The sequence below is a fragment of the Thermobia domestica genome, chromosome 1, assembly GCF_964235325.1.
Source record: "Thermobia domestica chromosome 1, izTheDome1.hap1.1, whole genome shotgun sequence".
Lineage (NCBI taxonomy): Eukaryota > Metazoa > Arthropoda > Insecta > Zygentoma > Lepismatidae > Thermobia > Thermobia domestica.
The window spans coordinates 312235236-312379414 of NC_137454.1; the positions used below are offsets into that span (position 1 = coordinate 312235236).

The 144179-nt window shown below is 36.8% G+C and overlaps 2 protein-coding genes across 2 annotated transcripts; both read left to right on the plus strand.

Annotated features, from left to right (window-relative positions):
• The first annotated feature begins 13075 nt into the window (after positions 1-13075).
• LOC145680655 (uncharacterized) lies at positions 13076-44614 on the plus strand. Its single transcript, XM_081751437.1, has 3 exons — positions 13076-13196; positions 42120-42296; positions 44382-44614. The coding sequence occupies exons 1-3, from the start codon at positions 13076-13078 to the stop codon at positions 44612-44614; spliced, it is 531 nt and encodes a 176-aa protein (XP_081607563.1).
• Positions 44615-46654: 2040 nt separating this feature from the next.
• LOC145667832 (uncharacterized) lies at positions 46655-92276 on the plus strand. The gene is made up of 5 exons (XM_081735265.1): positions 46655-46817; positions 48888-49064; positions 51408-51584; positions 53928-54104; positions 91958-92276. Exons 1-5 carry the CDS (start codon positions 46679-46681, stop codon positions 92263-92265), a joined length of 978 nt encoding a protein of 325 aa, XP_081591391.1. The 5' UTR covers positions 46655-46678; the 3' UTR covers positions 92266-92276.
• The last annotated feature ends 51903 nt before the right edge of the window (positions 92277-144179 follow it).

Genomic DNA, 144179 nt, shown 5'->3' on the forward strand with positions numbered 1-144179 from the left:
GGAGCTAAAACCAAATTAGCAATAAATGTGATTTTATGACAACAATAGTATTACATATCGAATGAAAAAAATGTTTGGGTTAAATTTCCTGGAGGGATGTGGGTGGTCTTAAGCCATACGGGCCTCTGTAAATACGTCTCTTATAGTAATTCCCATCATTTCCCTTACGGATCCGAAATACCCCCAGAAAGATTTTTCTGGAAGAAACTCTGGCACATACAACTTTTAAACATTGACTACATTGAGATAAATGAACAAAAATCTCGCTTGACCTGAAAGGAAATGAGATTGAGTGCATTAACGCCTCTCCTTGATCAAACCCTGAGAACGTCACTCACTGGAATCATTATACAGCACATATCATTCGTTCTCACTGAACTTTAGCTGTATGAGTAAACAGAGAACAAAAGTCTAGATGGATTCTGATGTCTGTAGCTTTAGATTCATACTAGCCTTTGGTTAGCTGGCGGCTCCGCCCCCAGAGCCCAGACCCCGCGTTTGCTCGGTCTATGGCCTCGAATTTCTTGTGTATCAACCTTTGCATCAAGAGTGAATTTCGTGTATTTGCTCTTTAATTACATTTCCTGAATTTGATCCACCTGAGGACTTCGCCCACTGACTCGGCCTACAGCCTCGCACCTGTTAAACCCATAATTCTATCAAATTCAAGTTTCTTTTCATATTTTAACTACCTAAAAGTTAAGATTTTGTATCCCAAGAAAATGTCCATTTAAATAATATGGGAATTTCTTCGTCCCTATTTAGTCCCCTTACAAACTAAAAATATTCAATTTTGGCATTTTCCTGTGGGTTATTCTCGGAAGGCTACAATCATGCCAAATTTCATCATTGTAATCCTGCTGGAAGTGTCTAAATATTTTGGGGGTGTAGAAGATGTCCCATAGAAATAACATTGAGAATATTTTTTAGTTCCCCATAAAACAACTCTACAGTTGGAAATTTGTATTTTTGACGCTTTACTTAGTTAACGCTAAGGAAAATGTACAAGCATATCAATTTTCAAGTATTTATTCCAAGTACCTAAAACATGAGATTATAGGTCCCAAAAAGGGCTCATTTACATAACATGGGAGATTTCTTCATTCCCTTTTAGATCCCCTAAAATTTAAAAATATTCGTTTTTGGCAATTTTCCTGTGAGTTAGTCCCGAAAAGCTACAATCATGAAAAATTTCAACTTTCCACGTCAACTGAAGTACCCCTCTATTTTATGTCAGTTCATTAGTTTTGTTTATAGTTAGAATTAGGATAGGATTTTTTGTAAAAGGCGGATACAAAACTAAATAACTTTGTTCCGACTTTAATTAGGTCATTTCTACCTCAAGAAACTGAAATAAATCTTTTCAGTTTTACGTCCCATTCATATACCGTGTATATATGATGAGAATGAATACAATGGTGGAATGAAGAAAGTGGGAGGGAACGGGCAACCCAGGGAACACTCAAAAACACGATGTTTGTCCACCATAAAGCCCATTTGGCGCGAGATGGGATTAAACCAGAGTCCTCATGCACCAAAGATTTTATTTTATTCTATCTATACAAATTTCTGGGCATTACTCGTATCTATGGCTGTAAGCACATAACATATTAGAGATCACATCTTTCGGCGAGCATAGTATCCGGGAAAGGAGGGAAGCGACCTGGGACCTGTACGTTAGGTATCATCCCGGCATTTGCCTGGGGTGAATAGGAAAACCCCACTCAGGATGGCTGGCTCGGAAAAGTTGTTACGTCTTTTCGATCGAGTGTCCCCACTGGAATCGAACCTCGGATCACTGAACCAAAGATCAGGATTTTATCACTTTCTAAAAGTTAACTGATTAATCGAACATTCCTAAGTAACTTTATTTCTGTAATTACCTCTATTGTACCTAATTTCACGCGACAGGGACACGAATACACGAATGTCGAAGACAGTTAAAATTTTACATATGCTTTCCCATCTGGAATCGAACCCAAGACTATGTGAACCATCACGCACTAGACTATCAACTCGGGGTTTCATTTTCTCCACAAAAGTGTTCCATAGTCATAAATATGCTCACTTATGAAAAGAAAGTTTACGAACGAAAGGAATTTATTCCAGATAAAATCTGCGACTTCCATCCAACTACCAGATGACATCAAAATGTCCCAATTCAATACAAAAGCTGTGAACTAAGCACCACCCATAACATTTCTTTCATTTGCGAAGATTTTGTTTGGCGATAAGATGACACAAATCCACCACCCGCTGGAATTACTCGCTCTCCCCTCGCTCTCGCTATAGTGGTTGAAGGGACCGTGCGGTATGATCAGTCACATAAACTCTTGTTCTGCATTTGTAGTTTTACAACCCCTCATAGAGCTGGAAATGATTCATAAGGTCAAACAGGTTTCAAATGTTTCTTCGGATGTAGCAACAGCGGATATATGGAGAACGAACACGGTTCGTCGCAACAGAGCTCAATTCAATTCCCGGTAGGGACTCATGTAATTCGGAATGCACGTAATAAACTAATAGGGTCTACTACTACTACTACTACTAAATAATAATAATAATAATAATAATAATAATAATAATAATAATAATAATAATAATAATAATAATAATAATAATAATAATAATAATAATAATTTGGTTTTACTATATACCTGTATTCCTAATTCGAATTCCTAATCTATCCAACACCTATTGGAGACCGCGTTGGCTCAGTGGCAGAAAGCTCACCTTTGTTGCGTTTGGTCTCTGACTCGATCCCAGATCTCATCAAGTGAGCTTTGTGTTCGACAAGCACTATGTGCGTGGACTGTCTAGGAATTATGTTTGCTCCTACTTCCTGCATTCCAGTATTTCTTTTGTTATCATTCCCATCTGCCTTTCCTTTGCATAGGAGCATGAAGGTGGAACGTTAAACTCGAAGTGAATATTTGTACTTCAGGTTTTTTTTTTTTTTTTTTTTTTTTTTTTTTTTTTTTTTTAGTTTTAGTTTTTAGATACATGTGGGAAAAGAACTGACCAATATATCAACGCTCTGTGGCCCTTCCCTCTTTCCTAGTCGTTAGAAAGTGCGCCTCGTGTGAAGAATAAAATTTCCTGTGAAAAAATAACTGGAACGCAAATTACGGTGGTTCATATCGTATCTGAAATTTTAGGTCCAAATGTACTACTGTATAATCTCTGTACACGATACTGAAAAGAGACGCTAAAGTTCAACTAGCAACAATCTCTCATCTACGGTGATAGTGACTCCACCAAACGACTTTAAGAGAGCCCACCTTAGAGCAACCTAGAGGTGGATCTAAAAGGCAAAAACTGGGGAGGGGAGGCAGCGAGAACGCAGCTTATGACATGTATATCATGAGCTTATTATAAACTTTCAAAAATATATAAACAATAAACAATAGCTTGATAATTTTTGCTTGATTATTTTTTTTACAAACTGAGACTAGGCCCCCGGCCCCGGGATAGGTCCGCCACTGGAGCAACATACTCAGACAGGAAATATTATCTATCTTTACTAAAAAAATGTGTTTAAAAATTTGCTCTGAATATCCAACCCAATAGGATAAAACACCCTCTATAGCCTAAATACACATAAAAGTCAAACTCTACAGGTTGTTCTGTTCAGATGGATATTAAATATTTGTCATCACGTTCAATGCTTACATCACGCTCACAATTTACAACAAAGTGCGAGAAATGTTTTGTTTCGATTCTCGTCTCGAGAAGGTTAATACCTATTTTTTAAGTTCGAGACGAGATGAGAAACATAATTAATCTCGAGGGGAACTCGAATTCACCCACGTCCTACATCTCAAACACTACTTTATTGTTACATGATTCATAGCATAAAACTAAAAATTGGTAAAGTGATTGCACGAACACCATGAAGATCATTTATCAATGTTTAAAGATGCACAAGTCTTATATAACTAACTAACTATAAGAACAGGAGAGTATTGAGATTATTTCAGGTTAGATGAAGTGGGACACATGTCTGCAATCAGGGACAGCGCTCTACTGTTTCTCTGGGTGGGCCAGATGTAGGCCATAGAACAGTAGTGATAACCTATGGCCTATGGAACCCGGAGGTTCAATGCCGCGTTCACAAAAGCTCTCCATTGACTTTTATCCTTAGCCAATTGGATCCAATTTCTACTTTGTATTCCTGTCTCTGCGAAATCCATCTTAATATTGTCCTCCCATCTGCGCCTAGGTATTCCTAATGGTCGTTTTTCGATTGGTCTTTCAGACAAGACTTTGAAAGCGTTTCTACTTTCTTCCATCCTAGCTACATGTCCCGCCCACCTAAGCCTCCTAGACTTGACGACCCTAACAATGCTGGGTAAACCGTATAAATTATGTAGTTCCTCGATCTGAAGTTTTCGCCATTCCCGTTCCTCTTGGGTCCGAATATTCGTCTCAGGATCTTGTTCTCAAATACTTTCAGTCTATGTTCTTCCCTCAGAGTAAGCGACCATGTTTCGCAACCATACAGAACAACGGGCATGATTTTCGTTTTATATATTTTAACCTTCAAATTCCTCGACAGAATTCGCGACGACAAGAGATTTTGAACTGAATAGTAACACGAATTCCCTGATGCTTTTAGTCGACATTTAATTTCTTCGTGAATATCATTTTTGTCTGTTAATATTGATCCTAGATATTTGAAAGTATCCACTTTATCAAAAAGTATTATTTAATATTTTAACGTATTCATAATTTGCTGTACATAAACATTCATAAGTCATATAATATGCTTTAATAATAAATATGGCTTAAATGTTGTTACCTAGATACATGTACTCTTCCTGAACGTGAACCTCTCTGACACGGAAAAATTCTGCTAACTTCTAGATGAAATTAAGAAAGAAAATCAGGCCATAGAATTTAGTTGAGTTTAAGTTTAACCTCGCTTTCACCAGCGAGGGTATACGAGATGGAACCTACTGATTAACGTGGAATCCGAACCACATGAACTCCCGCTGGGAATCTAACCCTGATTTCTCACGCCAAAGACGCGTACGCTAATCGTTAGTCACGAATGAGCTTGATAAAGTTTATGTATAAGTTTACGAGAACGAGAAAAGTTTATCTAGCATCGAGACTAGATGAGAAAAAATGTTTGAGAGTCGAGACAATACGACACTTTCACCAGACAAGACGAGAAAATCGTGCCAATACTACTAATTTTATACTTACCTAATTAATCCGCCATTACACTTAGTCGACCTCACACGCATTGTCATAATATCATTTCGACATTACGCTTACTCAGCATCATGATTACAATATAACTAGAAAATCACACTCAGAACACCCTTTCGAGCGACTTTACACTCACTCATCCTTACACTCACATCACTTCGACAATCGACATCACGCTTACAACACCTTTTCGACCACACGATCACTTAACTTCATACTCACAACATTAACATCTATCACATTCGACCTCACACTTAGAACATCCTTTCGACATTACTCAGACGACTTTATACTTACATCATGATCTTGACATCACGCTCAATAAACTCACGATCAGTTCGTGAGGTTGATGTCACGTGCGCTTGGTATCAACGCTATTTGTATTATTAGATGACATATTTACGAATAGACAATATGTTTGTCAATTGATGTTGCTCATAAATGAGACGAGACAGAAAATAATATTTTCTCGTCTTCTCTTCTCGTCTCGAGACCCATTATAGAACTGTTTTCTAGTCTTGATTTTCGGAATTTTTTCTCGTCTGGTGTCGATTTTTCTTGTCTCGTTTTGTAATTTATGTAGAAAATGTATGCTCTGTTGGTTTCTTAATTTAATAAAGAATTGATCAATAGCCTTTCGCTGCGCAAGAACTCCTCAAGAGTAAAATGTAACAACATTTAAATATGTTTATTATTACAGTATATTGTATACTGACTTGCATATCTTCAAACATTTATTAATGCTCTTCATTTTGTTCGTATAATCACCTCATAAACTTACAGTTTCTATATTACGAATCATGTAACAATAAACATTGTTTGAGACCTAAAACTTGGACGAACTATTATAGCCCACGAAAACTACAGAAAATTTACGACTCGTCTCAAATTTGAAAATCTATTCCACTAAGTCACTTCATAATCATTCACTTTTATTAATAATGTTTTACGGTACAGACTACACGACATAACAGTGAGCTGAAAACAGATATACTTCATTTTTCACTTACAATTGATTAAATACATGTTTTGTTTCCTTTTTCCCTACAACTTTTAAGCTAGGGATGGGCACGAGCGAGTTCGAGCGAGTTTTCTTTGAAACTCGACTCGACTCGAAACAGACATCTTTTAGCTCGACTCGAGAACTCGGCTCGAAAAATTTCCTTCAACTCGACTCGAATTTTGCTCGAGTTTCGGGTCGAGTCGAGCCAAAACGAGCCAAATCCTGTATGTAGTTTCAAGTACTCTCTTGAATTATTCCACATAGACAATATAATTATTATATAATTATTATCAATGTTACTACTTCTACTACAATTATTATTATTATTATTATTATTATTATTATTATTATTATTATTATTATTATTATTATTATTATTATTATTTAACACCATGTATAAACATGAAAGATAGGCAGTTTGTATCTGAATACGAAGAACTAGTTGACTGCGACCTAGGTAGTCGTGAAATCTAGGAGGCAAGAACGTTGTTCATGAGGTTGGAATTTGAATCCCGGGGGAGCAAGTATTCGGGCTCGAGCCAAAATTTGTTAAAAGTTATAGGGCGCCGGCCAAACATGTTCAAAACTACTCTGCTCAGGTTTTTCAACGGCTCGAGCGGCTAGGCTCATAGCTCATTCGCTATGGAGCCGAATCGAGAAGTAGGGATGCGCACGAGTCGAGACACGTCTCGAATTTCGACTCTGTTTCGAGTCGAGACAAACTTCTGTCTCTACTCGAATTTCTCAGTCGAGACACGAGTCGAGTCGAGACTACTCTTAAAAATCTTGATTCGACTCGAATGTCTCGAAAATCTTTGCTTATTTTTCAAATTATTTCGAAGTAACTAATCACACAGAAACGTATTTTCCTTGAAACCAATACCGTACCAGCATTTATTACTTCAAAAAGGGACAGGTATTTTTAAAGTTAATAGTTAACCTTTCGCCAGCGGGCTTTAATTTTCTTCTCATTTCAGTTAATTAAAACTAATAATTATATGTCATGATATCTGATAGACTTTAAATATGCTAACAACACTTAAGTAACTATCCAGATATCTAATGTGTATAAAACTGTTGCGCTAAAGTGAACTTCGTAAATTGTCTAAATGAGCAATTGGCAGTCTATAATAATTTATTGGATTTAGTAAGCATTTAGTAAAAATGCTATATCTGGAGGATTGGATTAATTCTGATTTAATCTGGAGCATTGGATTAATTCTGATAAATCATTATGATTTAAATCAAGATTTAAAACATTTGATTTTCTAAACAATCAAGTGATTATTAAAATCAAATTCCGAAATAAATTAATTTGAAGTGAAAATAAGTAAAACCCCTTTTCTGTTCTGTTATTTCAATTATGGAGGATAATAATCATAATACGATGAGACTCAAATGTATGTACAGCACAGTACGAATATGAGTGTTATGCAGAGAATGATTAGGGAAAATTCCATTTTGAACGGGTAACAAGGCAATCCTGCTTTCTTTTCTTCGTAACATAGGGTTTGTAAATCATAAACTATTCCAACGAGGAAATCACCATTCGAATTTAAGAAGAAAATTCTTTTATGTGCATGTCTGTTTGTTCCCATATATATATATATATATATATATATATATATATATATATTAGATTTTATAACTTTAGGCGAAATTTATAGATTTTATATGTATTTCGTGCCGCAAGCTAGTTCTGATTTTTTTAAAAATATGCCCTACCAAATATTAGTAACGTTTGGGAAAAAATGCAATGTTGATAAAATGCAGTTGTTGTACTTTTTCCGTAATGCTTAAGAAACTTTGTTTGGGGTTGAAATAGGTTGATTGGGGATTAATTGAAAATTCAACCCCGGTACTTTCACTTAAATTGTATAATTAATATTTAATACTAATTCCTAATTTTTTTTTTCTTCAGTTCGCGATTTGTAGTATAAGAGGAGAAAGATTTGGTTTAAATGAAAAAACGATTTAAATAAAAAAATTAACAAAATGTTTTTTTCCACCCTGCATAATTTACATTCATCTAGCATCTTGATTCCCACTTCTAGAGAACAGAAAAAAAAATAGTTCGACCGTCGAGAATTGTTCTTTTTAGTTGAATCGATAGTAGGAGTAATAAAACCAGTCAGTATTTACGCTGTTGTATTGTCGAATTCACAGAAATATTCAAAAATAAGCAAAACGTGATTCTACAAAAGACTGTTTACTACCTACCCATAGTTTTATTACTGTCAACTGAAATCTGAGTATGTGGTTATCTGGAATGTTTCTGTCCCTTTTCAATTTACAACTTGAGAAGGTAGGGGGTATGGACATCAGGGGACAGCCAGTTAGGAGACACCGCTAAAAGAAATGCTTCAGGGCTATGTCGGAAGCGGCATGTTTTGTATATACTTCTTAAAATGTTATCCATTCATAAAATATAAATTCGCCCTTCACTCTTTCCAATACAGAGAACCGACTCTTTCCTGAAGAAAGATATTCAGAGAAAAATGAAACACTCGTTTCAAGCACGAAGTTCTTTATCGTACACAATGAACGTAATTCTTTTAGTTTCTGAGTATGTTCAGCTTACAGATTGTGACAAGTTTGAACCCTCCACGAAAATGCTAAAACCAATGACAAGTGCAAATATGTATGACAAATCTGTGGGAGAATCAAATAATGCAGACAAATGGGAAGATGATTGAGCTCCTTCGTGGTTAAGCGGTTAGCGTACGTGCCCTTGGTGTAGGAGACCCGGATTCGATTCCCGGCGGGAGATCATATGGTTCGGATTTCAAGTTAATAAGTAGGTTCATGTCTCATATAATCTCGCTGCTGAACGGAATATTAAACTCAAAATCAGCTCAGCTCAGAAAATGGGAAAATAAGTTGAGTTGATTTTGAGTTTAACGTCCCGTTCAGCAGCGAGACTATATGAGACGTTAATGGGAAAACGAAGAAGTTTTGTTTGAAGATAACACTGCTTGATGCAGCGCAGTCTACCACTTGCAAAATAGTCTTGAAGTGTTGATATTTGGTATGCGTGTGTGTGTGTGTGTGTATACACTTGTTTCTGAATATTTATATACATTCGTGTCTTATAATTGTTATATTAATATCCATTGGATTAGGTGAAAATATAAAACGGATTTGATGGCAGTCAAATTCACGTCATCTTGGTAAGCCATTAAAAAAATAGTAATATTAAATTAGATTATAGTTTAGTGTCCCTTTCAGGAGCAAAGCTGTATGAGATGTGAACCTACAGCTTAACGTGAAATTTGAACCACATGAGCTCCTACCGTGAATCAAACCGCGGACTCCCACGCCGAAGAAGCGTACGCTAACCACATAGCTACGGGGAGGCTCAATATTTAGTAATATCTATTAAATTGTAAAATTGCATTTGCATAATTTTTACTAATATAATCTTCACAATGTAAAGTCTCAGCTAGGCACATTATCTTGTTTAAAATCAGAAAGTCAATCTCTTGTGGTTCACTCTTGGGTTGGACTGTGGGATTATATAAATCCGAATTAGATACTTTTATACTATTTTGTACAGTACATCCGTTCCTTCATAATCTCCGTGTTTAATAGGCAGGGACGTAAATAAGGGCCCCGCAGACCCCACATTGCGGGGGGCTCAAGCTATCAGGGGCCCCAAATAATGAAGTTGGACGTAGAGAAGGGGCCCCACTCCTCGCTGTTTGCGGGGAGGCCCTCAAGCCTTTAGTTACGCCACTGTTAATAAGAATAGTTACGAATATAAATTTAAGTCACATTCAAATGTATCAAACTGTTCGATTAACTTGGGGATGGTTAAGAAATTAAGTGCGTCTGGAGGTAGACTATTTCGCAATTCAGTGGATATATTGTGAATGTATTAAAAGTCTACTGTTGCAGCCATCAAATTTAAATTTTGAAACAAAAATATTCTCTGTGAATACTAAACAGGATATTTTTTTTTAATAAATTGTTAATTTAAGCTGCTAATAAGGCAGGTTTTGTGAGAAAGGAATTCTCCAGGGAATAATTCCTGAGTTCGTTATATATATGGTGCTATTTATTAATTTATTTTATTATCTTTATGACACAGCGTCATATTACCTTTGTACATGAATACTATACTTGCAAGATTTCTCCTTGCGATGCGAGACGCCACAAGGCTAACTGAAAAAACATCCTGACCAAATGGGCTCTCTCTTTGTGTGTGTATGTTTGAAGAAAGAACAGCCAATGCGTTGTTTTTCTGACCCTAATTGTTCAATTTGTCTCTGTGGTAAAACTCTTATTTCGCTAAACTTGACCAATAATATAATATAATAAAATATAAATATAATAAAAGCAGTAAATTCTAAGGAACCCTGTAGCATCTACCCGAAATTAAATACATAGATCTAGACTATTATTTCCAATTAGAAGTCACTTTCGCTTCTAGGTTACTAGTGACTGAATTATTATTCTTTGTATCTTTGTAGTCGAGAAAATAATAATAATAATAATAATAATAATAATAATAATAATAATAATAATAATAATAATAATAATAATAATAATAATAATAATAATAATAATAATAAATTCATAGAAGAAATCCAATAAATACGAAAGTAATTCATAATTTCCTTCATAATGAATGCAATTGTCAAGTACTTGCGTATTTATTGGACTTCCCGTATGAATATATAATTTGTTGAGTTGATTTTAGTTTTAGCGTCCCTTTCAGCAGCGAGGCTATATGAGACGTGGTCCTACTGATTAACGTGGATTCCGAACCACATGAGCTCCCGCCGGGAATCGAACCCGGGTCTCCCACGCCAAAGGCGCGTATGCTAACTGCTTAGCCACGAGGGAGCTCCAATATATAATTTGTATCGCAATTTGCTACGTAATATGTAAATTATTTAAAAAAAAGCTTATATGTACGGCATGTAAAGGTTTTAAATATATTTATAATATAATATAATATAAAACCTTGAACAGCGTTTTCTCGAGACGAGTCGAAACAGTTTTAAATCTCGACTCGTCTCGTGCGCATCCCTACAGACAAGTGAGCCGAGACAACAGCTCATCCCAATTAAGCCGGCTCGATCCGATGGCTCATCCCAATCGAGTCGGCTTGAGCCGGTGGCTCACCTGAGCGGAACCGAACCGAGTTGATGGCTTACCCTAACCGAGCACACTGGAGCCATTGGCTCAGTTCAACCGAGTCGCCCCGAGCCGATGGACTCATTTCAACCGAACCCAACGAACTGAAGGCTCACCTGAGCAGAGTCAAACAGAGTCAATGGCTCATCTCAACCGAGCCGGCTTCAGCTACCTGCTTACTTGAGTCAAGTCGATGGCTCATCGCAACGAACCAGCTCAAGCCGTCCGTTTAAGTTAAGCCGAGCCGTTGTCTTATCCCAACCGAGCCGGCTCAAGCTGTTCACTCAGTTGAACCGAGTTGAGCCGGTTAACATCACTTCCCGGAGTGGGCTTCTGCTTGGTCTTAAAACTTAGACCGTGCAGGTCTGAGCCTTGATGGTAAGAACTACAGTATATACTTATATTGATGCTTACCGTATTTGAAGCTGTCTCGTTATAAAAATCTATTGTCGTCTCGTTATCGAGACGAAACGAGATACGAGCAGTGTCCCATCTCGTGAGCAGCACTAAAAATATTCCACATTACTGCTTACAAATCTCATGGCTTTGCTTTATAGTCTAATGAGGTAATGATTTCTAAACGAGCTAAAACGAACTGAACGAGCGAGCCATTTATCAAACTCGACTCGACTCGAAATTCTATCTCAAAACAGCGACTCGGCTGGGAACTCGACTAGAGAAAATTACCTTTGGCTCGACTCGTGCCCATCCCTATTTTAAGCGTTTAAAATGCAAACACGCACAATATATATATATATATATATATATATATATATATATATATATATATATATATATAATATTCTGAAACTTATTATCCTATATTTTTTGTAATAAAAAATTGAATTTATTAACCAATTGTAAAAACCCGAACAAGGCAATCTCACAATTATTTTATAGTCAGCAATAATTAATTTCCAGATATTCAATAATTGTCTTCTTATTCTTCACGCAAATATTCTCCGTTATCAGTAAGTTAGATATAATTCATTATCGGTACATAATTCGTTATTTGACATCCGAATATTATCCGTTATCCGAATATTATATATCATCTGGACATTATCCTTTATCCGGATATTATTCTTTATCCATTATCCGAATATTATCTGTCATCCGAATATTATCCGTAATTCGGATATTATCCGTTATCCTTCATCCGGATATTATCCGTCATTCGGATATTATCCGTTATCCATCATCCGGATAGTATCCGTTATCCGGATATTATCCGTTATCCGTCATCCGGATATTATCCGTTATCCGGATATTATCCGTCATCCGGATATTATCCGTTATCCGTCATCCGGATATTATCCGTTATCCGTCATCCGGATATTATCCGTCATCCGGATATTATCCGTTATCCGGATATTATCCGTTATCCGTCATCCGGATATTATCCGTTATCCGTCATCCGGATATTATCCGTTATCCGGATATTATCCGTTATCCGTCATCCGGATATTATCCGTTATCCGGATATTATCCGTTATCCGGATTATCCGTTTCCTCAAAAACGGATACCGGATAATTTCTTATCCGGATATCCGTTATCCGGATATTTTGGCCATCCCTACTCTGAAGGCACGGTGCCTCAACGTTAAGGCAACGCATGCCATGCTTATCGTCCGCCCATGTTCATCGTCCGTTCACATGCTAACTCCTCCCAAATTCCTGGGTAAGCTCAGATAAGCCAAGGAATCCCACGGTATGACCAAAGCCCAGCAGAGTCCAACTCAATCGGAGAGTCGCAGACATGCCCGAGGGGACTTGTTCAATTCTGGCGCTGCCTACCTCTATACGTTCACTGGCTACCGACTTGCACATAGAGGTACCGCGAACACATAGAAATCCGGATTGGCACGTGTTAAGTCCACTATTTAAGTTTGATGCCAGCGCCTTATCCTACAGAGCTTCCTCCCTTCATCTGGGATCAGAAACCGTTACCCAGATAGATGGAATAGGCACTTTTCTCAGTAATTATTCAGTCCCCCTGCAGGCAGGAAGCTGACATTCCACTTGCGGTAGAATCGCCCAAGCAATACGGGACTTTCTCTAATAAAGGTAGAGGTACACAGTACATTGCAAGAGCCAATGATTGTTGTAGACCGTCTGCGAACAGACAGGTTTATTTGGGAGCGAGACCTCTCCTGGCAGGCTCGCCAAAGTAATACGGGGCTACCTATCTTTAACGTGTTTAACTACTACGTAACCTGCGTGGTGTAGCTATGCTACCTTCTGCTCCCAATGGTACGTTTAGGCCATCATTGTGTTTGACCACTACATCCTCCCTCGGTAGGATTGTTTAAGCAATACGGAACTTCCTATATTTGCAGAAGAGGTACCCCGTACATAGCCAGACACAATGGGTAATGTAGACAGCCTCCCTTTAAAGACAATGACCATTTGTTAGCGGCGGCTTCCCGGGTAGAGTTGTGGATCCTACACCTAGTAGAATATCAAGCCTGAACGAAGAATTGCTACTCTTGAGATACAAGTGTGCATTAGGATACAAGTACCCCATCCCGGACTCAAGAACACTCACGAAGCTCTCTTTGTGGACTGCCGGTAGGGCGTAGGTGCAATCAGTCTATCTATCTGCTTGCATTCCATTCCTCCTCTTTCTCGCCGTGTTGGGGTACCACGCAATCCTATCTCCCGAACCCAAGGGCACGATCTAATTGCCTATTTCGGAGGATAACCAAAACCTCACCTCCGCCGGTAGGCGTGGTAGTTTTGACTCCCTGTCTAGATTAGGCCGAACGAGGTCACACATACTCTCTTGGATCCAATGGAATGAGCTAGTCTCTCATTTCGGAGGATAGCTGTGGCCTCCTGAAGATATTTTTCTCCCCCCATCAGCCATCAAAATAAATTTGATGGGAATATTCATGCAAGCATTAAATCTGGATAGGGCATATTTCAAAGATTGAAGACAAAATTCTTAAACCTAAGTGACACAAAGATAAACGAAGGCGTGTTCATTGGCTCACAAATAAGAACTGTAATACCGGATAGTGAGTTTGAATGTACAAAGTCGGACATAGAAAAGGCAGCATGGCATGCATTCAAGTTAGTGTAGTGATTTACTTAGTAATATAAATCATCAATTTTTGGAAGTATTGTTAGTGATACATTGCACTGCTTCTGCACCACAGGATGCCACATATTCCTGAAATTGTTTTTTATTCACATTTGCACTTCTGTCCACAAAATTGGAACATGTGGAACGGTTCTACCAGGATATTGCAACATTTGAAAAGCTGATTTCAGAGGACGATGGAACAGCAATTTATCTGTTGAATATTGCTGGTTTATCATCATAGAGAATCCTCCAGATATATACAAGAGAAAACGATCACAATTGTCATTTCCTTAGAAATTTGTATAGACATGTTTGTATACGCAAAATACATGTCCTATGTCTGTGTAACAAAATGTCACGTGACTGCATAATATAAATGTTTGATATCAGGAGAAAACTGACTTCACACATCGATTTAGCATCTCAATTTTAGTTAATATGACTTATTTTCAACTAAAGTACAGAACATGGCCTTTAATTTATTGCCTACAAATTGTTGATGTTACACATGCTCCTATGACCGGACAGCCTTAGTATGGTGGCTGATGTCTGGTGTTCCACCAGTTTTATATTTTGTCACAGTTTTCAGTCGTGACATTTACACCACATTTTAAATACACTATTGTCACTTCAGTGTTTTAATATTGTTTTTGGGATATTGTATTTTAACATTAACTGCACGTATATATGTAGTTTTAAAATTATGTTCGAATATTAGTGGCATCGTTTGAGGTTCCAGAGAGCAATCTCCTCCTGAGAGTGGTATCATCTAAGTGCTAAGGGGACAACATTGGCGGATTAAACAATAAGTCTTAGGGGGGCTCTTTATTGTAGAGTGGGATAGGTTCCCCGAAATCCCCCCCCAAAAAATAAAGGTAAAACGAATTCAGGAAAAGAGGGTGAAAGATATAATTGCTACGGAATTTACACCACAATTTCCCCTCCTCGAAAAAGATATTCCGCCTTATCATTTTGCGTCTACTACAGAGTCATTTTGACGTTATGATTAGCGTCATACTAAAAGCCTTACTACTGCAGGGAACATATGTTAGTCGAACTCTTTAGTATGGCACTAATCACGCGTCAGAACGATTCAGTATAAGGCCCATTCTGTCTACAGGCCTGGTCGTGGCTATGCTTTACTAAATATTTCGCTAGAAAAAATATCAGGTTAAACTTATTTTAGAACGCTCATAATGTTTCTGTATTTTAGTAAAATGAATTCAACAAAAGGACAAAAGAACTTACAAGTTACAACGCAAAACACGCTTTTCGGCGAATACCACACAAAGCGTATTTGTCGATATAATACTGTCGCGATCTACGACAATGTCCCTATGACATTTAAAAGTGCTGGTCCATTCAGCCGCTTTTCGCCAGAACGAGATCGCAACCACGTTTTCAGTCAGTGCAATGTGGATTAAGATCGTTCTGCACTGGCCACACACGAATGCAGGATTACAAGTTGAGTTGATGTTGAGTTAAGCGTCCCTTTCAGCAGCGAGGCTATATGAGACCTACTGATTAACGTGGAATCCGTACACAGGGTTACAAGTATGCGCAGCAGTTTTCGAATAGTCACGTGAAGATCTTCGTCGCTGGTGGTCGAGGCCTCCAACACAGTCCGTGATAGAGTTCCACCTTTTTCTTTAATTCTCTTCCATTTAGAAGTGCAGATTGCAAATTCAGAACTAGAGAGGGAAAACAGCACATTTTCTTGAGTTCTGATAGTTTTGTAAAATCTTTCTGCTAGAACGCGGAAGTTGTTGCTCAGAGTTTAGTCAGTTGCGCGTATTGGCAATAGAATGTTGAGTCCGTATACATTTAAAACTTCCTGCGCAAGACGAGTTTTGAGGTCTTCTACAACCGACTCTATTAACTGAATGTAGACACTTCTTCAGTAGTAAGATGCCGTGTCATCTGGCCTGAAGTTCGTACGATGTGTTGTCTTTGGGTGAGATGAGGAGTTTGAATCTGCACGTCGACACTGGTAACCATTCTGGATATTGCTTCGAAAGTTGCCTTGAATTCTTTGCTATTTGAACGCTTCTTGTTTAATGCTGTGATAGTGTCCTGAATGGCATCTGACGTTGCGTTCATGTCTAAATTTGTCTTCTGCAAAAGTCGGTTGAGGGGAGGGTTATCGTGAGAACACCCTGAAGACACGTAATAGTTACGATAAACTCGCTGTCGTGCATGGCAGAAGAAAGTGCCCATGCTTTGGCTGCTGTATCTAACTCGGATCACTTGGAACACACGTATAACCTCATTTATTGAAATTTCACGTGAAATTGTAACACCGCGTCGATCCGTTCAACCCATCTCGTTTCACACAATGTATCCAACTGGCCACTAACCATAAGTTTGAGGACAGTATTACGTTTTGACGATGCGGTGATAAACGTAATGATCTCTTTCGTTGTTCCCAGACAGTTCCTCATGCACTGTACTGACGACGACCTGAAGATGGACAAGTTGAGGCTGTGACTGCAATATGAACAGTGCAGCGCGTTTGAAGCCTCCTTCTGGATCTCCTGCACTGCCCGGCGACTTTGAGAGGTCGTGACGGCGCAACCATCTGTACCAATACCAACGCAGTTTTTCGGGTCGAGTGAGAAGTCTCGTAGCAAAGATAGAAAAATTTCTCCAATTTTCCCTCCAGTCAGTGAGAGTTCGGGCGGTTTTGCGTCTTCGGATTCCGAGCTCGAACCAATGTCCTCACCTTTCAGCTCTGCTGATCGAGGATCAATGAAACCGAAGCAGTCTTCTCTGATTTCACCCATGTGTTCGTACCTTAGAATCAAAGACAGCTGAGATGTGTGCGAAACGACCGTAGTCTCATCAAACATAATAGAATAAAACTGATCCTCTCGCACTCGATTGACAATTTTACAGGCGTGATTTCTCATCCCCAATCCTCAATGAGGGCATTTTGTGTGGTTTTATTGGCAAAAATGGTCCTTTTCGATGCTTTCTTCTAGTTATTTTTTAAGAGATCGTCACTACAAGCCATTCTAAATTTGATCAATTCTCGAAAATTGCCCTCGTTGAACTTAGTTTCTGCACTGTCACCATCTGAGGTCCAATTATCCGCACACGCACCGTCCTTGTGCAAGGGCGCCGATCCTGGGGGCCGGCCCCCCAAATCTCATGTGGGCCTCCCTATTGTATTTATGAATATACAATATTTGACATAATTTGAATGCAATTTGTCTTAAAATCCTCATATATATAAATTCTGGATCTGAATGATCCCCCAAATGTATGGAGAAATCGGTGCCCTTGTCCGTGTGGCCTTGAAAAGCAATGCCTTGCCTTCCAAGGAATATCACATTTCCCAACATTAATTTCGCGAGTTTGTCGCAATTTTGGATGACTTGTCTTCTTGACGAGTTGATTTGATTCTCGACTGATTTCACTGGTTCCCAGTAGTTTTTCAGAAACGCTTTTCCGACCTCAAGAGCGTTAATGTGATATTGTGCCTTGTGAGTTTCTAAAATACCGTAGAAAGTAGCGAATTTCTTCAAAGGTTTAATCTCAAGAGTTTGGAGAGGCACGTTTCTTCGATCGCCCCCCTCCCCACAAAACCCGTTGCAAAAAGTGAGCAATATTTACAAAAAAGATCCCTCTCCTTATGGGAAAGAACCAGCCATGGATAGTTTTCCAGATGTTCTGGCTTCAAGCAACATCGTCCATCTTCCTGAGATTTATCTGATATTATGACTCGAATTATCGTTAGCGTAAACGCGGCATGCTAAACGGAGACTATTTTTAAATAAAATTTAAAGAATTAACCCTCTTTTGAAATAATGCAAGAATGATCACAAACTTTCGTTCGTGTGGCGGTAAGCTACGAGCGGCAGTGTGTGTAATTTTAATATTTTAGAGGGCTCTTGGGGGGGGGATCGCCCCCTCGCCCCCTCCTTTAATCCGCCCCTGGGGGACAACTGCCCTGAGTTCTATGTATATGAAGACAAAAGGTTGTATCGCAAAATGGGATGCATCTAGGATCATAATTTATAACAGAAGTGATCTATTTTTGCAATAAAAACCAGTCATCATTGTCTTCCCTTCATGAGAAAACGATTTCCTTTCGATCTTACATATACGTAGTTAAAACTTTGTGATGATTCGCTTCGGAAATCCAACGTTCCATTTTGGTGTCTCTTAGGTTTTCAAAAACACAATCTACTATAGACTACATGCCAAATTACTGGAAACTATAGAACTGACGATAGAGACCATATCCGCTTCGACACTTTATTTTATGTGTAAAGAAAGTGGATCAATGGGCTGTAGAAACCCAAGACTCGAGTTTACTTTTCGGAAAATAGATTACTAGCTAAAACATGGGACACTCTTCTGACCTCCTATATTCTCATAGTTGCTTTATACTAGGAATTATTAGAAAGTAAGATTAAACGCCTACAATGAAACGTATGTACATTATTTCATACAAACAATATAGCCAATAAATAGTACATACATAAGATTTTTTTTCGACGTAGTCTTGATTAAGACGTAATTTTGATTAAGTCCCGTTCAATTTCTTGTTTTTTGGCTGAGAGTGCTGCAAAAAAACAAAAAGGAAGAAATTTTATTCTGGGACACACACAAAAATGCAAGTATTATACTTCAAGAACTTGCAAGGGTGCTCCTTGTCGAGAAATCATAGCATGGGGGAAGACTTAGGCAAGACTAATGTAAAAGGTGATGAAAATTTTGCCCTCCTGAAAGGTTGATTTCCAGTCGGCAAAGGGCCACTTTTCGATGGCGGAAAGAGGTCGGATGACGCCTGTGGGAGAATCGGGAAGCCGACATCGAAAAGAGGTCCTTTCGAGCAGTCGGCAAACAGCCGGAAAGACGCATAAAATGCGCGGGCGCCGCCGCTGGAAAGTAGCCTTTCCGAGCAGTCGGCAAACAGCAGAAAAGATGCATAAAATCCGCCGGCGCCGCCGTAGAATAGTTGTCTTGCTGAACAGTCGGTAAACAGCCGGAAATGAGCATTATATGTTCCGGCGCCGTCGTCGGAAAGTTGCCTTGCCGAGCAGTCCGCAAACAGCCATAAAACCGCAGTAAATGCGCCGGTGCCGCCGTCGAAAAGAGGCCTTGCGAAGCAGTCGGCAAACAGCCATAAAGGCGCAGTAAATGTGCCGGCGCCGCCGTCGAAAAGAGGCCGGAATAAGGGGTCGGAAGAAGGTCGGAAAGAGGGCTTTCCGACTGTTTTGCCGACTCTGACGGTCGTCAACAATCTGCAAAGAGTCGGAAAAGGGCTTTTTTTTTTAACGATTTTCGACTGCTTGCCGCCTCGGCAAAAGGTCGGAAACTTTGAACAAGTAGATCGTCTTGCCGCCGCTGACGGGTGCCGGCTGCCTACCGGTGGCCTGCCACCGTCGACAGCGGCAATCTCTCTTGCCGACCGCGACTTCCTGATGGGGTATATTTATTTGGTTGCGACTTAAAGATGGTCTATTGCTCTTGTGAGGCTACTTTTGTCATTCTCTGTCAACATGGAGGGAAAATAAATTTCTCTATAAGCAGCGATTCCAGCGACGTAAGAATCTAGGTTCATTTTTTCTTTCTTTTTTTACTTAACTCCGGAAACCACTCTAAGTTTTTATGCCCATAAGTGTACAACTGATTAGTAAAAGACTGTCGGAAATTCGTTTAATTATCGAAGTTAAACCAGTGATAGATGTCATCACCACTCAAACATAAATGGGATCCATACCGAAGTATTTGACTACAATAGAGCTCATTCAAAGTTACCAGCGAAAGTGTTAGCATACATTTCTTATCGATTTCACAAAAAATGTTGATAACATAGATTGATGATCTCACCATCATGGAAAGGGAAGAATCTATGTGTAGCATGTGTTAATAGATATTGCAGATCATAACTTCTTGTAAGTGTTCCAAGATATATGAGATCATTATGATTTGGAATTGGGTTTAAGCAAGAAAATAAATTCAAACCCTTTGCTCATTTAGATAAGAAAAAACGTTAGGTAACTTATTCGAGTTGTTGGCAATAGATAGTATGTGTAAATGTTGTGTTGAGTTGAGTTGATTTTGAGTTTAACGTCCCTTTCAACAGCTAGACTATATGAGACGTGGACCTACTGATTAACGTGGAATCCGAACCACATGAGCTCCCACCGAGAATCGAACCCGGGTCTCCCACGCAAAGGCGCGTACGCTAACTGCTTAGACACGAAATTGTTCAGTTTCTAGAAACTCTTTAAGTTAAGAACTTTAAATGTAATAGTCTCAACGATATATGTAGTGTAAAATATCTTATAAATCCTGGTCTGACGTTCACTACTTACAAGGGAAGAGAGGGAGATTATATATCGAAGTGGAAGATGGTTTATATACCAATCGAAAGCACTATTGACACCTATTACGAAACTGTAATAAAAATTTTCCGAATGTGCGAGTTATATGAATATACAGGGTGCCCAGAAAATCCATGTCCATCTCTAGAAATCGCAAACGATGAGACAGATGCCAAAACAGGAAAAGACGTGTTTGATCATTTTAAAAGTACAACGTATCAACGCAAAAAGTGTTTGTCCCAGGGCCACCGCAGGGTCCCAGGCGGGGTCCAACTCAAAAATTACAAAAGGTAAGGGGGTCAAGTAGCATATTGTTGGAAACCTTTTGAGAAATGAAAGAAGACGGAACAAGTTTTTACTCTAAAATTACCCTGTGCAAATTGGCCTCCGTTCAAAATGTCAGCAAAAACGTAATTGTAAAGTCTATGGACACTCCCAAAAACCTAAAACGATGAGACAGATGTCAAACAGGAAAATATGTGTGTCATGTTTTCAAAAGTACAATGATTGAAAGTAAAAATATTTGCCCCAGGGTCTTCCACAGGGTCCTAGACTGGGTCCTACTCAAAATTTTCAAATGGCAAGGGGGTTCAAGTAACAGTAACACATCGTTTAAAGCTGTTGTTAAATGAAAGCAGATGGAACAAGTCTCGACGCTCTACGATGACACTGTGCAAAACATCTTGCGTTTTAGTTCTTCTTTCTGAAGTAGGATTTTAATTTGTATTCACTTTAATTATTGTACTCAACGAAAAGAAAGGAAATGCCCCTACTGTGAGATTCTGCTCTTTGGGACCAGTAATGCCTAAATAAATAAAAAAAAAGCAAATTAATAAATAAAGAAAGAAAAGACACAACATTTGAGTATAGATATCTTTGAGTATAGAACTGACTAGTTAACATATAATGTACAACCATGAATATAAATAAGTGGAGGTTGTATCCATAAGAAATAAAGACTCTTACCTCTACTTATTTATGTTTATGACTGTACAATAGTGATACTTATGCTTGTTGTCTAGATTATGATTTTTAAAAAATCTTGCAGCAGGAACAGTGAATACGTGCAAATGTATTGCAAAATGGAAAGTGAATGCGCTCGGAGAATCGAAATGAAGATGTACAGTTTGACCGACCGCCATTTTACGCAGGGTAATTTTAGAGAGTTGAGACTTGTTCCGTCTTCATTCATTTCCCAACAGCTTTTCAACGTTATGCTACTTGACCTCCTTTACCATTTGAAAATTTTAAGTAGGAACCCGTCTGGGACCCTGTGGAGGACCCTGGGACAAATATTTTTACTTTTAATCATTGTACTCTTGAAAATATGACACAAATGTTTACCTATTTTGACATCTGTATCACCGTTTCAGGTTTTTGGGGGGATGGCCATAGACTTTAGAATGACTTTTTTGCTGATATTTTGAACGGAGGCCATTTTCAACAGGGTAATTTTAGAGAGTCGAGACTTGTTCCGTGTTTTAAATCAAGCTCCGATTGTTTCATAATATTTCCAATTATCTTTTATACAACAAGAATCCTACTAGCTCTATCGTTTGAATATATGATTTCTTGGTATTTCTGGTATTTTCATCTTATTCTTAAAATAGAAAAGCATTATTTCTCAGCTTCTTCAAGTTGGAACCTGAAACGAGAACGTCTTCATTTCCTAGATAAATAAAATTCTGAGTGAAACATGAACATCATCGTAATTAAAATCGAATCATATTTATGATTGGTGCATTACCTCAAACAATGTATCAGTTTGGACTTAAAATGTATAATTTCCAGGAAAATATCCTAGGAATTATTTAATGATTAGTACTAATCATAGGATGAACTTCGCTTAAAACAGTCAAACTAGCAAAAGGAAAAATGAATTGTATATTACAATTCAAAGTTGCTCAAAATACTGTATAAGGTGATGTAAGAAGTGCTGTACTTTTGCAAATCAAAATAGAGAATAGATTCACTGTCTTTTGAAACAACACATATTAGCTTGATGACGCTCTGCAATTTCTCCGTCAACATCATAGTACGGTCGCTTAAGAACTTCTGCAGTTTCTGGTCAAAAAATTGTGACACGTTGGTTTCATATGCCGCTTTTGAAACTAACTTAACACCTTATCAGGAAGTTGTGCAGATACCGAAACAAATGTTGCTGTGACAATGCCTCATCTGACACACGATGGATACATGAAAACCTCCCAGCCAAATTCTCTTAACTTCTGACGGGTTGTTAGAAATATGTGGTCCAAGGTTGTCAGGGTTGTATAAGGAAGGCACCCTTTAATTTTGAATTGTTAGGTGCGTTAATGCTAATTGTCGAGAGTACAGGTCCGCTTCTATTGTTCTGCTTGCGAAGCCCTTCGAATCCCATGAAACGCACAACCTCTTGGGCGTCAGTGTGGGGTTTACCATACACTGTGGTGTGTTTTATCGCTTCGAGTACCATCTTTTTCGCACATCGTGGATGCAAGGTATCCTTTTTCTATCATTCGTGATGGACTACTTAAGAAATAACTCGTGTTTGTTACGTAGCACTAGAAACTCGCACATAAAATTTCAATCAAGTATCTGTTTTTGAGTAATATCATATACATTATAATATTAAATTCCTTCTTGTAGCAATCTTGCAACAAATGGTGGGAAAATTGTTAATGTCATAGTTGCTAACACCCAGGTCTTGCTTGATATATGCAAGAATCGCACTCACCTTCTTTTTGTTCGATCACCCACTACGAGGAACATCTTCGATATTAAAATTTTCAGAGGGAAAGCAAATATACTATTTTTCGGATGTTACTTTTGACAAATGTTGCCCATAATTATCACAAACCTTTTCACGGATCAGAGCAGCATTTAAGAGACTATATCGAAACAGAATTGTAAAATTTAGGACAAATTTGCGGAAAGTTCACTCGAGCCAATACTTTACTCTGATTACAAGCAGTTCTGATTACAAGAATTACAACTCTTTCTGAACATTTACTAGCTTCACCTGTCAGATATTGAATGACGGTACGATTGATCCATTGCCAATCATATACCCTCCAAGAGGCGACACTAATCCTATTGTCTGCAAGAAACGTTTAATACTTTTAGTAACTTAATAATTTTTTTAGATGTTATAATGAGAAATAATGAACGCTTCACAAAGAACACTAGCTTATTGTTTAATTTTCTCAAACACTACTAAGAGTTTAGAACACCAAAATTTTAGTCAATTATACGATAAACTAGGCAATCTAAAGTGCATAATCACCATTCTATCTATATACTATTCTATCTATACATTATTCTATCAACATATATTCTATCTTGTCCTGTCAATAAGTTCTAGTCTTCCATTAGAAAGAAGTTAAGATTCGGCTACAAAATATTAAATTTACCCATTTTATTTGTGATTGAAGACCCAGGGCTATCATGAACTTTACTATAAAATAATTCAGAAGGTAAACCATCTTCTTTATAGGGTTTCCAAAGTTTTTTACTGGTCCTAGTAATTTTGTTTGTAACAGATAATGAGAAGGGATCCGAAGTACGTTGAGTATCAGTTATTGATTTTTGTGGTGTTGCCTTCGTCCCTGAAAAGAAAACCAGATCCACGTTAAAAAAAATGACCTTATTGCTAGATGCGCATTCTTACTTTTATAACAGAGTCAATCCATTCTAAGCGATCAAGCATGTGCCGCTCGACCATCTCAAAAAAATCTAATTTTTTCATGAATGTTTATCCGATATCAGGATACTTCAAAACCACAATAAATTAATTTTTACAACATCCCATGGCGACACAGGGGCTGGTGCCATTTTGTGTTTTTTCGATTTTAGGCGTTTACGTTGTTTTGAATATCTCAGTATGCATTTGTCCTACCAAATTGAAAATTGCTGGACGTCTCCAACTCGTGCAGAGCTAAAACTTTGATCTCTTAACATTTTTTCCTAAAACCACTTGAAGGGGGTGAAATTAGGGTCTGCAGTGGCAACATTTTTGGATATTGAAAACATGTTTGGAGAGAGGAAACAACTGACGTGGAGGTCTGAATTTGTGTATGCATATAGTTCTGGGACATAAGTTAATACACAAAAATTTACAGACCTGTAACTGCTCCCAAAGGTCTGATAAAAAATCGTAAAGTTGGGGAATTATGCCAAATTAGCATATTTCACTGTCCAATATCTCCAATGGGCCTGGATAAAAAAAATCTGAAATCTTGGGAATAGTTAGTCCTTTCCTTTAGTATACAATAACACACAACAAAGCACGTTTTGTGTTTTTGAGCAGAAGGGGGTCAAAGTATTAAGTAATGACGCCATATTCTAGGAGGTGTTTTGTTCATAAAATCTACTGGAAATTTGTTGGAAGTATCCTGATATAGGATAAACATTCATGAAAAAATTAGATTTTTTGGAGATGGTCGAGCGACAATTTTTATTTTTTCTCGATCACTTTGCATGGATTGACCCAACAGCAAACAATAATGTATTTTATTACGTTCCCCTCCCGTCAGAATACTGAGTAAAAGAGATCAGAGAAAAACATTATTAGTATTGCAACTGTTTATCTCCTCATAATTTATTTAGCAGCATTTTCAGATCCAGTTATAAAATGGATAATTTATATTATAATTTCTTACATATTTATCTAGTTTGCGAAAACCAACATCTCTTATACTCATAGTATTCAAACTCTCAACATGCCCCAATCTAGAGTCATTTTCTCTTGATTATTGTTATTTATTATCGCCATCGTATCAGTTTTGGAGAACAAAACGTTACAAGCTATAACATTCACTTTCTTCATTTAATATAAATGCTTACTGTCGTTGCGAACATGTAACAGAATTTGCTTGAACCTGAATTTAGAATTTATTTTATGCTGAACCTCAATTTTAATATTGGATACTATGAGATAGCTACAGCTACTCACGTCTGTCCTAGTTATTGAGTTATCTACGTAGTGTTTGGGAATAATGACCTAAAAGAAGACAATACTCGATTGTAACTACGAAAAGTACTTACATTTCCTTGTGGAATAACATCTAGATCCTTCATTGAAATTATAGGGTGTAATGTCTAAATTGTACAATAGTAGCTCAGTCTAGCCTTACATTCGTTCAGAGGGTTGTTCGGATTAAATCGCTGGAAACGCTGCTTATGTCTGTATAGATGCGTAAAAATCATAAAACGGATATTGTTAAATCTGTGTAATGTAAGTTTGCAGATGCTGGTTTGTCGTATGAATGCCAATAAAACCCGGCCGAAAGTAAAACATAAATGTACTACTCAATGGTGAAAAAGTGTTGGAAATTTGTTTAATCATCGGAGTTAAAACAGCTAAGGATATCATAGGCAGTCAAACGCAAATGAGATCCATACGGAAATACTTGAAAATAAAAGAAATTCATTTGAAGTTACCAGTAAAAGTGCCAGAATAGTATTTGTTATTGACTTTACAAAGAAATAAATCATGTATTGAAAACATAGATTGAAGATCTGACCATCGTGGAAACAAGGGGAACATATGTGTAGAATGTGCTAATAGAGACTGAAGAACATAACTTGCTGTCAGTTTTTCAAGATATAGAAAAAATATTGGAGTATTATGGTTTGGAATTGGGTTTAATTTAGGATACAATATCAATCTCTTTATTCATTTAGCTTAAAAAACGTTAGGTGACGTATTTGAGTTTTTTGGCAATAGATAGTACGTATACATGTAGTGTTCAGTCAATTGAAAGTCTAGGGGGCGCGGTAGCTCAGTGGTAGAGCGTTCACCTTCGGTGCTTGGAGTCCCTGGTTCGATTCCAGCTCGCGCCGTGTGAACTTTGTGGTGAACAAACACCGTGCTCGTGGGTTTTCTCGGAGTTCTCCCGTTTCCTCCCACCTTCTTCGTTCTACCATTTTCATTCATTTCTCATAATCACCGTCTCCTTTAGCCCAGGGATGCAAATAGCCACTCGCCCATGGCGACTGTTTCATCGGTGCGGGCGAGTATTTAATAATATACCAAAGGTAAGTAAATGACTTCTATTGTGTTATGTGGGCTAGTAGCTTTTATTCTTGGCCTAGTTAAATTTCGTTGCTTCCTTGCATCCTTGCTTTAGCATAACCGGCATAACCATGGGACGTAAACCTGAAAGATTTTATTTCATTTTTCAATTGAAAGTCTTTAAGTTTAGAACTTTTAATGTAATATATATGTATATTTCAACAACATATGTAATGTAAAATATTACATATTCTTATAAATCCTGATCTGACGTTCACTGACGTAGATAGCTCAAGAAACATTAAAGAAAATCAGACAATTAGATACATATATGATTTGTGATTGGATTCATGTCATGAGTTGGTTACTTTCTATATAAAATTTTATATCCTACGAAAAACTTTCCTAAATGTATATTAAGAATTTCCCTACGTGATAAAACCGTTGATCGTAAGTCAAACCGAAAGAGATGTGATTACCAGAATAGGAGAGGAATAATGGAATACAGGGTGACAAGAAATAACCCGTACGAATGTTTGTTGCCATACATTTATTAAACCAAAAAAATTTAGAAAAACAACACGAAATACCAAGATCATGGGTATTTAGGAACAATATGTTCAACCGGTTTCAAAGTGGCCGCCCTTGGCGGCAATACAGATGTCCACACGTGCTTAGAAATGTTCGGTTTTGGGTCGCAGGTCCTCGGGTGACAATCGGTTCCACTCATGACGCAGCAATTGCTTCAGAAAAAAATTATTAAGTTACTAAAAGTATTAAACGTTTCTTGCAGACAATAGGATTAGTGTCGCCTCTTGGAGGGTATATGATTGGCAATGGATCAATCGTACCGTCATTCAATATCTGACAGGTGAAGCTAGTAAATGTTCAGAAAGAGTTGTAATTCTTGTAATCAGAACTGCTTGTAATCAGAGTAAAGTATTGGCTCGAGTGAACTTTCCGCAAATTTGTCCTAAATTTTACAATTCTGTTTCGATATAGTCTCTTAAATGCTGCTCTGATCCGTGAAAAGGTTTGTGATAATTATGGGCAACATTTGTCAAAAGTAACATCCGAAAAATAGTATATTTGCTTTCCCTCTGAAAATTTTAATATCGAAGATGTTCCTCGTAGTGGGTGATCGAACAAAAAGAAGGTGAGTGCGATTCTTGCATATATCAAGCAAGACCTGGGTGTTAGCAACTATGACATTAACAATTTTCCCACCATTTGTTGCAAGATTGCTACAAGAAGGAATTTAATATTATAATGTATATGATATTACTCAAAAACAGATACTTGATTGAAATTTTATGTGCGAGTTTCTAGTGCTACGTAACAAACACGAGTTATTTCTTAAGTAGTCCATCACGAATGATAGAAAAATGATACCTTGCATCCACGATGTGCGAAAAAGATGGTACTCGAAGCGATAAAACACACCACAGTGTATGGTAAACCCCACACTGACGCCCAAGAGGTTGTGCGTTTCATGGGATTCGAAGGGCTTCGCAAGCAGAACAATAGAAGCGGACCTGTACTCTCGACAATTAGCATTAACGCACCTAACAATTCAAAATTAAAGGGTGCCTTCCTTATACAACCCTGACAACCTTGGACCACATATTTCTAACAACCCGTCAGAAGTTAAGAGAATTTGGCTGGGAGGTTTTCATGTATCCATCGTGTGTCAGATGAGGCATTGTCACAGCAACATTTGTTTCGGTATCTGCACAACTTCCTGATAAGGTGTTAAGCTAGTTTCAAAAGCGGCATATGAAACCAACGTGTCACAATTTTTTGACCAGAAACTGCAGAAGTTCTTAAGCGACCGTACTATGATGTTGACGGAGAAATTGCAGAGCGTCATCAAGCTAATATGTGTTGTTTCAAAAGACAGTGAATCTATTCTCTATTTTGATTTGCAAAAGTACAGCACTTCTTACATCACCTTATACAGTATTTTGAGCAACTTTGAATTGTAATATACAATTCATTTTTCCTTTTGCTAGTTTGACTGTTTTAAGCGAAGTTCATCCTATGATTAGTACTAATCATTAAATAATTCCTAGGATATTTTCCTGGAAATTATACATTTTAAGTCCAAACTGATACATTGTTTGAGGTAATGCACCAGTCATAAATATGATTCGATTTTAATTACGATGATGTTCATGTTTCACTCAGAATTTTATTTATCTAGGAAATGAAGACGTTCTCGTTTCAGGTTCCAACTTGAAGAAGCTGAGAAATAATGCTTTTCTATTTTAAGAATAAGATGAAAATACCAGAAATACCAAGAAATCATATATTCAAACGATAGAGCTAGTAGGATTCTTGTTGTATAAAAGATAATTGGAAATATTATGAAACAATCGGAGCTTGATTTAAAACACGGAACAAGTCTCGACTCTCTAAAATTATCCTGTTGAAAATGGCCTCCGTTCAAAATATCAGCAAAAAAGTCATTCTAAAGTCTATGGCCATCCCCCCAAAAACCTGAAACGGTGATACAGATGTCAAAATAGGTAAACATTTGTGTCATATTTTCAAGAGTACAATGATTAAAAGTAAAAATATTTGTCCCAGGGTCCTCCACAGGGTCCCAGACGGGTTCCTACTTAAAATTTTCAAATGGTAAAGGAGGTCAAGTAGCATAACGTTGAAAAGCTGTTGGGAAATGAATGAAGACGGAACAAGTCTCAACTCTCTAAAATTACCCTGCGTAAAATGGCGGTCGGTCAAACTGTACATCTTCATTTCGATTCTCCGAGCGCATTCACTTTCCATTTTGCAATACATTTGCACGTATTCACTGTTCCTGCTGCAAGATTTTTTAAAAATCATAATCTAGACAACAAGCATAAGTATCACTATTGTACAGTCATAAACATAAATAAGTAGAGGTAAGAGTCTTTATTTCTTATGGATACAACCTCCACTTATTTATATTCATGGTTGTACATTATATGTTAACTAGTCAGTTCTATACTCAAAGATATCTATACTCAAATGTTGTGTCTTTTCTTTCTTTATTTATTAATTTGCTTTTTTTTTATTTATTTAGGCATTACTGGGCCCAAAGAGCAGAATCTCACAGTAGGGGCATTTCCTTTCTTTTCGTTGAGTACAATAATTAAAGTGAATACAAATTAAAATCCTACTTCAGAAAGAAGAACTAAAACGCAAGATGTTTTGCACAGTGTCATCGTAGAGCGTCGAGACTTGTTCCATCTGCTTTCATTTAACAACAGCTTTAAACGATGTGTTACTGTTACTTGAACCCCCTTGCCATTTGAAAATTTTGAGTAGGACCCAGTCTAGGACCCTGTGGAAGACCCTGGGGCAAGTATTTTTACTTTCAATCATTGTACTTTTGAAAACATGACACACATATTTTCCTGTTTTGACATCTGTCTCATCGTTTTAGGTTTTTGGGAGTGTCCATAGACTTTACAATTACGTTTTTGCTGACATTTTGAACGGAGGCCAATTTGCACAGGGTAATTTTAGAGTAAAAACTTGTTCCGTCTTCTTTCATTTCTCAAAAGGTTTCCAACAATATGCTACTTGACCCCCTTACCTTCTGTAATTTTTGAGTTGGACCCCGCCTGGGACCCTGCGGGTGGCCCTGGGACAAACACTTTTTGCGTTGATACGTTGTACTTTTAAAATGATCAAACACGTCTTTTCCTGTTTTGGCATCTGTCTCATCGTTTGCGATTTCTAGAGATGGACATGGATTTTCTGGGCACCCTGTATATTCATATAACTCGCACATTCGGAAAATTTTTATTACAGTTTCGTAATAGGTGTCAATAGTGCTTTCGATTGGTATATAAACCATCTTCCACTTCGATATATAATCTCCCTCTCTTCCCTTGTAAGTAGTGAACGTCAGACCAGGATTTATAAGATATTTTACACTACATATATCGTTGAGACTATTACATTTAAAGTTCTTAACTTAAAGAGTTTCTAGCAACTGAACAATTTCGTGTCTAAGCAGTTAGCGTACGCGCCTTTGCGTGGGAGACCCGGGTTCGATTCTCGGTGGGAGCTCATGTGGTTCGGATTCCACGTTAATCAGTAGGTCCACGTCTCATATAGTCTAGCTGTTGAAAGGGACGTTAAACTCAAAATCAACTCAACTCAACACAACATTTACACATACTATCTATTGCCAACAACTCGAATAAGTTACCTAACGTTTTTTCTTATCTAAATGAGCAAAGGGTTTGAATTTATTTTCTTGCTTAAACCCAATTCCAAATCATAATGATCCCATATATCTTGGAACACTTACAAGAAGTTATGATCTGCAATATCTATTAACACATGCTACACATAGATTCTTCCCTTTCCATGATGGTGAGATCATCAATCTATGTTATCAACATTTTTTGTGAAATCGATAAGAAATGTATGCTAAGACTTTCGCTGGTAACTTTGAATGAGCTCTATTGTAGTCAAATACTTCTGTATGGATCCCATTTATGTTTGAGTGGTGATGACATCTATCACTGGTTTAACTTCGATAATTAAACGAATTTCCGACAGTCTTTTACTAATCAGTTGTACACTTATGGGCATAAAAACTTAGAGTGGTTTCCGGAGTTAAGTAAAAAAAGAAAGAAAAAATGAACCTAGATTCTTACGTCGCTGGAATCGCTGCTTATAGAGAAATTTATTTTCCCTCCATGTTGACAGAGAATGACAAAAGTAGCCTCACAAGAGCAATAGACCATCTTTAAGTCGCAACCAAATAAATATACCCCATCAGGAAGTCGCGGTCGGCAAGAGAGATTGCCGCTGCCGACGGTGGCAGGCCACCGGTAGGCAGCCGGCACCCGTCCGCGGCGGCAAGACGATCTACTTGTTCAAAGTTTCCGACCTTTTGCCGAGGCGGGAAGCAGTCGAAAATCGTTAAAAAAAAGCCCTTTTCCGACTCTTTGCAGATTGTTGACGACCGTCAGAGTCGGCAAAACAGTCGGAAAGCCCTCTTTCCGACCTTCTTCCGACCCCTTATTCCGGCCTCTTTTCGACGGCGGCGCCGGCACATTTACTGCGCCTTTATGGCTGTTTGCCGACTGCTTCGCAAGGCCTCTTTTCGACGGCGGCACCGGCGCATTTACTGCGGTTTTATGGCTGTTTGCGGACTGCTCGGCAAGGCAACTTTCCGACGACGGCGCCGGAACATATAATGCTCATTTCCGGCTGTTTACCGACTGTTCAGCAAGACAACTATTCTACGGCGGCGCCGGCGGATTTTATGCATCTTTTCTGCTGTTTGCCGACTGCTCGGAAAGGCTACTTTCCAGCGGCGGCGCCCGCGCATTTTATGCGTCTTTCCGGCTGTTTGCCGACTGCTCGAAAGGACCTCTTTTCGATGTCGGCTTCCCGATTCTCCCACAGGCGTCATCCGACCTCTTTCCGCCATCGAAAAGTGGCCCTTTGCCGACTGGAAATCAACCTTTCAGGAGGGCAAAATTTTCATCACCTTTTACATTAGTCTTGCCTAAGTCTTCCCCCATGCTATGATTTCTCGACAAGGAGCACCCTTGCAAGTTCTTGAAGTATAATGCTTGCATTTTTGTGTGTGTCCCAGAATAAAATTTCTTCCTTTTTGTTTTTTTGCAGCACTCTCAGCCAAAAAACAAGAAATTGAACGGGACTTAATCAAAATTGTACTTAAAAAGTTGGGAAAAGCATTATTTTTTAAAGATATTTTCGTAATTGTTAACTCTATAATCTCGCCAGAGCACATGCACCACTGTTCGCGCGCTGTAGTGTGTAAATTGAAGGAAGGAAAAATGTGGCGAAAAGTGATTTTCTAAATTTTGTAAAGTACAAGGATCCCACTCCCTCTTGAAAATGAGATTTAAATAAAAATTAATGAAGTAAAAATTATAAATAAAAATATTGCAATAAAAGGTACGTGGTGGCGGAGGGATTCAAACCGGTCCTACCACTCACCGCGCTGACGTTTTTCCCCTGGAGTACGGATTTCTGCTTGGAAATAGTGTTCTTTTGATTGTATTATAGGGGTGTAGCTCGTATGCCGCCTCGCTTTATTAAGTATTTTTGCCATAATAAAACGTTGCGGGTCACTTTTTCACTCTATTATGCAACAACTATTCGCAAAAAGACAAAATCAAGTTATCACGCCTAGCAGTAATCCAGAACTCTTAATCTAAAATTATTCAAACTAACCTAACCTAAATTTAGGGAATTACCTCTCTATCGCAGGATCAATTTGAAAATCGAAAAAACATGTACCAAACGTACTCCAATCGGTTATATTTGGTTGGATTAGATTAAGTTACGTTCGATTACGTTATATTAGGTTAGGGGCATAAAAACTACAGTGCAAAAAACACAAACCAACCTGTGATAGTTGGTCACTAAAAAGCACGAATGCTATATAACTGAGTCAGACCAGGGCGACGCTGGTGGGCCCGTGCGGTAGCGGGAGGGTGTGTCCGAAGAGAGCAAGTGCGTCAGCGACGGTGGGTATACGCGTAAGCGAGGGTAGTGAAAACATGTGGGCTTTGGTAATCATACATATTTCAATATCACTTGTTATGTTTAAATACTAGTAACACTTTAGTCGTAAACATAAAATACAGGTTTCGTACATTATGTAAAAATACATTGCCGTTGAGTTAGAAACCACTTATCTTCAAAACTAAGGCTTGTAAACTTTTGCAATTTCAAGAAGAAAATCGTGTACTACACTGAGAAAAAAATGTAGGTGGCGTACTTAAAAAGATAGGTTACATGTGTAATTCCTGTAGTTTTTGGACTTAAAGTACAGCAGACGTATAACTGAAAACGCATGTTTTATAATACTTTCTGTATAGGCCTAAGTGTTCCATCTACACGTACTTTCTGTATAAAACAATGTAGGCGATCAGGATCTCAAATACAAAAGGACGTATATAACATATAGCCAACGAAGGTAACATAAGTATATGTATGTGATATACGGAAAGCTGTTAGATGTCAGACATCCTGCAACGGCATGATGTAACATCTAAGGGCAGTGCGAGCTCCTCCGTGGCTAAGCGGTTAGCGTACGCGCCTTTGGCGTGGGAGGCCCGGGTTCGATTCCCGGCGGGAGCTCATGTGGTTCGGATTCCACGTTAATCAGTAGGTCCACGTCTCATATAGCCTCGCTGCTGAAAGAGACGCTAAACTAAAATCAACTCAACTCTAAAGGCAGTGCCTATGTAGCATACGGATAACGTATGCTGCGTACTGATTTCTAGAGTAAGCACGAGGATACCTTATAATTGTACAATATACCGCTGTCCGGAGAACGGATTTGCCTCTGTGTACAGTTTCTTAACTGTCGCTTGTTATTATTTATTTAAAAAAAATGAAATTAAATCTTTAAGTCTTACGTCCCACGGTTATGCCGGTTAGGCTAAAGGAGACAGTGATGATGAGAAATTACTGAAAAGAAAGTGGGAGGAAACGGGAGAACCTCGAGAAAACCCATGAGCACCGTGTTTGAAAACTACAAAGTTCACACGGCGCGAGGTGAGATCGAACCACGGACCCCAAGCACCACAGGTGAACGCTCTATCACTGAGCCACCGCGCCCCCTATTTTTTAATAGTTCTATATAACTCACACATGATATGTCATTCCCTTGACATACACGCACCATTTGCACGCTGCCTTTCGCTCCACTATATCGTAATAAGTGTACCTCTCCGCGAAATAGTCTATCCGCCTCCACATACAGTGAAGCTTACATCGAAAACAACCACTTTCTTAACTTTTACTATTCCCATTACCTGACCTTCACTCATTCTCCCTTACAAACTTAAAACAAATTCTCGAATTGACCCGGTAAATTTGCTAAAATTGGTCCGGCGATACAGCTATTAACCCAAATTTAATACCTTTAGTCGTAGTCTTACCCTCTTATTCTTATTGCGTGTCTTGTTCGGGCGTAGAATCAACAAAACTCTTTGTTTGAAGCAGTCCACCCACACTGCATCGCCATGTGACAAATGAAGAACGCGAACCGAATATACAGGCAGCGTGACCAGACGAAAATTTCTCCAATCAGGCTCTTCAGTGGCAAAGGTGTTACCGTCGCTGGAAGGCCGCCATCGGGAAAGAGCTGGAAAACGGCATAAGCGGAAAATGTCCATATCTCGCCTTGACACCGCCTGTGTTCGCGGCCTGGCCGCTGAAGTAGGAGTCGGTCCGCCATCGACGGCGGCAAATTGTCAATGGGAGAGGCATATACAAGCATTAACTGCCACAGTTTTCCACTCTCTGCCGACCCTTTTCCGACTCGTTTTAAAAGGATCGTTAGCTTACTGTATTAGCTGTGCAACTTACTTTCTATGTACAACTACTCTTCCGCTTGCAGGTCCTATAATACGAGAGTTATCTTACTAGTCGGCGAACCGCCATCGTTTCGGCGCCTGACCGAGCATCTTTGCCCGGGTCGGCCCGTCCGCTGTTTGCCGACCTTCTTTCGGCCCCTTTACTTGTCGGCACACCGCCAGCGTTTCGGTGTCTTTCCGACATTTGCCGAGGTCGGCCCGTCCGCTGTGTGCAGCCTTCTTCCAAAATGTTTGTAAAGGATCCTCTAGTACTTGTAATTTAATTTTAAAAATTTACTTCTCATATACCCTTTACGTGCAGTCCCTTTACTACATTTCTTTCCATACATTTACATTTTTATGGCCTGCACGCCGTCAGCGTTTCGAAGTCTTTACAACCACCATTTGCCGTGGTCGTTCCGTCCGCTGTATGCCGACTTTCTGCCGACTCCGTTTTCACAAGACACGTTTAATGGAATAAGTGTTCACCCACAAGAAAAACCTTCGGACAGTTTCAATTTTTACTTCATCATTAAAAAAGATACAGGCTGTATTCATTTTTCAAAATTCGACTCGTTGCCGATGTACGCGATATTGAAACTTTCGCCGACGTCGTTTATCAAGAAATTGCCAGCAGTGTCTTTTTGCAGTCGTCGTCCGACTGTCTTCCGACTGTTTCGAGAAGGTTTTATAGGGGGGAAATATAAGTCCTAATTCGTATTTTAAAGCAACAAATTACCTTCTAACTCTCTTTGTTTTCTTTTGATGAACGAATCTGTTTTTGCTCGCCGCGGTGGGAAATCGCGCAGAAACATGACGCTGTTCGGCGCCGGCAATCCGACCGCGAGATCTGGTCGGCATGGAAAAATTGTCCGATTGTAGGCGATAGGATCCTGATGAGGTATAATTGGAATATAGAATACATGATTTACAAATCACGCACACAGAATACATAACATACACACATAAAATACAACATTCACAAAGTCACATGTCAACTACTAATAAAACATTATTAAAAGAAATATATTTGTTTGTTTGTTTACAATGAAACCATTTTTTTCGCCTGTGTGTTGGTTTGTTAATTTAAAAATATTTGGTTTCTCTCCTGTGTTAAAACATTGACGATTACTATTTATTTATTTATTTATTTATTTATTTATTTATTACTTGCTTTTACTTATAAAACTTATTTGGTTTCTCACAGAATACAACCTGTTCAGTTCAAATTTGCTCAAATTAAACCTAATCCAGCGTATTTGGTATTATTAACAATTTATGTGCAAATTATGGTACTATGCTCATATATGTCTCAACTCTGATTTGAATTCTCGCAAAATAGATTACATTATTAATTGGTTTCTAGGGGAAGGACATTAGTTTGGTGTCAAGGGTGAGGCTCTTACCCTATCACCTAAATATAGGACCCTAAATCTAATATTTTTAAGGCTAAATGTACTGCATTCTTTCTAGCTAATAATTATAAAAATTCTACTGAAAGTTACTAAAGCATATCAACGGCATATCGCGACTGTCTGGTATTCAATAGTGAGCTAGTTCGTTCCTACCACAGTTAGTTTACAGCGTTTTAGCGTACTCTTCACAGATAGCTGTCAACACTGTAATCACACAGATACCATCCATCGATCTCATTTGTGTTTGCCTGACAAGATTTTATGTCGTAAACTAACAACAGAAAAATAGTTCATTCACTTTCTTTTGAAAACTTTGATGTCGAAGATGCTCTTTGTATTCGGCAACGAAACAAAGCAGAAATGAAGTATGTTGTGGCAAAATTCGAGCAAGATCGGGAGTAAGCAGTCATGATATCAATACTAACCAAAACGCTCATCCCTGAAGACAGATAATCGATAATGTTAAAGGTTGGCTAATATTCTTCCTCTCTAAATGCATAACTGGCTTTAAATTGTACTATAAATCAAACGAAATTCAATATATCTGGGAAAAACCCCAGAACAAATGCAGTGCCTACTAACACATCCTCTATATACGTTTCCCTCCTACGATGATCAATTCCTCAATCTTTGATATCAACAAATCTTTTTCTTTTGGGAAATCGACAACAAGTATGTGCTGACATTTTCACTGGTAACTTGTAATGGGACTCATTTGTTATTGGATATGCGACTATGGATTCCATTCGTATTTGCCCGGCGATGATCATATTCCTTATATTATAGCTTTAAATTAGCTATTTAAACTTCGATAATTAAACGAATTTCCGACATAGATGGCCATTTTCTACTGGGCTCGCTCGGGCTCGCGCTCACCTGTTTCAACTGGGCTCGCGCTCACTTCTCTCAACTGAGCTCGCACTCACTCGGGCTCGCGCTCATCTCTCTGGACTGGGCTCGCACTCACTCGGCCTCGCGATCACTTCTCTCAACTGGACTCGCGCTCACTCGCGCTCGCACTCATTAATCTTATCTGAGCTCGCACTCACTCGGGCTCGCGCTCATCTCTCTCGACTGGGCTCGCCCTCACTCGGGCTCGCGCTCAATCGCGATCGCACTCACTAATCTTATCTGGGCTCGCACTCATTCGGGCTCGCGCTCACTTCTGTCCACTGGGCTTGCACTCACTCGGGCTCGCGCTCACTTGTTTCAACTGGACTCGCGATCACCAGCGCTCGCGATCACTTCTCCCAACTGGACTCGCGCTCACTCGCGCTCGCACTCACTGATCTTATCTGGGCTCGCACTCACTCGGGCTCGCGCTCACTTCTGTCCACTGGGCTTGAACTCACCCGGGCTCGCGCTCACTTGTCTCAACTGAGTTCGCACTCACTCGGGCTCATGCTCACTTGTCTCAACTGAGCTCGCGCTCACTTGGGCTCACGCTCCCTTCTCTCGACTGCGCTCGCGCTCGGGCTCATTTCTCTCAATTGGGCTCACGCTCATTCGTGCTCGAGCTCAGTTCCCTCAATTGGGCTCGCGCTCACTTATTTCATTGGGGCTCGAGCTCAATTGCACTCGGGCTCACTTCTCTGAGTTGGGCTCGCACTGAGCGAGCTTGTACACCTTAATGGGCTGATTAATGGCGTATGTCCCCTCCAATTTCAACCCCTGATGGAGTTGTTACAATTAATCGGAGTTTTCTAACTTTTCCTATTTTTGCGGCAGCCCAAACTATTACCTAAATCGATTTTTGTTAAAATAATGTGAGTCACTTTTATATCGATTTTCATTGTTTCTGTTTGCATAATCTATGTGGATAGAGCTATCATTTAGTTACAAAAAATGTTTTTTCTTATCTCATAGAAATACCTGACACGTTAATACGTACTAAACTTTGTTAAAACAGCTGCTTTAACAAAATGAACTAGTCCTACAAGTCATAGGTTGTTTATGCAGCTGAAATTTAAAATACTGTCGATTGATTAATTGATTGTCTTTCTCCGTCCCCTTTCACCAGCGAGGCTATATGAGACATGGACTTATAGTTTTAACGTGGTATCTGAACCACTGTCGTTCAGTACTTTCCCACAGGGAATCAATCACAAAAGTCGCGCGTGGTAGCCACTAGACCAGTGGAAGGGCTTGTAATACTGTTGTCCAATGATTTTTACTAGGAATAAATTATAGGTGATTTTTTTTTATCGTTTAGTCAGCGTAACGAAGATGTCCAAATTACAGTATGATATACCATTGTGTAGTCCACAATCCAGTATACATCTTCTGAACTCCTGTCACCAAGGCATTCAAAGTGAAAGTGTTAGTGTTCTGAAGAATGTTAACCCTCCCCCCGTCCCATCCCCCATTGTTAAGAAATCAACTATCCAACCCCGAGTCAGTGAAGCGGAAATCGACCTTGGCCGATGATAATTTTGTGCTCAGGAACTGCATGAATTAGTAAGTACAACAAAATTAGTAAATCCCAGATATGTTAAAAGCAGACCTTCACCTTCAAGTTTTACTGTATTGCCAAGCCTCGAGCCTCATTCATTGTCGTGCTCTGTAGATAATAGCTATGTATCTGAGACCATGCTTCAAAACCATACACTGAGAAAAAAGTGTACGTGGCGTATGTAAAATCGTATGTTACATTTGTAAATCCTGTAGTTTTTGGACTGCAAACGTATAGCTAAAAACGCATGTTTTATAATACTTTCTGTAAGTATTCCATGTGTACGTACTTTCTGTATAAAACAATATGCGCGGTCAGGATCTCATATACAAATGGACAAACAAGGGAACGTATAGCCTGTTGGCCTCTATCTAGAATTTGAAGGAGTGAATAGTTTGTATTAACAAACAAGCAATATTTTCTAAAGTTAATTCTGCAGTAGTTTCTTTATTTCTTTACGTTTCCAACTTCTGATGAAAAAATAGGCCTATTAAGTGATATGACACCTCCATGAATGCCGGGATGATATAGTCTTAGTGCGATTTCTTTACATATTTTTCTGGAACCTGAAGCCCCACAATAGTGTTCCCATTCGGGCCTGCATCTTCTAAGTCCATTAGATTACTTTTCCCCCTTACTTTGAAGCAAGAAAACTTTAATTTTTTAACTTTGTGACTTCCATCAGAAGCAACCTCTACTTTTAATTATGTATTTGAAAGCATATTGTCCTGCTAAAATACATTAAATATGAATATTTCTTAATTTAGGCTAAATTTAAGAGTATTAAAACTGAAAATTTGAAAATATGCGTTGATTATAGCCTGTATTTTGTTAAAACACACCAAAGAAAATTAGAAGTTAATGAAAGCTCAATAAAGATGTTTATGAATGAAATTCACGTCATAACATCAGTTTGAGTCGAGAAGTTATGTATAATACTTTCGAAAATGGTAACCATATTATTGTTCTAGTTTTCAATTCATCTTTACATTTCCTTATGTATATTAAAAGCCGGTTCTTTAATGGCGTAACATAACGGAAAAATAGTACCTATATAAAATGAGGTAATATTAAGGACTATGTTAAAAGAGGAAATGTAATTGTGTCAATTTACGAAGCTATGGTGAAATTTAGAATGTTTTGTGTTTGTTTGCTTGGAGTTTAATACTCTTTTTCATCAGTGAGGTTATATGAGATCTTGCTCGTCTGGAAGATGAGAATAGTTACTTACCACTTATTCACAGTGAATCAATATGAATAAGTGCCTGGCAACCTCTTTCGTCAGAAATGTGCTAATCTTCACGGTAATAAGATTTGATAAATCCGCAATGAAAATATTATGTCAAACAACATCAAAATTGAATTGTAACCAAGGGTAAAAATGGATTTGAAAAGGTTGGGGAACGCATGACGTTATGCCGACCCCTGTGCCTATCTTTGCCCACTATATTTTTTAGGAAATGGAGGGACGCCATAGATATTTTTGGAAGTGGGGGGATGACGTCCCTCGTGTTTTCCCTCACTTTTAACACTGGTTGTAACAAACGACTCGCCATCGTTTCAGGGTAGCTTTCGAAGTGTGTGTGTGTGTCTTGTTTTTTTGGATGTTGAATTGCTATCTTTCTTTTTTTAATAGCTCATTGACTTATATGAGGAAGTATTTTTCTTTTAAATAGACGAGATTTTAATCATTCAATTTTACTAATTTCTTTTTCTGGTCTATTTAAGAGTTCCTTGCTTTAAAAATATTCAATGTAATATTGTTTTAGTTTTTATTTATATATATTAAAATTGCATAACACCGTAGTTAAATTTTGCTTACAATACATTTAAAGATCTCAAGAAGAAGTAGTCAGTAAAATTAACAGGCTAAAATTATTTTATTTCAAAAACTTAAAACTATGTTTCCTCATATAAATTAATGGGCTGAATAACCATTATGGTGCAAGTTATCAACATTCTTAAGAGCTACTCTTGTTTATTGGGATTTAAAGAAGCTACAATTAAATAATACATAATTATTTCGCTCGACTTTTCTATGAACGCACAGCTTCATTAGTTGCTAGTAAATAAATTTCCTACTTCGCAAGTAGTTTCCTTACTCTATGATATATATATATATATAAAAGCTTGGGTCATGGAAGTTGTTACTAAAACAACAAAAACAAATACCATCCTCTCATAATAACCATAAAAAAGTCGGTTCTCTATCGAAAGGTGTTTGAAGTCCTCTGGACAATAAAATGACAGCTCGGACCTCAAGAGTGTGCTTTTTTCTTTTTGTAGAGTTGTTTCATTCTTCCTTTACAATTGTGCACATGGAATGAGTTTTCTATTTTTTTTTTTTTTTTTACTTTAAAGCAAATGAGTCCACGTGAGTGTTAAGTGAGCGCGGGCTCGCACTCAATTTAACTCGCAATCGCTCGGCCTCACGCTCACTTCTTTCAACTGAGCTTGCACTCACTTGGGCTCGCGATCACTTCCCTCAACTGGGCTCGCGCTCACTTGAGCTCGCGATCATTTCTCCCAACTGGGGTCGCGCTCATTTCTCTTAATTGGGCTCGCTATCACTCGGGCTCGCGATCACTTCCCTCAACTGGGCACGCGATCACTTGAGCTCGCGATCACTTCTCCCAACTGGGCTCGCGCTCACTCGAGCTCGAACTCACTTCTCTCGATTGGGTTCGCCCTCACTTGGGCTCGCGCTCACTTATTTCATTGGGGCTCGGGCTCACTCGGGCTCGCGCTCAATCATTGAGCCCGAGCCCGGTTGAGAGTGAGTGCCGAGCTCACGAGCGTCGGGCTCGCGAGTTTGGACACCTATGATTTCCGATTATGTTTCACTATTAAAATGATAAACAAGTAACAGAAGTATCAGAGTCATAGTTTATTTTCTAGATTATACTTTCAATTTCGCCGCGATTTTTTAGCATCGAAACGATAATCTGCCAGATAGACAGTTGCTATAGTAATAACATTCTACTTTCATCTGTCTTAAGAAATACTCTGACGGGAGGGGAGCATGATATAAATATTTTATTATTTGCTAATATAGAAGTAAACACGTGCAAAGTAATAATGTTATAAATATAGAGCATAATACTTCTTGTTTGATTTTCAGGAGCAAACCTAAACTCAAAAGAATCGATAAATAAACGTATGCCTGATATATTTCCATTGCCAAATAAAAGCAAACGAGTTCAGACTAGTAGCAAAAAAGAAGAACCACATAATGAAGTTTCTTTTGTCTCTTACGTATCCAGGTTGAGTCCTGGTACATCAACTAAAAATGAAGCTGGTAAGTTCATTATCGACTTTACTATCGACTCTGAACTTCTTTCTAATGACAGACTATTAAGATACTGATAAAAATTAGTAAAACTTATATTATGACAGATTCAAATGTATGATGATTGTACATTTTCATTGCTTTGTTTTTCGTTAATTGACAAAAAATTTTATATTTCAAGCTTCAGGTAATACTTGAGAAACTTAAATAATGAGCTTTTTTGTCTATTGTGAAGTGTTCGTTTTCTCTCATTACAACATCTACAAATTATTATTATTTAAAAGTATTGAATATCTTTCGTATAATATAATACTAATGTCGCAATTTACAGTAGCGGATATGAGTGGCAACGAATCAGCCGTACAGTCATTCTCAGTCTAAAATTAGAATATGTGCAATTCTTGTATACAGAAGTAGGATATTGGTACGAAAGAAATGAGTAAACTTTCCGGACAACTGTTCTAAATTTAAAAACTGGTTTCGAAACTTCTTAAATGTTGCAGTGCCATGCGAAAATATTTATGCGTAAGTTTCAGTATTAAGTAACAGCCGAAAAAAACTTCATTCACTGTTTTGAGAATTTCGACGTCGAAAATGCTCTTTGTATTCGGCAAGGAAACGTAGCAGAAATAAAGTATATTGAGGCCAAATTGGAACAAGATCGGGATTGAGCAGTCTCATGATATCAACAATAATTGAGACACTTACCCCTGAACACAGTTAGTCGATTATATTAAAGGTGATTTAAAAAAATGGGTGGCACGTAATGTTTACTTAAGAACATATAATGGATCGAATTTTTGCATTTGAATCTACTACGACACAACAACCTGAGTTATTTCTTAAGCGGTCCAATATGAGTGGTGAAAAGTAAATGTCTTACTGTAACGATGTACATGAAACTTTGTGCACTTATCGATAAAACACTAATATCTTTGACATTGATGCCCAAGAGGGTTAGGTTGCACGTCAGATGGGAATGAAAGGGCATCATGCAGCTCGAGCTGGCGGAGAAACGTAGAACAATAGACACGAATCCTTACCCCAGACAATTAGCCCGAGTGCGAATAGAAAAATTACATACACAGTCCAAGACTTAAAGAGTTTCCATCGACTCAACTCTATGTACTTGCATTCTAACTATTGTCGAAAACTCAAATACGTTAGCTAATACTTTCGCTCTCTAAATGAAGAACTGGCTTTAAATTCTACCATAAATCAAACTAAATTGCAAAACACAATGATCCAATATATCTTAGAAATCCCCAGAATAAGTGCAGAGGCTACTAACACATTCTCCACATACGTTTCCCTCCTTCCACGGTGATCAATTCTTCAATCTTTGGTATCAACAACTGTTTTTCTCTTGTGAAATTGACAACAAATATATGCAGACATTTTCATTGGTAACTTGGAATGGGGCTTATTTGTTATTGGATATCTCTCTATGGATTTCATTAGTAATTCCGTTGCAATCATACTCCTTATATTATGGCTTTAAATTAGCTATTTAAACTTTGATAATTAAACGAATTTCCGACAATGTTTCAGTATTAAAAATAATCAACAAGTAAGAGAAGGGTCAGAGTCATAGTTTATTTTCTAGGTTATAGTTTCAGTTTCGCCGCTATTTTTTAGCATTAACCCTTCAGCACTCGCGCACAGAAAGTCACGTGAGAACTCGCACGCGGTCGAAACGACCGCGCTGTAAAATTTGACGTTAAGGAATGAAATACATAATTTTATATGATTTGTATACTTGCCAAAAGCGGTGGTGTGTTGCAACAATACAGTCTGGGGAAGAATTAGAGGGAGGTGAGGGGAAGTTTGCTCAAAGTCACTAAACAAAATCAAAGTATATTTATAGGTGCGGTCGAAAAAACCGCGCTGCAAGTTCTCGAGGGTTAAAACGATAATCCGACCAGATAGACAGTTGCTATAGTAATAATATTTTACTTTCATCTGTCTTAAGAAATACTCTGACAGGTTGAGAGCATGATATAAATATTTCATTATTTGCGAATATAGAAGTAAACACGTGCAAAGTAATAATGTTATAAATATAGTGCATAATACTTCTTGTTTGATTTTCAGGAGCAAACCTAAACTCAAAAGAATCGATAAATAAACGTATGCCTGATATATTTCCATTGCCAAATAAAAGCAAACGAGTTCAGGCTAGTAGCAAAAAAGAAGAACCACATAAGGAAGTTTCTTTTGTCTCTTACGTATCTAGGTTGAGTCCTGGTACATCAACTAAAAATGAAGCTGGTAAGTTCATTATCGACTCTGAACTTCTTTCTAATGACAGACTATTAAGATACTGATAAAAAATAGTAAAACTTATATTATGACAGATTCAAATGTATGATGATTGTACATTTTCATTGCTTTGTTTTTCGTTAATTGACAAAAAATTTTATATTTCAAGCTTCAGGTAATACTTGAGAAACTTAAATAATGAGCTTTTTTGTCTATTGTGAAGTGTTCGTTTTCTCTCATTACAACATCTACAAATTATTATTATTTAAAAGTATTGAATATCTTTCGTAGAATATAATACTAATGTCGCAATTTACAGTAGCGGATATGAGTGGCAACGAATCAGCCGTACAGTCATTCTCAGTCTAAAATTAGAATATGTGCAATTTTTGTATACAGAAGTAGGATATTGGTCCGAAAAAAATGAGTAAACTTTCCGGACAACTGTTCTAAATTTAAAAACTGGTTTCGAAACTTCTTAAATGTTGCAGTGCCATGCGAAAATATTTATGCTATTTATGCGTAAGTTTTAGTATTAAGTAACAGCCGAAAAAAACTTCATTCACTGTTTTGAGAATTTCGACGTCGAAAATGCTCTTTGTATTCGGCAAGGAAAAATAACAGAAATAAAGTATATTGAGGCCAAATTGGAACAAGATCGGGATTGAGCAGTCTCATGATATCAACAATAATTGAGACACTTACCCCTGAACACAGTTAGTCGATTATATTAAAGGTGATTTAAAAAAATGGGTGGCACGTAATGTTTACTTAAGAACATATAATGGATCGAATTTTTGCATTTGAATCTACTACGAGAAAACAACCTGAGTTATTACTTAAGCGGTCCAATATGAGTGGTGAAAAGTAAATGTCTTACTGTAACGATGTACATGAAACTTTGTGCACTTATCGATAAAACACTAATATCTTTGACATTGATGCCCAAGAGGGTTAGGTTGCACGTCAGATGGGAATGAAAGGGCATCATGCAGCTCGAGCTGGCGGAGAAACGTAGAACAATAGACATGAATCCTTACCCCAGACAATTAGCCCGAATGCGAATAGAAAAATTACATACACAGTCCAAGACTTAAAGAGTTTCCATCGACTCAACTCTATGTACTTGCATTCTAACTATTGTCGAAAACTCAAATACGTTAGCTAATACTTTCGCTCTCTAAATGAAGAACTGGCTTTAAATTCTACCATAAATCAAACTAAATTGCAAAACACAATGATCCAATATATCTTAGAAATCCCCAGAATAAGTGCAGAGGCTACTAACACATTCTCCACATACGTTTCCCTCCTTCCACGGTGATCAATTCTTCAATCTTTGGTATCAACAACTGTTTTTCTCTTGTGAAATTGACAACAAATATATGCAGACATTTTCATTGGTAACTTGGAATGGGGCTTATTTGTTATTGGATATCTCTCTATGGATTTCATTAGTAATTCCGTTGCAATCATACTCCTTATATTATGGCTTTAAATTAGCTATTTAAACTTTGATAATTAAACGAATTTCCGACAATGTTTCAGTATTAAAAATAATCAACAAGTAAGAGAAGGGTCAGAGTCATAGTTTATTTTCTAGGTTATAGTTTCAGTTTCGCCGCTATTTTTTAGCATTAACCCTTCAGCACTCGCGCACAGAAAGTCACGTGAGAACTCGCACGCGGTCGAAACGACCGCGCTGTAAAATTTGACGTTAAGGAATGAAATACATAATTTTATATGATTTGTATACTTGCCAAAAGCGGTGGTGTGTTGCAACAATACAGTCTGGGGAAGAATTAGAGGGAGGTGAGGGGAAGTTTGCTCAAAGTCACTAAACAAAATCAAAGTATATTTATAGGTGCGGTCGGAAAAACCGCGCTGCAAGTTCTAGAGGGTTAAAACGATAATCCGGCCAGATAGACAGTTGCTATAGTAATAATATTTTACTTTCATCTGTCTTAAGAAATACTCTGACAGGTTGAGAGCATAATATAAATATTTTATTATTTGCGAATATAGAAGTAAACACGTGCAAAGTAATAATGTTATAAATATAGTGCATAATACTTCTTGTTTGATTTTCAGGAGCAAACCTAAACTCAAAAGAATCGATAAATAAACGTATGCCTGATATATTTCCATTGCCAAATAAAAGCAAACGAGTTCAGACTAGTACCAAAAAAGAAGAACCACATAAGGAAGTTTCTTTTGTCTCTTACGTATCCAGGTTGAGTCCTGGTACATCAACTAAAAATGAAGCTGGTAAGTTCATTATCGACTCTGAACTTCTTTCTAATGACAGACTATTAAGATACTGATAAAAAATAGTAAAACTTATATTATGACAGATTCAAATGTATGATGATTATACATTTTCATTGCTTTGTTTTTCGTTAATTGACAAAAAATTTTATATTTCAAGCTTCAGGTAATACTTGAGAAACTTAAATAATGAGCTTTTTTGTCTATTGTGAAGTGTTCGTTTTCTCTCATTACAACATCTACAAATTATTATTATTTAAAAGTATTGAATATCTTTCGTATAATATAATACTAATGTCGCAATTTACAGTAGCGGATATGAGTGGCAACGAATCAGCCGTACAGTCATTCTCAGTCTAAAATTAGAATATGTGCAATTCTTGTATACAGAAGTAGGATATTGGTCCGAAAAAAATGAGTAAACTTTCCGGACAACTGTTCTAAATTTAAAAACTGGTTTCGAAACTTCTTGAATGTTGCAGTGCCATGCGAAAATATTTATGCGTAAGTTTTAGTATTAAGTAACAGCCGAAAAAAACTTCATTCACTGTTTTGAGAATTTCGACGTCGAAAATGCTCTTTGTATTCGGCAAGGAAACATAACAGAAATAAAGTATATTGAGGCCAAATTGGAACAAGATCGGGATTGAGCAGTCTCATGATATCAACAATAATTGAGACACTTACCCCTGAACACAGTTAGTCGATTATATTAAAGGTGATTAAAAAAAATGGGTGGCACGTAATGTTTACTTAAGAACATATAATGGATCGAATTTTTGCATTTGAATCTACTACGACACAACAACCTGAGTTATTACTTAAGCGGTCCAATATGAGTGGTGAAAAGTAAATGTCTTACTGTAACGATGTACATGAAACTTTGTGCACTTATCGATAAAACACTAATATCTTTGACATTGATGCCCAAGAGGGTTAGGTTGCACGTCAGATGGGAATGAAAGGGCATCATGCAGCTCGAGCTGGCGGAGAAACGTAGAACAATAGACACGAATCCTTACCCCAGACAATTAGCCCGAATGCGAATAGAAAAATTACATACACAGTCCAAGACTTAAAGAGTTTCCATCGACTCAACTCTATGTACTTGCATTCTAACTATTGTCGAAAACTCAAATACGTTAGCTAATACTTTCGCTCTCTAAATGAAGAACTGGCTTTAAATTCTACCATAAATCAAACTAAATTGCAAAACACAATGATCCAATATATCTTAGAAATCCCCAGAATAAGTGCAGAGGCTACTAACACATTCTCCACATACGTTTCCCTCCTTCCACGGTGATCAATTCTTCAATCTTTGGTATCAACAACTGTTTTTCTCTTGTGAAATTGACAACAAATATATGCAGACATTTTCATTGGTAACTTGGAATGGGGCTTATTTGTTATTGGATATCTCTCTATGGATTTCATTAGTAATTCCGTTGCAATCATACTCCTTATATTATGGCTTTAAATTAGCTATTTAAACTTTGATAATTAAACGAATTTCCGACAATGTTTCAGTATTAAAAATAATCAACAAGTAAGAGAAGGGTCAGAGTCATAGTTTATTTTCTAGGTTATAGTTTCAGTTTCGCCGCTATTTTTTAGCATTAACCCTTCAGCACTCGCGCACAGAAAGTCACGTGAGAACTCGCACGCGGTCGAAACGACCGCGCTGTAAAATTTGACGTTAAGGAATGAAATACATAATTTTATATGATTTGTATACTTGCCAAAAGCGGTGGTGTGTTGCAACAATACAGTCTGGGGAAGAATTAGAGGGAGGTGAGGGGAAGTTTGCTCAAAGTCACTAAACAAAATCAAAGTATATTTATAGGTGCGGTCGAAAAAACCGCGCTGCAAGTTCTAGAGGGTTAAAACGATAATCCGGCCAGATAGACAGTTGCTATAGTAATAATATTTTACTTTCATCTGTCTTAAGAAATACTCTGACAGGTTGAGAGCATAATATAAATATTTTATTATTTGCGAATATAGAAGTAAACACGTGCAAAGTAATAATGTTATAAATATAGTGCATACTTCTTGTTTGATTTTCAGGAGCAAACCTAAACTCAAAAGAATCGATAAATAAACGTATGCCTGATATATTTCCATTGCCAAATAAAAGCAAACGAGTTCAGACTAGTAGCAAAAAAGAAGAACCACATAATGAAGTTTCTTTTGTCTCTTACGTATCCAGGTTGAGTCCTGGTACATCAACTAAAAATGAAGCTGGTAAGTTCATTATCGACTTTACTATCGACTCTGAACTTCTTTCTAATGGCAGACTATTAAGATACTGATAAAAAATAGTAAAACTTATATTATGACAGATTCAAATGTATGATGATTGTACATTTTCATTGCTTTGTTTTTCGTTAATTGACAAAAAATTTTATATTTCAAGCTTCAGGTAATACTTGAGAAACTTAAATAATGAGCTTTTTTGTCTATTGTGAAGTGTTCGTTTTCTCTCATTACAACATCTACAAATTATTATTATTTAAAAGTATTGAATATCTTTCGTATAATATAATACTAATGTCGCAATTTACAGTAGCGGATATGAGTGGCAACGAATCAGCCGTACAGTCATTCTCAGTCTAAAATTAGAATATGTGCAATTCTTGTATACAGAAGTAGGATATTGGTCCGAGAAAAATGAGTAAACTTTCCGGACAACTGTTCTAAATTTAAAAACTGGTTTCGAAACTTCTTAAATGTTGCAGTGCCATGCGAAAATATTTATGCTATTTATGCGTAAGTTTTAGTATTAAGTAACAGCCGAAAAAAACTTAATTCACTGTTTTGAGAATTTCGACGTCGAAAATGCTCTTTGTATTCGGCAAGGAAACGTAGCAGAAATAAAGTATATTGAGGCCAAATTGGAACAAGATCGGGATTGAGCAGTCTCATGATATCAACAATAATTGAGACACTTACCCCTGAACACAGTTAGTCGATTATATTAAAGGTGATTAAAATAAAATGGGTAGCACGTAATGTTTACTTAAGAACATATAATGGATCGAATTTTTGCATTTGAATCTACTACGACACAACAACCTGAGTTATTTCTTAAGCGGTCCAATATGAGTGGTGAAAAGTAAATGTCTTACTGTAACGATGTACATGAAACTTTGTGCACTTATCGATAAAACACTAATATCTTTGACATTGATGTCCAAGAGGGTTAGGTTGCACGTTAGATGGGAATGAAAGGGCATCATGCAGCTCAAAAAAATTAAATGAAATCTTTAAGTTTTACGTCCCACGGTTATGCCGGTTAGGCTAAAGGAGACGGTGATGATGAATGAAATGGTGGAATGAAGAAAGTGAGAGGAAACGGGAGAACCCCGAGAAAACCCACGCACACGGTTTTTGCCCACCACAAAGTTCACTTGGCGGGGGCTGGGATCGAACCCGGGACCCCAAGCACCAGAGGTGAACGCTCTACCACTGAGCCACCGCGGCCCCTCATGCAGTTCGAGCTGGCGGAGTAACGTAGAACAATAAACACGAATCCTTACTCCAGACAATTAGCCCGAATGCGAATAGAAAAATTACATACACAGTCCAAGACTTAAAGAGTTTCCATCGACTCAATTCTATGTACTTGCATTCTAACTATTGTCGAAAACTCAAATACGTTAGCTAATACTTTCGCTCTCTAAATGAAGAACTGGCTTTAAATTCTACCATAAATCAAACTAAATTGCAAAACACAATGATCCAATATATCTTAGAAATCCCCAGAATAAGTGCAGAGGCTACTAACACATTCTCCACATACGTTTCCCTCCTTCCACGGTGATCAATTCTTCAATCTTTGGTATCAACAACTGTTTTTCTCTTGTGAAATTGACAACAAATATATGCAGACATTTTCATTGGTAACTTGGAATGGGGCTTATTTGTTATTGGATATCTCTCTATGGATTTCATTAGTAATTCCGTTGCAATCATACTCCTTATATTATGGCTTTAAATTAGCTATTTAAACTTTGATAATTAAACGAATTTCCGACAATGTTTCAGTATTAAAAATAATCAACAAGTAAGAGAAGGGTCAGAGTCATAGTTTATTTTCTAGGTTATAGTTTCAGTTTCGCCGCTATTTTTTAGCATTAACCCTTCAGCACTCGCGCACAGAAAGTCACGTGAGAACTCGCACGCGGTCGAAACGACCGCGCTGTAAAATTTGACGTTAAGGAATGAAATACATAATTTTATATGATTTGTATACTTGCCAAAAGCGGTGGTGTGTTGCAACAATACAGTCTGGGGAAGAATTAGAGGGAGGTGAGGGGAAGTTTGCTCAAAGTCACTAAACAAAATCAAAGTATATTTATAGGTGCGGTCGAAAAAACCGCGCTGCAAGTTCTAGAGGGTTAAAACGATAATCCGGCCAGATAGACAGTTGCTATAGTAATAATATTTTACTTTCATCTGTCTTAAGAAATACTCTGACAGGTTGAGAGCATAATATAAATATTTTATTATTTGCGAATATAGAAGTAAACACGTGCAAAGTAATAATGTTATAAATATAGTGCATACTTCTTGTTTGATTTTCAGGAGCAAACCTAAACTCAAAAGAATCGATAAATAAACGTATGCCTGATATATTTCCATTGCCAAATAAAAGCAAACGAGTTCAGACTAGTAGCAAAAAAGAAGAACCACATAATGAAGTTTCTTTTGTCTCTTACGTATCCAGGTTGAGTCCTGGTACATCAACTAAAAATGAAGCTGGTAAGTTCATTATCGACTTTACTATCGACTCTGAACTTCTTTCTAATGGCAGACTATTAAGATACTGATAAAAAATAGTAAAACTTATATTATGACAGATTCAAATGTATGATGATTGTACATTTTCATTGCTTTGTTTTTCGTTAATTGACAAAAAATTTTATATTTCAAGCTTCAGGTAATACTTGAGAAACTTAAATAATGAGCTTTTTTGTCTATTGTGAAGTGTTCGTTTTCTCTCATTACAACATCTACAAATTATTATTATTTAAAAGTATTGAATATCTTTCGTATAATATAATACTAATGTCGCAATTTACAGTAGCGGATATGAGTGGCAACGAATCAGCCGTACAGTCATTCTCAGTCTAAAATTAGAATATGTGCAATTCTTGTATACAGAAGTAGGATATTGGTCCGAGAAAAATGAGTAAACTTTCCGGACAACTGTTCTAAATTTAAAAACTGGTTTCGAAACTTCTTAAATGTTGCAGTGCCATGCGAAAATATTTATGCTATTTATGCGTAAGTTTTAGTATTAAGTAACAGCCGAAAAAAACTTAATTCACTGTTTTGAGAATTTCGACGTCGAAAATGCTCTTTGTATTCGGCAAGGAAACGTAGCAGAAATAAAGTATATTGAGGCCAAATTGGAACAAGATCGGGATTGAGCAGTCTCATGATATCAACAATAATTGAGACACTTACCCCTGAACACAGTTAGTCGATTATATTAAAGGTGATTAAAATAAAATGGGTAGCACGTAATGTTTACTTAAGAACATATAATGGATCGAATTTTTGCATTTGAATCTACTACGACACAACAACCTGAGTTATTTCTTAAGCGGTCCAATATGAGTGGTGAAAAGTAAATGTCTTACTGTAACGATGTACATGAAACTTTGTGCACTTATCGATAAAACACTAATATCTTTGACATTGATGTCCAAGAGGGTTAGGTTGCACGTTAGATGGGAATGAAAGGGCATCATGCAGCTCAAAAAAATTAAATGAAATCTTTAAGTTTTACGTCCCACGGTTATGCCGGTTAGGCTAAAGGAGACGGTGATGATGAATGAAATGGTGGAATGAAGAAAGTGAGAGGAAACGGGAGAACCCCGAGAAAACCCACGCACACGGTTTTTGCCCACCACAAAGTTCACTTGGCGGGGGCTGGGATCGAACCCGGGACCCCAAGCACCAGAGGTGAACGCTCTACCACTGAGCCACCGCGGCCCCTCATGCAGTTCGAGCTGGCGGAGTAACGTAGAACAATAAACACGAATCCTTACTCCAGACAATTAGCCCGAATGCGAATAGAAAAATTACATACACAGTCCAAGACTTAAAGAGTTTCCATCGACTCAATTCTATGTACTTGCATTCTAACTATTGTCGAAAACTCAAATACGTTAGCTAATACTTTCGCTCTCTAAATGAAGAACTGGCTTTAAATTCTACCATAAATCAAACTAAATTGCAAAACACAATGATCCAATATATCTTAGAAATCCCCAGAATAAGTGCAGAGGCTACTAACACATTCTCCACATACGTTTCCCTCCTTCCACGGTGATCAATTCTTCAATCTTTGGTATCAACAACTGTTTTTCTCTTGTGAAATTGACAACAAATATATGCAGACATTTTCATTGGTAACTTGGAATGGGGCTTATTTGTTATTGGATATCTCTCTATGGATTTCATTAGTAATTCCGTTGCAATCATACTCCTTATATTATGGCTTTAAATTAGCTATTTAAACTTTGATAATTAAACGAATTTCCGACAATGTTTCAGTATTAAAAATAATCAACAAGTAAGAGAAGGGTCAGAGTCATAGTTTATTTTCTAGGTTATAGTTTCAGTTTCGCCGCTATTTTTTAGCATTAACCCTTCAGCACTCGCGCACAGAAAGTCACGTGAGAACTCGCACGCGGTCGAAACGACCGCGCTGTAAAATTTGACGTTAAGGAATGAAATACATAATTTTATATGATTTGTATACTTGCCAAAAGCGGTGGTGTGTTGCAACAATACAGTCTGGGGAAGAATTAGAGGGAGGTGAGGGGAAGTTTGCTCAAAGTCACTAAACAAAATCAAAGTATATTTATAGGTGCGGTCGAAAAAACCGCGCTGCAAGTTCTAGAGGGTTAAAACGATAATCCGGCCAGATAGACAGTTGCTATAGTAATAATATTTTACTTTCATCTGTCTTAAGAAATACTCTGACAGGTTGAGAGCATAATATAAATATTTTATTATTTGCGAATATAGAAGTAAACACGTGCAAAGTAATAATGTTATAAATATAGTGCATACTTCTTGTTTGATTTTCAGGAGCAAACCTAAACTCAAAAGAATCGATAAATAAACGTATGCCTGATATATTTCCATTGCCAAATAAAAGCAAACGAGTTCAGACTAGTAGCAAAAAAGAAGAACCACATAATGAAGTTTCTTTTGTCTCTTACGTATCCAGGTTGAGTCCTGGTACATCAACTAAAAATGAAGCTGGTAAGTTCATTATCGACTTTACTATCGACTCTGAACTTCTTTCTAATGGCAGACTATTAAGATACTGATAAAAAATAGTAAAACTTATATTATGACAGATTCAAATGTATGATGATTGTACATTTTCATTGCTTTGTTTTTCGTTAATTGACAAAAAATTTTATATTTCAAGCTTCAGGTAATACTTGAGAAACTTAAATAATGAGCTTTTTTGTCTATTGTGAAGTGTTCGTTTTCTCTCATTACAACATCTACAAATTATTATTATTTAAAAGTATTGAATATCTTTCGTATAATATAATACTAATGTCGCAATTTACAGTAGCGGATATGAGTGGCAACGAATCAGCCGTACAGTCATTCTCAGTCTAAAATTAGAATATGTGCAATTCTTGTATACAGAAGTAGGATATTGGTCCGAGAAAAATGAGTAAACTTTCCGGACAACTGTTCTAAATTTAAAAACTGGTTTCGAAACTTCTTAAATGTTGCAGTGCCATGCGAAAATATTTATGCTATTTATGCGTAAGTTTTAGTATTAAGTAACAGCCGAAAAAAACTTAATTCACTGTTTTGAGAATTTCGACGTCGAAAATGCTCTTTGTATTCGGCAAGGAAACGTAGCAGAAATAAAGTATATTGAGGCCAAATTGGAACAAGATCGGGATTGAGCAGTCTCATGATATCAACAATAATTGAGACACTTACCCCTGAACACAGTTAGTCGATTATATTAAAGGTGATTAAAATAAAATGGGTAGCACGTAATGTTTACTTAAGAACATATAATGGATCGAATTTTTGCATTTGAATCTACTACGACACAACAACCTGAGTTATTTCTTAAGCGGTCCAATATGAGTGGTGAAAAGTAAATGTCTTACTGTAACGATGTACATGAAACTTTGTGCACTTATCGATAAAACACTAATATCTTTGACATTGATGTCCAAGAGGGTTAGGTTGCACGTTAGATGGGAATGAAAGGGCATCATGCAGCTCAAAAAAATTAAATGAAATCTTTAAGTTTTACGTCCCACGGTTATGCCGGTTAGGCTAAAGGAGACGGTGATGATGAATGAAATGGTGGAATGAAGAAAGTGAGAGGAAACGGGAGAACCCCGAGAAAACCCACGCACACGGTTTTTGCCCACCACAAAGTTCACTTGGCGGGGGCTGGGATCGAACCCGGGACCCCAAGCACCAGAGGTGAACGCTCTACCACTGAGCCACCGCGGCCCCTCATGCAGTTCGAGCTGGCGGAGTAACGTAGAACAATAAACACGAATCCTTACTCCAGACAATTAGCCCGAATGCGAATAGAAAAATTACATACACAGTCCAAGACTTAAAGAGTTTCCATCGACTCAATTCTATGTACTTGCATTCTAACTATTGTCGAAAACTCAAATACGTTAGCTAATACTTTCGCTCTCTAAATGAAGAACTGGCTTTAAATTCTACCATAAATCAAACTAAATTGCAAAACACAATGATCCAATATATCTTAGAAATCCCCAGAATAAGTGCAGAGGCTACTAACACATTCTCCACATACGTTTCCCTCCTTCCACGGTGATCAATTCTTCAATCTTTGGTATCAACAACTGTTTTTCTCTTGTGAAATTGACAACAAATATATGCAGACATTTTAACTGGTAACTTGGAATGGGGCTCATTTGTTATTGGATATCTCTCTATGGATTTCATTAGTAATTCCGTTGCAATCATACTCCTTATAATATGGTTTTAAATTAGCTATTTAAACTTTGATAATTAAACGAATTTCCGACAATGTTTCAGTATTAAAAATAATCAACAAGTAAGAGAAGGGTCAGAGTCATAGTTTATTTTCTAGGTTATAGTTTCAGTTTCGCCGCTATTTTTTTAGCATTAACCCTTCAGCACTCGCGCACAGACCGTCACGCGAAAACTCGCACGCGGTCGAAACGACCGCGCTGTAAAATTTGACGTTAAGGAATGAAATACATAATTTTATATGATTTGTATACTTGCCAAAAGCGGTGGTGTGTTGCAACAATATAGTCTGGGGAAGAATTAGAGGGAGGTGAGGGGAAGTTTGCTCAAAGTCACTAAACAAAATCAAAGTATATTTATAGTTGCGGTCGAAAAAACCGCGCTGCAAGTTCTCGAGGGTTAAAACGATAATCCAGCCAGATAGACAGTTGCTATAGTAATAATATTTTACTTTCATCTGTCTTAAGAAATACTCTGACAGGTTGAGAGCATAATATAAATATTTTATTATTTGCGAATATAGAAGTAAACACGTGCAAAGTAATAATGTTATAAATATAGTGCATAATACTTCTTGTTTGATTTTCAGGAGCAAACCTAAACTCAAAAGAATCGATAAATAAACGATAATAAGTTTCCAGTGTGCTTACGAATTAAAAATAAAAGCACTGCTGAAAAAGGCTGCACTTATTTAATAAAAACACATTTACACGTGATGTTTCGATCTTCTAGCCAAGATCCTCAAAAAACGAATTAAGTGTAGGCGTTTATCTTCACCTGCTGTTAGGATACATTAGCATAGTGCAGGTCAAAATTCAAGGGTACAATTTAAATGAACAAAGTCCAAGACGATGAATTACAAGGGACAGAATCCAGTGGACAATATCCAAGAGGTTACAATCAACGGGGCGGAATTCAGGCGGACAAAATCGAAGACAACAAAGTCCAATCGACAGAATTCAAATGGACAAAATTCAACAAAAAATCCAGGGGACAGAATTTAAAGAAACAAAATGCAAAAGACTGAATTCAAGCGAGAAAATCAAAGAGACAGAGTTCAATCTAGAAAATGAAAGAACAAATAAAACTAACTAATCCTATAGTTTATGGAACCCGAAGGTAGAGATCTGCACGGGCCGAATTTTTCGGCCCGAGCCCAATCCTGCCCGAACGTATCTAGGCCCGGCCCAGCCCGGGCAACAAAAGTTTTGGAGATTTTCGGCCCGAGCCCGGCCCGGCCCGATAAGTTTTTTAAAATTCTTGGCCCAAGCCCGGCCCGGGTCCGATAAATTTTAAAAATTTTTGGCCCGACCCCGGCCGGATAATTTTTTAAAAAAATTAGCTCGAGCCCCAATCTTTCTCAAAATTTAGTACTAAATTTGACCTAACCCTCAGAAATATTTTTTAAACACTGGTTCACAACCTGACGCTTACATCCCGAATGCTATCATTGCATCCTAGAACTTTGACTGTCATCGAGAGAACAAAAACTCCATTCCCTGTAACAAAAATCTAACTTAATTGATTTTTAGCGTAAAATGAAGATGGCAATATTGTTTAGCGACAGGCAAAACATTCCCACCCCTTCTTCTCATATTTTGAGTTTAGTAAAGGTCAAGGTCAGAGCTCAATTTACCGCATAATGCCTGCAATCCTCTATAGTAAAGTGGAGCCGCTAAGGAACACAAACTGTAAATAGCTAGTTCATTCTTTGTAACATTTTTCACGGACACACTTCTTCAACGTTTGGCTTTATTTCAATTATCGTTTAACGAAAGTCAATAATTATTAAAGAATTGCAATTGATCGGCCCCAGCCCGGCCCGACCTGAAGAGAAATCAGTGTCGGCCAGCCCAAGCCCGGCCCGGCCCAAAGAATAAACAGTGTCGGCCCTCCCAAGCCCGGCCCGGCCCAAAGAAATAGCAGAGTCGGCCCGCCCAAGCCCGGCCCGCGGGCCGGGCCGGGCCCGTGCAGGTCTCTACCCGAAGGTTCAATGCCATGTTCATAAAAGCTCTCCACTGACTTCAATTCTTAGCCAACTGGATCTACTTTGTACTCCTATTTCTGCGAGACTAATCTGTTTCCTTTCCCGTTTGCGTCTAGATCTTCCTAATTGTCATTTTGAAATTGATTTTGTAGTTAAAATTTTGAAAGCATTTTTACTTTCAGCCATTCTGGCTACTTGACCTGACCACCTTAGCCTTCTAGACTTAATGTTAATGACCCTAACAATGTTAGATAACCCGTATAAAGTAGTAGAAAATAGATCGATCTGGCTCATATTAGCTCATAGTAGCTCATAATAGAACAACTCAGGAGCCCCTGGGAAATCGAGCACCTTGAACCGTCCACTCACGGTCTTTTACGACCTCCATTTTAGGGGTGTATTTGTTCCCTTTTATGAGCACTTTTTAGGGGGTGTACTCGTTCTCTTTTATGAGTACATTTAAACGGGTGAACTCGTTCCCTTTTATGATCACTTTTCAACCCCTATTTTAACTATAAACATAGCAGACAATGAATACCTATGTAACATAGCAAAGTCAAATGTCACAGAGAGTACATAAGATTACGAACACACAACTATTTAACATAGCAGGGCTGTATTCGTTCAACCCCCTATTTTAACATAGCAGAAATTTATGAACACATTCTCCACCCCTATTTTAACGTAGCACAGATTTCGCCCCAAACCCCTAATTTAACATAGCAGAAATTACACAAGCATGTCCCCAAACTACTGACCATCGTGAACAAAGGTCAAACTCGTAAACAAAGCAACATATCGAGGTGCTGTTTCCACATTTAGCAATTGGTTATCAAAGAGCACATATCTCAAAAGTACTGATCATCGAGGTCAAAGGTCAAAATACTTAAAACTTAATAACTCGAAAACGGAGCCACATATTGAGGTGGTGTTTCCACATTTAGTAATTGGTCATCAACTACTACAAGTTCCAAAAATACTGATCATCGAGGTCAAAGGTCAAAATACTTAAAAACTAATAACTCGAAAACGGAGCCACATATTGAGGTGGTGTTTCCAGATGTAGCAATTGATCATCAACTACTACAAGTTCCAAAAATACTGACCATCGAGGTCAAAGGTCAAAATACTTAAAACTTAATAACTCGAAAACGGAGCCACATATTGAGGTGGTGTTTCCACATTTAGTAATTGGTCATCAACTACTACAAGTTCCAAAAATACTGACCATCCAGGTCAAAGGTCAAAATACTTAAAACCTAATAACTCGAAAACGGAGCCACATATTGAGGTGGTGTTTCCACATTTAACAATTGGTCATCAACTACTACAAGTTCCAAAAATACTGACCATCGAGGTCAAAGGTCAAAATACTTAAAACCTAATAACTCGAAAACGGATCCACGTATTGACGTGGTGTTTTCACATTTAGTAATTGGTCATCAACAGCTACATGACCCAAAAGTGTTGACCATCGAGGTCAAAGGTCAAATACTTAAAACCTAATAACTCGTATACGAAGCCACATACGCAGTGAACTCTGGTTTTCATGAACATATTCAACACAACGTATATTTCAAAAAATGATCAATCATGGGTGGGGTTATGAGGAACACTTAAAAATCACCACCTTTGAGTAGCAGAATATGGTTTTTCTTTGTTTTTTCTGGTTGGTACAGAAAGTATAACATCAAAATTTATTCCTTCGTCTATTTGAGTAGTACAAAATGTACATAAATACTGAACTATTTAAAATAGACCTTTTTGTTTTTTAATTGCTTATATAAAAGTAAAGAAACAAACAAAATTTATTCATTCTTCATTTTTTTCTACTTGGTACAAAATTGAATAATTCACTCAAATTTAACCCTTCCTTTATTTTAATAACACAATTCATATTTATTCTTTCGTTTGTTTGAGTTAGTTACAATGGTACTGAAATATTGAGCTCGCTTTTTTCGTGGTTGGTACAAAACTAAATAGGCCACCCAAATTTATTCCTTCGCTTGTTTGATTAGTACAAAATGTTAGTTCTTTTCTTTTCTGCTTCCTACAAAAGTGAATAGGTCACACAAATTTATTCCTTCGTTCGTTTGAGTATTACAAAATGATATAAAATTTTGAGTTAGTTAAAATGAAACTTCTTCGCTTTTTCTGGTTAGTACAAATTTATTGCTTTGTTTGTTTAAATAGTACAAAAATGTATAGACATTCTGAGATAGTTAAAATTTTATTTCTCGGTGAAAAATTTAATTGGTCACCCAAATTTATCCCTTCGCTTCTTTAAATAGTACAACATGGTCAAGAAATTCTGAGCTAGTTAAAAAGGCATTTCTCGTTGGTACAAAATTGGGTAGACCACTCAAATATGCAGCTTCGTTTTGTTTGAGTAGCACAAAAAGTTATAACATGCTGAGCTAGTTAAAATGGTCTTTCTTCGCTTTTTCTGGTTAGTACAAATTTATTCCTTTATTTGTGTAGCTCAAAAATTATTAGTTAGTTAAATGGTATTTTCTTTCTTTTTTGTTTGGTACAAATTTATCCCTTCGTTTGTTTAAATATTATAAAAAGGTATAAAATTCTAAGCCAGTTAAAAATGGTCCCTCTTGGCTTTTTTCTCGTTGGTACAAAAGGAAATAGGACACCCGTATTTAAATGGCACAAAAAAGTATAGAATGCTGAGCTTATTAAAATGACCCTTATTCGCTTCTCTGGTCAGTACAAATTTATTCCTTCGTTTATTTGAATAATACAAAAGCTAAATTTAAGTATTTCTGAACTTCGTCAAATTCTTGGTGGTGATTTTTAAGTGTTCCTTATAACCTCACCCATGATTGATTATTTTTTGAAATATATTCTGTTGAATACGTTCATGAAAACCAGAGTTTGCTGCGCTGAGAAATAACTGAAATATTGATTTTTAGAGATTATTTCTGGATTCAAAATTCGAGGTGGTGATTTTTAAGTGTTCCTCATAACCCCACCCATGATTGATTATTTTTTGAAATATACGTTGTATTGAATGTTCATAAAAACCAGAGTTCGCTGCGTATGTGGCCCCGTTTTCGAGTTATTAGGTTTTAAGTATTTTGACCTTTGACCTCGATGATCAGTACTTTTGAGATATGTGCTCTTTGATGACCAATTGCTAAATGTGGAAACAGCACCTCGATATGTTGCTTCGTTTACGAGTTTGACCTTTGTTCACGATGGTCAGTAGTTTGGGGACATGCTAGTGTCATTTCTGCTATGTTAAATTAGGGGTTGGGGCGAAATCTGTGCTACGTTAAAATAGGGGTGGAGAATGTGTTCATAAATTTCTGCTATGTTAAAATAGGGGGTTGAACGAATACAGCCCTGCTATGTTAAATAATTGTGTGTTCGTAATCTTATGTACTCTCTGTGACATTTGACTTTGCTATGTTACATAGGTATTCATTGTCTGCTATGTTTATAGTTAAAATAGGGGTTGAAAAAGTGATCATAAAAGAGAACGAATACATCCCTGCTATGTTACGTAGTCTTATGTATTATCTGCTCTGCTATGTGTTCGTAGTCTTACGTAATTTCTGCTATGTTAAAATAGGGGTTGGAAAATAAGCCATACTCTTTTACTAGTTTTGCTATGTTTAAATAGGGGTGGAACGAATACAGCCCTACTATGTTAAATAGTTGTGTGTTCGTAGTCTTATGTAATTTCTGCTATGTTAAAATAGAGAACGAATATACCCCCTAAACGAGTACACCCCTTACTATGTTGGTAGTCTTTACTATTTCTGTTATGTTAAAATAGGAGTGAAAAATATGCTCATAAAAGAGAACGAGTACACCCCTAAACTGGAGGTCGTAAAAGACCATAGCTGGATGGTTCAGGGTGTTCGTAGTCTTATGTAATTTCTGCTATGTTAAAATAAGGGTTGGAACTGCTATGTTAAAATAAGGGTTGAAACTGCTATGTTACGTAGTATTATGTATTATCTGCTATGTTCAAATAGGGGTTGAAAAAGTGATCATAAAAGAGAACGAATACACCCCTAAACGAATACATATCTGCTCTATGTGTCCGTAGTCTCTGCTATGGTAAAAAAAGGAAACGATGTTATGTTAAAATAGGGGATGGAAAATATGGTCATAAAAGAGAACGAGTACAAATAGGGGGTGGAAAAATAGGCCAACTGCTATGTTAAAATAGGGGTTGAAACGTAGTCTTATGTAATCTTTGCTATGTTCAATTAGGGGTGGAAACGAATACATCCCTGCTATGTTATGTAGTCTTATGCTCTGCTATGTGTTCGTATTCTCTGCTATAGTAAAATACGGGTTGAAAAAGTGATCATAAAAGAGAACGATTACATCCCTGCTATGTTACGTAGTCTTATGTGTTCGGTATTTTCTGCTATGGTAAAATGGTCAAATAGGGGTTGAAAAAGTGATCATAAAAGGGAACAAGTCCATCCCTGCTATGTTACGTAGTCTTATGTGTTCGTAGTCTCTGCTATGGTAAAATATGGGTTGAAAAAGTGATCACAAAAGGGAACAAATACACCCCTACTCAGGAGCCCTGGGAAATCGAGCATCTTGAACCATCCACCCACGGTCTTTTACGACCTCCATTTTAGGGGTGTATTTGTTCCCTTTTATGAGCACTTTTTAGGGGGTGTACTCGTTCTCTTTTATGAGTAGATTTTAAGGGGTGGACTCGTTCCCTTTTATGATCACTTTTTCCGCCCCTATTTGAACATTTTACCATAGCAGAGACTACGAATACATAGCAGAGCATAAGACTACGTAACATAGCAGGGATGTATTCGTTTCCTTTTATGAGCATTTTTAGGGGTGGACTCGTTCCCTTTTATGATCACTTTTTCAACCCCTATTTGAACATTTTTACCATAGCAGAGACTACAAACACGTAGCAGAGCAGATAATACATAAGACTACGTAACAGCAGGGATGTATTCGTTCCCTTTTATGATCACTTTTTCAACCCCTATTTGAACATTTTACCATAGCAGAGACTACGAAAACATAGCAGAACATAAGACTACGTAACATAGCAGGGATGTATTCGTTCTCTTTTATGATCACTTTTTCAACCCCTATTTGAACATTTTACCATAGCAGAGACTTCGAACACATAGCAGAGCAGTTAATCTTTTAAGGGGTGGACTCGTTCCCTTTTTCCACCCCTTATTTTATCATAGCAGGAGTGTACTCGTTTTCAACCCCTATTTTAACATAGCAAAGAATACATAGCAGTTGGCCTATTTTCCCTTTTTCTAGCATAACATAAGACTACGTAACATAGCAGGGATGTATTCGTTTCCACCCCTAATTGAACATAGCATAGATTACATAAGACTACGTTTCAACCCCTATTTTTCCACCCCTATTAGGACTCGTTCTCTTTTATGAGCCCTTTTCGAACTTAGCAGAGAATAGCAAAAACTACTCCAAGTCTTATTTTAACACATAAGACTACGAACATGGCAGAACATAGCAAATTCGTTCCACCCCTATTTAAGCATAGCAGAACTAATAAAAGAGTATGACTTATTTTCCACCCCTTATTTTACCATAGCATAAGACTACGTAACACCCTGAACCGTCCCTCCAGTTTAGGGGATTTATTTTAACAGCAGACAATGAGCACATTATAGCAAAGACTGTAAGGGGTGTACTCGTTTCCAACATAGCAGAAATTACATAAGACTATTTAAAATAGCAGGGGTGTACTCGTTCCAACCCCTATAGCAAAGATTACTGAACCGTCCACCCACGGTCTTTTAGGGTGGACAGATAATCATTTTAAGGGGGTTCACCTCTAAGAAAAGACTACGTTCCACCCCTAATAGAACATAACAGGAGTGTATTCGTTCCACATTATCCACCCCTTATTATGTTGATGGCTCTTTTACGACCTCTATTTGAACATAACAGAGATTATTTTCTTTTACGGGGGTAGCAACCCTCAACCCTCCTCCTTTCTCATCCAGGGCTTGGGACCGGCAATGGCGGAGTTTTAAAAAATAACACCACCATTTAACAAGTCTGCAGTGACCATCATCATACTCTCATAAATGAATAACGCATAATATCATTAGCATCAATAGTGGCGAGTGAGAATTTGTTTAAGAAATCGCGTAGTGAATAACCAGATGCACGACATGCTAGATATAAAAAACAGTAATGTCCACAAAATTGAGATAAATGACCTTGAATACGTCTATTATTCCATGTATAATACAGACATGGAATAATATGATGACCTTATATGATGTTTATATAGGGAGATATACCATTGCTATCGAAATACTCTCCCACACACATATTAGATATATAAACAGCAACCCAATGTTCACCAGGCTTATCACTAGAATGTGTATTTATAATTATGGCGGCTGGAAATGTATGAGTAAACAGCGGTAGCTCATCTGCAGCATACACACCAATAAAATGATCTTTAAGTAAATTTTGTTGTAGTGCCTCATAAAGTTCAATTGTATTTAACATTTTTTAATTAATATATATTTTTCTCTGGAAATCAATTTCTAATTGTGAGGAGAATTCACCATAAATAATTGCTGTTACAGGAGATGGCAGTGCTTCTTTAGAATGAAAATCTAAACGTACACTTCCTTGCCGTTGTGGACTAGTATAAAATTCAGCATTTGCGTTAGAATCGGGAGTTAAATCAAACACCAGTACAGTATAACTATTAGGATATTCGGCAAGTGAAATATCATTACTTTGATTAGAATAATAAATACCTGAACCTGTAAATAACGTAGAATATGCTTGTATATATTATCAAAATATTACCAAAATACTGATATTATCAAAATATATGATCAAAATACTGATATTATCAAAACCAGGTTGTAGTGGTTTGGATGGTACAGGCGATCCATCAACATACAGTGTAAAAAACGACATACTAAAATGTTGAAAATTGAACGGATTTGTTTGATAAGTACCATTGAAAGCAGCATTAGTAAGAAAACCAATAATAATACTTTTAAGCACTATGCCTGAAAACAGATCTGGAAGTGTACTATCCATAATTCCTTGTGGTAAAGTTTCTGTCTTCACCTGCACTTTTGTCAGAGGATATTTTATTCTAAATTTAGGATTTTGTAATACTTTATTTTGTGCGATTTTAACTGCTGGTGATACATTAACCTTTTTCACAAGCAATGTTGCATCTGTAATTACAACTTTTCCATCAGCATCTTCGTCTCCCATTACACAAAATGTAGGTTTAGCTGGAATTAGTTTAATACGCAGTTGTACACCACTCAGTAAAAATTTCTCCTGACTAAATATATCAGCATGAATATAACCCAATAATTCAAATGACTGACTTAAAGTAGTGAGAAAAAAACGTTTTTAATTCCTACATTACCATCGGCTACACTGTCCATATGACCTGCAGTATCTTTAAACCACATTGATGTTTGAAGATGCGTTGTTTTAGCATTAGCATTATAATTTAGTAGTTTTTCAATGGAGATATGGATATGTATGTGAAGAGTAGGAAATAAGTTGATTATTCAAATATAATTGCACTTCACTGAACATTGCACTGAGAAAATCATTTACAAGACCAATTTTCTTATCGGCAGAAGTTAAATTAGAACCATCTGATTTAGTAATTTTACCTTTAATATATAACATTTTGTGCGGTAAGTCCATGACCGGGGACAACAAATTCTATTGGTGCATTATCAGATATTGAAGCCACAGGCTTATATGGTACTATTTTATTACCTATAATACTGGTTTGAGTGGGTAAACCAGCAAATAAATCTAATTCTGATTTCATACACTCACACTGCATTTTTTATTACTATTAATATTCACACAAGTTAAAATTTACAATACCGTATTACGTCTACGAAAATGTAATTTTACACATACACTGCCATGTTGGAAAGGAAGTGGATTACTTGTACTATCTCTTAAATCAATAATAATTTGATCAAATTGCACGGGGACATAATGAGCATTGTCAAAAATATGTACATTATTAATACCATGCTCTGTAATATTTGTATTTATAAATACGTAATAATGGAGCTATGGTGTCACCTACCATTTGTGGTTCTAAATATCACTGTAAATATACATAAATGTAGGTAGCGATTTCTGTAAATCAGGTGGATAATGAGCACGATGAACAACTGCAATATCTTCCTGTTGTATATGATCAAACCCTAGTATCCTGGCTAGTTCAGGAGATAGACGTACTTCTATATGCTTCTCTTGATCTTTTATTACTCTATTAACCTCAATTCGTTTTACTGATGCTTTAACTTTTACTTGTAAATTTAATATATCACTTTTATGATTAATTTGAGATAGAATATCATCAACATGATAATAGTGTCCTGGTAAGATTTTAGTTATGTTCCAGCTTTTTGTATTCATGATACGGTAATAAATATTATTTGTATATTTGGAAACATTCTGAAATGAACTTGTATAATGTACTTCAACAACAGCTGTTTTCCACACTCCCTTCTCCAGTACAATAGGATGATATAATTTAGTAGTATAACAAGCAAGAGTATTTTGAGGAAAATATTCCATAGAACTATTGCTAGGAAGTGTGAGATAAAAACTATCACTTTGCTCCATAATCAATCAATCAAAAATATCTTTGGATCTTTTTATCCGCTTCACACTACAACCTGTTGATGTAAAATGAACATTCTTTCTTTCTCTTCCAGATCCTACCAACATCTAATTTAATTTATTTTGAGCTTTGTTTTTTAAATTTGTTTTAGCTTCTTGCCACCGATCTAGTAAAGACTCTTCAATAGGTCTAGTATTATCTAGTACATCTCCTGCTACATTAATTCCTGTACGTATCAACTCTTTACCAACAGTTTTTGCACCTTGTTTTAATAAAGGAAATACAGTGCGGAATAAACCTCCTAGAAAACTACCAATGCCATAACCTTCTTGATATGCTGTACCTTTATATACATTGTAATCACCTCCTGCTTGATTGTTGTAATAACGAAAATACGGGTTATTCATATTTCTTTCTATATACTCAAATATATCAATAGATTACAATAGAATATTAGTATTATTGCTTATAAGTACGCCATTTGTTGATAGCTTTACGTTTACGTGGTGAAGGACCATCCTCTTCGTTCACATCATCATCGTCCTCTTCCCCACCTTCTACTTGTGTGAGTTTTATAATATATTCTATTCGTTGAGGATTACCGATGTACTCTAAGGGTATATTCGCTTTTGCCAACAATGTAGCAAAAGGTTTCAAACCGGCAACTGAAATATTTTTCTTACGACATCTAACAAAATCGGATACCAAATCCACTATATTTGCACCTGGAATTAATTTATTATTAATATTGACATTTCCATTATCATCCCATTGAATATTAGGATTTTGTTTCAATTTACGTAATAAAGGTCTTGCTTTACGTTTACAAATTTCGGGGAGAGCAGATGATATTTCATCCTCCTCCTCCTCTTCTTCCTCCTCTTTATCAATAGTAGTAGTAGTTGTTGTTGTTGTAACTGCTGCCGGAATTATATTTAAATATTTTTGTAAGACCTCTCTATATCGTACCCATTTTTCTTCTGCATTTAAACTTTTATTATTTAAAATTTCTTTCATTTCATCATCAAGATTAGATATCGTTTGATAATGATGTAATTTTTCCGGTGAGATTAAAATAATTTTTTGTGTATTTTGCATAATTACTTAATTAAACTTGATAATATACCTCCTAAAATAGGTGCAAGCAATGCAGTAAAAAACCACCTTTTTGTATAATTATTCGTTTTTCTTTTGTTTTAATGATGGACCTTTTTTCACCAAATATCTCAGTTCCTTTTTATATCTTTTAAATTTATTTATCTCTGTTTTATTTAACGGAACATTTCCCTGTGATACGTTATAGGAACATTCGCAAATAGAACGAATTAAATCAGGATCTGCATTTTGTAAAATTGCCTTACGTGCTTTCGGTTTTGACTTTGCTAAAAGTTTTAACAAATGTGCATTTTCCTTACTAATCATTTTTACGGCTATTATAACACAAATAGTTGTTAGAATATAAACCATATTGCAATTATTTTTAAAGGCACATAAACCTAATTAAAATAATCTGTTGGAAAGATATTTGTTCGAACTCGCTGCTCATCAGGAGTATTTTGTTTTAAATCAAAAAGTAAATAACCATGTGCAATTCGAGTTGCATCTTGATATGCTTCTTGAATAAATTTTGTATTACTTGGATACAATTGTCGTGCCATATAATTAATTTGAGCTTGGTCTCTAGGATTTTTAAAACAAACAATATAATGACAATTTAACGAAATATCCCGCATTCCCTTTTGTTGATGAAAAATATTCTGTGTTATAAATATTACACTTATATTTCTATGATGGCTACCCTTAGTAAAAATATCTACAATCCGATGGTCACATTCATGCATTAAATCATCAATAATTACAAGATGTGGACCCTCGTGTGCTTGAAATTCATTATTTTGAGGTAAACCTTCTTTAAACGTGCAGCCTGAAACAGTATCATACAACGGCTGCCATTCACCATAACACCATACAATATTTTTAAATAACTTACTATAATGGTCAAGAAATGTTTTAACAAAATATGATTTTCCACAGCCTGTAGGACCTGCTACCATACATGTAAAAGGAATTTTCCACTCCATATTTTTTCTCTCTCTATTACAGATATATCACATTTATTTTCTCCTTTACATAAAAACACAGCTTTTGTTGAAGAACAAATTTGATGATGATGACAATTTACAGTGTTGTTAGAATTCACCGTTTGAGATTATAAAATCTACAAGAAATACTTGTGACGACATGCTTCACCTATAAAGGTTTTGAATTTTCTTTTTTTTTTTTTTACAATAGAGTATGTTTTAAATCAATCCAAGAATTTTCACTTTTTGGCAGACCTAACCATTTAACATAGGCCTTATTATCTTTCTTTCGCAAAACTTTTTCAATTAAATATGTTTTTGGAAATTTCGTTAATTGTAATTCGTGTCCGTGGAGGATTAGTGAAGAAAACTTTAGCAATTCGAAAAATTTCTGTACTCCAATTGCGTGTAAAACCTCTATCAAAACCAGGACGCTTAAGTTTACTAATTCTTACATATTCACCTACCTTAAATTTACTTTTTCCTTTTATCACAGAAAACTGTTTGCAATAGATGTTTGTCAATAGATGTTTTTCATTTACTTTTTTAATAACGTCGATAGGTTTCATTTTAATAGTGGAATGAATAGTATTATTATATTTAATTAGTAATTCCGGCAGAATGCCAATCCATTTATAATTTCCCTGCTGTGTCTCCACATTAAATTACGTAATGTTCTATTAAATCTTTCAATAATACTTGCTTTCACATCACTGTACGTGGAATGTTTAATGTCATTTTGGTTCATCGCCTTCTGAAACTCTGAATTATAAAATTCTCGATTCCTGTCAGTTTGTAAAAATTTTGGGCTTTTCTTTGCTTTTCTCAGTACTGTTATAAATGCTTGTGTAATTTCTTTCCCATTTTATTTTCCACACAGTTTTATTTTTCACAGGAATAGCCCAAGCATATTTATTGAATGTGTCTATCAGTTAATAAATATTTGAAATTTCGATTAATGTTTGCTAGACCTTTCAATTTTCCACTATTCATTTCAACTAAATCAGCTTGCCATAGATCATGAATTCCTTTCGTTATAACGGGTATTCGAGGATAGTTTCGTCTTGCACCTTTATGTAATTCTGCAACTATTTGCTCTCGAACTGATTGTGACATATTTTTGTTTACCAATACTATTACACTAATATATACAAAACTAAAATTTCATATTTACAATATACAAATCCCACATGTTAAATCTTTATTATGATACCCCCAAGGAACAGTGTGTATGTTACAATTTAAAATTTTTCTTTTATCATCATGCGGATCTAAGGCTAATTTTGTTACCTGATTTGTTGTTAAATTGTGATGTTTACTTTTAAATTCAAATTGAGTTTTATGAATCGTTTCGTTTTGAAATAGACATGATTTATAATCGTCAAACGTAATTTATTCTTTAACTACATTTTTCTTGATCCCTTTACATTTTTTCAATTCTTTATTTTCAACAGTTTTTATAGCATAATTTTTTGCTCGTAAACCAACATATTCAATGATGGGAAGTCCACCTAATTCATCTTTCATTTTACCTAAAACGTGCTTATTTTTTGTGCTATATAAAGCATGATTTTCCGAATAATTAGAAGTATCAAAATACTCATTCATGTCTTTTATATCTTTATAAATATCGTGGGTTTTAATGTAGTAAATGAAAGAGTCAGTATCCATGTAAGTAATACTAATCTTATCTCCATATCGAGGTTTCATTACATTATAATGTAATTCATACATTGCTAATTTTGATAATTCTAAAACTGTAGCTCCTACATAGATCGGTTTATTTAGAGTTACAGATTTTTTTAGCATATGAAATAATGCAAGAATGTCTCCTAATTTTACCCAATTTTGAAACTGATCTTGCGCTGCTAATTTTTTACACTTTTTTCATTATTAATTAATCTTATATCAATACGTTTTCGTACATTCTCCATTGTCTTTCCGTATACCGAATTATTTAATAACTTATAGAAATCTTTTTCAAATTCAATTGTAGAATTTGCACGACGCTTAGTATTTTCTTTTATATAAGATGCAAGCCATTTAGATTGACGAAACCAGAATATTTTATGTACTTTTACCAATATTAAACCTTGTTTTAGATAAATTGTAATACTCTATAATGCAGTATATAATTCGATTTCGATTTAAGTGTTAATAGTAATTTTGCGTATTTACCATTCGGTGGAATTTCGTTCGTGGGAGCACACGGAAAATCAGAATGGTATTCGTGTAAATAATTTGGATACTCTAAGATCACTTTTTCCACCCCTATTTGAACATAGCAGATAATACATAAGACTACGTACTTTTTCCACGAGCATGTTAAAATGAACTGTCTTTGTTTATCCGTAGAAAGGTGAACTATGTTATATAACAAACAAATTTGCGCTCAATACATTGTACCTTAGGACCCTTACTATACTAACAATACAAATGTTAGGTAACTCGTTCGTACCGTTCCTTTTTTATTTTATTTAAAGTGCATTAATATTGAGAAGCTTAAACATCTGCAGCAACAGAAAGAATTATAGTTTTTGAGTTGAATAATTCAGCACTTTTCTATAGATGATGTGCAACATGGAACTTTCAAAACTTTTCTTTTCCTTGGTGAGCTGATTTTTACTTTGATATGATCTCTTCTGCCTTTTCCTCTATCAGTACTGTGATCCAAAATGGGCAAGTATGCTGTTTCTTCTTTCTTTATTAATTGCCATGATTCGTCGTCATTCATCAGTTTTCTTTTAAAATGGAGGTCGTAAAAGACCGTGGGTGGACGGTTCAAGGTGCTCGATTTCCCAGGGGCTCCTGAGTTGTTCTCTTCCTGTTACAGATCGATCATTTTTCTACTACTGTACAAATTAATCAGTTTTTCGTTATGAATTTCCCGCCATTCCTTATTCCCGTTTGTCTTGGGTTCATATATTTGCCTTACGATTTTATTTTCAAATTCTTTCATTCTACGTTCTTCCCTTAAAATAAGCGACTATGTTTCACAACCGTAAAGGCAACAGGCATTATCATTTTATATATTTTAATCTTCAAATTCATCAACAGAATTCGTGAAGACAAATATTTTGGATTGAATAATGTCAAGAATTCCTTGCTTTCATTCGACATTTAATTTCTTCGTAGATATTGTTTTGGTCTGTTAATGTTGATCCTAGATATTTGAAAGTATCCACTGTGTTGAAAGTATTACTTGGTATTTTAACGTATCCATAATTTGCAGTGCTATGGTCAAGGTGAACTTTCATGTTTCTAATTTTCTTTGCCTTTATTTCTAAATACATATACGTACATCTGTTTAAGAACCTTTGCATTTCTTTGTATTTTTCCCATGTCAGCTCTATCAGATTTATATAATCAGAATAAGCTATAATTTGGTGAGTGCCCTAATTCAGATTTAGCCCTAATTGCTATTTATGACTTTCCTTTAAATCGTATACTAGAACAAAATTGAATAACAATGGAAACAATGCATCTCTTTCCTTCAAGCCATGCTTGAAGTGAAAACTCGAGGACAAGAATTTTTCTTAGACTTTACTTTGGGATTCATTTAAACACATCTTAATTAATCTTATTTGCTTTTTTGATATTCAAGGTTCGGTATTGTATTTTCATTTGTTTTCGAGTATTTGACGAATGGTAAATATCTGGTAGATAGTTTATCGATTTTGCCAAATCCACACTGACATTATCTTATAATTTCATCTGCATAAAGATCAATCTTGTTAACAGTATATTTGAAAGGATTTAATAGGACGTTGACAAAAGAAAGATATCTCGATAATTATTACAATCAATTTGTCACCATTCTTGTAAATTGGGATAATGATCGATTCTTTTCATTCTTGTGGGATTTCCTCATTGTACCAGATGAGGAGAATTAAACGGCGTGACAAACATCTTAGCATTTGAAGGCGGCGCTCCAAGTTCCCTTTAAATGCTGCTAGCAAATGAGAGGCCAGTGGTATTGCCACGTTTATTTTGTACACACCCACGTCTATCCCCTGTCAACTGATCGCGCTGTAGTTTGTCTCCTTAGCCATAGCCACACCCCTTTACTACTTGGCAACGTCACGCCAGAGCTTGTGTTTTATTCGTTTAGCTGAAATGCCAAGATGTTTGTCACAGGCTTTAGTTTGTGAATCTCACTCCACAGATTTCTTCTCCAGCTACAATTAACTCCTACACCCGAGTGGGAATTTCGTCCACACCCGGAGATTTGTGTTCCTTTCATTTCTTTATAGTAATTTCCATTTCTCTTCAGTTAGGCTCTAGAATATACGGTTTTGCTGTATGCACTTCACTTTCTACACGTACATTATTTTTTGGGTGCGTGTTGAGCAAACTATCAAGGAAATCCATCCACCTATTTAAAACACTACCTGTGTTTATGAGAATTGCGCCGTTCGCTTTCTTTAATATATATCCACGAGGTTAATAGTATTTTCTTAAAATTCCTTGATACGTTTATACATGTTCCGAATATTTATCTTCAAGTTCAAAAAGTCGTGTTTCCTTCTTCTAAAGGTTTTTGAAGTGTCCTGTCTGATATCTAAAAAATTTGGGCAGTTCTATCGTTCGAATTTCGTAATCAACGCAGTTTTGTCTCTTTTATCTTCTCTGCTAGTTTAGTGTATTTCTGGTAGAACCTTGGTTTGTTCCTACTTACTTCCGCGCACTCTAATTCCTCTTTTGTTAAAGTTTTAATGCTATCCCTGATTTTAACCCAAGTATCTTCAACGCTAATGTATTTCGAACTTTAGAAATTCAAGAATCTATTCGACATCTCAATCCAGTATTCTGTCTCGTCTGACCCTTCTCTGATTTCTGTAATTTAAACCTCTAAATTTTCAGATGTTAAAGATTTCATTTTCACAGCGATAATCTCTCTTTCATAATCGTTGCCAGCAAGTAGTGGTATGTTTTACAGTCAGCTTCTTTAAACGACTGATCATCAATTGTGGTAGACTGTTTTCTTCTATCTAATAAAACATGACAAATTTGATTGTGCTTTTCATCTGTCGAGGCCAAAGTATATTTATAAATTTCAAGACGTGAAAATTTTGTATTCTTCACTGTAAGATTTTAGACGTTGCAAAGTTCACGAATCTAACGCCGTCGTCATTACTTTCCTTATCGATTTTCGTTTCCTATAGTCGACTTGCAAATATTCTCTGTTCCTACCTTCGCATTTAAATCCCATAACAGAATTTTCGTATGGTATCGCAAGAGTTGGTCAAATACACGTTATACTTCTTCGTAAAACTGTCTTTTATATCGTCATCCTTATTTTCTGTTGGGGCATGCACATTTAGAACAATAATATCGAATCACCGATTCTGAAGAATAATAAAAGGGAGTCTTAAATTACTGATGTTATTCGTTTGTGAACGAAGAACTCTGTCACTAGTTGGTGATTTTTATTTCCTTCCCCGTAAAGAAAAGTAAAATTTCTGGTCTGCACCGCTATCTTTGCTTTGCATCTAACTTTCTAAAACTCTACCAGGTGCATCCTATATTTCTCAAACTCATTTGTTACGGATTTTTCCTTTAAAGACTTCTTATATTCCATACTCCAAATATCATATCCATTTTATTTTACTTACCAAGCCAAGGTCGTGCCAAGTTACCAGTCCTAATCTAAAACTTCCGTGAATGTTTCTGAACGATTTTTTTTTTTATTTTATTTTTTTACAGGAGAAAGTTTTTAGCCTCACTCCAAATCCCCAAGCTGGAAAACTACCCTTATTGTCTCTCTGTGGCTGCTTATTCAATATATTCACAGCTAACATCTATATGTAGAGGTCTTCTCTTTGATCCATAACCACAGAACGCGCCATGCGGTGGTGACAGAAATCCACGTTAGTTGATACAAATAAAAAATAATAAAAAAAAAAAAAAACTAGACAATTTAGAAGGAAATTTATTTACTCCTCTACTTCCAAAGCATTTCCACCAGTTACATTTTTCAAGAACAACATAGTTGCTTTTCCAATTTTATGAACGGTATTACAATAGTATCGTTTAAGTACATTACATAACAAAATTAAGATTAAAATATTTACTTACACAATTAAATGAACGTCAATCATCTCTCAAGCGCGTTTCTATCTAAATGCATATAGGTTCAGTTTCTCGTAGCAAATCATTTATATTTCGTTTCTGGTCATTTAGATAGCGCACAAATACTGAATTCTTACTTGAAACCGAAGTAATGTCTTTTTCATTTTTGCCGGTTCTATCACTAAATATACAATCGCTCATATTAATATTCGGTTTTTAATAGGAATTGCCAAAAATAGATTGCATTTGAGTAATAAAAGGTCAAGTAAACATAATTTACAAGGTAAAAGATAAGTGGATATATATTGAACGCTGAAAAAATGTGGCACAAAATGCTAATCAATGATTGGTAACGGGATGTGAAACAGATAATGGGCAAAAAATATCTCCCATTAATATTCGGTTTCGATAACGCCAACGGTGCCCTCTCATTTCTGTACTATGTAGAGGGCATGGTATGGTTACAAGATATGTACTACAGATGACAGCAGAAGAGAGGTCATAGCAGAGGTGCATAATCAGCACTGAACGTTGTGAATCAAATAGGCTACATGGACTGTGGTGAATATGGGTAGAAAAGGTAACAATACAAGTCTCGAGCAGTGGCAATTGATCTGTCATCATGCAAAAGGGCTAAAATAGCTGAAACATTACGCATCCCCAAGAGTACCGTTAGAGACATTGTCAGAATGTATAAAAATGACAATAGAATAGAATCCATACCACAAATTGGACAGCCCAGGAAATTGTCAGATAGTGACGAACGTGCTATTCTTCGCAAAATTAAGAACAATCCCAGACTAAGTGCAGTGAGTATTGCGTCATAAACTCCGAGTTAGGCAAGAACGTTATCGCAGAATGTTGAAATATTCTATGTTTCATGGTAGGGTACCAAGTAAAAGACCTACGTAAGTAAAGTCAATAGAAGAAAAGATTTAATTTCGCAAGAAAACATGTGGGTAAGTCGGTAAGTCTTATTCGTAGACGAAAGTAAATTTGAGGTGTTTGGTTTAGACGTTTTTCCACCAATCTACCGACTTACCCACATGTTCTCGTGCGAAATTAAATCTTTTCTTCTATTGACTTTACTTACGTAGGTCTTTTACTTGGTACCCTACCATGAAACATAGAATATTTCAACATTCTGCGATAACGTTCTTGCCTAACTCGGAGTTTATGACGCAATACTCACTGCACTTAGTCTGGGATTGTTCTTAATTTTGCGAAGAATAGCACGTTCGTCACTATCTGACAATTTCCTGGGCTGTCCAATTTGTGGTATGGATTCTATTCTATTGTCATTTTTATACATTCTGACAATGTCTCTAACGGTACTCTTGGGGATGCGTAATGTTTCAGCTATTTTAGCCCTTTTGCATGATGACAGATCAATTGCCACTGCTCGAGACTTGTATTGTTACCTTTTCTACCCATATTCACCACAGTCCATGTAACCTATTTGATTCACAACGTTCAGTGCTGATTATGCACCTCTGCTATGACCTCTCTTCTGCTGTCATCTGTAGTACATATCTTGTAACCATACCATGCCCTCTACATAGTACAGAAACGAGAGGGCACCGTTGGCGTTATCGAAACCGAATATTAATGGGAGATATTTTTTGTCCATTATCTGTTTCACATCCCGTTACCAATCATTGATTAGCATTTTGTGCCACATTTTTTTTCAGCGTTCAATATATATCCACTTATCTTTTACCTTATAAATTATGTTTACTTGACCTTTTATTACTCAAATGCAATCTATTTTTGGCAATTCCTAATAAAAACCGAATATTAATGTGAGCGACTGTAATAGGTACCAGAACTTGATCTTTTCTGATAGGCCTATCTTGGATTGCAATGTATATACATAGATGGGTGCTTATTTCGAATCAAACGCTGGAAGACGTTGTTCCAAGCTTCACAGATGATAAACTATGTAGTGTCTGTTCATGAACATTCCATAAAGCTGACGGGAATTGCTCCAGTACAATTCTGGTTCTCAATTGGCTGGAGTTGCTCGAACGACGCCACTGATCTCGACGAAAGTTCGCCTCACATAAGTTTTATCAAAATTATATATATATATATATATATATATATATATATATATATATATATATATATATATATATATATAAATATGCCAGCTCTAGTAATGTATTCTGCTTACATATGTCAGACCACTTTTAACTGAGTTCACCATAACCATGAACCAGTACCGAACTGGCCAGGTTGAGGGCCCTTGGCGCGGGTCCTTAAAGGCCCCTCACATATATGATATAAATAAATAAATAAATAAATATAAATATATACAGGCGCGGGTCCAAGGGGAGCTATATGGGCTATAGCCCCCCTTGACACTGGATACACTGGATAAAATGGGCTTCAATCCTGCTTTACACCGGATAAAGAAGCAAACCATGGTTTAGCCCCTACCTTGATCATATCCTGGATATATATATATATATATAAACTTAACATTTCGGACTAGAGGGGCCTTTGTTAGTACGAAGTTTTACTGGCTCACGGAGCCGTACTGATATGAGCAAGAGGGGCCCGAGAAGACTCCTTTCGGAAAGACGAACTTAGGCTTCTGCAACCTTTTCGGTAGGAAGACAATAAAGCATTTGCGATCACGAAAATTCGACCAAGGCCTACAGGTCTTTCGCCTCGTGATCCCTGCAGGGCTTCTCGGGCCTCGGGTCCTTGGCGATTGCCAAGTAGCCAACGTGGCCAGTCCAGCACTGCCATGAACCCTTTCGCTATATGTACTCACTGATTCACCTTCCCAGTATAGGAATTAAGTTCCGAAATATAACTTTCGAGTTTTCCTCTACATAGACTGTGACAGATGATAGAAACAGTGCTTCGCGTTTACACTTGGTTCAGAAACTTGTTTTACAGTTTTCGTCATCACCATTTTGAAGTTTATCATAATAGTCATAAAGTCAACTATTGTGTTTAGAGAATCACACTTATCAACAATAGTTGACAGAATATTCATTATAGGCCTCATGTGTATGATTCGGCACAAATGCATACACACACATTCCAGCTGTCTATCCTATTAGAACCCAGATGATATACAGTACAATTCGCAAAAATTACAGGAGTCATTGCGAAGTTTCCGTCCATAAACCATGATTCCAATGAGGCAAGAAGCATCAAACATTCTTTCGTAGTGAAAACCATGGTAGGAACTAGTATAAAATGAGGTATTACTCTTTCTCTTCACAGATTGTATTATTTGTAATAAATTCAGTGGACCTAGACGTTGAGTTCGTAACCTGAATCTTCATCTTTACTAGTAACTTCCAGGCTGTAACAGCTTCTTCGATACTGGGATGATCATCTTCTACGAAACTGTTTGACTCCCGAGTATAGAAAAAAAAATGAAATACTAAACTTACGAGTTAGAAGTAGATATCTGAGTTGCTTGCCGCAAAGATATTTTCCATAAATTCAAATTTATTTTTTGTTATTACCTCTATTTCAAATTACCTATGTTTTATTGAAACAATAATTTTATGCCAGTCCTGATTTGGCGATATAACTTTTCTTATTACCTAGATATATTACGATGTGCAGGTATCTTCGTAGTTTATTTTAGCGGACAAAATGTAATATTTTTACTAACATCTGAGAAATTTATACCTTATACCTTCCTGTAAAAGCATAAATAAGCTAGGTACAAAGTAGGATAAGGACCTTCACTATCCTATCCTCTATGAGAGAAACGGTGTCCACACTATTATTTACTAAAACAAGCTCTAGTTTTAAGTCGTAGTGATCTCATATAGCACCTATTCTACGCCTTCGATGCCTCAACCCGTCTCTTATTTTCCTTTACCTTTTTTCTCTGGCCTCTCCACTCTTCAGTGGGTCACAAAATCTTTTCTGCAAACGTACTTAATAAAAATGCAAAGTCGCTGTTAGAATAAGGGTACCTAATTATTTACAAGTTAATGTGGCTATTCTTCAATAAGTGGAGATCGCACATCTTCTATTATAAGTATTATAGGTATTTCATTATTATATAAGAGCGAGATGTATACCACCATCGCTAACGCGAGTATTCCTGAGGACGAACACCCGCGCTAACTCACGGGTTCCTGGATCGGGTTAGATGCAAAACTAGCTTTCAGTAACTATCGCATACAAATTGACGAAGTGATAAAATCATGACAGATAGTTCTGGTAAACAATAGGTCAGCAAAGTTTAGATATTTTACAGTGAAATGTACTGCTCCAGAGAGAAATGTCTAACAAATAATTTATGTTTACAACATACCCTAGAGTAATAACGAAATACAAATCGAAGCTAATTAATCAATACTAATCTACTTTAATCCGTTGTTTTGGCCCTATTGTACACTACACTATCTACTCTTTTTGTTCTACTTTGCCTTACTCTATACTATAGCACGCTACTTTACTCTGACATTCTACCACGCGCTTCTACATACCTACCTGCTTTGTGATCTCTACTGTACTGTACTTTGCTTCTTTTTCTTCTAAACCTTTTTTTCCCAATAGCTGGGGTCGACTCACCGCACCGTACTCTGAACCGTACTGTACTCTGCTATTCTACCCTATTCTTCGCTACTTTACACTATTCTATTCGAACATATGGTGAGGGCATTGTGGCTCATCTGTAGCACAAGAGGTCCTTGGTTCGATTCCAGGCCATGTGAGTCCGTTATTTATCCATCCCCTTTAGCCTAGAAGGCAGAGACATAAAATGTAAAACTAAATGAAGAAACTAAATTTCCGACATATTTGTCGGCTGAACAAAGGTAAATATTCAGCAATACAATAAACATTTTAATACCAATTATTATTTTTTGGCTATGTTATATTCAATTACATACTGATAATCACAATAGAATTTATGATCATTTATTTCCAGATCTTCTCACTTTTCTCGCTCATATGCAGTCTTAGTCTTTACAAAGATTTATCACAAATTAATTTTATTTCATTTCTCCAGCGTATAAGATCCATATATGTTACTATACTGTATAGTATACGCTATATTAATTATTCTTTGTTAATCTATATAATTTCCTCTACGCTACTTTACTCATGTTTATCCGTTACTCTATGTTATCCTAAGAATATTGTCTTGAGGGAGACTAAGAACACTGCTCATCACAGAAGTCGCTCTGGACGAGTAAAACCAGTAGTCGAAGTGAGACGGTATGCGGTGGTATGCCATACCGCCTCTGGGTTTTCAGTAATGAGGACATACCACCTCTGGTTTTTCAGTGATCAAGACAATATTTAAATAGCCAGTATGTTGAATCAAAATCATAATGAAACATACCGCCTCTGTTTTTTTTTTTTTTTTTCACTTTGAACACTGAGTAAACCCCACTTACAGAAGTAACTCATGAGAACGAGGTCTGTAGCTTTTTGGCTTGTGGCCTGGCTTGGCCTTTGGCTTGGCTTGTGACAGCCTTGTGGCTTTTTCTGTTTCAAGATTGGTAAGGCCAAAGTTTTACGACATTAAAGTAGAAAGTATTCCCTGCTTCAACAACTGCAACAATAACATTGAATATATCGTAATATATATAATCAATCCCCGTAAGAGTGTAGAATGACTCACGTCAAACAATGAAGCTCGAGAACCGTGAAAAGGAAACAAGTAAGCGTACTGCCAATATTGGCGGAACCCAAAGTTGCTCGATACGAGTATGAACAAGTTAAGTTCAACAGAATAGTATTGTATTGTATTGTATTTATTTTCATCCTTTATCATACAAATTGTTATGGGCCAAAAATAGTGACTATCTCTGTGAAGTTAGTCTTCCAGACCCAATTTCCTGATAGAACAAGCACACTAGTACTGGAGCAGTGGGTGAGTGAATGAAACGCCGCACAGTAGTCATAGTTGAACTACAGAAGAACGGAAGTTTATTTTTTGCAGCGTTATCTCTTCGCATATTTAATAAGATTTGGAGTATAAGCCTGCAAAATTCGAAACTGCAGTGAGATGTCTGTCTGTTAAAAATATTAAGAACATACTAAGTTCATGATTGATTCAGGGATTTTCGCGGACCAGCACGGAAATCAATACAGGTCTGTCCGTATTGGAACCCCAGCCCAGATTGACCCGAGTCAGCACTGTTTTGTCAATGCGAAATACCAGCACTAAGTTATGAAAATTACGCATTTCTGTCAGTGATTACGTGGACTTTTTAAGTGAACGATCCAAGTATCCAACGGTCCAAATACCGCTATTCTCGAAGATTACGAATGTCCTAATTCGTTACTGGAGCTCTTGTGGACTGGTTTTCTGATCACCGGAATTAACTTCAACACTTTCCGTGGTCCGTCCAATTCCCACAGTTGAACATTATTGAACACATATTGTCATTCCTGGAGCAGATATCCTCCTGCAACCTCGTAGACGGAACTAAATGCTGCACTGCATGATGAAGTTACGTCCTCTTTGAAGCTACCCAAGACTTTGCACGTATACCTCATTTCCATATGAAATCAGAGTTGCTTCTGCACGCCAACGGACGCTCCACGCCCTATTATTTAGTAAAGGTTCGATTTCTTAAGATGTTTTCATAACGTTGATGGCTATCTTTATATCCTTTTATTCTATTATATATCTTAATTTAATAAACTCTGGGAGTACTGCAATTAGCAGATATAATCTTAAATGACTGACAATCTATAAGGAAAATCATTTAATAATTATTAATAGCAGTATTCTAATTTCAAGGTATGAGCTCTGTATCAGCTTCAAGTACCAAGATACCGACATTTGTTCTCCCTATTAGAAGATTCGGAGAGTTGCTTCCTCCAGTGAAGTGCGAAAGAAAAGATTCTCGAGTGGATACGTCCGCTGAGAAGTTAGTTTCTGTAATAAATCCTGGTGACATAGGTAAATAATGTAAGAATTTAACATGTGTCAGTTAATTACTAAATTATTAAATAAAGAAGCGGTTATAGATTTCTAAACTATGCTTTGCATAAGTTTCGGAAAAAGTCCTGAACCTAGTCCATCCGTTCATCCAACAGTCCAACAGTCTGTCTGTTTATCCACCTGCCCGTATGTCCAGTCCATTGACTGATACAAGAGCAAGAACTGTAAAGGAGAGTGAGAAACGGCTGTAACTCAGCGAATTAAGAATAAAACCCATTTCCTCCCTCACTCCTTTGTTATGAAAGTAGAAGTAGTTGTAATCCACTGCAATTTCCCGAAGGGCAAGAAACATATAAATGGTGAGAAACATTTTTTTAAAACCTGAATTTATTGTCTCATGAATATGTTTAATCTCGGTTGTAGTGTTCCTATTGTAACTTTAAGTGGTAGGAATCTGTAATTTCCTATTTGAATAATATTCCTTGTTTAGGAATACTAGTTGCCATTCACTGCCTAGAGACGTATTCAGGGGAAAGGTCCTGGTGGTCTGGACCCTCCCCCACCGAAATCTCAATTTCTCTGTAAATTTAGTATAACTAGCAAACCAGGACACTATTACTGTCTAAATGATTGAATATGATACAAAATTTAAAATATTTATGACTAGCAAAGTAGTTTTAATAACACGTTAATAATATCTTAAATTAAGAATTTCTCGATAATTACTCGAATTTAAAACGGCCTCGAATCTAAGACGCACCCCGATTTCGTTGGGTTATATTAAGGAAAAATGGTAATATGTTCCGTTTTTACTATTACTAAAGCGCTCTTTAATATTGATCATTTACGGTGATTTTTATATACCCCTCTCCCCTCTCCATGTTGCGGGGCACGGCATGATAAAAATTATCCCAGGCCCGAATGTCATGTATGTTGAAAATTTTATCGAGGTCGGTTGGGAAGTCCAAGATATAAGTTCTACTTATTTTTATATATTAATCTCCCCTTCCCTAAGTTCTACCGTCAAAGTGAAACTATAATATATATATATATATATATATATATATATATATATATATATATATATATATATATATATATATATATATATAATCCAGGCTCGAATGTCATCTATGCTGAAAATTTGATCGCGATCGATCAGGTGGTTCAAGAGTTATTAACTTTTATTTATTTTTATATATATCTTCCCTTCACTCCTCCTGCCCTAAGTTCTAACCGTCAAAGGGATATGATATAAACCACCCCAGGTCCGAACCTGAACCTCTCGGGATCTTATCGTACAATTTGTACCATATGGGTGTTTCAAGATACATTGCGTTATAACTCTCCTATTTGAGCTTTTTCGTCCGTTTTTGTTTTTTTGTTTTTGTTTTTGTTTTTGTTTATGTGTTTGTTTTTCAACTCCAGAGGCATTGTAGAAGAAGTTATGTATGGCTTCACACCTTCCTACGTCGAGACATAGGAGGGGATGACGTCATAATTTTAAAAAAATATATTTTCTTTTATTAAGCCTATGTTCATTATTTTTGGCGGGCTTATTTTTACACGTAGAAGATTGAAAGTTTGTTCAAACATTCAGTGAACCTTTAGTATTTACCAGATTATTTTTTAGATTTCTGCGTTAGCAGAAGGGGGGTCCAGGAGGACAAAAGTTAAAAAAGGGATATTTTAACCCAAAAATCCCTTTCTTCGGGATTTTCCCGCCTCAGATACATGATGGAGACACGTGAGTCGTACCGTCTGAAAGGCAGTTCTATTCTGAAGAGAATGATTGGCAAACCATGACTCTAGGGTAATTAGGGATGTCTCATAGAATTTTTATCAAAATATCCTTCTGTATACGGGAATATGGGACATTGTCGGTATATATTTTTTTGGCTTACTTTTGCACCTAGAAGATTGAAATTGTGCACAAACATTCAGTCCATCGAGTAGTATTTAAAAGATTTTTTTTCAGATTTCTGCGTTAAAACAGGGATGTCCAGAGGGGCAAAAAGTTGAAAAAAGGGATATTTTTACCAAAAAATCCCTTTCTTCGGGATTCTTTCGCCTTAGATACATGATGGAGACATGTGAATGGCACGACCTGAAAGGCAGTTCTATTCTGAAGATAATGATTGGCGGATTATAGTCCTAGGGTAAATAGAGATGTCTCAGGAAATTTTTTTACCTGAGATGAGGGTCTTTTGCGGTAATTTGGGGTATTGTGGGGATTCTTGATAAAATTTCTCCCACCCTTATTATTCAAGATAGAAACTTGAAATTTGGCACACACATTTAATCTATCAAGTTCTATTTATCAGATATTTTTAGATCTCTACGTTCACACAGGGCCATTCCAGAGGGGCCCAAAGTGTGAAAAAAATCCCCCCCCCCCCGAAATTTTCTCTTTGACACCACTTTTCCCTGATTATTTGATTAAGATCGGTTCGGTGGTTTAAGATGAAATCACAGACAGTCACTTTTATTTTTATTTTTATTTTACACACATGTCCCCCTTTCCCTACCCTACACTGTGCCGCCAAAGTAAAATGACGATAACATCCCAGGTCCAAATCTTATCTATGTGGAAAGTTTGATCGAGATCCGTCGCGTGGTTCAAGAGTTATTAAGTTTTATTCATTTTCATATATTTACTCCCTCCCCTCCTGTAAGTTCTACCATTAAAATGAAATAATAATAATAAAAAAACTTCCCAGGTTCGAACTTCATCTATGTTGAAAATTTGATTGAGATAGATCAAGTGGTTCAAGAGTTATTAACTCACGAACATGGTCACTTTTATTTTTATATTTATTGTAAATCTCCTTCTCCTCCCCATCTTCTACGTTGTTCCGCCAAAGTGAAACGGTAAAATCCATCCCAGGCACGAACGTCATCTATGCGGAAAATTTGATCGAGATTGGTCCTTTAGTTAAAGAGTTATTAAGTTTTATTTAATTTTTTATAATTCCCCCTCCCCTAAATCCTATCGTCAAAATAAATAGCTAAAAGGACTCCCAGGCTAGAACTGCACCTACATCAAAAATTTGATCGAGATCGGTCGGGTGGTTCAAGAGAGTAAGAGTCACAAACATAGTCACTTTCAATTTGGATCTGAAGTTTTTTTGTTCACAGACACCGTTGTTAATATATAGATTTTACAAGTAATTTTATAAGTTTTAATATAATTTATACGTACTTATATTGAATTAGAACCTTCGCGAAAAGCTATGACTCCCAACCCGAAATAAATTACTGGGTATATCCCTGCTACCCATACGTCTCTACTGAAAGTGTTTTGATTTTAATATTGATCCATGTACAGCAAAAACACTAATACTGAGACAAAGTTTTTGATAGAGCGAAAACACTGATACATAATGAGAAGTTGTTATATATGAGGTGATATCAAAAAGTTTGAGACTAATTCTGTTTACCAAAAACAAATCTTAATTTATCTATGTTTACACACTATCACCTTCAAAATAGTCACATTGTACAGCAATACAGAGTTCCTAGCATTTTTGTTACTGCAGTAATGTGTCCTGAAAGTCTTCTTCTCGATGCGTGTCAAGCACCTTAAGCGATTTGCGCTGGATTTCCGTAATGGTGTCCAAACGCTGACCTGTGAGCTGGATCTTCAGCTTCGGAAACATGCTGAAGTCCGTAGTTAGTAGAGTGGGTGCAGAAGTGCGATCATCTTATTTCTGGTTAGAAATTAACGTGTGAGGAGAACACGGTGACAGGGTGCTTGATCCGGTCGCTTTCACCAAATGTCCTTCCTCAGACATCTTAAAACCTGACAGTCGAACTCGCTATTGATGGTGTGGCCCCCGGGGATGAATTCGTGATGCACAATGCCGCAAATGTCGAAAAAGACGATAAACATACACTTGGTCAAGTTGTGGACCTGCTTCGCCTTTTTCGGTCGTGGAAGTAATGGGCTCTTAAACTGGGAAGACTGTTGCTTTGTCTTAGGGTCGTACCCGTACACCCAAATTCCGTCACGGGTAATGATTTTTGACATGATGGACGGGTCATTCACGGTACGTTGACCGAGCTCTTGGCAGACTTCGGCACGGTGTTCCTTCTGCTTCTGAGTCAGTAGCTGGGATGAACTTGGCAGCAACATGGCGCATGTTCAAATCATATGTGAATATTGCCTGCATGGTTTCCTATGACACACCGAATAACTGCGACAGTGTTGTTGTTTGTTCTCCGACAATCGTAATTTAGCAACTTGTGCATTACGATCGTCGGAGAACAATCCACAACACTGTCGCAGTTATTTGGTGTGTCATAGGAAACCATGCAGGCAATATTCACATATGATTTAAACATGCGCCATGTTGCTGCCATTGCCTTCAAGGAGCACAACACCCGAAAATCTTGAAACAATGCACAAGTTGCTAAATTGTTTCAAGATTTTCGGGTGTTGTGCTAATTGAAGGTCATCCTGATCTCTTGTTCTCTTCCACTGAAGTTCTTCCGCTCTTGAAACGCTCGTGTCCCTTAAAACACCTCAAACGACTCATTGCAGCATTGCCGTACACATACCGAATCATGCCAAGCAACTCTATGCTGGATTTTCCCAGTTTCACATAGAATTTCAGTTTCGCTTGTTGTTCTAACTTGCTATCCATGATGAAATCACAAACATAGTGACGCACATGGTCAGAATAGCACCAGCTGCACAGCTCTCGATGTACACAGAACGATGTCTCTGGTACACTGACTTATGAAGATCGGTGCTACCGGTGTCTGTGCATGCACACCCTTGCATTGCCATCTGTTGTCGTGTTACAGAACTACTCTCGAAACTTTTTCATACTGTGTCGTAATATATATATATATATATATATATATATATATATATATATATATATATATATATATATATATATATATATAGAGAGAGAGAGAGAGAGAGAGAGAGAGAGAGAGGGAGGGGGAGGGGGAGGGAGATCTAGCATATCAAGAGTAAGTTCCAACTCCTCCTTTTATCCATCAACAAAACCGGAATTAATAAATCACTAATTTTCAGATCATTTGATCACTATAATTGGGAAATCTACCGTAGTCTCTCAATCTAAAACAGCGGTATATTTTCAAATCACGACGATTCAGTATTGAAGCTGATTCAAATAGAGAAATATGGCCGGAGATGGAATCTGTTCTTGGAACGCTGAATCTATGTCATCATCATCATTCTGCCACTATTGGCAGGACACTTGCGGTAACTGAGAAGCTTCAATACTTTCCGGTCTTCCGCTAACCTTGTCTTCACGTGCGATTTTTCTGTTTCGACAGCATCCATCAATTGTAGGCTCCCTCTCTTTCTTGCCACATACTCTCCAACACACCCCTCATGATACAGTTCCTTCTTAGCCAATGTCCAACCAGTTCCTCTTCCTCTTGTCAATAATATCTAAAACTTATTTTTCATCCACCATTTCTAACAACTTGCCATTCGTTCTCCGCTCGACTCAACTAATTCCCTCCATTCTTCTCCACACCCACATTTCGAAAGCTTTCAGTCGTCTTTCATCATTTTGCGTAATGTCCATGTTTTTGCCCCATACAGTACAGTACTTCACATGAAGCATTTTATGAGTCTTTTTCTCAACTCTGCTCATGGTTCCCACAAAAACAGACTTTTCTTCCTCATAAGGGATTCTTTCGTCATTGCTCTCCTTGCTTTTATTTTACGTTCGGACTTCATATCATGAATCTATGTCGTAAATAGTTGTTTGCTATATCTTATAGTTTCTCCTCTATAGAAGACGACATTAAAACCGAAAAGTATACTAGTCGTTAAGAAGTTTGATTTACCAAAACTCATCCTGTCTAGTCGCGTGTCTACCTTCCCGGGATATAAGAAAACTCAAGAACTACTTTGTGGATTACCATCAATTTTGGCCAAACTGTACAGAATCAAATGTTTTGTTGATGGAGGTGATCCATCCAACGGAAGTGGCACAAATCAAGAATTTCTGGCTTTAACGTTGATCACTATAGACCAAAAATTGTAATAGATGGCGAGAAGCGAATTGCTGCAGTCAATTAAGGATCACAACAATGTATTTCATCTCTATTCTTGAGTTGAGTTGATTTTGAGTTTAACGTTCATTTCAGCAGCGAGGCTATGTGAGACAGGACCTACTGATTAACGTGGAATTCGAAACACATGAGCTCCCGCCAGGAATCGAACCCGGGTCACCCACGCCAAAGGAACTGCTTACTGCTTAGCCACGAAGGAGCTCTCCTTAAGTCTTTACTAAAACCGGAAGTGATTGAAATCCACTACAACTTCTAGTCTCAATAACCATGTCGGTCCCGACGTCCCCCACAGGGGACATAAAATATGACGACATTATTATTTCTTTACAACTTTAAAATCAGATTGGCAACATTGAAAACTGTTTACAGGAGATGATCATAGATGGATCATCCCTTGTAAACAGTTTTCAATGTTGCCAGTCTGTTTGTAAAGCTGTAAAGAAATAATAATGTCGTCATATATTATGTCCCCTGTGGGGGACGCCAGGACCGACATGGATAAGGTGCGTAGGACAAGAACGACAAGAGATTAAAAGAAGTATGTTTTTAATAGATTTAGCGTTCTAAGTATATATATTATCTTCCCTCTTAGCCCTCTATTCAAACCGGAAGTGGCGGAAATGAACTATTTCCGGTTTTAACGTTAATCGCTATAGAGTAAAAAATGATAATAGATAGCGGAAAGCTTTTTCCTGTAATCAATTAAGCATCCCAAGAATATATCCAATTTCCATTCTAATCTCTCTACTAAAACCAAAAGTAATAGAAATCTACTATCTCTTCCAGTTTCAATATTAATTAAGAAAATGTTGCGCCTTACAAACCAAACTCCTTACCGTGGTACACATGTGATATTGGTACTTGCTACTACTTTGTGTTTGAATACATAAGCTTATTTGAAATATTTTTTTGGAATCCTGAATCCGAATCACAAAACAGTTTATTTCCTCCTATTACTATTTCCATTGCATGGGAAGACACACTGAAGCCGAAAACTGAAGTCGGAAACCAGAAATATTTTGTACAAACCTCTGGTTTCTGTAGAGAGATACGAGCAGAGCTAGAACTTACCTTGGAACTGAATCCGTGTTAAAAAGAGCTTCTCTATATCTATTACCGTTTTTCTCTATGGGGATCTGTGTCGAAAGTGGAAACCATATATTTCCACACTTTTCGTTTTAATAGAGGGGTAAATCTTGCCATAAAACTTAGACTTAGGAATGTGAATGTCAATTCATATCATAAAACTTTTTCTCGAGATCAATGAAGAGGAAACTACAACTTGCAGACCAGACGCTGACCCTAAACGTTCCATGACACGGACAGCGATTGATTTCTAGTCTGACAAATTTAACACCACATCTCAAAGTCATACCAGTTTCAACCAGGTTATGATTTTTTTAAGTATATAAATGCGTTTACAATTTCATTCATCACCTTTCATCATTAACAGAATTTCATTCCACGAACTTTGTAATATGTACCATTGACCCGGGAGAAGGTATTTCTTTTTAGGAGAACATTATTGAAACCGAAATTGGTATTGGATTTCTAGCACTTCTGGTTTTTAGTAAAGAAATAAGGGTAGAGATATAACTTATTGGTATGATGAATCCACTAAAAAAATCGTTAGTTAGTTTACTGACTATAATGATCATAGTTCAAACCGGAAATGGTTGATTTTTATCAGTTCCATTTCGAATAGGGGATTAAGAGTAGAGATTGAACATATTCTCGGGACATTGAATCCATACCAATAAAGCGATTTCTCGCTATCACTTTGTCGTTTTTGCTCTGAAGCCTGACAGATGGACGGACGTAGCCATTCTATAACAGTTTCCAATACTTATGCATAGCAAAGTTTAGAAGCCTTAAGAAATCAAGAGCTACGTTGTTTGAGACAAAATGTACGTTCAATGTTATAGGATTAAGGTAAATATTTATTAACCTGTTCAGAAGCATTGTCAGTAATAGCAAAGAAATTTCACACGTACTTAAAATATGTATGTATGTATATGTATTCCCACCAAAATAGGGTTTCCAATAAGAAGTTCAATATTCTCCTTCTTTAAAAAAATGACTAATACGTAGTAATATGGTACGAATTTAAAAAAAAAAAAAAGTAGTAGTGGATACTCATTTGCCTCCTTGTTCCAGAAATAAAGCCTGATACATAAAACAACCTTTCACTGCAGTTTCAAAGAGTTAGGCCCCCCTCACTCTTTTTAATATGCGTGTATCTTTGTTGATGTCGAAAAATGGTAGAAAAAAGAAGATTCATACGTTGTCTTGAATCTTGCTAATTGAATATTTGCAACCATGGTGTAGGTGAATGAAATTCCTACTCAAACCAAGGAACACGGGGATTTCTCGAAGTCCATGTACCTAGTATGAAGTGGTTTCTTGATACGTATTCAGTGCTCCAAAAATACCCGTAGATTGTATCTCCTGTCTTAACACACTATTCAAACAGAAATTTCCTAGGAATTAGTATTTCTGTTTTCAACAATGATAATCATAGATCTAAAATTATAATATGTACCAAAAAGCCTAATTTAAAGAATGAGGTCCATGCAGACACCTGTCGAAAAAAAAAATGTATAAGATTTTTGAGACCAGCCATCCTGTGTGAGATTTTCCTCATTTACAGCAGGTAAATCCGTGGATGGCACTCTAACAAAATGGACCCAGGCCATTTCCTTTCTTCTTCTCCTGTTCCCCAGAAAGTGTGATCGCCGAGGGACGTCATCCTGGGCTGACATGGCCATAGATGCCACAAGCCCAGAAATTTAATTCATTAAATTTAATTAGTACTATGTCTGTGTCTGCGTTGAATTCCAAAGTCGTGATTTTGTGACTACGACTGGAAGCTAACAAAATAACCTCCATACTTTCGTCTTACGTTATCATCGTTCTTCACTCATTCTGCTGTATACACTGCGCGGCTATATGCGACGTAAACCTACAGCTTAACGTGGAATCCGAACCACATGAGCCAGGAATCAAACCTTGTCTTCCACGTAAAAGGCATGTATGCTAATATCTTAGCCACAAGAGAGAGTTCTGTATATATTAAAATGAAACGAGGAAGGAAAAAATGTCTGTAATTCAATTTTTTTCACACCCTATGGAATTGTTTTCTCATTTTTTAAAGTATTATACTGTTTTCCTTTCTTTTGCAAAATTTTACTGGCTGGCTGCATTAGAGTTCAGCGTTTCTTTTGACCACGAGGGTATCGGAACCACTCAAGTTTTAATACACTCAAATTATAATGTTCTCGCACCACAAATCAAACCTGGGTACCAAACGTAGACGCGGTAGCCACAGAGAGAAATTTTTAAACATTTCATAATTTCAGTAGGACACTAACCAAACAAGTCGAACTGGTGCATTAGAACAGATGCATTTGCTTTCATGACGTGCAAAACTACAATGGTATATACACACACACCTAAAAATAAATAAATAAATAAATAAATAAATAAATAAATAAATAAATAAATAAAAATAAATCACATCAACGTATTAAATGCCTACAACACTTTTTTAAAAAAAAATCTGGGTTAGTCAAATGTGACTCAAAAGTCAAATGTGACTTTTACTTATACATATACGTAATTTTATACGTAAGTCTGGGTTAGTCACTCAAAAGTCAAATGTGACTTTTACTTATACATATACGTAATTTTATACGTAAGTCTGGGTTAGTCACTCAAAAGTCAAATGTGACTTTTACTTATACATATACGTAATTTTATACGTAAGTCTGGGTTAGTCACTCAAAAGTCAAATGTGACTTTTACTTATACATATACGTAATTTTATACGTAAGTCTGGGTTAGTCACTCAAAAGTCAAATGTGACTTTTACTTATACATATACGTAATTTTAAGTACGCTGTGTAATGATAGAGTAATTCTTTCTTCAAGAAAATGGACTTACACACTAGAGCTTTTCTATTTCAACTGTGTCCCTACTGACGCTGCTGTCGATGTGTTTCCCCTTTCCTCCCTCGACAGAGGAGGAACAAAGTTGCTGCGGCCGAGAAATTTAATTGTTGGATGCGAAAGCGTTGCCACAATAAATTATTTTACGGACTTAGCCGTGCACTGTCTTGTTAGCCATTGTAAGTAACCTACGATCTTCACTCATAAAGACCAAACGACTGAATGACAAATTGGCAACATAGCCGAGGTCGTTTACTTCTTTCCTTAAAGCAAAGGGAGAATTTCGTCCGTAAAAGGGCTGCGCGGGTGAGGCCGAAGTATGTTTCATATATTTTCCGAGGGCACATTTGAAATAAAAAGGTTCTAATAATACAATGAGCAGATTTGAACTAAAGTACAATTTTTTTTCTTTTCTCTCAGGTGAGCGCGTGGTAATATTACCTCCTTTAAGGTTACCAGAAACTAAAAGTACAGATATTGCAGAACTTAAACCGACATTTAGCAAGACGCCTAGTTCTCGTCTACCAAAGATAACTGTAAAGAATAAAAAGAATGAAACGTATAAGAAACCACCACTGCCACCAATAAGAGGAACAAAGAAAGTAGATTTAAAAAGTGATAAAGTAGATTTGAAATCGAAAGAAGTCCAACCATCGAAGAAACTAAATAGGAATCTTCGTGTGTCACGTCATCCTGCAATATGCTTTTGTTTTAGATGTAGAAAATAGTAGTTAGCAAAGAGAAGCAAATTTTGGCAATAAAGTTATTTTCTTACTATTGGCTATTTTTTTTTCTGTTCAGATCACTTTATAATATTTAATTAAATTATGAATGCCTGTACTTCAGAGTACTTGGCAACATCGAGGACTAAATATACAAGCAATTGACACAAGATTTTTTTCAGTACACTTTAACTTACACACTGCACTCAGAGAGATAAAGGAAGTTAAGAAAAATGTTAACACAAAATTAAGAACAGTATGATAATTATTCCTGAGACGAATATTCGGACCCAAGAGGAACGGGAATGGGGAATGGCGGAAACTTCATAACGAGGAACTACATAATTTATATGGTTCACCCAACATTGTTAGGGTCGTCAAGTCCAGGAGGCTTAGGTGGGCGGGTCATGTAGCTAGAATGGAAGAAAGTAGAAACGCTTTCAAAGTCTTGACTGGAAGACCAATCGGAAAACGACCATTAGGAAGACCTAGGCGCAGATGGGAGGACAATATGAAGATGGATCTCGCAGAGATTGGAATACAAAGTAGAAACTGGACGCAGTTAGCTAAGGATAGAAGTCAGTGGAGAGCTTTTGTGAACGCGGTATTGAACCTTCGGGTTCCATAGGCCATAGAGTTAGTTAGCTATGATAATTATTGCTCTAGATTGGCACCAGAAAAACAACTCTTTTTTTTAAATATAAATATATATATATATATATATATATATATATATATATATATATATATATATATATATATATATATATATATATATATATATATATAGGGTGCGGCACGTAAAACCGGCCCGTAAAGTGAACACATAAAATGAAATGTAATGTATTGAATATGACTACTCACCTTCACAGCAGCCTTCACAGCAGGTGCTGAAAGTGTCCTACGCCCACTTCAACACACATGTGAGCACGATTGAGGAGATTCATATATACCCTTGTCAGTTCTTGTGTTGTAATGCTATTGGTGACATCCTGGATCCTGGTCTTGAGTTCTTCAATTGTGTGTGGATTTGTTTCGCATATTCTTCCCTTTAACAGTCCCCATAAGTAAAAGTCACACGTGGACAAGTCTGGTGACCGAGGAGGCCACAAGCCTTTGCTGATTGTCCTCTCTGGTGTAAACATCTCATGCACAAGGGACAATGATGCAGCTGATGTGTGACATGTTGCACCGTCCTGCTGAAAGTAACATAACTGACGCTCCTCTTCGGTCAAGTGTGTATAAACTCCTCCAGGATTCCCATATACACGTCACTGTTCACTGTCGTCTCAAAGAATATGGGCCCAAAAACGCGTGTGGCGGAAATGGCACACCAAACACCAATCTTCTCATCATGCAAGGGTACCTGGTGGATTGCGTGTGGATTTTCTGTCGACCAATACCGGTTGTTTTTTGAATTTACGTACCCAGAGAGGTGGAACCACGCCTCGTCACTCATGATAAGCATTAGTGGATCCAAGAAACCACCACTGGCAACATTGCTCAACTGCCATGAACAGAAATGCACCCTCTTCTGCAGGTCAGGCTCCTTCAGTTCTTGCACAACACTTATCCGGTACGGTTTTAACTTCAGTCCCCTTAAAACACGTCTGCAACTTCTCTCACTCGCATGAACCTGTTGACTCAATCTTCTGGTTGACTTTCGAGGACTTCTTGTCATTATCTCCTCCACCTGCATCTTTAATTCAGGTGTGCAGACAGATGGTCGTCTGTTCCTGGGAGCATTTTGAACCGATCCTGTAAGCCGCCATTTTTCAATCAATTCCTGAATGGTGCTTTTTGCTGGCACAGAACGTCCTGGAAATTTCTCCCGAAAGAAATTCTTTGTTTTCACAAAAGATCCAGTGAGAATGAACCCTTCAACAATGGCAACACGCTCGGGTATCGAATACGGCATTATCACACACTGACACTCACCCGGCTTAATACAACGAGGCCTTTTTCTCAACTGGTTTCGACAAGTTTCACTGGCTTCGGCTGCACGTGACTGCTGCAGGTCACGTAAGTCGACCCGACCTCGACACACCATCCCTTGGTAGGAAGGTAGATTATTTAAGTGTTGCCAAAAGCACAATATACCAGAATATTACGACGGGCCGGTTTTACGTGCCGCACCCTGTATATGACTTTCAGATGTTTCTTGTAAGATTCATTAACCCTCGCACTACCTAAGTTTTTTTTTTCAACACGGACTACCAAAGGGGAGAGTTATTTTGTACCCACCTATTAAGATTAAATATATCTCACAAAAGAAACAAATTAGAACCTCTCACAAAAATCTAAGGGGACTGAAGTGAACAGCACACAGGATAAGACTAGCAGCTATTTATGATGCTGCCATCTAGCAGTGATACATCTAAATGTTAGTCACATCTCCTACCAACGGGGGTGTATATTTCATGCTCACCCAACTTAAAATAGCAAATTTATGAGACACACTAACGTACAATTTGCACCACCGTCAGGTGTACGCTTTAGCTAAACATGGTGAAAAATAATGCATTTTTTTTTTTACAAGTTTAAAGTAACGATTAGAAGAGTAACTACAAAATCATATTATGGTGGGCACAAAGCACCCCTCCATTGGTCGTGCAAGGGTTAATAAAATACTACATAAACTTATAAATAGAAAATTTTTAAAACAAAGATGCACAGCCAGGAGTTTTGAACAAGAATAAATCTTTCAGAGAAAGTTGTAAAAAAAATTAAAACTACACAAGTAACTTTAGAAAAGACATTCTTTGCCCAGAATGAAAAATCTCTCTATTGAAGTGACCTTTACAATTAAGGAACTAGTACCAAAGGATGGCGACCATATCTTTCTCTTTTTCACATCTCACAATGTGATGGTGACTTCGAGTATGTCAATAAATTATACAAGTTTTACCTACAGATTCTAATACCCATGAAGTGATGATTTTTTTTTTTTTTTTTTTTTACAACAGCAAAAAGTTATAGTTCTGCATCCCTAGTAACACTAACTGAATAGTGTATACATCTAGATGTGTTTATCTACAGTTAGATAGATAGGTACCGTATACTTCGTTTTATTAATAACTAGCATCAATTACACGCTTCTCTGGATTAAATTAAGAAAGTCAGTCAGTTTTTACTATTACTAAAGCGCTCTTTGATATTGGTCATTTTCGATGATTTTTATATATCACCCTCCCCTCCCCATGTTGCGGGGCACGACATCAGAAGTGTCATTGTTCATCTCAGCGACGCCGAAAACTATGAATTCGAAACTGACATTGGTAATTTCGATCATTTTTATATGTATTCTACTCCCCCAAGTTGCGTTTCTGAATTTGGACTTAAACGGCATCAGAATTGCCACTGTTTATCTCAGCGACCCCGAAAACTATAGATTCAACACTAGCATCTGTCATATATATGATCATTTTTAAATGTATTCTCCTCCCCCCACCTTTAAGTTACAACGTCAAAGTAGTATCACAAAAGCCATCTCAGGTTTAAATTTCATCTAGGTTGTAAATTTGATCGTAATCGGATCGGTCATTCAAGAATTATTAAGTTTTATTTATTTTAAATATCTTCCCCCTATCCCCCTCCACTAAGTTCTACCGTCAAGGAGAAATGATAAAAAACACTCAGGCCCGAACCTCATCTATGTTGAAAATTTGATCGAGATCGGTCGGATGGTTCAAGAGTGATGAAGTCACAAAGACAGTAACTTTATATTTATTTATTTATTTATTTATTTTTTTTACATATATCTCCCCTTCCCCTACGTTGCACCGTCAAAGTTAAATAACAAAAATTATCTCAAGACCGAACGTAATCTATGTTGAAATTTTGATCGAGATTGGTTCGGGTGGTTCAAGAGTTATTAAGTTTTATTTATTTTTATATATCTCTCCCCTCCCTTGCCTCTTCCCTAAGTTCTACCGTAAAAGTGATATGGTAAAAAGCACCCCAGGTTCGAACCACATCTATGTTGAAAATTTGGTTAAGATCGGCCGGGTGGTTTAAGGGTGAAGAAGTCAAATACAGTCACTTTTATTTTTTTTACATATCTCCCCCTTCTCCTCCCCTACGTTGCACCGTAAAAGTGAAATGACAAAAACATCCCAGGCCCGAACCTTATATATGTTGAAAGTTTGATCAAGAGCGGTTGGGTGGTTCAAAAGTTATTAAGTTTTATTCATTTTTGTATATTTCCCCTCCCCTTTCTCGCAAATACAGTCACTTTTATTTTTTTTACATATCTCCCTTCCTGCCCCTCCCCTATGTTGCTGCGTCAAAGTGAAATGATAGAAAACACCCTAGGTACGAACCTCATCTATGGTGAAAATTTGATTGAGATTGGTCGTTACGTTCAAGATTTATTAAGTTTTATTTATCTTTTTATAACTCCCCCCTCCCCTCAGCTCTACCGCCAAAGTAAATAGCTAAAAATACTCCCAGGTCAGTACCACATCTACGTCAAAAATTTGATCGAAATCGGTAGGGCGGTTCAAGAGATTAGGAGTCACAATCGTAGTCACTTTCAATTTTATAACATAGAAGATTTATAGGGACATGTTAGTATTATCTTAGAAAAATCCAGTTCAACTCACGTTTTACGTATACTTTAATAGTAAAGAAATGATCAACAACATTTAGGTGACAGAAAAATGCTAATATCCATTCTGTGGATTACTCAAATGCAAGGAAAATAGAAGTACAGGATATAGAAAATATAGAGTAAGTATTTGACCAGAATTAGCTGTTGATAAATACATATCGACAACACATCTCTCAACAGTAGTTCGACGGGCATTAATACAGAGTCAAGCACCTAAGTGTGAATAATTATTTAAACTTGGTATGCCTACCGCTACAGTCTACTTTTATTACTGAAGGCTTGTGTGGGCTCATAATGGCCAACATTTTCCGGAATTGGAAATTTATCTTTCCAGATTTCGGTAAAATTCCGGAATTCCGTAAAATTCTGAAATTCAGAAAAGATCCGAAATATTTTTTTCGAAATCGGAATTTTCTAATTTCGTTTTTTCCGAATTCCGAAATTTTTCCGATATCGAAACTTTTCCCAAATTTGGATTTTTCGTAATTCCGGCTTTTTTCCGATTTTACTTTCCAGATTCCGGAAAGTAAAAATTGCAGAATTAGACATCCCTAGTTCATATTGTTTTAAGTCAATCCTGCGTAATTGGTTGATTTGTTGCATATATCGTCTCATTGAAGTGAAATGAAATTTTTGAGCTTTACGTCACACGATTATTCCGTGTGGGCTAAAGGAGACAGTGATTATGAGAATTGAATGAAAAAAGTGGAAGGAAACCGGAGAATCCACGCACACGGTGTTTGTTTTTGTGATGACACTAAATCCAACAAGGATATCTATATCTATATCTTTATATCTATATCTATATCTATCTATCTATCTATCTATCTATCTATCTATCTATATATATATATATATATATATATATATATATATATATATATATATATAATTCAACATTTTAATATAAAAGGTGTCTCAGAATTCTTCCTCTGATTACATACATTCATATGACACACAGACCAATGCTTTCTATCTTCAATTTCATGTAAATATTCAAAATTTTGTGTACATACTTACTGATACGAAACGCATCCAGAAAGTAAGTTTCCCACACGTCCCATAGCTAGGAAACCGTATGTTGCGCGAAACGACTGCGTGTACGTGAGAGAGTAAGGTCCTAACATGGTGCATGCGCTACCAGAACTTCCCTAATTCTCTCAGTAGCGTCGTGGCAGTGATTGAAGATTGGCGTTCCTATTCCAGCTCCTGCCGCGTGTGAAGTGCGAACACACAAAGCATAGCACCAATCGAAATCCATCGTGAGCTGTGCCAAGTCCATGGGCCTAACGGCATAAGCAAGCAGTTCCTGCAGATTTTCCGCTTCTTATTGCACACCACTGTCACGGAGTGCCTGTTGAGCATAAAGCAAGGCGCACAGGGTCAGCATTTACATTTTTGCAACAATACAGCTGACGATGGATTTCAATCGGTGCTATGCCCTGTGCATTCAAAAACTTTATCACTGCTCACACTTCGCACGCGGCGGGAGCTGGAATAAAAACGCCAATCTTCAATCACTGCCACGACGCTACTGAGAGAATTAGGGAAGTTCTGCTGGCACATGCGCCATGTTAGGACCTTACTCTCTCATGTACACGAAGTCGCTTCGCGCAACATACAGTTTCCTAGCTATGGGACGCGTGGCAAACTTACTTTCTGGATGCGCCTCGTATTTTGTTTGTTACAGAGCCCTGTGACGTAACAACAGCGCAATCGAACACCATTTGCAGAAACATGTACTTACATCAGTACAAAGTGCTATAGCTCCCCCGGTATCACGAGACACGGTCACCAAAAACAGTCCAGAGACAATTCCAGACACATATCATAGACAGCCACCCGATATTAAAAGTGAATCCAGATGTGATATGCTAAGTTTAATGAAACAGGCAACGTCAGTGATCTCCCTAGAACAGGCAGAGTACATAGACAATTAAGACAGTAAGAGACGGCTAACTGAGAGGTCCCAAGAAGTTAGTCCGAGCTTTACGTGAGTGCAGATTCCCAGGACATCAGTGCAGCGCATCCTATATAAGTATATTTTCTGTGTGTACAAAGTCCAGATCGTGCAGTCCCTACAACCAACGGATTACAGTGCACGTTATGACTTTGTTGTTACCATGCTGTCTGAGATTGATGATGTTGACTATCTGAAACGTGTCCTTTTCTCAGATGAGGCCACATTTAATTTGAACGGTGTTGTCAACTGACACAATGCTAGGATCTGGTAGGCCCGAGAATTCCCAGCTGCGTGTAAGACCGTCAGAGACAACCCTAAGCGGAACGTGTTGTGTAGTGTTATGTACAATAAAATCATAGGACCCTTCTCTTAAAGTGAAAAGACAATCACAGCCAATACTTATCTTGATATATTGCAGTTATTTGTTCTGTCACAGATTCAGGACATTCCAGACTTAATTTTCTAACAAGATGGTGGTTAGATGGGGGGTTAGATTAGGTGCCTATTTGGATACATTTCCGAGAAGCGTTATTGGGCATAAGAGTCCCATAAACTGACCTTCGCGATCACCTTGCATACCACCAACATAGGGATGGTCAGATCCGGATATCCGGACACTGGATCCGGATCCGAAAAACGAATCTTGGATCCGGATTCGAGAAACCGAATCTTGGATCCGGATCCGAAATTTCGGATCTTGGATCCGGACCTGAAAAACCGGATCTTGGATCCGGATTCGAAACTAAGTGTCAGAAAATTCGGTGTTCCGAATTAGCAAAATTTTCGAAATTATTGACAAAGTGATTTTCATTCCTATGCTTAAAATAAGATTTTAAGACACTTTTGGTATCTGATCGTGTGACAGCCTTGCGCTCTCTTCATTCTGTTGATATTTGGTTTTCATGCCTTAATATGTCACAATTACTCCAAATTTGATTGAGTAAAACTGTCGACTTAGGTGAGAGCAATCTCATTGTCAGATTCGATTCTAATGGAAATACCGGTACTTGACCGAAAAGGTAGTATATCTTTTTTAAAGCGGTCGTCCTTATGGAAATTTGTCCTTTGTTTTCTGTAACACTAGTCAAATGCTGGGATGAAACCTGAGTCTCAAGCCCAAGCTTCTTCATTAGGCTCAGGCTGCTTACTTTTCTAATTCTTTCTGAGTTATTGTGGTCACTGAATGAGGCCATTTCCTAGTCGTGATGGGCTAGGCCATTGCTAATAGAACAGCCCATAAAATATAGATCAAATGAAATTAAGGAGCAACTTCCTTTTCTTGCTCTTGATGAACTTTTTTTCTTTCTTTAAAAATACGTTTCTCTGTGACCGTACTACTCCAGTTAGAATTAAGAATATTGTAGTAGAGATGAAGTTCTAAATGGCAATTAATGTATCAAAATCAATGTATTAATGTACTGTATGTGTATACAAAATACCATATGGAGCCTCGAGCAGTAACACGTATCTTTGTAATTAGTAATCCACTACTATTAACTCTGCATAGGTTGTAAGGAGCTATATCATTCATGTAAACACATAGGCGGATGCAGGGGAAGGGCGAAAAGTCGTTCGCCCCTACCCAGCGCCACCATTAACAGTGTACTTTAGTAGTAATTTGTAGCAATTTCAGATCATCTAAGTAATTTTTCACTATTAGCATCCCCAACCGCCCCCTAAGAATCCATCCGCCCTCTCCAGAAGTCCATTCTGGATTCGCCCCTGCGCAAACATAATATACAACTCATTCAAGAGTACATTTTGGTAGCTTTTAAAAATTTTTATCTTAAAGGATTGTCATTTCTCGTGGCTACTTATGCAATTTTGTCCACAGGCATACATGCAATTTCCAGTCATTACGCAAATACATTTATATACTTAATAGACCTCGGCTAGTTGGGGCTTCGCCACTATACCCCCGTTACTAGGGCCTTGCACCACAAAAGCCTCTAATCATAATCAATTTAAAAAGAAATGTCTGGGGATTTGCCCTTAGACCCTCTGATATCTCATTTGATCGGCCTATGACCTCGTACCTCGTAAACCTACAACCATATCGAATCTCAGTTCAAATATCAAATTGTATGTAATAACATTCCGGTATCCCGAGACATACCGAATTTCAATGCGAGTACATGGGGGCTTTCCCCCCAGCCCACACATTTGCTCGGTCTACGGCCTCGCACATCATACGCCTGCAAACATAACGAATTTTTAAGGGTGCGCGGTTGCTCAGTGGTAGAGCGTTCACCTCCGGTGCTTGGGGTCCCTGGTTCGATCCCACCTCACGCCGTTTGGACTTTGTGGTGGACAAACACCGTGCTCGTGGGTTTTCTTGGTGTTTTCCCGTTTCCTCCCACTTTCTTCATTTCATTTATTTCTCATAATCACCGTTTTCTTTAGCCTAACCGGCATTAACGTGGGACGTAAAACTCAAGGATTTCATTTCATAACGATTTTTTGTTCAAATAACAAGTTTCATTTCTCTAACGTTCCAGGATTCCGAGATATAAAAGTCTTTTCTCCCAGCCTTTTCTTCCCCTCTAAGACATACATCAAAAAACGCTTAAGTACATACCTAATTATTTCAAATGTAAAGTCCAAATACCAAATTATATGCTAATAACCTTCAGAGGTTCCCAGATATCAACATGTTATTATAATAATTACAATCCCCACCCTCTTTCCTTTCCGTCTCTTCTCTTTTCCTTTTTACTAAAACGTCAAAAAACACTGAAACACATGTCAAATTATTTTCAATGAGAAATGCAAATACCAAATTTTAAGTCTCTAACCTTAAAGGATTGAACATATTAATACAATAATTGTAATCCCCACTTAATTTTCTTCTCGCCCTTTTTCTTCTCTTCTGGGCCACATAAAAAAAAACAAAAAAAAAAACGTTGAAATACGTATCTAATTATTTCAAGTGCGAAGTCCAAATACCAAATTCCATGTTTCTAACCCTTTAAGTTTCCGAGGTATAGGGATATTATTATACTAATTGCAATAATTGCAATTACCACCCGTTCTTTTACTTTCTACATCTTCCCTGCCCCTTCTAATTTAAATATCAAAAAGCACTTAAACAAGTATCAAATTATTTTCAATGAGAAACCCAAATACCAAATTTGAAGTATCTAACGTCAAGAATCATCAATATTTTTCACTCCATTTCCCCCCTTCCTCGTCGAATTTCCCAAAGTCCTTCCTTAGTAGTATCCTACGTCACAAAGCCTATAAACTGTCCAAATTTCAAGTTTGTAGCTTAAGCGGTTTGGCCTGTACGGTGATCTGTCACTCACTCACTCAGTCACTCAGGACTTTGCCCTTTTTATATAGAGATATTTAAGATTTTATGGGAAAGCCATGGATTTTGTCCTAAGGCCGCCAGTGTCTTAGAAATGTAATAGCTTTGCTATAAACTTTAAGCAATCAACTGACTGATCTGCGTCTATATATATTATGTAAAATACCACTTATGATATTTATTTTGCTCGTAATAAAAAAAATAGAAATGATGACGAAAATTCAAAGACATCCATGATTTTAGCGTAATGCTGCAGGAGTTCAGATCATTGAATTAATCATAAGAGCCGACTGTATAAGATAGACTACATTAAATTCCAATGTGGCACAAAGAAAATATGCAGCATTACTATGCAGTTTTTCAACGTTATAACTCATTCTGAAAATATTATCATAGGTCTCACAAACAATCGAATTTTAATCCTAACTCCATTAATATATAACAAAAGGCAGCTCTATACAACTACTGACTTGAGATGAAAGTGGCATGCTTGTAGTACGTTTAAAGATATACTAAAGACTAAATGATGGGGTGTGCGCAACGGTGGTCTAACCCCGAAAAATGTGAAAATGAGATTTTGATGTAATCTTTTGTCAATTAAATTGAATTGTCTTCCCACTAAGTTAGATAAAATTCACCTAGTAAATTTTATACATATGGATATTTTAGTTCTGGGCCTCAATCTAAGGCCTAAAATATTCAAAACAGGAGTCCGAAGCTGAACTTCGAAATTTCGGGTGTGGATCCAGGAACCGGATATCCGGATCCGGATCAAGATCCGAAACTTCGGATCCGGATCCAAGATCCGAAACTTCATATCCGGATCCAAGATCCGAAATTCCGGATCCGGATCCAAGATCCGAAATTCCGGATCCGGATCCAAGATCCGAAATTCCGGATCCGGATCCAAGATCCGAAATTCCGGATCCGGATCCAAGATCCGATATTTCGGATCCGGATCTTATAGTATCCGGATCCGGATCTAATAGGATCCGGATATCCGAGATCCGGATCCGTCTGGCCATCCCTACACCAACACTAGATTTCTTTCCTTGAGGTTATATCAAGGACCAAGTTTATCAAACATCACTGAACGACATCGCAGCATTACGGTGCAGAAGCACCGAAGTCATAATATCTGTCCCTCACGTAATGTTGACCAACACATGGGTGGAATTAAAATATCGCCTGGATATCCTTCAGGCAACGAAAGGATCACACATAGAAATTTATTATTTGTGTACACAAAAATCTAAATATGTTACATGCAATTCAAGATAAAAAGTATTTGTTTATGTATCATATTTTATGCTTTATAAATGTTTGTAATCAGGGAAGAATTCTGGGACACCGAATAAAACTTTGATGTAGAGACCTAAAAGGCCATTTAACACACTCACTATCATGCTCAACTAATACGCTCCAAAAAGAAGAAGAAAAGAAAAGAAAAAAGGAAAAAACTAACGATATTTTTAATAATGGAGAGCTCTTATTGTATTAACTAATGTCTTTTTGCTTGGTATTGAAGGACAGGCTCCAATCCCGTGTCTTCTAATGATCCTGTGTAGACAGCATCTCCTAAGATCAAGCTTGATCAAGCTTGATCATCATAGTCTATTAAATTGAAAGGTAGTCCTTTGGACAACGAGAATAGTATATAATTCGTATATCACACAGGATATGATTCCTAAACTTGATGGATAACTGATACATAAAATCAACAAGCCAAGTGAACCGAACTCAAAAGCTGTGCGGCGTGCAAAACTGTGGAACATAGCATCTGATGGAGAGCCAATCATGTATTTGTCCGAGATTAGTCACTAAGTATAGCGATCTTCATTCCACAGACGATGAACTAATTGTCCACCAAATTTCGCTTAGATCCGGCCAGTAGTTACCATGAAATAAAGTACCACATACAAAGTGAACGAACGGAGCTGAAGCTGTCCCTTCCCGAGCTCGGGCATCAAATATACAGAGATTTGTTCTTGAGATGTGGGGGCCATTTGTCCATCAAATTTCGTTCAGACCCAGCCAGGAGTTGCCGAGAAATAAGGTGTCACATACAAGGCGAGCCGAGGCTGTAGCTGACTGACCTCAGCCACCAAATGTAGCGAGCTTTATTCCTTAGACGGGGAGCTATTTGTCGACCAAATTTCTAGTGTCTTCTGCCATTTGACATCTTAAGGTTTTATATCGGTTGCTCCCATACACCTTTCAAGATTGCCTTATCAACATAATAGTTTCTAATCAACTGTAATAACTGTAGAACTGTTCTCAAGCACTATTTTGATCTTATTCTTGGTTTAAGTTGAATCGACTGAAATGGCAGAAGACAATTCTGGAAACAAGCTAGCCTCAATTGCTATGCCACATGATTTCCTTCCTGTTTCTTTATTTTCGATTACTCCAATATGGCGATTTTTAAGATGGCAGACATGATGCGCAATACACCTATTCCGAAGATCTTCACACTCGATACTCACACCTCAAATTTGATCTCAATTCCTCCACTTGTTTCAAAACTACATTATGTTTATATGCATTTTTTGCGTCCTGTATTCGAACTTTGGACCCCTTTATCTCCGGTCCTGTTTACGGTCTTTAAAAATTTGTTTTTCTCGACTTCTTTGGGTGCTGCATCCGATGATATCAAGCATTTTCAGAAATCGAATTGTCAAAAAAAAAGAATGGTCCCTTAGTGCATCCATGAAAACTTGCCTAAAGATCGCTGAATTTAACAAAACGTTACAGAAAGTCCGTTGAAAATATGGAGAAAGTGAATTCACGAAAAAAAAAAGTTTAAAGACTTTTGCCTGAAGAAAGTGGACCAATTTGGATGATAAATGACCTAAAGAAATTGGGTTTTCTGGTTCAATATGTCTGACTGTAACTGGAAACTGGAGTATTACAAAAAAAAAAAAAAAAAAAAAAAGTATAGTTTATTTCAAGTGTGCCTACTTGCTCGCCATCTGGCGGTGACCTCATGCTGTCCACAGGTCAACCGCCACGAGGAAGGTCTTCAGGAGCCCCGCCCACTGGTTGTGCTGCAAACAAGCTTCGCCTCTTCGCGGTGATTAATGTGGTTGCGAAGGAAGCTGGGCGTCCGGAGGCAGTTGTCACCCCGCAGGCTCTGCTCACATGCAGGGGAAGAAAGAAAGAAAGAAAGAAGATTGGTGATAATGAAACAAAGGAAATAAAGAATAAGAAGAAAAGGACTGAAACGATTACGAAATAGAAATAGTTATACAGGAGAGCAAGATATAACTCTTCTTACCGTATGTTCGAATCCTGCTGGGAACACACTTGAAATTTCATAAGCTTCGGCTATAACACAGCTGCACACTGGCGACTACAAGGATACGCTGTATTCATGCTTTAAATTGTGTTGTAAGGTAGAACTGTGCTGAAAGTTAAATTCATACTATGACAAATGAAACAAGCTTTGTATTTTCTGACAAAGCGACAGCTGGCAGTAGCTAATATCGAACTACAATAGTTGACGAGTTTTGATTACATACTTTTCAGCTAGGAAACTCCAAGAAAATGAACAATACTCGTATTCAGGCAGTGGGTGCGTCACTGTTAGGAGTATGGATATCACGGTTAGAAGAAGACAACAATAGATACAATCCGCTACGTAATAATGTAATTTTTAAAACCTACACGGTACATAACGGGGAAAAAGTGAAGAGGGAAACACTGGAGTACGTCGTTCCCCCACTTCCAAAAATATCTATGCCGTGCCCCACTTCCTTAAAATTAAGCTAGGTTGCCATGCTGCAAGAATCTTGTAGCTGTCATTTAAAAACTCTTGCAACCCTACAATATTTCTCCATGTAAACATAGTCTTGAAAAGGACATGCAACAATTTTTTCATCTTGCAAGGAGCCAAATCATGTGCAACTTGCTTGCTACCTGCTATCGCCGTCCTATGACATGAAGAAAGAGCAAGTTTCGTCTCTTTGGCTCTCATGTTCTTGACGCTAATCCTTACATTTCTGACACTTTGAACTCACGTTTACTGAGTGCATTTCTGGGCAATTTTCGTTAAGTATTTCAACACATGTGAATCGACCTGCTTTATCTGTTGTGCTCTACTGACACTCCAGATGTCTTTCAAGAGCATTTGAGTACAAATTCGCTACACTTAATACTCAGAACGTCACTGTTGGCTAGCATCCGTACCTGGCGATTGTGCAACCACACACAACGGCCATGAAGGTGTCCGCCATTTTGTATTTGTTCCAGATATCGACTCAATACAAACGAATTATTGTTACCTGATAGAAACCCCATCAATTCATATCCATTTAGACCAATTTTCATTTGGTAGATTATGCGGGACTCCCTACGTTCCTTTTGGGAATCCCTTGCGCGTGAATGGTAGGATTGTGAAACATGCAAAATTCAATACAGCAGGTATGACTTCTTAAGTGATTTTTTTATCCGCCCTCTTTACGTTGGATAGTTTCCGAACTATTGGCGTCCGAAAGTCATTTTCCCACGCTTTCGGCACCTTGTAGATCCGAAACTATGTCCGATAGCCGAAAGTTCAAGAGAACGTTTTTTCTTGTCTCAATGGCAGGAGTCACCTCTCAAGAGTTGTAACACTTATTTTGCAACACCCGATATATGTTTCATCTGTAAGGTTTTTTTCCCCCTTTGTACGTTGTAGAATTTATTTAAATCCAATATTGAGGCCGGCCGTATACCGGTATTGACCACAGGCAACACAATCAAAATCCGATGCACGAGAGAATACGGAGAGAGAGACATGAAAGCATTGACCGTGTGTGTCAGTCATAACGTTGTACAGGGGCAAACCAAGGCAAAATTTTCACCCGGGCAAATTGACTTTTTGGCGCTCCCCTAGTCCTAGTCTACATTATACATTTTCTTACAGTGATATTAATATTTTAAACCCATTTTTCAAAAGAAAAAAATAATAGGGTATACTCAAATACATGGCATGACATAGGCATATTTAGCACTTAAAAATACATATTGTATCAATCAGATTCTGTTTATTATTATTATTATTATTATTATTATTATTATTATTATTATTATTATTATTATTATTATTATTATTATTATTATTATTATTATTATTATTATTATTATTATTTGTGTATCGATATGTATAAACAAAAACAATATCGAGCACCATTTACTGAATACCACTAATGGTGGCGTAATTACTGCTGTATTGTAAATTGTTTTGCTACATCAATAACATCAGCAGTCATTCTACCATATATCCAACTATGTAACAATCTATTCTATACAGCCCCCTTGTACTATGAAACTCTTTTTTGCCATGGTGGAATGGAAAAACATGATGTAATTGACACTACTTTACAAGAATATAAACCAAGAAAAAGTCAGTAGAAAATACATTATAAAATTTACTTTTTGAGACATATTTCGGGGCCCCCCTACTGAGGCGCCCTGGGCAGTCGCCCCGGTTGCCCGGCACTTGGCCCGCCCCTGACGTTGCAGAAGCCTTTGTCTAGCAAGTGCACGACTGAATATGTTGTACGATGGTTTGTTGCATTGCAAACAGTACTGTATCTCGGTTATGCTCCCCTGTCCTCTTGATAATATGCGGCCGGTCTAAAGTTATTATACCCTATTACAATGTACCTGACTTAATGTGAAAAATGAAATGAAATCTTTGTTTTACGTCCCACTATTATGCCGGTTAGGCTAAAGGAGACGGTGGTTATGAAGTGTGAGGAAACGGGAGAACCCCGAGAAAACCCACGAGCACGGTGTTTGTCCACCATAAACTTCCACACGGCGCGAGCTGGGACCAGAAACCCCAAGCACCGGAGATGAACGCTCTACCACTGAGCCACTGCGCCCCCCTGACTTAACGTGAGTGCAGTATCACTCTTATACCTTTTGGGCGTACATCTACGTCAGCAAGATAATTTTTAATATGTATTGCCTAAAGCTAACGGGGTATATCGTTTCCTTCAAGATCGCAGCCTATTACTATTAGGTATAAGCCTTGTAAGCTTATTACACCAGCTTACTATGTAAATCATATTTATTTACTCAACACAGCATTAAATAAATAACCAAATAACATAGCATCTAGGCAATTAATTTATTCTGCGTATAAGGCAATACTAGAATGTCACCATATTGAGACAAGTTACTAATGTACTTGCAAATTATCGCGGTGCAAGTTTACAATATGTCGTCAAAAAAATGATAATTTTATGGTTAAAATGAGGAACTGCATGTGAAAGGGGAATGTTTATCAGCATCGCTGTATTTCTACGCTATGTAGGGCAGTTGTACCTTATAGCAAGAGATTATTATTATTATTATTTTAAATCTTGCTTCTAGTTGCTATCTACCTTAGATTAGCGCGTGTCTTTCGCGTAAATGATTGTTTTATGACCTATCGGTTTGCACGCATATTATTAATCTGTTACCAATTATTTGGACACATGCCAGGAAAATAAGATTCCAGAATGATTAAATATATACCTGTATCAACATTAGAACATACCAGCAAAATTCGTTCGACCCTTAGATATATTCGCAGACCGCTTCAATGCATATAAGTATTTTATAGACCTATGGTTTTGGCAATTCTTTCATTAATTCGCGCCAGCTAATCAATATGGCAATGATGACTTTTAGAATAGGTTAAATTAGATTAAGGTAGTTTAGTTTAGGCTACAATAGGTTAAGTTAGTTTATATTATGTTTGGTTTCGTTCACATATCTTAGTACAATGGTTTGGCGTGGAGGAGCTTATCGGAACTTAACCCATTAATTCTTGCGGGTAAGAGTTGCATTCTTGGGTGTCCTAGGTGCAAAATCACTTTACGAGGGCTTAATCGTTATGACTTCCTACTAAGCGTACGGACATAATGTCATAAAAACGATGTGCATTTATTCCGAAGTTGGGCGTCCGCTTTCGCCACGTTTTTTCGCTGTTATCTCCTTTCCACACTTTCTGCAATTTCTTATTAGGTTCATTAATCCGTGCTCTTCATAAACTTTTAAAAGATTTTACTCGTTATCAACGTATTGCTTCACAAATGTTAAAACTGTTAGTTCATTGCCCTTGTACATCCGCCATGTTGATAACATAAATGTTCGTTTCTTTCCCACAATGCAACTGTTCGGTTACCTTGCGCCAAGTAGTTCCCTCCGCTCGCCGTATAATCCCATATTTACACCGTATAACCGTTTATATATAACAAATAAACAGATTTTTCGACATTCTTATATATTATCAAGCACACAAACGATCAAATTATCCATATCTTTCCTGTGAATTTAAAAAAATTTTGCTGGAAACGGACGCCCAACTTTGGAACTTAACCCGAATTAATTGATAAGGTACTAATAGTGCATTTATTTATAAAAGTAGGGCCTACATATGATAAATTAATTCATGTACATTTCCAAAAATAGGATAGCATGGCTAATAATGCATGTACTTACAAATTTAGGAAGGACAATCAGGTTATAGGTTTGAGACGGAATCAAACGAAGAGAACTACTTTCTCGGCCATATTACTTTCTTTTACTAACATTTTAGATAACTCTTCGCATTTTCAAGCTATTAACTATTGTTAATAAGTTCTTTAATTTATAGTAGGCTTCAACCTAGATACAGTATTCCGGTATAAATTACAAAATTACTACGTAGAATATACATTTCGTAATCTTAAACGTTTTCATCACACAAAATTCTTGTCTTGTCTTGTCTTCTTCACCATTAAGGTTGCACTAGCTTTAGGCCAAGTGTCCTAAAAATGCAAAATTATTGAATTACTAATGTAAAAACTGAAATACTTGTTTAATAGAATGTATAAAATTTTACAAATGGCGGACATCGCAATTTCCATTTGTTGGCCGACTTTTGAGTCATATTACCTGAATTGTATGTTTAAGAAATTGAAAGAAATTAAAAATATAATTCTGTGAAGTCATGACTAGGTATAGAGTATGTCAAAATCAAGTAAATAAGAGAATTGTCACAATAAGGACGAATAATTGTCAAAATCGAGAAGGAGTTCTAGCGGAGAAAAGAGGGTTTACCCACATGGTCAGGGTGAAAAATTTGGGAAAAGTTGGACGTGTGTACGTATTTGTTGATGAGTGTGAAAAATGCAAGGATGTTATAAATAGAGGATCTGCCCATATGTATCCTCATCCTATTAAATCGATGAAGCCAAAAAACAACTGAGCATAGGCACGTCTGATTGGCTACTCTCGTTTGAACCATCGTCTGATTGGCTACTCTCGTTTGAACCATCGTCTGATTGGCTACTTTCGTTTCCGCCATGATTGTTGGCTCAAAACATTGCGATCCTATTGGGCGGAGTGGGCAGAGTAGGGGTGGCGAAACTGTGACGTATGGCTTCAAGACTTTGTTGTAAGGGCAGATCCTCTATTTTATAAGATCATTGGTGTGCTGTGTAAAATGTGATATTTTAATTTTGTTCTCCTTCCTCTTCTTACACCACATTTGGGGATGTCACTTCCACGATCGCCGCCTAACTCCAAATACAGGGTGCCCTAAAAGTAAGTATACAACCCTGCATTGATCAAGTATAACATTCTATTTTATAGTTTTTTTTAGGCTGTTTCAAGCTTGAGATATAAGTAAAAATATATTAAGAACAAATAATAAAGAAACTAAGTCTGCTTGATGGATAACAATAAGAAATGACATAAAAAGCAATGAGCTGATCAGTACGGAACTGTATACCTACTTTTGGCCACCCTGTACAGCTATTCAGCAACACTGCAAGCGGATGACACACAAAATTCTGATTTACGATCAAAAACTAACTATAGTAGAAAAATAATTTCTGTCAAAGATAATTTAGAAACAGTAACTCTCAATAGTTAAAATCGGTCATCTTAAATATCTGAGATACATAATAAATGTCATACACAGACATGAAATAAGAACTTGAATACATGAAGAAGCAACACAATTCAAATTGGTGCAGATTAATAACAGCACAACCCAACATAAGAACAATATAGAATGGTACAGATAAAGAACAATGCGTACAAAGAAATGAAAAACTAAATTGGCACAGAAAAATATTGAGTTGATATAAGAATAAAATGAACGAACAGGGTCCCATAGTCAGAATGCTGTAACTTAACAAAACACCTTGTAGCACGGTCAACATAAATGTTTGTTACTCTTCCATTTTTGGATCCATTTCAAGTTACATTTATCATCCATCATGTGGTGACTTACTTAATGTTTGTCCGTTCTTTTGTACAAAAAAGAAATTATAATTTTTTAGGCGTGTTTATCCATTCGGTATGTTTAAAATCTCACATGTAGTTCGTTGCAATCTAGTTAACTACTAAATATTTTGTATAAGTAGCATGTCATATGACATTCTTCTTTGTTCAAAGGGTTATTTCAAATTTTCTATTAAGCTATTAAAATTTTTGAATTCTAGTTAAATTGTTTGTCTGTAAAGAATATACCTCAAGATTTTGAAATGGATTTTATTAAAATTATTTTTTTAATGAGCTAGTATTTGTTTGAAAGTTTGGAGTAAACGTAAGTTCGATACAGTTTTTGCAGGGTAGCTTGTCACCAATTCTTACAAGGAAGGGTCACTCACTGGCTCCGCTGAGATCCGAACGAGACAATTGTGTTTGCATTTGATATGTTATAATTAGACGAATCCCAAAGTTATACGTGCCACCGGGCGGAAGTCGTGAGTTACAACATATTTTGTAATATAAAAGCTACAAAGCTGGCAGAATAGTTTGAACCGAATAATTTGTTCGGAAACAGTTGGGTAAATGGAAAACTCGGAAAATACGTATCCCATCATTTTCAACGACAAACATTTTTGGGGTAACAACTTTGTCCCACGGTCCCCCGCAGGGTCCCAGACGGGGTCCAACTCAAAAATTTTCAAATGGCAAGGGGGTTAAGTGGCACATCATTTGAAAGCTGTTGTAAAATGAAAGAAAATGCAGCAAGTCTCGACTCTCTACAACAACCCTGTGCAAAATGGCGATGAGTCAAAGTGTAAACGAAAACTTAATTGAAAATTCCATGGTCACCCCTATAAATCGGAAACGGTAAGACAAATGTGAAAACAGGAAAGGATGTGTGGCATTATTTTCAACGTACAACGATTAAAGTGAAAACGTCTTGTCCCAGGGTCCCCACATGGTCCCAGGTGGGGTCCAACTAAAAAGTTTCAAATGGCAAGAGAGGTAGGACATCGTTTGAAAGCTGTTGTTAAGTGAAAGAAGACGGAGCGCATCTCGACTTTCTACGACAACCCTGTCCAAAATTGCGGTGGGTCAAAATGTAAACAAAAGCTTAATTGAAAATCTATTGCCACCTTGAATGCAAGAGGGCCGCTTCAAACCTATATCGAAAGGATAAGCGTACCAAACTGCTGAAGCTACGAAAACAAATTTGGCATTAATGTTGATTAGTAAGTGACTAAAATATGCAAAATGTTCAAAAACGCAACATCCTGAGTTCAAAATGCCGCACTAAGTATCGAACGCATATCGAGCTCACACCACTGGTGTTGGAGAAGCAAACGTTAATGGTAAATAGTAGATATCCACAAAATATCAAAGATCCACAAAATATCATCTGTAATCCAATGTGACTGCCAGCGTGAAAAATGAGTTTGTATATAAATATGTTATTTCTTGGAATACTGTGACCAAACCAACAAAGTTTGACACAGCTCGATGTACTGAAATGACTTACACATGTTTGGTACTACTCGCCAATCTTGCAAATGATTTTTTTTTTTTTTTTTTTTTTTTTGTATATTTGGTATTGCTTGAAGTATTGCGATCAAACCAACGAATGACAAACAAACGTAACCATCACGAATACGTTACAATAGAGCCCCCGACCTACTGGTGCACCAAGTTCTTTCTGTATGAACTACGTATGACAAAATTAGAAAAATACCCGAAGGTATTCAACTTTTGTTTAGCAGCATGAGTAGGAAATCAGAGTTGTGTGTTCATCGCATATTCGTTATATTCAAGTATTTAATATATAATGTAAAGAGAACCGTGAGGAATGTGCATTAAGAACAAAATATATATGTGTTGTTACCGAATAAAATAATAGTTGAAGTGAATCGAAATTCAATTGTTCTTTAGTCTTCCTATTACTTCTAAATACATAATAGAGAAGAATATAGATTTAGATTTCTACTATGAATAACATAGGTTTGAAGCGGCCCTCTTGGATTCAAGGTGGCAATAGATTTTCAATTAAGCTTTTGTTTACATTTTGACCCACCGCAATTTTGGACAGGGTTGTCGTAGAAAGTCGAGATGCGCTCCGTCTTCTTTCACTTAACAACAGCTTTCAAACGATGTCCTACCTCTCTTGCCATTTGAAACTTTTTAGTTGGACCCCACCTGGGACCAAGTGGGGACCCTGGGACAAGACGTTTTCACTTTAATCGTTGTACATTGAAAATAATGCCACACATCCTTTCCTGTTTTCACACTTGTCTTACCGTTTCCGATTTATAGGGGTGACCATGGACTTTTCAATTAAGTTTTCGTTTACACTTTGACTCATCGCCATTTTGCACAGGGTTGTTGTAGAGAGTCGAGACTTGCTGCATATTCTTTCATTTTACAACAGCTTTCAAATGATGTGCCACTTAACCCCCCTTGCCATTTGAAAATTTTGAGTTGGACCCCGTCTGGGACCCTGCGGGGGACCGTGGGACAAAGTTGTTACCCCAAAAATGTTTGTCGTTGAAAATGATGGGATACGTATTTTCCGAGTTTTCCATTTACCCAACTGTTTCCGAACAAATGACTCGGTTCAAACTATTCTGCCAGCTTTGTAGCTTTTATATTACAAAATATGTTGTAACTCACGACATTCCGCCCGGTGGCACGTATAACTTTGGGATTCGTCTAATTATAACATATCAAATGCAAACACAATTGTCTCGTTCGGATCTCAGCGGAGCCACTGCGTGACCCTTCCTTGTTAGAATGAAGGCAAAATTCCTTTTTATTTCATTTACGATGCCGTTAATGTCGGTTCCAAATGTAAACTTTAAATAATATTTCATTTCTGAACAATTTACAATATTTACCATGGATAAATCAGTTTCATTTATTGTATACTAGTAGAGCACCCATTCTTCGTAGGGGGAGAATACGCTTCATTTTGAATATAAGGGGCTGAATTTGGATTTAAACGGCATCGAAATTGTCACTGTTCGTCTCAGTGACCGCAAAAATTATGCATTCGACACTAGTATTGGTCATTTTCGATCATTTTTATATATACTGTATATCTCCTACCTCCCCCTTCTCTAAGTTTCACCATCAAAAAGTGAAATGATTAAAACCATTCCAGGCCCGAATCTCACCTAAGATGTTAAAAACTTGATCGAGATCGGTTAGGTAGTTCAATAGTTATTAAGTCACAAACATAGTGACTTTCATTTATATATATATATATATATATGTACAGAGAGAGAGAGAGAGATTGAAATTGCAGTAGCTTGGTCGTACTCTATTGACATCTAGTAAGTTATTTTGGCTACTGCATTCATATCTTATTGAAGCAGATTACATTCATTTGTTGATTTGACCAGAGATGATCATTTTTCCTAACCCTCCCTCACCCTCACCCTCACCCTCAATTGACGCCCCTCACACTCACCCTCCATTGACTCCCTTCCCTTACACATCATCCTCCATTGACACCCTCACACTCACCCTCCATTGACGCCCTCCCCTCAACCTCCCTCACACTCATCCTCAATTACTTTATCGCCTTCACCCTCCAACGCCCTCACCCTCAACTACTAAAATATGGGTGAGGTGAGGGTGAGGGCGGCCCTCATGAGGGCAAAATGAAGGAGAATGACCATCTCTGGTTAAAGGAGATGCAACCTATTATTGGGATGCTGGATCGATTTCCGAAAACCGCTTATCAATAGCTCTTACCGATTTTGATGTGATACCTGTTGACAGACAGACATACAGACGGACACAGCCGTTGTATAAGACTTCCCTTTCATACGCATAGCGTAGTTTGGAAGTCTAAAAGTACGTATATAGCCAAAAGCAGGAAATATATTTTTATTTGATAATTAAATATAAAGTTATTTATTGCGGCTTGCAGCTTTGTACTTTTCTTATATATATTTTTCTCTTACTTAGAAGAAGAAATAAAGCTTTTTCTTAGTTACAATTTCAGAATGAATGAATATATGAATATTTATTTATTATTTTTTCAATTTTTATATTCTGTATTTTTAATTTTACATAACATTGTTATTATTATATAATTTTTTCTGTGTGTCCTTTTTTATTATTGTTATTATTTTTTAAAGACAATTTTTTAATATATCGGCATCATTTTTTTTTTTTACAAAATTTAGTTTACAAACTTTTCAGTTGAAAGTGTTCATAAATTCAGGTTCATCTCAAACAAAAAACTTCTTCCATTTTTGAAGAAGGGAAGGAACTTAAAATGCTGACCGCATTACCTCTCTGTATTGCTAAACTAATACGCCGAAGTAAAAATTGTGCACTTCTCGTATCTCCCGTCTTGAGGTTTAAATTCGACCCAATTTCCTTTAGGAACTCCCTAGCTTCCCGGCTAAAAACTCCCATAGTTTCTGTAGCAAAGGCGATGAACATATGATCTTTTAATTTTGAATATTTGGTGTGTTTTCGTTTACAGGCTGTCTCAGCAGCATTTCCTGCCTCTTTACATGATGAAGGTAAATGGGAAGGTGCGAAAGTGTCAACACATGTAACGTCCCATACCAGTCGTTGCCCCATTTTCCAAGGGGTTAATGTTACTCCATCTGGTCGTTTCCCATCATCTCGAGACATTCCTGATGGTTCTAAAATACTTGGGACATCAATGCTGGCAAGAGCTCGTCTTATTATATTATTCAGTTCTCCATGACGAGAAATTCGACCTCCACTCCTAGAACAGCTTAGCGCATGTAAGCCTTTCTCATCAACCTGTTCATGACATGTGCATTTGTAACTATGGCAGATATTTAAACCGAGACGTAGAGCGACACAAATTTGAAACGTGTTGTTGTCCAAGAAAGTTCCAATATTTTTTGACGGTGTTGCCTGTAGCCATGCACCAGATTCTTTTCTTTGTAAGGATTTAAAACGGCCAATATCAAATGCATTTTCAGGAACCAATTCTTTATCAATTATTGCTGTTAATATAATTTTATCCCAATTCTGTTGTGAGTCCAACACAGCAGGAGTCTCATTATTGTATATACCATTCCATATCTCCAATCCCTCCGTCAGGTGATGAATTTCCACTTTGTCAACTGGTATATTTAGTATGTTGGAGACAAGTGGCTTCACTCCAAAAGATGAGGACAGGAAAGCTGGAAGGCTTAAATCAGAGACTTTTCTTACGCTTAAACTTCCTAAGCGAATTGGTAAGCTTGCTTGAGTCCATTGATTTTCATTCAAAGAATAATTGATGATAGACTGAAGTGCATATTTCAGGCAATTATCGAGCTGAAGTACTTTGGAAAGCATGGACCATGTGGGAGTGGTGCGTAAAAAGTAGATAAGTTTCGGTATTCCCAGGCAATTCTTAACTTTTCTCTTCTGAACGAATATATGAAAAAAAAAAACATTATTTTCTGAGAACTTCTAGTACTTTTAATGGGTTACTTTCGTTAAACTTTGAAATTTTCGGTAGCCAAAAACTTGCAGTAGATATTTTTATATATTTCGTAATTATTATTTCTATAAAGTGAAAATATATAAATATAGAAAAGTAATAAACCTATGAGAAACATCCTGTCTTCGCGCATGAAAAGCGTATAAAACTGATGGAATATTGATATGACGATTTTCTGTGAACGACGATTAATTCTAAGAAGAAAACTACATTATATTTTCTAACATATTTTCCAGAAATGAAGAATTGCAAGATAATTAATTTTATGAACCCTTACCCACACCCTCAATTGACGCCCTCACCCTCACCTCCCTCACACTCACCCACAACTGACACCCTCACCCTCCCTCACACTTACCCTCCATTGACGCCCTCACACTCACCCTCCCTCACACTTACCCTCTATTGACGCCCTCACACTTACCCTCTATTGACGCCCTCACACTCACTCTCCATTGACGCCCTCACACTCACCCTCAATTACTTTATCGCCCTCACCCTCCAACGCCCTCACCCTCAGCTACTAAAATAAGGATGAGGTGAGGGTGAGGGCGGCCCTCATGAGGGCAAAATGAGGGAAAATGACCATCTCTGGATTTGACACAATTAAAAAGTTTAACACAGTCATTTTCAACTCGCCGTCCGGTGGCGTAGAAGGCGGCTTTTACGATCAGAGCCGGTTGAGAGAAAACAAGGTGAGCAAAAAAGAGACGGAACGAGGTAGGTGAAATGGAATTAAATAAGTGTTGCCTGTTTTCGATTAATCATGAATCTATGTATAGTGTATCTGCAAAATCATTGACTACGCATCACCAGTGTCTTCTACAAATGTTTGATTAGGTATCTTCTTCTTCTTCTTCTTCTTTTTTTTTTTTTTTTTTTTTTTGTCTGTGTGTGATTTACTGAGAATCCGAGCAGCAAACTATGACTTCACAGAATATTCAGTTGGAAATGTCTCGTTTAAGATCATCAGCATTAAACAATTTATGGATTTTGTTCATATATTCAGCAAGATGTTTTCATAAATATTACGAATAGTAAAGAACCCAAATTGGACCTTTGTGGAACTCCAGAACTTTAAAAGTATTTCTATGGTTTAGTTTTATTATAAATCCTAAATTGACACAAAATACTGAGATATAGTTTAATATCAGTAACAATGCCAGTTACAATATGTAATGAATACAAATCAAATATCATTACCCAAAATAACCACCATTAGCACGCATACTAAAGACAAGGTCTCGCCTGACACAAGTGTTGTGAAAGTGATGTTTCATCGCAGCTCAAGTATTTAAATATGCCAGGGACAATAATTATTGAACCTTCCTCGTATATAACTTTGGAGATATTACTTTGTGAATCATCCTCATATATATATATATATATGAGGATGATTCACAAAGTAATATCTCCAAGATGATGATACCTTTCTTTGTGTTTGGCAGATAGCATCGATACAGATATCAGTGAAAAGTTTGTAAAGTCAGCTACAAGTGGTGGAATCATTTTTCAACATAGTCCTCATTACGGGCAATACACTTGCGCCAACACGAAAGAAGGTCTTTCATGCCGTCGGCGAAGAATTGTGGTGGCTGCTGACGACACTATTTCCGAACTGCTTCTTCCACCTGTGCCTCACAACTTTAGTGTTGGCCCTTGCGGTGATCCTTAAGTTTGTGGAAGAGCCGAAAGTCGCATGGCGCAATATCCGGACTACAGGAATGATGAGGCAAAATGTCAACAACAACACCTAGTCAGCAGATGGGACAACTTTGAATTGTTTTGGCTGAGGAGAGGACGTGTGGTGGTACTCCCTCGACCGATACTTCGTTTCCGGGCAGTGATGGTGTATCCATGACTCGTCGCCAGCGATGAGTGTTCCTGGGCGCACAACCTTCCGCAGTCAGAAATTCAATAACAGCTTGCTATTACAACCGGACGTTACCACTGGATGCTGTGGATTACTCCATTACTCTGGAACGAGAAAAGTTAGGTACGTGAAACAAGTGGCATTCTATAGCCTAAACATCAGTGTAGAATGTTTGCAGTACTATTGGCCAAGTAGTTGGCTTGGGGACATTACTTTCTGAATCAACCTCGAATATATACATTTGAACAATATTATTTGCACATTTATTGCACATTTACTTCCATCTCCACAGCCTCAAAGACGCCTTTAAGCTTAAACTTATATTTTAGCTCATATTTTATCATTTTTAGAGCATAAATGCCTGTATATTTCCAAAGTTTTTAGGTCAGGAAAATTCTAATTATCACAGATTGTATTACATTGTTTAACTAAATAGATTTATTCGAAGGTAAAACTCATATTAGATGACCTACAGTGTCAATGTGCAATTTGAGAATTAATTTCAATTGGTGCTTGAGCCCCAAAACACCCATGTAATAAGTGATTATGTTTTGGATTCCCTGACTGGGAGAATTTGTTTTTCGCACCCTTTGAAAGGATGAGAACGTAATAAATATTTGCTGTGGGTATATATATATATATATATATATATATATATATATATATATATATATATATATATATATATATATATATATATATATATAAAGTAGCAAATATTTATTACATTCTCATCATCATTTCAAAGGGTATGTGTATGTGTACAAAAGATTTCCCCCAAACTCATGCCACTTATTTCTGGTTTTTATTACACTTCGCTATAAAATAAGAATCTTGTTTAATATGAAACAAAACAAGTAATATAATATATAGTTTATAGGTAGTTAGAAAGAAAGCGATGATAAATATTCACAATGTGCGTGACAACTATTCTTTAATATTTTTCACTGTATCATGTTTGTCGCTCTTACCGAGGTGTGGAGAATGATTTCCAATTGCTTGTACACGAAACATGCGTGAAACCTATTACTCAGAAAGAGGCGGTAAATATTCCTCTAGCAGGAGTCTCAGAAAATTAAAAGATAAACCATCTTTATTGTTAGAAGAGTCCCTTTGTGTTTACAACAAAACATGTCACGAGAATATAATTATAGATAGGAATCGTTCCTTCGTAAGGAGAGAGAATCATGAGCTCACAAAGATAATAATATGTACGTACGTATGTTTGTCTTCTTTATATTAGTTTTTTTTTAATTAATTTCAACCTTATATCATTTACAGAATTAAAAGTCTATTGTCAATACTGTCAAGTAAAATATCAAAAATGAAAATGAAATCTTTGAGTTTAACGTACTACGATTATGCCTGTTAGGCTAAGGGAAACGATGGTTAAATCAAGTAAATGATGATGGAAGAATTGGTGGAATGAGAAAGCGGGAGGGGAAAGAAGTACCTGGAGAAAACTCACAATGTTATCCACCAGAAACTTACTTCTCTGAGAATCGAACCACACTGAGCTACCCTGCCCCTCAAGTGAAATTCAATTGGAGCGTTTATCAATCCTACCACAATATTTATCTTCCTACTGAAACCTTCAAGTGTGAATTAACCATATGCTATGCCGTAAATGTGGCAGTTGTTGGTTTGTTAATTAGTGTCTCTTTCAGCATCGTTGCTATGTCAGATGTGGATCTACAGCTTTTAGTGAAATCTGAACTCACCGGGAATCGAATTCGAGTCTCTCACACAAAAGACAAAACCGCGAAATAAGGTCTTTTGATGCTTAATAATTAAGGATAAAAATTAGTTATCTTTCTGGATAATTATCATTTTTTTTGTAAATTGTTAAAATACGAATATAAATTACTAGAAAACAGTTTTTCATCTTTAAGTACAAATAACACAGTTGCAAGATAAATTATTGTATTTGAAATAATTTATTACTTTCGTTACAGCAAAATAGACCTCTTTCTCAGCATGAAGAGTATATAAGACATAGATTTACAGCTTAATGAACTAACTAAACTGCTGAGTTCTCACCGGGAATCGAACCCAGAATGTTCCGTAGCAGGATTATATCCAAAATGTTCTGTAATCTTCCGAGTACCGAATTTCTCCACACAATCCAGAAGTTATTCTTGAAATTGAATTAAAGGTAACAGCATTTACTGTTAATAAATCATATAGACCTAACTAGAAAGAGCCCTTCCTCCAGAACACAGACAACAGATTGAAACTAAGATCATTTCTTCATTTCTTACAGATAACAGACTATGACCTCCTAGCAAATTACTCTAGCTACGCCAATGTAAATCAAATATACAATATATGCCACACTCTGGCTCCGGTAATCTAGACTTGTTCTTAACAACCAGAAAACATTTTGTTTTAGTATTTTCTTTCAATCTTACATTACAACAACAGGAAATAAGATACGTCTGCCCAGATTGATCGTCCTTCTTCTCTCTTGGCTGCATTGGACCGTGAGGGACACACTAACTTATCTCTTGGCTGTTCTCAAACCTGAGATTCATTCAACCATTCTCTTGGTTGCACTGAGTCCTGAGAATTTCCTAACCCATTTTTTGGCTGCACTGGGCACAGTGTTTGTAGGTTTCTTTAAGAAAATTTTCCTCTACTGACACAAAATTTTCCCTTTTCTTACCCGTTATTGAATGTCCAGTTCTCATGACGGAAGTTATGTAATAAGATTGATTTATCTATATTAAAGAAAATGCCAACCATGTTTCTCTTGTTCATCTGCTTTTTGCTCCTACATTTTTTTAAACTTTTTTCTTTACTTTTTTTTTACAAAAAATACAAACTGAAAAAAATGTGATTAAATTGCCAAATATTAATGTAAAATTATTTACCCTTCATTTTCTAAATTGATATACATTTCCTTAGATTAAATTACAAAATTTGCTGTTTCTTTTTTCTTTTCTTTTCTTTTCTTTTTTTTTACAAATTTAACGTAAATTTATAAGAAAACTATTCTTATTGACAAAAATGTAATTTTACTCCATTTCATATTAGTAATTTGACTTTATAGATGTAAATTGATTTACATAGAAGTTTGCAGAAGATTGGTACCATTTTCTTGTAAATTTACCTTTGATTGTTTTGCAGTACACAGAAATACATCCAGCCATCTATGGGTGCAAATTATGCTCTCTCTCTCTCTCTCGCTACACACACACACACACACACACACACATATATATATATATATATATATATATATATATATATATATATATATATATATATATATATATATATGCGCGGATCCGAGGAGGTCAATAGGGGCTACAGCCCCCCTGGACGCTCAGGTATACACTGGATAAAATGGCGTCTGTCCTGCTTTAGACTGGATAAAGCTGCAAACTATGGTTTAGCCTCTCCTTTGATCATATCCTGGATCCGCCACTGTATATATATATATATATATATATATATATATATATATATATATATATATATATATATAGAGAGAGAGAGAGAGAGAGAGAGAGAGGTATGAAATCTTGGAGGGTAATTCGCAATGTAACCCATGTTCTGGCGTAGCGCTAGTAGTAGTGGACCAAGCGCCACTGTTGTTACATCATGAAATCTGTGGTTCAGTAAGTTCCCAGCTGCGATAGTGAGAACATCGTGCTCAGCGCGTATGCTGGTACCAAAATGTGTGCTGCCATAGATAATACCACTAAATGCGTGGTATACCGAGTGATAAGATTTCTTTGGGTAAACAACCTGTCAGCTATAGACATTTATCGCGAATTGTCTGCTGTATACAGCACAAACATTATGAGTAAAATTATTGTACATCAATGAATTAATTTTTCAAAGAAGGAAGAACTAACATACTGTAGAGGAAGAACCAAGGAGTGGTAGGCTTGCCGTGATTCGTGTTGATGGGTCAAGAAAATTGAGACAAATTTCGTGAGAGCCTCAATTCATGAACTTTCTCAACAGTTTCCGGACACTTGTCGGACTGTTTTTTACGAAATAGTCACCGAAATATTAGGCAACCAGAAATTCCATGCTCAGTGGGTACCGGATATTCACAAAAACTGCCCCCTATGTCTTTGACTTTTCCCCCCAGTACTACATGGAAAGGGGGGAGGAGGTTTTAAACAGAATAGTGACTGGTGATGAGAGGCATCTGATAATGCTGATAAGAAACAACAATCAATGGGATCAGTCCGCTTCTTCAAAGAAACCGAGGAAAACCCGTCGAAGTTCGTCAGCTTGGAAAATTGTTATGGAGACGTGTTCTGGATATAAAGGGAAACTTATTTGTCAAATCGATGGAACGTGATACAGCAATCAATTCTGAAGTTTACTATACCACTGAAGAAACTGAGAAGAATATCCAGGACAAAAGAACAAATGTCGCTCTCTATTGACATCTGAAGTAGTGTTATTGCGTGTCAAAACTCACGCTCACAGTACTCGGCGAACACAAGACCTTTTGCTTCAATTCAAATGGAACGTTTTTGATCATTCTTGTACAATCCGGATTTGGTTCCTTCTGATTTTCAACTGTTCACTCACATGAAGATATTGCTTGGAACACAGCACTCGGCTCACGACGAGGATATTCAAGATGCTGTGATATGTTGATTGAATTCTGCAGAAGGGATTTGTAAGTTGCTGAAACGCTATTGCAGTTGCTAGAATTTACACGGAAACTGTTGGAGAATAGTGGACAAGTGTACTTTTCAATAGTATAGGATATGTAACATAATGTGAAAAGACAATTGGTCTTTTCACAGGGGATGCACGTTTCTTTGCGTACGTCTCGAATTTACACTAAAATGAAAACGTGGTGGGGGTGGACATATGGCCTTTTTGCAATGACTGATTCATTTATTTAATCTCTGATTCTTAGCTGGATCTTTTCTTGTAAAGGGAAATAGCATTTATTTAGTCATTGAAGAAAACAAAATAATATAGAGTTGCGTTTATTAAAACGGATACCGAAGTACACGAATCAATACATATAATATTGGAACAAATGATATGAAAACTAACAGAAAACACAATAAGTAGTCAAGTACAAATATATCAAATAATAAATTCATCCATGACTAGTAATCATCTTTCGAAGAGTCTGTTATAGCCTTCTCCCGTCACGATCTCTAGCTGGATCGTAATTGAAACCATTCATCTCAACTCTTTATCATCGAAAGGATCCAAAGCTGCAAACTTATTACCACTTCCTTTCACGATTCTGACATCTTCAATGCGCACCGTCGGAACTCAAAATTTGGCCAACGTGAATCTAATGTAGATGTCAGATGTTGAGCTTCCACGGGGCACTTACTCTCTTTGATGCCATTCTTGAAATTGATACAATGAAGAGAGATTTTAAAGAAAAATAAATGGGGCAACAGCCCCCACCACCTCCGACCTCCGTGACTGCTGCAATGACCACCATCTGAACTAAGAATTTCATCCGGCTGAATTAGCCAAGGAGACGGAAGCCAAAATATCAAGTATATATGGAACACTTTAACAATTTCATCTCCTGTGGATATTAAGGAGACTAAAGCCAAAGAATTATGTAGTCGAAAAATGAATTTAAAAAGGACGTCTTCTCTCTGTTGTCATCCTTACAGTAAGGGTGTTGAAAAATACATACTTATTTAACATAAACCGCCAAACTGTATTCAACACCAAAATACAGCCTATGGGACGCAGATAGCTTCTGAAGCAGAACTCCTTCCACCTCCGGCATTATTGGCTGCTGTGTGAAGACCATCCACCAAAAGATGTTTTGTGTTAAACCTATTCTGGAGTTTATAGAAAATGGATATCAAACATAAAGTTTACAGCTTACATTGGCTCTTAAGCTCCAGATCTTATTGCTTGTCGTACTTGTAAATTACTCAAGTTAGCGAAGTCTGATCCACAACTTTAACCACGTAGCATCCTAATTACGACATTAAACAATCAAAGGTTCCGCGAAACGAAAATTATCTCTGTTCTGACTGAAGACTCATAAGTTTACAACATATTATGTTTTGGCGGATTACATTGTCTTATGATCCATAATAAACCAGATAACCTTTGAAAAAATATTGCTTCCTTATTTTTCTAATCAATGTGAAATTAAATTAAGAATGTTACTTAGCATTGAAATCCAGCAATGGTTGCTATTTACCTAACAACAATAGAAAATACAATACAAATACAGTATATCTACATTTAATTTTGTAAAGAACTAATGTGGCTACATTGATTCTATATAATTTTCCAGATAAAAAACATTAATAATATAATGAAAGCATCTTAAAATTAATATAAAATGGTTAATTGTTTTGTATATAGCTTGGTACTCTACATTAACGGACATATTTATTAAACTTAACTAGTATTTCAATATTTATCATTCAATGACTAATGATAAAATTCTTTTGAAGGAGAAAGGTACGTAATTTTTACTTAAGTATTTGGATCTTGGCCAAATCAATAACATTATTGTGATATAGTAATACATATGAAATTAGACTATAGAATGTTAATTTGGAGTTGGAAAGAAAAGCTTTACTCGTCAGTTTATCATTTAGAAGGTAGAAGATTTGTTGGACCTCTAGTCTATTTTAGCGTTATGTATATAGGGTATTTCAAAATAACAAGTTTTGGGAGATGATTCCTGACACAAATGCTACCTTTCGGACTTATAGTCTGCCGAAAACATGAAATAAAATGACTAAATATCCATTGTTTTAAAACTATGGGACCTACCGTAGTCGGGTCAAGACTTCACTTAGGAACTAATATGTGCGCTATTGAAAAATATATATGTTTCAGAATCCTAAGGTATTCAGGCAACAATTTTTATAGGAATTTGACTACGGGCATATAATTTGAAGTACTCACCAACTTCCTCTTAGGGGTTAAAAGTTAGGAATCGAGTAAGTTTATAGAAGTGATAATCAAATCGGAAGTGGCAGAAAACAACCATTTCAGGTCTTAAGGTTGATCACTTAGCAAAATCCGTAATAGTATACAAAGAGTGAGAAGCGTTTTCCTGCAACCATCCCTTTATCCTTAACTCTGTATAAAACCGGAAGTGATAGAAATCCACGACCATTTCCGGTTTCAATATTAACTGAGAAAAATATCACACCATACAAACCAAACTCCTTCACGTTATGTACACGTGACACTGCTACTTATTTCGTTTAGATTTTATGATAGAACCGTTGTATATAGAGAGAAACAAAGCAAGAAAAAGTTCATTAAGCGCTATAATGGCCATATTTCTTAAGTCCCTTTGGGCATAAAATAAATCTTTTATTATTTCATTTATTGAGGACAAGATGAGTCTCTTGGAACGCATATTTATTCATCTGTAGAAGAGAAAGCAGACATATTTCTATCGATGACTCGTCAGCAGATGAGCACATTGCATCACATCCATTTAATTACAAAACGAAATATTGGACGCAAGATGTTCAAAATGTATGCCATACTCATATCTATCTTTATACCCTAAAGTGTTAACCGTCCCGTACAAACTAACATATTGTCTGTCTTTGCGTGTCTTACACAATCAACAAACACCAATCGGTCAATTGATATTTTTGTTATTTGTTGTTGAGTGGAAGATGATTGATTCATTTCGTAACATTGGTTCTGCTCTTCTTGTTTTCATAAGCAACCTGACAGATGACCTAATAAATTCACTCATCCTACATTAATATGCTGGACATGTAAAGTAATAATCATAATAATAATAAACCTATAATGTAGTGACGTAATCTAAGTGTTATTATCATTATTGTTGAAATAAATTGACTTCAGGAAATTAAAAAAAAAAAATAAAAGGATTTTCTTTCTTCATCGTCATGTGATTGCAGATACGTAGTATGTAGGAGGCCCAGTAGGTAGTTCTGATACATTTACATTCAAAACACGCTTGGAGATGTTTCACCAACAGATTGTACTGATTCAATTTTAAATTGGAAACATTGTCATTCAGACGGTTCGCACTGGATCTCCCGAATCGGTTGTTAGAATTTCTCAGGTTCCAACAACAGGGTTTAAAATAGTCTGTCCAGCTCTAGATCCAGTACTTACAATATATATATTATACTACTTTTGAAAATCTACTCAATATAAGTCTTTACATAGTTCAAACTGGACAACCGCTGGGAATCGATTACAAATACCACTTCTCGATACCTCTTACCGTTTTTTCACTGATATCTGTCAATAGACGGATGAACAAAGCCGTTCTGTAAGATTTCCAACATCTATGCATAGCATAGTTTCAAAGTATAATAATAATAATAATAATAATAATAATAATAATAATAATAATAATAATAATAATAATAATAATAATAATAATAATAATAATGTGTTTGTACTGAACAATTAAAGATTGGTTTAAAGGGACAAGTTTTGTCGATAGATGGCACTGTTTTCGTATCTCTCCCATGTATTTTTTATCTTTCACAAAAATTCACGATTTCTCTTACAAATTTCTACCTACAGACTTCAAATTTTTAGAAAAGAAACTTCATAATCTATCAAAGGCAATAATCCGTGCCGATTTTTTGTTTAGAATTTTCTTCATTGTTGAAATGGCTTAATTGTTGAAATGGATATCCAAACCTTTAACAATTGAATTGTTTCAACAATGAAGAAAATTCTAAATAAGAAATCGGCATGGATTGTTCCCTTTAATAGGTTATGAAGTTCCTTCTCTAAAAATTTGAAGTCTCTAGGTTGAAATTTGTAAAAGAAATTGTAAATTTTCGTGAAAGGTAAAAAATACATGGGAGAGATACGAAGACTGTAGTAACATCTATCGGCAAAACTTGTCCCTTTACACTAACTTTAATTTGTGAAATGAACTGAGTGCTTTACATATTGGCCAGAGGCAAACTTGGCTTTTAAGAGTTTATTTGTAAAGATGCATTTAAAGCAAGAATTTTATTTCAAACCTTATCACGTTTCTTGTACTCGAAGAAAACAAAAAGTGGCCACAATATTAAGAAAGGAAAAACTTTCCTACGGCAAATGCTTAATATAAGAATCATCAACAGACACTCTTGCTCTCCTATTGGATCTTTAAGCGCTTAAAATATAAGTACATAACGTCCATTGGAAAGGAAAGAGATAGTCAAATGCATTACTGACATAAGATAATGTAAATGTCATTATGAAGTCAGTAGAGAGAGAGAGAGAGGAAAAAAATCTTGGAATCAAACAAATTTGGCCTCTGGATAACCCCTGGATGTTTTCAATGAAGCGCAAGTTAAAAAATCCTACAAACTCATTTTAGAATTCTAAAGTATGACATCTATAAGTACGGGAAGTTGTCTTTCAGTTCAACGTGGAGATGGATGATTAAAGCAAGTGAATGGTGATGTAAGAATGGTGGAATGAGAATGTGGGAGGAACCGGAGTATCTCGAGAAAATTCACTGACATGATGTTGTCCATCACAAACTTACTTAGCTTGGGATCGAACCAGGGACACCAAGCGCTAGAAATAAGGGCTCTACCGCTTAGCCATTGTGATCCCGGTAAGTTTCATTGAACGACTATTGCCGTCTTTGAGTTTTACATCCCACGGTTATGCCGGTTAAGCTAAAGGAGACGGTGATGATGAGTAATGAATGAAATGGTGGAATGAAGAAAGTGAAAGGAAACGGGAGAAACCCGAGAAAACTTGGCGGGGGCTAGGATCGAACCAGGGACTCCAAGCACCAGACGTGAACTCTCTACACTGAGACACCGCAACCCCAACGACTATTGCCGTCTGTTGTCCGTCTGTCTGTGTGTCGACAGATATCAGAGCAAAACCGTTAAGAGAAGCGAGAAAATGTTTTTTTGGTATGGATTCAGGGTAGAGACCTGCACGGACCGAATTTTTCGGCCCGAGCCCAATCCAGCCCGGATGTACATAGGCCCGGCCCAGCCCGGGCCCGAAAAGTTTTCGAGATTTTCGGCCCGAGCCCGGCCCGGCCCGACAAGTTTTTCAAAATTCTTGGCCCAAGCCCGGCCCGGGACCGATAAATTTTCGAAGTTTCATTTTGTAACATTTTTCACGAGCACACTTCTTCAACGTTTGCCTATATTCTAATAGTTGTTTAACAAAAGTCAATAATTATTAAATAATTGCAATTAATCGGCCCCAGCCCGGCCCGACTTGAAGAGAAATCAGTGTCGGCCCGCCCAAGCCCGGCCCGGCCCGTGCAGGTCTCTAATTCAGGGTCGTAGGAATAGGTTTCACCTTCCTCCTTAATCCTCAATTCGAACCGAGAGTGATAAAATTCAACTATTCCCGGTTGTAACGTTAATCGGCGTAGAACGAAAACTTTAATGGACAGCGAGAAGCTGTATCTTGAAATACATTCAAGAATGCCAAGAATAGATTATATTTCGAACATATTCCTCTGTAGCAATCAGAAAAGAGACTTATTTCTAACAGTTCAATTACTACATATGTTAATTTGCATAAAATCTAAAACCAAGAACTTGTGAACTACAAAATTTTCTATACCACTTTGCGTTGTATTAAATTGCCAATGCTATTCTGATTCTTTTTAGTAAGCTCTTTTCCTTTCATTCCTTCTCTCTTTTTCTTATTTTATTTCCGTTTATTTTATTTTCTCTCCGTTTATTTCCTTTTCTTTTTCTTTCTATTTTCTTGCTTGTTTGACTATTAGAAGTTTAATTACCCTCTTCAGTTCTGTAACTTAGCAATACCTACAACTTACTATGGAATTCAAACCATACAGTTCCTTTTTCTACAAGCACTACAGTTGCCATATTTCTCAACCGTAAATTCAGAACGCGCATTCTCAAACAACAAATAAATAAACACCGGTAAAGTCAGTAAAGAGGATCACGCGAAGGGTGTGCGTATAAACACTGCAATCTTATAAGGATCACGTGATGCTAATAATAAAGGCTAATGAATATTCTGTGGTAAGGAAAGCGACATATCCTCTTATTGTAGGCAACCAACAATGCTTTGCTACTGTGCAGGTTGCATAACACCTAAGGAATGTAATTGATTTTAAATATGTTAATGGGTTAACTCGATTAACGAATTCGGCGAAGGAAATCACTCTACCTATCTACAGCGTTATTCAAAAAGCGCGCCGGTTTTGTTACATCAAATTATGAACTTTATTTTTTCAAAATAAACTAACAAAATTCATAAACATGTTCAACTAACATTCCGATTTCAGTTATGTGAATGAAGTCGGGCATATGACTTTCTTTACTGTGCTTGCATGCAGTAATTCTGTTCGTAAAATGCGCTATGACTGCCTGCTGTTTTGCAATATTTTGCTCAGAATGACCACTCCGACGACGCCCAGGCATTGTAATGTTCACTGTTGAACCCGTTTTAATGAACTTTTTTCATAAATCTGCTAACTATTAATTTATTCGTTGCCTCATTTCCCCACCAGAACCGCGTGAAGTCGCCTGACAGTCGCCCGAAGTTTCAACAATTAGCACACATTGCGATAGAGTAAGCTGCTCCATGGCTAGACCCAGACTGAAGAAATGCGAGAAATTCAGACTAAGGCGAAAATCGGAATGTTTGTAGGTGGAGCAAGAATACAAAACAATGTCTGCAACTGAGAAACAAAAATTTGCTAGACGATCCAAAACGGGCGCGCTTTTTGAATAACCCTTTATTACAAAAACAGAATTTAAAAATTATTTTTCGTTCAAGTTATCGTGCGCAGTAACGGACAGACGGACGAGCTAAAATTACAATTTTATAAATCCCACTTAGCGCAATACTAATAAAAACTGGAAGCAGATTTTCTAAGTATACATACGATTCATAAGTTATTTTGCCACTTCGAAAATATTAAGCAAACTTTTTTTTAAAGTACATGTAATTATTTGACCAAGAACTCCGTCGTAGCTAAGCGGTTAGCGTAAGCGCCTTTGGAGTAAGAGGCCCGGGTTCAATTCCCAACGAGAGCTCATATGGTACGAATCTCATTTTAAGCTGTATGTCCGCGTCTCTTATAACCTCGCTGCTGAAAGGGACGCTAAACTAAAAATCAAATCAAAATAATCAAACCTACGAAATTGTAGCTCTCCTGTTATTCATTTTTTAAGTATTTCGAATATGCAACATACACGATAAAAAAAATCATGCATGCTTCAAACCTTAGTAGTGTTCCGGATGATCCTTCGCTCTTTCTCAAGTATCGATTCCTGAATTCGAAAATGGCTTAAATATTTAAACTGAGTGATTTGAGATATGATAAATTTTCATTGATTTATGTTTATGTTACATGATAGTGTAGAATTCAAACACACAAAATTTGTTTTAGGAAATATATATTAAAAGGCTGGAAATTCTTTAATATGATTATTAGAGCCTGTCATTCGCAGGTGTTCCCTCGGAAAATATACTTCGGCCCAACCCCCGCCACATACTGACAGAGGAAACCCTCCTTTTCCTTAAGGAAAAGAACTAAATTACTTCAACTGTGTTGCCAATTTGTCATTCAATCTTTTGGTCTTGACGAGTGAAGATCGAAGGATACTTAGAATGTCTAACAAGTCAGAGCACAAAGAAGGAAATAATTCGTCAATTCATTGTGGCAACGCTTGCGCATCCAACAATTGAAAGACCTCGGCCACAGCAACTTGTTCCTCCTCTTTCGAGGGAAGTATGGGAAAACACAAGTCGACAGCAGCGCTAGCAGGGGCATACTTGAAATAGAAAGACTCTATTTGAAGTGAATAAATGTTTAAAGACGAGACACATACCAATCGATAAATCTCATTGAACTGAACAAAATACTCGTAATATGGGTAAATGTAAGTACTCACCAGGGGCGAATTCGGGGGGATATATATAGTTTTGCTCAGCAAATAACTAGTTTATATATAATTATAACAAAGCAAAGCTTCTATTTATGGGAAATATCACAGTTGACAGTTTAAATTAAATCATACGGATTTATTTGTTCAAATTAAACATTTAAATGCCAAGATTAAAAAGAGAACAAAAATACTATCTTATAATCTTACAGTGCGGATAGAGGTCAACCTGCTTAAGTACATTCACTGTCTGAACACAAACTTTTGCTATCACTTTGTAAAAGTTCCGCACTTTGTATTGTATGCGATTCCAAAAGGCCCCCATTTTATACCTGAAACTTTGTCAGAAAAAGTGCGTCTTAGATTCGAGTATATACGATATATGTGTGTATTCGATACTTTATTCCTCGGTAACTACTCTTCGGATGTGAATCAAATTTGGTGGGTAAATGGTCCATGACCTAAGAAATAGAGGTCGCTATATTTGGTGGCCGTGCTCAGGCTCGGCTTGCTTTGTACTTGGTACTTTATTTCTTGGCAACTTACCTGGCGGATCTGAACTAAATTTGATGTAATAATAGCCTATGATCTAGGAAATAAAACTTGCTATGTTAGACAGAGACAGGCTCGGCTCGATAACAGAGGCTGTGTTCTATAGTTTTGCACTCCACAAGTTTCTGAGCTCAGTTCGTTTCAGCTTGTTTATTTATATATTTATATATTGTAGAGTTTGAAACAAAATACACTGTTACGTAAAAGATTGTTTCAATTTGTTTGGTTCCTTCTAATAGTGATACAATGCTCCTAACAGTGACACACATACTGCTAACAGTGATGCACATAAGCCTAACAATGAAGCTCATATTTCCTGTAAAAGACTATAAATGGAACCAATCCTAAAGCAAACCTCGTCTCATTCTTCAAGTAAGAGACCATGGAACTAAATAAGGAGAGAAAACACTTTGAAGAGATCAGAATTAAAATAGGGGAAGATATGGCTGCTAGTAAGTCCCTAAGCATACTGTAACAGCAACTTGGGGGAGAAAGAAACTCACAAAGTAATGCAAAAATATTTATTTTCTCTCTCTCCCTAAGAAAGCTACTTGCAATTCTCAAAGGTAAAAGGATTCGCCGTAATTCTAACAAAATATCACAGTTTCTACGTCAGTGCCAACAAGATGAAATCCCAGATCCTATTTGAATAAATTAGATTCCCCCTTTTTTTTCTGACTCGTTTTCGTCACCCTACACTATCTCTTCTTGACGAATGCCTTTCCTCTGATCTTCGTACGTGACAACAACTGAGAGGGGTGAGTTCACGCACCCTTAACGTAGTCACTCAATCTTTTAACGAAAGATTTTTCCTGTTTCTTGTCACAGCGAATGACGGCGACTTAAAATAGATGTGACACATCAGTCACTTAAGGGCTTATTTATCACTTGACGTGTCTTTTATTTCTCTTTTTTAAAAAATAAGTTTATCCTGGATTTTTAAAGTATCTCATGTTTAAAAAGTGATATTCTATGTTTAATTATCATGCAATATTCTCAGGATACTAAATATCTAGCTTCACAGAAAATGTATAGGTAATTATTTTAAATTCCTTCTTTGTCCTGAGAAAACAGATTATTTGTAATGTTGTATCCATAACAGCTTGAATACTGCTGATTTTTAGATTTTTCAAAACTACTCAAGATCATAGTAACAGAAAAATGGGAATATACAGAGTGTTTCAAAACAACAGCGACAAACGTTTGGGAGGTGATTCCTGACACCAAGATAAGATGAAAAGTATAGATCAACCTGGATGCACAAATGCTTCCTTCCGGAGTTATAGGCTGCCGAAAACATGAAAAAATGAACTTTAAAGGCCCATAGCTAAAAAAGCTATGGGACCTACCGTAGTCGGGTCAAGACTTCACTTAGTAACTACTATGTGCCCCATTCAAATCCAAGTTTGTGAATCCTGTGGTACTTCCGCAACAATTTTTATACAGGCAGTATGTGAGTACTTCAAATTAAATGTCTGTAGCCTCTATAAAAATGCTCTCTATAAAAATTGTTGCGGAAGTATCACAGGATTCTGAAACATGTATTTTTGGAAAGGGCACATATTAGTTCCTAAGTGAAATCTTCACCCGACGGTGAAGACCCTACGGTAGGTCCCATAGTTTTGGAGCTATGGGCCCTTAAAGTTCATTTTTTTTCATGTTTTCGGCAGCCTATAACTCCGAAAGAAAGCATTTGTGCACCCTGGTTGGTCTATACATTTTGTCTTATTTTGGTATCAGGAATCACCTCCCAAACGTTGTCGGTGTTGTTGTGAAACACCCTGTATATATATATTCTAACACAGCCATCCATAAGGAGGCAACTGAGATAAATGTCCGGGACCTATCAAAAATATTTTTTGAAGTTTTCTTTTTTTAATTGTGATTTCTTCTAAGTTTGAAATTCTTCTCGGACCGCCTGGGGTGCATGATCATACATAATGCCACTTTGCCACAGAAGATTTTTGAACTTTTTACATTTAAATTAATGGAAAATAATTGGAAGAAACAAGATCGTGAACTCTATGACTGTTGATATTTGTTACTATTGTTATTTCGATATTTACATAAAAAATGGATCTGGCAACAGTGTTGACGACCGTTAGGAGCTGAGGAAGTTTGTTTAAGAAATGAAATTAATAGACGACTCTGAAGTGAATCCAACACAGGTCTTCTGAGTGAAAGACGTGAAAAATGAAATGAAATAATTGAGTTTTACGTCCCAAGGTTATGCCAGCTAGGTTAAAGGAGACGAGGATGATGAAAAATGAATGAAATGGTGGAATGAAAAAAAAAAAAAGGAAACGGGAGAACGCTGAAGAAATCCACGTACACGATGTTTATTCACCACAAAATTCACTTGGCGCGAGCTGGGATCGAACCGGGAACCCAAAGCACCACAGGTGAACGCTCTAACACTGCGCCACCGCGGTCACCTGAATGAAAGACGTGACTGCTACTACTTAGCAATACATTTGCAATTTTTCGGATCCAAAAGGTAAACAAGCACTCACTCTCTTATTTGTAGTTTCAGCGACAACCGTTTTCTAGTTCCCTGTGAGCCATAATTCCTTCTATAAAGAAAGGACGAAAGAAAAACAGGAGAGGAAGAAATGTATGAGAATTGACATAACGAAGAGGAGGAAGGGGGGTTTTGGAGAAGATTTTGAAGTTTTTAAGCAAAGCTATTTAGTGAGATAAGATCATAATCAACTTGGAATTGGGGAGTAGAGTCTTCATTTAGAGAACTAAAAGGAATCCTGAAGGCTGATAACGAAGTAATGGAGTGCGGTACCAGCCAGTCTGTCTATTCACTTTACAGACAGTGCGTGTCCCTTCGGTCAAATTTCCATCTTTTTTTTTTCTTTCTTTTCTTAACTTCTCCACGTCTCTTTCTTTTTCATTGTGGTGTAAGAGATAGAGGAAAGAAGAATGTGAGTGAGTTCGACACAAAGAAATAATAATATTTTAGGGCCATATTCGATCGACAATTTTGGAAAATCTTTTGATTATAAGGAATTAGCATCAATTACTCGCTTCGCTGCGTTAAAATAAGAAAAAAAATGTAAGATGTTCTGTTAAGTCAGTCAGTTTTTACTATTACTAAAGCGCTCTCTGATATTGGTCATTTTTGATAATTTTTATATATCTCCCTTCTCTCTCTCCCTCTCCCCCAAGTTGTGGGGTTGAACTTGGATTTAAACAGAATCGTATCACTGTTCATCTCAGCGTCCCCGAAAACTATGGATTGACACTAATATCCTTCATTTTCGATCATTTATATATATATATATATATATATATATATATATATATATATATATATATATATATATATATATATATATATATATATATATATATATATATATGTGGCTTCCCCATCCTCCAAGTTGCGGGGCTGAAATTGGATTTAAACGGAATCGGAAGTGTAACCGTTCATCTCAGGGAGCCCAAAGACTATGGATTGGAAACTCATATCGGTTATTTTCTATCATTTTTATGCATCTCCCCTTCCCCTAAGTTGCACCGTCAAAGTGAAATGATAGAAGCCATTCTAGACCCGAACCGCATCTATATTGAAAATTTGATCGAGATCCGTCGGGTGGTTCAAGAATTACTAAGTCACATAGTCACTTTCATTTTTATTTATATCTAGATAGATAGATAGTTCGGAAACAGTGTGCAAATTAAGTTATTTTTATTGGGGAGAGGGGAGAGATAAAATGAAGCTCGATAGGACACAGTGACCTCAAGGTGCGTAATTTAAAACGAGATAATGAAGTACACCCTCCCACCACTCACACTCAAATGTGACTGTTTGACAAAAGTAATAAACAAGAAATTTATTAAATGAATAAACGTCAATAAATAAATAAATAAGTAAATAAAGAAATAAGTAAATAAAGAAATAAGTAAATAAATAAATCTAAAGTAAATAGCACATGCCTATCATTTTGGAATGCAGGTAGTTACATTGAAGAACAATAAGCGCTGTAATTACAATGTACTTTTTTTTTCTTTAAATCACTAAGTGATTTGAGGAAAATGAATATTTCCAACGTCAATCCTTCAGTTAGTTTATTTCGAAGTGATCAAAGTTTGATTGAGGGGGGAAAATGACGTCATTTCCCTAGTAATTCGCAGTCAGTAATATCAATAATAGTGCAGTCAAATTAGCAAAAAGTAAGGAACAAATTAGTAACAAGCTGAAAATTGGTACAGATGTTGGGAATGACGTTCTAAACAACATATTAAAAGTCCCCTGAAATTTCCGGTGATCTTCACCGTCATATTGGAAATGGCGGCTGGAAGTGTCAAATGAACAATAGACAGATAAAAATAGCAATAACTTTGCTATGGTTGAAAAATAAAGAGATAAACTTAGTGTCGTTTTATAGAACATAGATAACACAATATTTTTTAAAGACAAACAATTTTTCATAAAACGCATACTTTTACAAATATTTAGCTCTAAATTCTAAAATTCCGAAAACTACCGTCAAACTGATTTACAATTATATTGAACTTAGGAAGTAAATATTAACAAGTTAAAATTTGACATAGATGTTGATAAAGATTATTTAAATGACATACTAAAATCCCGCAACTTCTTCGTTCGCCATATTGGAAAATGTACAAATGTCCGAAGTTATTGAAATATATTTTGTTAAGTGAAATACAAAATCTGGACCGGGCTAAATATTTGAGAAACTGTAAATGCAGTCGACCCGAAGTCATTTGCGACCAATAGTGTTGCACGGGGGGAAACACTATGACATGTTTAAGGATGTCCCCCGCCATCTTGGTGACTGCCATCTTGGAATCAACTTGTTTATTTTAAACGACAACATGGTCATGTGACATATTAAACAACATCTTTGTTAGAAGAGAAACCCAATGATAACATTATTTTTCCAAAACCTGCATTAGTTTTGAAGTTGTGAATAGATTTAGGATATGTTATATGTGAAATTCTGTGAAATGTGCTGTGCGAAGTTTCAAATTGAAAGATAAAGTAAAAAAACAAGCTTTGTAACATCTCACATTACGTATTCTTGGATTCTACCTCGCTATCCACTTATGGGACCTGTGTTTACATTGGTTCGCGATCAAATGTTTGGCTCGTGAGTTTGGACATCTCCGCTCTGAGACAGGTGGTAACTTTGTTTGTATAGATCGTAGTGTTTAGAGTATTTAGAAGTGTAACTAACTAACTGTATGCCTATGAAACTCCAAGGTTCAATGCCGCATTCACAAAAGCTCTCCATTGACTTCTATCCTTAGCGAACTGCATCCATTTTCTATTTTGTATTCCTATTTTTGCGAGATCCATATAAATATCGTCCTCCTTTTTGCACCTAGGGCCTCTTCCTAATGGTCGTTTTCCGATTGGATTTCCAGTTAAAACTTTGAAAATGTTCCTACTTTCCTTCATTCTGGCTACACTTGAACGTGCTAGATTTGACGACTCTAATAATTTTTGGTAAACGAAACAAATTATGAAGTTCCTTAGTTCCTTGTTATTTAGTTTCCGCCATTCCCCATTCCCCTTCTTCTTGGGTCCGAATATTCATCTCAGAATCTTATTCTCAAATACTTTCATTCTACGCTCTTCCCTCAGAGTAAGCGACCATGTTTCGGAACCATATAGAACAACAGGCATTATTATGATTGTATATATTTTAAGCTTCAAATTCCTCTACGCAATTCGCGATGACAAAAAAATTTGAAGTGAATAATAATACGAATTTAATTTCTTCGCGAATACTCTATGGTTTGGTCTGTTACTATTGATCCTTGATATGTGAAAGTATCCAATTTATCGAAAGTATTATTTGATATTTTGACTCATCCATAATTTGCAGTATTACGATCCCGACGAACTTCCATGTTTTTAGTTTTCTCTGCATTTATTTTTAAACCCACGTCCCTCCAAGCGTTTGATAAAACTTCTGTTTAGAAGTCTAGTTGTGAAAATTGTGAGAGAAAAACTTTTGGATATTCCAAAAGGAAGACAATATTAAACAGGATTCTAGGAAGGGAAGTAGAAATAATTACGACAGCAGTGACTTGACATAGAATAAGATGCAATGGTGAATTTTTGTTTCTGTAGCATAAAATATTTTGGTTTGTTGCACTACAGCCCTATAGTTATTACTAGTTCACTCAGACATATTCAAAATGCGCGTGATCATAAAAAGACTTGAGAGCAAATTAAATTGCTTTAGTAATATTTTATTTTCTGCACAAGTTAATCCTTCATGCCTTTACTTCCTTTCTTCTTTCGGATCTTTTCATATTTCATAGTAAAAGATAATGGGATTGTTATCCGAGAAGTGTGAGATTGCATTTTCTCCAAAGTATCATTTTGGTAAGCAATTTTCTGTGCTGTTAATAGCGTAACGTCCGATAAGAAAAATTTAATTCTATTCTTAACAATAGGAACCTCATCTAGGCGAGAACCACGTCTGAGCCAGTTCAGTCGACCACCAGCGTTGGCAGCGAAGAAGAGAAGGCTGCTTGCTCGTCGTTTGATGATAACGTCGCCAGCCTCGAAGACCAGAAAATGAAAGTGTGAGGGAGATGAAGTGTTAAAGGAGGAGAATAATCCTTCGTCATTGTTGATGCTGAGATAAAACTTCTTACGAAGAAGAGGAGGTTCTCCATTGTATCATAGGATGTATGGAAAAACTTGGATGCTTCAGATAGAATCCATGGTTGGAAATTTTGTTCAGTAGGAAATTTACTTTATCGATTTATATATATGGAAAGTAAATTTATGAATAGCTTTACCCAATAATATTTTGTTATTAGAGATATTTGGATAACTGAATTAAATGACAGACCATATTCCTAGGAGATACAAATATTATGCATCAAGTAATTCAGTAGTTCTCTCTCTCTCTCTGCCTTTTTAAACCCAGCGACCCACGCCATCTGAATCGAATCCACTCATGGAGGCTGAAAGTAAAACTTCGACGAACCAATCTAAGAACGAGAAGAAGGCTTACATTTTTTAAATCAGCGTTGACGAGCCCGCATTATTTCCTGTAAAAAAAAAAAAAAAAAAAAAAAAAAGTGCTTCTGATAATTTGCACTTTGTAAAACGCATAATAGCTTTTGTCCAATAATAACCAAAAAGTATTACAGGTCATGAAATCTCAAACGCCCCTAAATAGTTTACCGTTTCTAATCGCCCCTTTTTTTCTAGTTTCCCCTTTGGAAACGAAAACGCCCTTGGTAACGTTATCACCCACGTTGGAAACCACTGATCTATCTCTGCAATAATTCAATATTATCATTGTTCATAGGTACTTTAACCATCCTTACTAGGAACAAGTAATATGAAATGAAATCGTTATTTTACGTCCCACTCTTGTCCTATAGGCTCGAGGAAGCGGATGATTATTAAATGTGAACGATTGTGAAACAGATAATGGAAGAGATTGTGGGAGAAAACTGGAGAACCTCGAGAAAATCCACTGACACAATCTTGTCCATAAAAAAAGAAATTATTAATGTTAAAATAAACCAAATTTGCTGGCAATACAGCTTATTAAATGTTATGAGCAGCCTGTTTTTTAAAGCCCCATGAATACCACTGGGCTACATCCTGAAACTATGATCATTGCAGAAGTAAGGATCCATGCCCCTCATAGCAAAATATTCTAGTTACATCAATAGTGAAAAGTAAGTATGCAAATGCGAATAGTGAGTTTTAAAAACGTCAGAAGACAGTTGTTGATTAACCTAGGAAATTTACGAACGAAATAAAATGGACGCAAGACACTAAATACTAAAGTTGAGTCTAATTAATAACAATATGAAAAATGCTTAAGAAAACCTTGAAAACTGAACAATAAATGAGAGGTTCAGAAGCCAAACCCGATTGACTTTTGACTTGGAAAAGATACATTCTCTTCAGAGGCAAAATCGATTAACTCTATAGTTTAACAATTTGTCACTAGAATGTGTAAACGTTCTGATCACTCTCATCTAAATACATTGGGCCTTATGCAGAGTCGTTTTGACGTATGGTTAGCGTCATTCTAATGGCCTGACTACTGCAGGAAACATATGTTGGTCAAGCTCTAATCACGAGTCAGAATGACTCTGCATAAGGCCCAGTGTATCTAAGTTACTAAAATGCTCACTACTGAAAAATCTCGTTTGATGGAGTTAATCAGTTTGGCACCTTGTTGCATTATATTCTCATTGTTACCATCCGTGTTTTTGTTACCGTTTTAGAATAATTGTTATTGTGGTTATTGCTGTGCAGTGTTATTAATGGTATTTTTTAAATGTTTTTTTTAAATACTCTTTTACACTGTCTTTAAAATTCGGCAACATTGTTCGCGAATTTAAGCTGTTTGATTTTCCCCAATTGTGCACTCGGGAAGCTGCTCCACGAATTCTACCGAAGTTTTCCGATGTATCAGAGCCCAAACTTCACGACTCGGCACGAATACTATAGTCGCCGGGCTACAGCAGCTGATGTGCGCACGTGGACAAGTTTTTCGTTGGATTAATGATACAGTGACATGAAAGAGCTTGAAGAAGAACATGTGCGTGTGTGTGTGTGTGTGTGTGTGTGTGTGTGAAAATTTGCTACAAACTTTGGAAAACATTTACAAAAAACATATCAATTCATTGAGGATCTCCTCGTCCAAAAGAAGCTCGCATTAGTCGGTCAAAGACCAAGCTCATGTTGGTTATGTTTTTTGATTGGAAAGATATTATCCATCATGAATTTGTGTCAATGGATCAGATGGTAAACAAACAGTGTTCCAGGACATTTTATCATAATTGAGGTATGTGCTCAAGAAGAGGCCTGAATTGTGGGAAAACCAAATTTGGATAGTGCATCGTGCCAATGCGTCTACTCACATTTCACTCCTCACTTGCAGTTATTTGGCAAAACATCAGATTCAAGTTATAGCCAATCTACCCTATTCTCCGGACCCAGCCCCAGCAGACTTTTTCTTGTTTATCAACCTTAAGAGTCTTCATCCCGGCGAAATTAAAATACCGCTAATTTTACAGTAATTATGTGATATCTTCAAATAGATAAAAGATAATTGAAATATGGAACAAGAGCGCCCTAGACAATATTATTTTGCATGAGGTACCGTTACCACAAGTCACCTAGTAGCTTTCCATTTTCAGCCGTTTAGAAACGCGAAAATAAATGCCGATCTTCAAAATGGCTCGAATCAAAAGCACATAAGTGAGTCGTGATAACGGTATCTCATGTAAAATAATATTGTCTTGGGCGCTCTTGCTCCACATTTCGATTACCTTTTATCTATTTGAAGATATCACATAATTACTGTAAAATTAGCGGTATTTTAATTTCGCCGGGATGAAGACTCTTAAAATCACGTTGAATGGACGTCGTTTCCGTCATAGAGGATATTCAGGACAGTACGACAAGATGAATGCACGCTATCCCAGAAAGTATGTTTCAGGAGGCTTTTACAAAATGGAAGAAAAGTTGGGAACGGCGTATTGATATTAGAGGGAACTACTTTGAGGAGAACAGTGTTTAAAATGTTGTATAATGAGTAATAAAGATGTTATAGCGCAAGTTCGTTTTTTTTTTTTGAACACACCTCGTATGTATTATATTTATAATGCTTTAGTTGAACAACATTTAATATTTAAGAGTTAATGACAAATATAGGATATGCTTATTAACTACACACATTAACCATACTATCGTCTTCTAGTATCGTAATGAAGAATAAATGAGGATATACCTCAACATCAGTTTCAGCTCAACAAGTGATATGGCTCTCGTATAGCGTCTTGTTCTTGTTGTTGTTGTTTACCAAATAAATGAGTTTTCTTCATTTTATGGAGAATTACGCGTGAGTTTTAACACTCATGCATACCATTTTGTTTAGCTTAATAAGGTATATCCATTGGTATCAGTCTTATCTTTGGAAATTTTATAAATGCTAATAATATTGCATACATTTGCCCAGTCACACGTTTGATATTAGTTTTTTTAATACCGAAATTACGATATGTGAAAATATACGAGGTGTGATCAAAAAGTATTGAGCCTTTGGTTGGCAAAAAATACGTTTATTGATTTGGAAATCCGAAACACTAATCGCTTTCAAAGTAGTCTCCTTGGTAATGGACACACTTCTCCCAGCTCTCCCGCCATTATTGGAAAAACTCCCGGAACGCAGTTTTTGGGATGATGAGCATCTGTGTTGTCTCATTCCGCATGATGTATTGACTCAAATTGGGCCTTTTTAGTGGTATTTTCAGCTTGGGAAATAACCAAAAGTCACACGGAGCCATGTTGGGTGAGTGGGGAGGCTTATGGCACATAGAAATGTTGTGTTTGGCGATGCAAGTCTGAATCAAATTTCGCGGACACTCTCCTCGTGCCCAAATTCTCGTTCAAAATTGAATGTACTGATCCGATAGAGTGGTTTCCGCTTTGATATCGGCAAGCTTTGGCAATATTTCATGTAATATTTCTGCTCAAGGTTTTCTGTAATTTTGCAAAAAAAGAAAGAAAAAGAAAGAAAGAAAAGAAAGGAGAAGAAAAGAAAAGAAAAGAGAAGAAAAGAAAAGAAAAGAAAAGAAAAGAAAAGAAAAATAACTTAAATACGACGACCACTCACTACACGTCTTCACTCGTTCACTGATTGCCAGTGATTACCGCTTTGTGTGGGCGGGACAAAAATCACGACTTCGCATGAGTGTCCCCTCTCTGAGCGTCCCCTTCTCATGAGTGTCTACATCTACACTGAAGAAAGTCTTATGCGCTTCATTGGTTTACGCGGGGAAAAAAAATAAGGTTTGATATTTTTTGAAGACACCTCGTATACTAGCTCATTTACACTGTGCATTATCGAAAGAAGCCATTCTAGTAGATATTATAAACTGATTCTTTTTATTTAGGAGTGACCAATCGATCAAAAATATCGCACAGTAGTAATTAAGCTCTCGATCGTGCAATACAAAATTCAATGTTCTTGATCAACTTGTCTGTTCAACAGTTTTTTTTTTTTTTTTTTTTTTTTTTGACGAAGAAAAGACATTGTCACTTGCAAAAGGAGAGTCACTTACAATTATTGCATTCACATGGTAATTGTTTCATAATTTCTCTCCCTGGAATAAAGCGGTTGTGTGACTAGGCTGATCTCCAGCGGACTCACTCACACTAGATTATTTCGCTGTCTGGCTGTCATCTTTTAAGGAACTAGTGGTTCCTCCTTCAGAAATTGAAAGGTGTGAAGTATTATGTTGCCTTTCAAGTTTACATATCAAGATCAGAAATCTTTTAACACTCAGTGTCTTTTTGAGGAGGATTGTTACACACTCGCTTTCACGTAACACGAACAGAAAAGAGAAAGTACTAGTCAACGTAATCTTTTCACACATTCACACGTGGAGAAATATGTATATATATTATTGATAAATTGATGATTCTGGTTTAGTTTCTGCGACTGTAAATCTATAATGAAACACTTCCTTATTTTTCTCAATGGTTCCACCTGGTCTCGTGGTGCCATTGCTCTTTTCTTTTTGTTTCACACTTTACAACTGGGTGGATGTAGTTTGAATCCAATGAGGAAACTGATGAACATGATAAACTTTGATCGTAGAAGTGCTGATATGATCTGTTGTTGAAGTATAAAGGGAGAGACTTTTTTCCTTTCTTGCATTTGGTTTAAAACTAAATATACATGTTTATTGAAGCAAAGTAGTGATACATCGTAGTATTGTGGTCGCTTTATCTTTTCTAATACAGTTTGACTTCTGGGCTTTTCGGTTTTGTTTTGTTATAGGCTATATAGACGATCTTATAAAGAACGGGACTTACGACACGAACTATAACCGGGAATTGAACCTAATCCAATGGACGAATACACAGACTACCACACAAGGTCAATCCTTCTGGTATTGAACTTTTTATCGCACTATCTCCCTTACAAAGGGTAAATCGTAGTCTAATTGGACTCACGTTCACCCGGTCCCAGGGTCAATTCCCGGCCGGTGCTCTCCTATTTTTGGCGTCTACCTAACGTCGTGAGTCAAACTG

Bases quoted from the DNA above. Each gene is read 5' to 3' on its own strand.
- LOC145680655 (XM_081751437.1), top strand. From the start codon at position 13,076: ATGACCAAAGCCCAGCAGAGTCCAACTCAATCGGAGAGTCGCAGACAT. The intron at 13,197-42,119 runs GTACCGCGAACA...TTTGATTTTCAG, and splicing joins CTACCGACTTGCACATAGAG to GAGCAAACCTAAACTCAAAA. The intron at 42,297-44,381 runs GTAAGTTCATTA...TTTGATTTTCAG, and splicing joins ATCAACTAAAAATGAAGCTG to GAGCAAACCTAAACTCAAAA.
- LOC145667832 (XM_081735265.1), top strand. From the start codon at position 46,679: ATGCCTGATATATTTCCATTGCCAAATAAAAGCAAACGAGTTCAGACT. The intron at 49,065-51,407 runs GTAAGTTCATTA...TTTGATTTTCAG, and splicing joins ATCAACTAAAAATGAAGCTG to GAGCAAACCTAAACTCAAAA. The intron at 51,585-53,927 runs GTAAGTTCATTA...TTTGATTTTCAG, and splicing joins ATCAACTAAAAATGAAGCTG to GAGCAAACCTAAACTCAAAA.